This window comes from Triplophysa rosa, linkage group LG19 (genome assembly GCF_024868665.1).
Source record: "Triplophysa rosa linkage group LG19, Trosa_1v2, whole genome shotgun sequence".
NCBI classification, from domain to species: domain Eukaryota; kingdom Metazoa; phylum Chordata; class Actinopteri; order Cypriniformes; family Nemacheilidae; genus Triplophysa; species Triplophysa rosa.
This window is the reverse complement of record NC_079908.1, coordinates 16054025-16197680: the sequence shown is the minus strand read 5'-3', so window position 1 is coordinate 16197680 and position 143656 is coordinate 16054025. Positions and strand designations below refer to the sequence as shown.

The 143656-nt window shown below is 38.0% G+C and overlaps 10 protein-coding genes across 15 annotated transcripts; 9 read left to right on the top strand and 1 right to left on the bottom strand.

Moving 5' to 3' along the window:
* Nucleotides 1-44438: 44438 nt before the first annotated feature.
* On the top strand, nt 44439-52674 carry smarcb1b (SWI/SNF related, matrix associated, actin dependent regulator of chromatin, subfamily b, member 1b). Of its 2 annotated transcripts, XM_057361143.1 has the most exons (9): nt 44439-44563; nt 44958-45069; nt 45239-45347; nt 45691-45828; nt 46719-46846; nt 47800-47966; nt 48349-48539; nt 50951-51082; nt 51607-52674. In XM_057361143.1, the coding sequence occupies exons 1-9, from the start codon at nt 44480-44482 to the stop codon at nt 51644-51646; spliced, it is 1101 nt and encodes a 366-aa protein (XP_057217126.1). In that variant the 5' UTR covers nt 44439-44479; the 3' UTR covers nt 51647-52674. The 2 variants fall into 2 exon arrangements, with proteins under 2 accessions (XP_057217126.1, XP_057217128.1); XM_057361145.1 differs by lacking the exon at nt 51607-52674 and having other exon boundaries at nt 50494-51067.
* Nucleotides 52675-55092: 2418 nt separating this feature from the next.
* On the bottom strand, nt 55093-73392 carry mmp11b (matrix metallopeptidase 11b). The gene is made up of 8 exons (XM_057360782.1): nt 73219-73392; nt 65640-65935; nt 61550-61693; nt 59021-59154; nt 58169-58407; nt 57491-57695; nt 56930-57190; nt 55093-56783 (listed from the first exon to the last, which is right to left on the bottom strand). Exons 1-8 carry the CDS (start codon nt 73321-73323, stop codon nt 56659-56661), a joined length of 1509 nt encoding a protein of 502 aa, XP_057216765.1. The 5' UTR covers nt 73324-73392; the 3' UTR covers nt 55093-56658.
* Nucleotides 73393-81671: 8279 nt separating this feature from the next.
* chchd10 (coiled-coil-helix-coiled-coil-helix domain containing 10) lies at nt 81672-84161 on the top strand. Its single transcript, XM_057360615.1, has 4 exons — nt 81672-81843; nt 82432-82660; nt 82835-82976; nt 83959-84161. Exons 1-4 carry the CDS (start codon nt 81806-81808, stop codon nt 83976-83978), a joined length of 429 nt encoding a protein of 142 aa, XP_057216598.1. The 5' UTR covers nt 81672-81805; the 3' UTR covers nt 83979-84161.
* Nucleotides 84162-86456: 2295 nt separating this feature from the next.
* Nucleotides 86457-88310, top strand: ddt (D-dopachrome tautomerase). Its single transcript, XM_057360025.1, has 3 exons — nt 86457-86631; nt 87544-87719; nt 88041-88310. Exons 1-3 carry the CDS (start codon nt 86524-86526, stop codon nt 88111-88113), a joined length of 357 nt encoding a protein of 118 aa, XP_057216008.1. The 5' UTR covers nt 86457-86523; the 3' UTR covers nt 88114-88310.
* Nucleotides 88311-89033: 723 nt separating this feature from the next.
* On the top strand, nt 89034-91304 carry gstt1b (glutathione S-transferase theta 1b). Its single transcript, XM_057360024.1, has 5 exons — nt 89034-89257; nt 89609-89696; nt 89819-89969; nt 90421-90597; nt 90762-91304. Exons 1-5 carry the CDS (start codon nt 89146-89148, stop codon nt 90960-90962), a joined length of 729 nt encoding a protein of 242 aa, XP_057216007.1. The 5' UTR covers nt 89034-89145; the 3' UTR covers nt 90963-91304.
* Nucleotides 91305-91923: 619 nt separating this feature from the next.
* p2rx4a (purinergic receptor P2X, ligand-gated ion channel, 4a) lies at nt 91924-95532 on the top strand. 2 transcript variants are annotated; one of them, XM_057360021.1, is made up of 12 exons: nt 91925-92226; nt 92341-92488; nt 92932-93003; nt 93152-93224; nt 93314-93410; nt 93514-93594; nt 94009-94150; nt 94279-94415; nt 94496-94589; nt 94986-95051; nt 95196-95291; nt 95417-95532. In XM_057360021.1, the coding sequence occupies exons 1-12, from the start codon at nt 92087-92089 to the stop codon at nt 95435-95437; spliced, it is 1167 nt and encodes a 388-aa protein (XP_057216004.1). In that variant the 5' UTR covers nt 91925-92086; the 3' UTR covers nt 95438-95532. The 2 variants fall into 2 exon arrangements, with proteins under 2 accessions (XP_057216003.1, XP_057216004.1); XM_057360020.1 differs by lacking the exon at nt 95417-95532 and having other exon boundaries at nt 91924-92226; nt 95196-95361.
* A 400-nt stretch (nt 95533-95932) lies between these two features.
* On the top strand, nt 95933-101658 carry idh3b (isocitrate dehydrogenase (NAD(+)) 3 non-catalytic subunit beta). 2 transcript variants are annotated; one of them, XM_057360023.1, is made up of 11 exons: nt 95933-96102; nt 96649-96822; nt 96961-97081; nt 97171-97231; nt 97319-97451; nt 97646-97779; nt 97971-98073; nt 98148-98294; nt 98379-98473; nt 98757-98817; nt 101213-101658. In XM_057360023.1, the coding sequence occupies exons 1-11, from the start codon at nt 96061-96063 to the stop codon at nt 101288-101290; spliced, it is 1149 nt and encodes a 382-aa protein (XP_057216006.1). In that variant the 5' UTR covers nt 95933-96060; the 3' UTR covers nt 101291-101658. The 2 variants fall into 2 exon arrangements, with proteins under 2 accessions (XP_057216006.1, XP_057216005.1); XM_057360022.1 differs by lacking the exon at nt 101213-101658 and adding an exon at nt 99452-101190.
* Nucleotides 101659-102236: 578 nt separating this feature from the next.
* ptpra (protein tyrosine phosphatase receptor type A) lies at nt 102237-134345 on the top strand. 3 transcript variants are annotated; one of them, XM_057359639.1, is made up of 23 exons: nt 102237-102623; nt 114866-114912; nt 117334-117421; nt 119585-119989; nt 120097-120117; nt 120885-120969; nt 122142-122215; nt 123128-123264; nt 123462-123552; nt 125953-126029; nt 126125-126161; nt 126310-126407; nt 126588-126707; nt 126841-127007; nt 127084-127219; nt 127483-127632; nt 127731-127824; nt 128630-128706; nt 129002-129136; nt 129327-129452; nt 129555-129706; nt 130544-130679; nt 130869-134344. In XM_057359639.1, the coding sequence occupies exons 2-23, from the start codon at nt 114892-114894 to the stop codon at nt 130941-130943; spliced, it is 2502 nt and encodes an 833-aa protein (XP_057215622.1). In that variant the 5' UTR covers nt 102237-102623; nt 114866-114891; the 3' UTR covers nt 130944-134344. The 3 variants fall into 3 exon arrangements, with proteins under 3 accessions (XP_057215622.1, XP_057215624.1, XP_057215623.1); XM_057359641.1 differs by lacking the exon at nt 102237-102623 and adding an exon at nt 106161-106400 and having other exon boundaries at nt 130869-134345; XM_057359640.1 differs by lacking the exon at nt 102237-102623 and adding an exon at nt 108195-108508 and having other exon boundaries at nt 130869-134345.
* A 179-nt stretch (nt 134346-134524) lies between these two features.
* gnrh2 (gonadotropin-releasing hormone 2) lies at nt 134525-138117 on the top strand. Its single transcript, XM_057359642.1, has 4 exons — nt 134525-136184; nt 136813-136952; nt 137640-137723; nt 137874-138117. The coding sequence occupies exons 2-4, from the start codon at nt 136815-136817 to the stop codon at nt 137910-137912; spliced, it is 261 nt and encodes an 86-aa protein (XP_057215625.1). The 5' UTR covers nt 134525-136184; nt 136813-136814; the 3' UTR covers nt 137913-138117.
* A 1687-nt stretch (nt 138118-139804) lies between these two features.
* Nucleotides 139805-142742, top strand: LOC130570276 (beta-1,3-galactosyl-O-glycosyl-glycoprotein beta-1,6-N-acetylglucosaminyltransferase 4-like). The gene is made up of 2 exons (XM_057360502.1): nt 139805-140546; nt 141288-142742. The coding sequence occupies exon 2, from the start codon at nt 141289-141291 to the stop codon at nt 142561-142563; it is 1275 nt and encodes a 424-aa protein (XP_057216485.1). The 5' UTR covers nt 139805-140546; nt 141288; the 3' UTR covers nt 142564-142742.
* Nucleotides 142743-143656: the final 914 nt, after the last annotated feature.

The window sequence follows — 143656 nt, the reverse complement described above, 5'->3', positions numbered from 1 at the left end:
CCAAATGATTGAATGCTGATGACGTCTGAACACGGCAACATCATCTTAAAAGTCATGCAGATGCAATACATCACAAAGTTAATGGACAGAAAAACGTGCAAAATCCGGATCAAATGGTTCTGAGATTATTAACAAAACAAGACTGCACATTAGAGGACGTGGACATATTCCTGCTCTCTCTTACACACACACTCTATATGACCACCGAGCAGAAAATGCAGAGATATGGATGAAATGGTGTGATAAACTTAGCTGTCTCATCTTCTTTTTTCTCTGCAGGTTCCCCAGCTGACTAAAACGTCAGTGCTCAAGGAGGTGGAAACAACAGACAGTCCATCCAGATTCAGGTTCAGATATGACAAAAAAGTACAAATGAAAAGAAAGAAAAAGAGCCAGACTATAAGTACAACTCCATCAAAGCAAATTCACATATTTAATGGAACGGAATTAACAAGTAGTTAATTTGCAAAAAAGTCCAATGATGAGGAAAGAGGATATGAGGGTTTAAGCCTTTAAAAGCCTTAAATTTATAGTTCTGAATGATGATTCTTAAGGTTTTTGTACTATTTACAAGTAGCTGAAATATCTAGGATGATCATTTCTATTGTTGCAAAGTAGCCGTGACAACATGCCCCGCTACTGAACTATACAGCTGACTTAAATAATAAAATAAACCGAGAAATATTCACTAGAGTAAACAGTAGAAAAACAAATGACCATGATCTCTCCTTTTTTGATTTAAGGCCAAATAGCTAAGACAGATAACACATTTTACATGCATCTAAAGCCATGCGATACTTCAGTCAACTTCCGTTCCTCTTGTTGGAAGCTTATATTTTCTCCAAGGTGAAGGAGTGCAAGCTCAACAGATTGTTTCTACAAATGGGGTCACAAAATGCTCCTGCAGGAAGCGTTATGTAGCCAACCTTTCAGCAAAGTAAACAAAGGAATGCTATGGTCAGATTTCAAATGAAAGGATAATAATGTCTGGCACTGCAGACGCCCTACCAGAGTAGAATGTCCAGTGGTGTAGTCTACGTGATACGCAGGTATACGCCGTAAACCCACTAGAAAAGATCAAGAATTTCCGTATACCCACTTAAAAAAGCTCAACTATTTCAGTGTTTTCGTAAGCCTGCCCCTGATGCTACTGGCACTTCGGGTGCAGCTGCAGCAGGTGTTACAGAAAATCCAACGATCCTCAGGCATATTAAATTGTGTCTAACTAGCCAACTTCACAAATGTTAGTTTGTGTGGTGAATCAATAAATGAGGGAGAAAGGGAGAGAAAACTTGTAGGCTTACAATGTAGGCTATATAATTGTTTTAGATGATAAGAGATTGGCAAGCCTTGTGAAAGTCAGGCTAGAGACACTGCCAGCAATCTATAAGTGCAACGGAGGCTTGATAAAACGGCACAAATGTTCATTGTTAATTATCATAGTTATCAATGTCAATACTAGGCCCAACTTACACTCATAAGTGACCCAGTGTGTGAAAACTATAGGCTTAAAATCTAGTTATTAGTGACGAGCATCAGAGTTTGATTTTAACCATTTATTTCAATATGATTTACTGGAATTCTTTGACATGGCCTTAGTCAGTCAAAACTATATCAAAATCTAAAGATTGTACTTTCGCAGGATATTCTTTACATTATGTTGGTTGCCCTGCTGAAAAAAGAATAGAACCCTGCCCAAAACACAAGAGATGCAGATGGGGATCAATAGAAAGCACATTAATGCCCAATACTTTTTAAAATTTTGTAAAAGAAAAATTTGTAAAGTCATAGTAAACCAATAGAATTTATGTAATATTATTTTTTAGCAGGGTGGGTTTATGTAGAAATAGTACATCACGAATAAATGACTTTATAGCTGGGTTTTCACATGGATAAAACCTGTGCATTGGGGGTTGTATACATATGCCATCTAGGGCTAAATGTAACTCTTAATTGGCTGAGTTAAACAGTGATTAACAAAACCAGCAAGTCCCCCCAGCTGTCATTGGCTATTGAAATCTTGCTTGCAATAAATCTTTCAGAATGCTCTTGATTACATATAGAGGCATACTCTATGCATTCGTGAGTGTGGTGGTGCTTAAATATGGGTTGTTGACCTGGTACGGGTGAGTAGGCTGGGGGGGATCAGAGTATACTCACTGCAAAAAACTAGACTACACCACTGAGAATGTCTCGTATTCAAGTGTAGTGGGTAAAGGTGAGTTCACACTAATATTACTGCACAGACAGAAAAAACCCTTTAGGAGAAAGAGAGAGATATAAAAAGACAGATGAGATGAAAACCCGTTGAGATTGTGCTGATAAAGCTATTGTTTGAGTGACAAGATGAAAAGCATGCATCATCAGGAAAATACTCCCGACAGCATCACCTCTGACAGCTTTTGCTCAAACTGAAAAGGGAATTCACTTAGAATGAAATGTGACGACAGCATCATTTATTTCAAGCGCTGTCTTTGACGCGTTAGCACCCGCTTCACTAAAGTTATGCAAATCAGGTAAAACACACTTAAAAGATCATGCACAGTGTAGCTGCCTATCTTGCAGGTCGATATGGAATGGATTACTTTACTGGAATTGGACAGCACTACTGAACGACTTCTGCTACAAAGACTTTTGTCTAGAACGAAAATGTCCATCTGCCAATATGCAACAGACAAGCAAGTATCAAACTCCTGGTACATGGCTGTACCACAAGTAAAGCCTATTAAAAAAGGCCATTTAAAAGTGGGATAGCCCTTTGATATGTTCAAAGAAACGCTCTGGTTCAATAGAAAATATATATTATCTAACCCAAGAAGGAAAACTGTACTCATCAAGCAAATCCAAAGTCTTTAATTATTTCTTTCCTTGCCTTCCATGACAGTGAATAAGAAATGGTAATTGTACCAGACAGCTGACTTCTGCAACTTATTTCCATTAAAAGAGGTGCAACTTTTTGGGTTAAAATAAAGAAAAATGAGCAATTGCATGAAAATCGGTCTCCTTGTTCCTTATCAGACCCTGATTCCCAACAATAAGCTTATAAATAATAATAACTTAAGATGAGCTGTGGGCTTGCATTTCACGATAGATGACAGTTTGATGTCATTTGATGTGATGCAAAAAAATAACATTCGACGTGCAGCCATGTGTGAGCTTACCATGCAGGGCTGTCTGCTATTGTCCGTTCAGATTTATACACGACACAACAACCTTTAAATAAACTTAGAATACTGTATATATCTTTATGATGGATGTGCTTTCTGGAGCTTCTAAATTGTTTAGTGAATTTTCTTGAGAATAAGGAATCAAAAGCAATGAAAATCAAAGAGGGTGTATAGACTTAGTATTGCTTTGTTTATTTCTACTCTCAACTCTCTCAACTCAACTTTATTTATATAGCGCTTTTACAATTTTCATTGTTACAAAGCAGCTGTACATGAGACATATTGACTACAAGCAAAACAATCAAAGTTGTACCTGCAAAAACAAGAAAAGGTTGAAAACACAGAAGACAGACACACCCACACACAGAACACTCCACACACACAACACGCACACACACCAACACACACAGACACACACACACACACACACACACACACACGTACGTACACAGACAAGTACGCACACACACACACGCTCAGTGAGAGCACACATTTAGGATAAAGGAGAGAGAAGCACAGGTCAAATATAACAGATAATAAATTCCTATATGCAATATTAATTAAGTAAAACTTTAAGATTCTAAAGCAGCCCCCCCGGTCAGGCAGATAGTGCAAAAACAGTATGCAAACGGTGGCGAGGAACCCAAAACTCTAATCGAGAAAAAAAACCTCAGGAGAACCCAGGCCCAACCAGGGGATTCCAGTTCCCCTCTGGCAAAAGCTGCTGCCTCTGCACAAGCTCCAGAGAACTTGCACAACAAGGCTAAATAAAATAAATAAACTTAATAATAAAATAAATTATAGTTTAAGATTATCATTAATAATCTAATAGCATTTGAAATTTTGTGGTGAAGACATGTCAAGAGACCGCGTCCTTCTTTATCCAGCTCTATCATCTCAGCTCTTGTCAGGTCCCCACTTCCCATTCTCCGCTCTACCATCAGGTCAGGCCATGAACTGCATCCTGCTCGCTGTGGTAACCTTGGAACAATGAGACAAGACTGGCTGAGAGTAGAGTACTGTTCTGTACTCTTTGATGCAACAAGTACATCAGTTGTGTTTTTGGTTCCGGTTGATCTAACTAATGCAGCCTAAACCCTCTGAAGATTTATATTATGGAAGAGTAGTGTATGCAAGATTAAAAAGATGCGTCTTTAGTCTAGATTTAAACTGACAGAGTGTGTCTGCCTCCCGGACAGTGCAGGGAAGACTATTCCAAAGTTTAGGCGCTAGATAGGAAAAGGATCTACCACCTGCACTTGATTTTGAAATTCTAGGTATTACCAACTGACAGGACGCCTGAGAGCGTAATGCACGTGAAGGACTGTAATACAAAAGGAGTTCATTCAAGTACTGAGGAGCTAAACCATGTAAGGCTTTATAGGTAATAAGCAAGATTTTAAAGTTAACGCGATGCTTTATAGGTAACCAGTGCAAGGTTGACAGAACCGGGCTAATATGTTCATACTTTTTTGTACGTGTAAGAACTCGAGCTGCCGCGTTTTGGACCAATTGGAGTTTTTGTAATAAGCCTGCAGGGCAACCACCTAACAGTGCATTACAGTAATCTAGTCTTGATGTCATGAATGCATGAATTAACTTCTCTGCATCTGAGATTGACAGCATATGACGTAGTTTAGATATATTCTTAAGATGGAAAAACGCAATTTTACAGGTGTTGGCGACGTGGCTCTCAAATGACAGATTACTATCGAATAGAACGCCAAGATTCTTTGCTGACGACGAGGGTTTTATGGAACATCCGTCAATAGTTAAACAGTATTCTTGGTTGTTACTTATAGCAGTTTTCGGTCCAATAAGTAACACTTCCGTTTTGTCCGAGTTCAGTAATAAAAAGTTGTTACTCATCCAGTTTTTTATATCGACTATGCATTCCATTATTCGATGGAACTGCTGTGTTTCATGAGGCTTCGAGGAAATATAAAGTTGAGTATCATCAGCATAACAGTGAAAGCTAACTCCGTGTCGCTTTATTATATCTCCTAGAGGTAGCATGTATAATGCGAAGAGCAGAGGCCCTAAGACTGAGCCCTGTGGTACACCGTACTGGACTTGCGATTTGCGTGACACCTCATTGTTTATTGCTACAAATTGAAAACGGTCGGATAAATAAGATTTAAACCATTTCAAAGCTATTCCCTTAATGCCGACATAATTTTCGAGTCTATGTAGGAGTGTGCTGTGGTCAATGGTATCGAATGCAGCACTAAGGTCTAGCAGCACCAATAACGAGATACAACCTCGGTCAGACGCCAATAGCAGATCATTTGTAACTCTGATCAAAGCAGTCTCTGTACTGTGACATGCTCTAAATCCAGACTGGAATTCTTCATTGATGTCATTCCTTTGGAGGAAGGAGCATAATTGAGTTGAAACTACTTTTTCCAGAATTTTAGATATGAAAGGTAGATTCGATATAGGCCTGTAGTTCCTTAGTTCTCTAGGGTCGAGTTGGGGTTTTTTGACAAGGGGCCTTATAACAGCCACCTTATATGCTTTAGGCACATGTCCTAATGTCAGAGATGAGTTAATAATACCAAGAAGAGGATCTATAATTTCTGGGAGCATCTCTTTCAGTAGATTTGTAGGTATAGGGTCCAGTATGCATGTTGTTGATTTAGATGATCTAATAATTTTAGACAGCTCATCTTGATCTACGGTATAAAATAATTGCATTTTCTCCTTAAGGGCGCTGTAGTTAGTTTGTTCAGCGGGTTTCACTACTGATTGCATTGTTATAATTTTTTCTCTAATATCTTGGATTTTATATGTGAAGTAGTTCATAAATTCATCACTGCTATGCTGATATACAGGATCAGAAGTCACTGACGATTTATTTTTTGTTAATTTAGCCACCGTGTTAAATAAAAACCTAGGGTTTTTCTCAATTTCTCATAGGACAAACAAAAAAACACTGAAGTTGTATTCTGCAGGAAACGTATCGAGCACTTTGCCCAGTAATGCTATTTGATTCGATGAAGAACCTGTCCTTGATGTGGCAGATGCGTTTCTGAAGGCGTGCAGCCGAGGCACAATGCGCGAAGAGGGAGAACAGATAAAAGCAAGGCGAGCGCTGTTGTCTCCTCTCTTATGCACTTTAAGTCCTGCACACAGACAAGAGATTAATCCTTTGTGACTCATCAGAACTGCCATAGATGTTTCCCCTCTCTTTAGAAGCCAGCTCATTTGTGCCCTGCCATATTTCACATGCAGAACTTGGTTGCATTGCTTTTATGATATGTAAAGTTATTTTAGGCGAAGATTATTTGGTCTCGTTTTTTCAAGGCGGCATGAAATGTAAATATCCTGAATTGGCCTATGGACGTGATCGTCAATCCCGTCCTGCAGTCCAATCACTGACCTATGGGCACTTTAGTCTAAAGCAAAGGGGTCAAGGTTTGGCAGGTTAGAAGTGTTGTTTGGAGTCAGAACGACATTATACGGCGACTACAGAACGAATAATCCTGCATCAGGTGAGTTGTTAATATACAGTACTTGCGTGCATCTGAAAACACTGATTTGTATTGCAATATAAAACTGCCTGAGTTTTTTCAGGTCATTACTGCTTCAGAAAGTGTGACTAAACAGCCCACACCTCGAATGGATACTCTAAATCTGTGTCATACTAATGTGCAAAGGAATTGTAATTTAGACTTCAACAGATTTGCAGAGCCCATCCTCCAAACATTATCAAATTCATTATGCCACAGGCAAAAATCACACATTACTTTCTGATGAGAGATAAAGGCGTGCAAATTGAATTTGAACTTTCTACATCCCTGCATACTTTACATTTAAATTGTTTCAGTCGTGTTACTCTTCTAAGTCGTCATGATTGATTGTAAATGCTACTTTCATTTTTATACCCAATCATTCATTCACAATTGCTTTGGTGTGCGTAATCTTTGCCAGAGCACATAACCTAAATTTGTCCATAATATCTTTAATATACTCTCTGTGAATGACTGCATGAATGAAAATTGGCTGTATTTTCCACAAAAAAAGCTTGCAGACAGCAACAAGCTGTGTCTTAGTCTCAAAAGACCAAAGCAGTTAACGCAGATATTTATGGACAAAGTAATTATCCTTTATTAACCTCATCTTCTTGATTGACAACATGCTATAAACTAAAATAATTTCACATATCGCAATAAAGAAAACAAGACATACTGTACAGACAACAAGACAGGCTTGTGATCCCAAGAAACTTAATTAGCTGGTTCCGCTCTAAAACTGGCTTTTTAACCTAAGTGCTGGTTTCTTTTTCTGTATCGACAAGTTGACATCTGTTATCATGTAGCGGTTTACCTTGAGAATGAAAGAAACTGACAGCTCTTGATATGTCACCATGAAAATTGCATTTGAATGTGCTTGTTTCAATGTCGCTAAATAATTAAAAAATATTATCATTTTTCTCTTAGAAACATATGGTTTTGACATGACATCATTTTAATTGGGGCTGGGTATCGATTCAGATGCTCAGATTCGATTCAATTTCGATTCTCAAGCTCTCGATTCGATTCTCGATTCGGTTCAATGCATGCTAAAAATCATATAGATATTTAAAAAAAAAGAAGAGTAAACATCAGATTACAATGGTGAATTAATAAAAATGAAAAGCCATAAGCATGCAGTGTTTCTGCTAGGAATTTGTGGAACTGTGGCGTTTGGTGATGTCACATGCTAATTAACATATTTGTGACGTCATCGTCATTCATCGTTTTTGAGTTGCAATTTCAGACTTGTTTCGCTTCTATTTCACTTGTATTTTAATACAGCTTGTTGCCCAAAAAAGCCTCTTTCGATGTAATCATTGGGCTAATATACAGACGAACTGTGTTCATTTTTATATATAAAAACAGTCGACATAGCCCACACCGGCCGTCGTATGGTGAATTAAATGTGCTGCTTCTCCCTGTTGCTCACTGCATAGAGTCACGCTGCAAGAGAGACGAGCCCTGTGCCCGGGAAAGCGAGCCCTCGCGCCTACTGGCGACATTTTCCCACTGAATGAAAGTTAAGGTTTATCTAAAAAGGCGCTAGGGTTGTCATTATGCACTTTGTCTGAACAAAACACAAAATACTTTCATCCACCATGTTACTTAAGCAATTAATTAATGAATTAATTAAAGTAAATATTTAGCCACAGAAAAGCCGTCCTTGAAAATCCAACTTTAATTTTACATCACCAAATATTTGCTGCATATGTGGACAGTAGCTCTCAACATTCCGACTGTTTTGTTAACCAAAAACACATTGAGATCTCAAGGTAACCTGTCGCAAAGTTGTAAGTTTTGAAAAAACATTTGATAAATGTGTCACAGAACCAAGTAAGCCTGTGATGCCTGTGATGAGCTATGTAAACAGCAGCCTAACCTAAACCGCATACAGTACATGTGCAATGCTTGGCCAAAATGAGGTATTACTATCATAAAAGCAGCAAAACAGTATAGACCCTGACAAAACTCCACAGGTCACTGATAGTGAGGCACGTGTCTTGGGATGATTCAAATTCTGTCATTGCTTTGTTACCCTCGTATAACGGCAAAGCATGCATGGAAAATAATAAGGACTTTGTATAATGTATGGCAAGCTAGAAAATGACAGAAAAGGGCCAAAAACTAGTCCATTCAAAATTGTCATATTTTAAATCTACTTTTTAGCCCAAAAGAAAGTCATACGATCACCATGAGCATAAATAAACAGTGACAAGATTTTTGTGAACTTTTCCTTCCATTTCACCTGTAAACTAAGCAAGTTTCATACAGTACCTGCCAACAAAAAGGCAGACCACAAGCAGCATACAGGCCTAAATCTCCTAAATCCTTAAAACTCCGGAGCATGGCATTATTGAAAAAAAAAGACATCTTCATTTCATACCAGAACACCATAACACTATACTCTGTAATTTTGTAATATTTTCAGAAACGAACCAGCTACTACAGACCAACGATTTAGTAAATCGGATTTACAAAGGTGATCAATTCATTAAGCAATTAATTAATTAATTAATTAAAGTAAATATATAGCCACAGAAAAACCGTCCTTGAAAATCCAAGGTTAGCAAAATGCGTTTTAAAAGAACAAACAAACGCAACAGCAGTGTGGCATAAATCAAGCATAATCTTGATAAAACGTTTCAAACTAGAAATGAAAGAATTGTCAATAAAACATAACTTTACGCTATGCAGGTGGTATTCTAACTCAGAGGTTCTCAAACTTTTTCATTGTAAGGCCCCCTTTGTGTAGAGTGCATCGCTTTGCGGCCCCCCAAATAAAGACTTAGAATCTTAAATTTAACATTTTTATTTATATACATAAACATATTCGGTTATACAATGCTGAAACATCAATTCTTTTGTCTGGTGGTCTTTTGATTGCATAAAATCTATGATCAATTTCTATATTTCATAAAATGCCACAAAATCTGTGGCCCCCTGGATCCATCTCGGGGCCCCCCCAGGGGCCACGGCCCCCAGTTTGAGAACTACTGCTCTAACTAACTGTTGTATATCACGTTATGCAGCAGCTCGCGTTAGCAGATAAATTAACATTGGCATTTAAAAACGTTTGTGTTGCCTTTGTAATGCGTTTCGGGGTGACTCGCCTGCAGTCACTCTTCAAGTTTGCTGTGTTTGAACGGCGATTGTGAAGGAAAATATGACGCTTTGTAAACCACTTTGAGACACAGATTGTGTCTTGTGCTTCTCTCTCTACCGCATATGTGAGATAAGCACACGTGACGCGCTGGCGCAGAGTAGGTAGCGTCTTGACCGCTGAACGAATAGAATTAAACATATCGTAAAATATCCCCATCTCTCTACGATGCGCATCGTAACATTTTTGCATCGCGAAATATCGTAATACGAAGTATCGTTACACCCCTACAGTGAACTCTTACCACCTCTCAGTCCACTGCATGCTACTGGAATTTCTGAATAACCGATTTCTGATTATCTTTACATGGTATGACACCTCACAGAGTCCGATTGGAAAAATCAGATGTGCCCATTGCATCCTTATGTTCAGCTTCTCCACATTATTCTGGTATAGAACCGTGTAGCTATAGATAAAGGCTTACTGCCACAGGATTTTAGATTAATTACTTAAATACAGACACTGGCACAGCGGCTTATGCTGTAATGCTTTAAAATCGTACTCATGCTGTGATGTGCCACTTATCTTGCTGTGGAATGTACCTGTTTGTTCCAACGATTAGTATCATGGAGAAGGGAAAGGGAGCAGCGTCATATTCAATGCATTGTTCTTTTTTGCAGTAACTTATGAATAACTTATGTTATTCGAATCTGTTTCACCTCGTCCTATTGGTGATAAATCTTTTGCAGTTTAGTTACTATTTTTGAAAATGTTTTTTTCATCTTACCAGAGAAAGCAGTGGAAAAAAAACAGGCTGATAATAGAGAACTTCAATCGGTGTCCATGTTCTAAAACTTCCTTTGTTTTGTAAAACTTTATTTCCTTTGTAAAAGCATAACTTTATTTCACACTTTACGCACACTGGCTATAATCTTTAATAAACATTAGAGAGAAAGGGGTGAGATGAAATGAGGAGAGATGGGGAAACAGATGGGGAAAGACAGATGATAGATCCTGTGATCTTGTGTGATACAATTGAAGGTGTTTACACCAAAACCGAATGCAGATTATTTCCAGCTCAGCCTTTTAAACTTGTTAAAACAAAGGTGAAAGAAACCTCATTTATCAAATCTAGAAACACATTTCTGTTATGGAGCGATTTTAGTCTCATTAATTATTCACGCGTAAAACAAGATACACACATGCGTAAACAGTTTCACATGAACAAAACCTAATTTACGTGCACAAAGTATACATATACTGTACATTTACAAAAAGCAATTCACGTGCGTAAAACAAAACTATTTTCTCATAAAGTACGTTTCGCAAACAAACGACTGTGCACAAATATTTCGAAAGTTTAAAATGTACACGTTTATCGTGTTATGTGAATGTGCAAATCGTCACTCACGTGTGAATCGGCTTGGATGTGTGTGTGTGTTTTTTGAGACTCTCCTGGCAGCGCAACCCCACCCACGTGGGTTGTCGTACTCTTTAGCCAATCAGATTCAACCTTACCATTCAACCAATCATAATCATGGAGAGCACAGGACTCAAGGAGCTCTAATGTTAGCACTAAAGGCTCGTTTGTACAGTTTCGCTAATCTACTCTCTGATCTGTGATGCAGTATTAAAACATAATACAGCCACGCAATAAATCTGTTTTTATTAATTTATTTTGTAGGAGAAAAGTATGAAATAGTGAGTGAACATGACCACTTAAAAACTACACAACCAGCAGTCACTTCCACTGAACTGCTAAAATCCGTCTGGGTAACAAACTGTGCCTGATAGATGAGATATGTTCATGTTTGTATGTCCATACAATGTATGTTTTAAATGAACAAGGACAATAAATAACTAGTTCTTGGAAACATTGTTTTGTATGGGCGCATAGATGTGTAGCTGCGCAAAAGGTGCGCAGAGCCGTTTTACTTGAGTCCTGTGCTCTCCGCGTTTATGATTGGTTGAATGGTAAGGTTGAATCTGATTGGCTAAAGAGTACGACAACCCACGTGGGAGGGGTTGCGCTGCCAGGAGAGTCTCAAAAAACACACACACACATCCAAGGCGATTCACACGTGAGTGACGATTTGCACATTCACATAACACGATAAACGTGTACATTTTAAACTTTCGAAATATTTGTGCACAGTCGTATGTTTGCGAAACGTACTTTATGAGAAAATAGTTTTGTTTTACGCACGTGAATTGCTTTTTGTAAATGTATATGTATACTTTGTGCACGTAAATTAGGTTTTGTTCATGTGAAACTGTTTACGCATGTGTGTATCTTGTTTTACGCGTGAATAATTAATGAGACTAAAATCGCTCCATATTCTGTTGACTTGAATGAAATGATCTACATACAATAGCTACTGTTTAAAAGTGCAATGCAGTACCTTAGAAAAACATGTACACTCACTTATAAGATCCAACCATGTCAGTCAGTACCTTAATTAAAACAATTTTATTTTAAAACTTTAGAGTTTTTGTGCAACTAAGTTGAGTGGAGTTCAACTTCATGCAAATGAGCAAAAGTGCTGCAGCAGCTACCGAATGCAGAGTGCTTCATGTGTTAAACATCTAAATTTTTTGGTTTAATTTCTTTTATTGTGACTGAATCAACCTGAAAGCGTTTAGTTACACCACAAAATTCAAGGTCAGGGCTGGAAGAAATAGCTGCTTTACATAACAAATGCACATTTTTATTTTTTTATTTAATTAGACATATACATTATGAATGTGAAAAAACCTATGACTAGCTGGGGTTGAATCATTTTACATTTCTGAGCTTTATAAACATGGGGACCCATCAAAAAGTATATGTAAAAACTTCCACTGTGTTCTGAAATGTAGCCAACGGCATTTACAGACTTTTGCACTTGTTTTTGAGGGTGCCCCATCTCACGCTGCTTCTTGGTGTATGATCTTAGTTTTCAAGCAGAATCATTTCATGAGTTTTATGAGTTGCTCTTGTTTGCAAGTCTGGGGCGAGAACAACAGCTTGAGATCACTGTAGGTGAGGCGTGGAGCTCTTCAACCTTGGATGATTCCTGATTTTCTTGTGTTAACATTTCTGACACTTCACTTCAAAAAAATCACCCACCCGCACCATGAATTCCAGGAGAGGTTTGAGGAGATGAAGAAATTAGAAGAATATGATGAAATCATATTGTTTAATTTCCTTCTCTCTGCAAACCCGCTTGAGCAAATCCCTTGAAATGAATTCAAATGTTAATATTTTTGCAGAATGAGAGAAGTAGACATGTATGCACCCTAGACCAGGGGTTCCCAAACTTTTCAGCCCGCGACCCCCAAAATAACCCCCACTATCCTCTGAGGTGGGTAACGTATACAAACATTGCGCACATGCACTTATTAGGTCTATCCAAACACGCGCATAATGACAACACAAAAGCACACAGTCCAACATAAAATTACTTTATAGTTATTTACTCAGTTGCTATTCATAACTATTACTACGGATGGTCAAATTTCATCAAACTGCTTCGAGTGCTGATGGATGTACTCTTTATGCAAATGCCGGCCTCTTTTCGTAGCCTACCTGAGGACAAGAGCCTTTGTGACAACTCCCTGCGTTATCTTTGGTCGATATTAAACAACGTTTCATTTCGACAAACCCTTGCGGTCTTATGTTGATACTTTATCCAAAGCAACTTACAAATGAGGAACATCACACAATATACACAGTATGTGTATTATTTTGGCTCCAGACCATACATATATTTCTCTGGGCCTCTTTCACTTTTTATTTTAAAATTGTTGAATAGACCCCAGACACTTATGCATATGTTTGGATTTAAAGTTTCCAACTGTGGTAACACATATACATTATGATTTAATTGACAGTGTATTAAAAACAATCATAGAGACAATAATGAAATCAAGCATCCTGCTGTACATTTGACATTTTTGTTAATCCGATTTCTTCAACGGCCATAAGCAGTAATGTTTGGTTGCAGAAATAATGTTCTAATATACAAAGTTGATATAGTGGGCCATGATCTGAATATACATTGTGCATGTTGAGATTTGGCCAACTGTCTTCGGGGGGGAAACAAGACTTATTTACGAGCAATAAATCAAAGCGACACAACTCGCACATTGCAGTGCCAAACAAATATAAATCCGGTCATGATGGATAGTCTTGTTCCATGCAAACTCAACTATGTCAACATACAATATTCTATTATTGGTGATAGAGCTGTCGTGTAGGAAAACCTTTGGAAAATTGTGTATAGTACATATTTACAATTCATCTCATGTTCTCGGCCAAAAATAACTACACAAGAACAAGATTGCAAATAAACAGCGGAGCTATTTTACCAAGATGAATAAATTACAAGCATATTTTCGATCCATAAGTAATTACTTACAACTTGAGTGAACTATTAATCCCGTAATGATAATGGGGATATTTAGAAGACTGCTATTAATATGCATACTGAACCTTTTGGATCGATCATAGTTTGCAGTAATCAGTGTAAAGTGCTATAGGAATTAACGAAAAGCAAACGCTTACAAAGAGAGATAATTATGATTGTCTGCAGTCGCTCAGTTTTAGTGTACAAATAATTGTGCTGAGATAAATCACCTGAAGCTCAGTACGCACGCTCACATTTTGCATATTTAGTGCAGTCACACGGTCACAAACAGATCAATTAATTTACCACCTCATACGACCTTCAATCCTGCTGGTTATCCAAAATCAAATTAGCCAGACACACAAGAGGTCCAGTCATGTTGTATTACACAAATGATTCCACAAATGATTAAGGCTCATTTGAACCAGTATTGCACCTGACCTCCATGAGCAGAAATTGCAAATTAATTCATGTCCACAGAGTACAAACCGATGAGAAAATTATAAAGTGGTCTTTTTGGCAGTGAATCAGCCTTCACAGTACATCTTGTCAAGCAATGCATTTCCTGGTAATTGAACTCACGACCTTAACAACACTGGCGCAATGTTCTTCCGAATGAGCTACAGGAAAGGTCTAGCACGCGGTAGGTCACAGACCAACAATGTCTCATTTGGTATTACCCAAAGCTGTCTTTCATTGAGCTAAACCACTAAGAAAAATGGTTTGGCAGCTATGAAATTCAGCGCCATTAGTCATGTCAGCTAACAGTGGTGTGCAGCAAATAGAAGTATATTGTATGTGAATGACAGTGAGAAGATATTGGAAAACAGATTGCTGGGTGGTGCAGAGATTCTTGTTAATGCTAGCAGATCACAACCATCACAGCTAAATACAGAAGACTTGACTTCAAGTTTAATTTGAATTTAGAAACTGAAATATACTGTAGCAGGAAAACATTTTAACCATTCAGATGTTCAGGACATATAGCCGCGGAAAAAAATGAAGAGCCAATTTTTGATTTAATCAGCATTTCTAGATGTATTGTGGTCTGTTGAATTTCAACAAAATCAAACCTCAGGAGTAAAGTCATATGATAAAGTCATTCAACAACAATGTGACTAGACACAAATCAAGGTTATTACATTATAGTTTTGAACTTTTCCTAAATGCATGTACAAATATTACTATTACTGTAGTATTGCTTAAAAGTGAATATGAACTTGTCATCTTTGCCGTATTTGAGGTCTGAAAAAATACAGAGCATCTTTTCTGTTATTTTGACCTGTTTCTCCAGTTTTCATTTTCTGTAAATAAATGCAAATAGAAACTATATGCTTATTTGAAATTTGGGAGAAATATTGTTAGTAGTTCGAAAAATGAAACAAAACGAACATTTTAAACCCAAACATACATATAAGTCGCAAATAAAAAAAATTACATGTGAAGGTAATATATCATTGCGCAATTTTCCTGACCATTCATTTCCTAAAAATGATTTTCCTCGTGAAATAAATTGCAAGTATGAGCATTAGGCATTGCTGTTTTGAACATTATGGCCACAAAGACCTCCTGTTACTGAGCAAGTACATAAATCAAAAACCTTCCTCACTTCAATCCACAAGGACAAGCTCATAATGATATATATTTGAGCTCTCGTTTACAATTTTGCAGGAAATGTCAGTCTGACGTCGTGTGACTTCATAAAGTCAAGTAAGTAAAGTTAACTTTTTTATGTTTCGAACAAACAGGCAAACAAACTTTTCCAACTGTATCAAGTTTGACAGGATTAAACAATTAACAACATCAGACACTACTGCCGGAACATTTTAAGACATCTTCGTTATCAGCCTGTCTAACAGATTACTTCCCCATAAGACACTTGCAAATATACCCCAAAAAAATGTAATTGTGTGGCTCATTAGCTGTAAGAGATTTGGGATGCACTTCAGAGTTCTAGATGTTTTATAAGATGGGCTTAATGGTGTTCGTTGAGTTGTGGTGCTAATGAGAAACTAGCCCAATTCTTACCGAATTAGCGTTCGGGGAAATTAGTTTACAACATTCTTGGAACAATTGTAGCCTGAGCCCCAATTAATAAGTTTTATGTGGGAATTCAAAGACTAATTGAGATAATAATCACATTAAATTGATCCATAACACAGAACTAATCTTCTCAAATGTAATTGCAAAGTATTTCGGTAAAGCAGTCAATAAATTAAGATGGAGCAATTAAATGGACCACGTTTAGAAAATAAACCACACTATCTCGTGCTTTTGCTTGACTCTTTCTTATCACCGCAATAATTATATTGAAACTTAATTATATAGCCTGAATTAATAACTAACACGGTAGGCATATGCACCTTATCGTTGTTATTTAATATACGTGGACGTTCCTTCAGGCTGACAGCCTTGTCATAAAAAGGACTCGAGTTTAGCTCCAGATGTGATTCAGAAATGTCCGCGCTTCGCCGCGAGCCAACGCCGAGCTTTAATCGAAACTCCTCCGCAGCTATGCAGCAGTCACGGGAACCACAGAGATGCAATGCTTAAAGAAAGCCAAATATTCTTCACTCAGGCACTGCATTGCCTTTTCAACTTCTCACAAACACACAGTTAGACTCCTGACTATGTCTCCTGGCTCTGTGAGATCTGTGAGAGGAATATTCTGCTTTGTAGCTGAACGTAATGCTCACCAGCACACAGTGAGATCCTGCTTTCCCTTTTCTTTTGTTTGGGTTTATAAGAACCGACATTCACGTAAGGCCTGCCGTTTCACATCTGGAAGCTTTCTGCATGAACAATATTTTATTACTGTTTCACTATTTATTCCAACTTGTCCATTTATTCTAAATTTATATTTATTTTTCCTTCAGCGTTTTGGAAGTATGTGTTAGGGCAAAACACGTGTACTTTACGCGGGCTCGTTCCTTTGCAAGTCAACATTATCTACAGCTAACATTCTTTATCTCTTCTTGAGCTCAGGAGGTAAGTAACTTGATGGATGGCTAAAGTTCCTGCTAACAGACTCCGGGCTGTTTGGACACGCGTGGGGTTTCTCTCGTGTATCACCATAGTGACGCATAGCTCGAATATAGCAACATACATCAAACTGAAAGTCTTCACTGCAGATTCAACCATAAGGTCTGGCATAGAATCTGCAAAGCTGAAGCCCTTAGGGCAGTGGTTCTCAAACTGGGGGGGCCCCAAGATGGATCCGAGGGGGCCACAGATTTTGTGGCATTATATGAAATGTATCATGAATTATATGCAATCAAACATCAGAAAAATAAGACCACCGACCAAAAGTATTGATGTTCCAGAAATATATAACAGAATTTGTTTTTGGTTTACTTAAAATTCTAAGTTTAAGATAGTAAGTATTTATATGGGGGGGCACTCTACACAAAGGGGTCCGTACAACGTACAACGAAAATGTTTGAGAACCACTGCCTTAGGGTACTCATAGCTTCACAGCCAGCATGAAGCCACTATCTGTTTTAAACAAGATCTCTGTCCTCAGCTGGCCTGCCGCGGCAACAATATTGATTATTAAGACATGGTTGTTATAAGGATGGGTATCTTCAGTGTTCAGTGTACCACCTCCCTATGGACTTTCTCTCTCTCTCTTACACACAGAAACAGTCTGTTTTTACAGATTTTATAAAATAATGAAAATAGAAATATGCATAGATTAGAATAAATTTAAAATGCATTTATTAAAATGTAGTGACTTGCATAACTTTGGTTATACTGGAATCTTTTTCTACACAGTCTATTTATGTATTTATTCTTTACGTTGTAAGTGCCGAGAAACCACTTTCACAAAGTGTAATCACAAAAGGCAGTATAATTTGCCATGGCAGGAATCTCTCTATACTGGTCAATTGTCAAAGAGACGTGAAAGTGTGGTGCAGTTGTGAGGGAGAACATAAAGTAAGTTCAGTTACAGTATCACACACACGGTTGACTGAAAATATATATTAATTGGCACTCCCATTATGGTCTTTAATTTCAAAAAGGTACCTAGTTTGGGAACCACTGTCCTATAGTTTATGCAAAACATTTAAAGCTGTTTTTGAACAAACCCTTTTACATTCATTCCACTTCTCTCATTTTCCTCTTTTTATTGTGCTATTTCATAAATATTACATAGGCTTCCTATGCTGAGTAGGGCTAAAAAGATGCAGTTTCCAACTCTGCAGATGCAGAACGTTGCAACAGCTGGTTGCAAACAATCACTTGAGGGCTCTGGTCTTTCTGTACTACAATCAAATGTTGTCCTCTGGAAATACATGATCTAGAGTTTGAAATGCAATTGCCTCTGTTTGGGGGTTAGCATATATTTAAATGTATTGGAATAGACAATGTTTGCATTCTGTTTGTTCAAAGCATGCTTGTGATATTTTGTATCATTCTGTGCTTAAATTGCAAAGCAATTAGTATGTAGTGAGTTTTAAATGCATATATTGAATCTACAAACAGTATGGTATACTGCATGCTATTATGCTATCAGTTCCATAGTATCCATACTATTTTAAAAGTAAAAATGTAAAAAATTCAGAATGTGATAAGAGACCAAAATAAGCAAGCTTTATGCACATATGTTTGTCATGTATTATAATTGTGGATCTAATATATTAAATTATATGGTAAATGTGCTATTCTATTGACAAAAAAATCACAAAATTTCTCGCAATATTTTATAAATTACCACCACAAAATCAGTTTTTTTGATCGCAAAAATCGTGCAGCCATTTTTTTAAATGGCTTTTACATCACAAAAGTCTTCGTCTTTTAGTCCCTGAGGGTGAAAATTGCAATTGTGTTGTTTTTTGGATTTGCAATCCAAATCTTTTTAAAATTCTGGAAAATCACACAATTGATCTTGTTTTTCTATTATACCATTTTCATCTTTTAAAGGAACAGAAGCTATTACTGTTTGTAGCAGCAAGCCAGCAATCAAAGCAAAGTGTATGACAGCACAACAAACTGCATACGGTGAAGGAGGTAAGACATGTACACAGAGATGTTTAGCAAAGGGTTTGCGTCAACACACTTAAAAAAAAAACTCGTAACATGCACCACATGGTCAACAAAGAGAAGCAAATAAATTAGGTATCAAATAAATACCATTAAGGGACAGATTATTTTATTCTATTTGCATTGAAATTTTCCTTTGGATAGTCTCCCGCATCAGGGGAGGTTCTGAATTTCAATAATTAATCAAATGGCTAAAACGAATGCTTGGAGAAAAGGCCTTCTGTGTTATTTGATGGTATAAATAATTCATAAAGCATGTGAATAGAATGACAGCTTAAACAGAGACATAATGCTGACAAGACCGCAGGCTATAGGTACATTCGGGGTAGCGCTGTTAGAGTTTCTGGTATCTACTAGACATCTTTCACATAAAAAAAGAATATAAAGCTTGTTTTGGTTTTGCATATTTTAATATGTCTAATAATATGCATTGAAATGCTTGAAATACTTCATATGATATTCTGGATGTATTTCACATCCAGGACTAAAAAAAGCGACGACTCACAATGTCATTTTCAGTCGTAATGTATATTTTCTAAAATGCTACTTGTCTAAAACAAGGTGCTTTGGGCAGTAACTGCTCCGGCTGCAGTGACGTTTGAAATGAATATGACTAACCCTGGCAGTACACACAGAAGAAACTCAATAAAATGCTGTGTTTATACGAAAGCATTCACAATATTTGCCTCATTTTCACTTGAAATTATGGCTTTCGTGACAGCTTGATTTCTGCTAGGCAAATGAGATCAATAAAACGACGGTAAACTGTTTTCAAAACACCACAATTTTGGAGAGCTGTAGCACGTCAATAATAAAAAAGTACGTCAAGACAAAATTTTGATGTTGGCTTTGCCTGAAAGTTTAAAAAGTGAAAAAGTTGATCGTGTTTAAAAGCCTTGAAGTTTGACTTGCGTGCTTTGAATACTCTGATCAAGATCTTGCGATTGCATCATTAAGGGTTGGACCAGATACAGTAGATCCAGTTTATTTCACCCACTGTTGTAGACATGTATATAGTACGATCTGTAAAAATATTTGGAAAAAAAACTCTAGTTGAATTATCTGCCAAGTGCTCCACTACACAAAATGCACATAGACCCAAATATCTGGCCTTGCTTTGAACCTCTGCATGAAATATTGTTTGGATAGATAATTTGATTCATTTTCTAAATTACCCCATGGGATTTGCTGTTTAGATATAAATGACTAATTAAACGGAAAGACAAATCACAACATCCAGTTAATTTCACTAATTACATCAGAGGGAAATGAAATGTCATTCAATCCACGGTTCCCAACCTACTTTAATGTGAGCTGACAGTTCTCCATTGAGGAGACTGGGTTTCCCACTCTCATATTATATTCAGCTCACTAGTATAATTACGATTCAAATAAACCCACGGTCCACAATTCAGATTTCAGGTATTCTCATATATTTACGTTCTGCTCATTTGTTCACTTTTCTGCCTGTGAATCTGATGATCTGGTCTTCCTGTCCACTGTGGCATGATGGACAAATGACTCATTTTCAGTTTCACTGAAAACACAACACAGTAAACACAGTGCTGTCACTCACCGGAATTAGTCTTGACAGGCGTGTCATAGGCTCTCTCGTCACATAACAACTCCAGATGAGGTTAAGATTTGGGAATAATTGGCAAAAAGGTTTTAAAAATTGGATGACACGGGCGTAATTTGTAATGACTCACCAATGCTTGGGGGGCATATGGCATCAAAAGAGAACGACCATATTATTTCGGTGTTTGAAGTGACATGAAGTAGATCCTGAAATATAATAAAATTTAGACGGTTTCATCCGTCACACCCGCATGGCCCTAAGTAAACTTCTGGCCTGTGTTTGTTGATCGATCTAGATAATATAACCATTAATATTTTATTTTATTTATACTAATATAAAATTATATTAATATTGTTATTGTATATTCATTTTATTAAATAAACAATTTGTTGAATGGGTTGTGTAATTTTGTCACATTTAAATTTAGCCGTGTAACAGTTCTTCTAACCCAAAATAAGAAAAACTTTTAACTTGCTAGCTTATATAATTTACTTGTTATTTCTTTTGCTTGTTATCAGAAATAATGTACAGGGACTTTTAGTCTTTGCGGATGTGTACCGGAAGTTAGGTTTGGGCCACAAAAGCATGCATGCGCAGTAACATTTGCTTATGTTGTTGCACAGCGTACAAAAAAGATTTCCATTTCTTTAATATTGCTACCCCAATCATGCTTTCATTCATTTAGTTGGGGCATATTTTTTTAGATATGTACCCATTAAACAATAAACAGAAAGCCCTCTTCTGCAACATTTAAAGTTTTAAAGCTCATGCTTGAAAAGAAATTGCAAACCATTAATCTAGACTTACTTCAATACAATATCAGGCTGAAAACTGTCATGATAAACTATATGCTTTTTAGCATTTAATGCACTGGAGTCATCTTATTAAGCAGTTAATTTAAATACCTGTTCTTTACTCTAGCTTGAGTCATAAAGTCTATTATGATTTTACAATAAAGCAGAGCCTTCGACGATACCATTTGTCAACTATTAAACCCATTCATCAATTGATAGCACTCCTAGAAATATGCATTAATCTTCTGTGAGATGAATTAAGTGATCCATTGAGCAAGAAAAATATATTTTTTTTTTCAGAATACATAATCTGTGTGGACAGACTTACTTATATTAAATTCCTATTTATTTTCTTAAAGCGACATACTTGTCCTGTATACCACAACTTAACTATAATGTGATAATTCAGGATAATTGCCTGAATCGCGCATAATTCTGTTTTAATGCTGAAAAAAGAAAAACAGCAGTGAGTCACCAGGGTTTAAGGAAAATTAAGAATAAAAGGAAATTACAAAAACTGATCCATCAAGCGTTCCACACCACTGGCTTTTTCTTATTATTTAAACTGTAGATGATCCCTGCTGAATAGCACGGGCCAGATGAGCTGCCCTTACCCATAATTCCTCAGGGCCTTGGAAAGGCAGCAAAGCTCATGCCTGAGCAGAATGCTGAGAGATACTTTAGCAGCCAGCGTGAAAGATGCTTTCTTGTATGGTCAATAAGTAGATTGCAAATCAACTTTTCTTGAATTAGCATGTAAATGATAACGCCTGGGCACAAAGCCACTGTCCAGCTGCTCTGTTAGATTCACAGTGTGATCGAGTTGTACTTAAATACACAAAGATTGTGAGGGATTCGATTACTTCCTGCTTAGCTGTCTTTAGCGTTAGCCTGTATTTTTATTGATGTCTTCGCCTGCTACCAATTATGTCTTTGTGTCAAACAATTACATGAAAAATGCCTTGTTCTATTCGTTGAAATCCAGGACAATATCTATCTATTAGTGAAACAAAAGCATAAACATGCAATTTGCGACACACAGCTCCAAACATCTCAAACAATGGATGTTCAAAGATCCTCTCACGCATACTGATACACACAAAACTCTCAGGCAGACAAAAAAGTCTAAGTTTAATAAACGCGTCTGTAAAAGCCCACCATTTTTCAATGTAACAAAAAACGGTTACATGTTCAAGCTAACTATTAAGTTGTCAGTCAGCAAGGTGCAACTACAGGAGGCCTCCATAATCAAAGCAAATTATTACACAACAATATCCCACACCTCGCTTTTACCTCGATTTAAGTCTAATTTCTTTGATGCCTTGGGGTGTAAGAGAATAGACCTATTAACCGTTGAGGGAAAAAAACATCCCATTTTAGAACCCACCCATTTCAATTCAACACTCTTACAGTAATACAATCAATGGGTGGTTGGAGTTATGAAATCCACTATTACAAAAGTAGGATGGACATTATATTGTAACATTTAATGTGACTTTTAGATTAGACTTTTGATGCAGAAGCTCAAATGGTGCTTTCAAAACTTTCAATTTCATGTCTGAGCGGCAATGTTCTTTTCAGGTTTGTGCAGTTGGCAGATGCAAGTGACAATGCATTTAGAGTATGCATTTTATCAATATACTGTATCGTCTCTGTCCTGCTGAAACCTTGGATGTACAGACTCCCTGTTTTTCTGGAAATGGAAAAAACACCGTTCTTTTTAAATGGTTAAATACTGTTTCGTCAAAGCTGACAAGCACTTTTTATTGGTTAGATATTTGCAAAACCCAGTGACAAACATAAAGGGTGACTAATAATAATGATTTATAAATATATACGATTTCAAATAAAAATCACGAAATATGGAGATTCAGGATTTCAGACCCTGGCATTATCACCATGCACTTCCAAGTGAACTATGGGAATATAATGGAAGTTACTGAGAGCTCCAAGTTTTGTCTAAAAAATTGTAAAAGTTAAAAGTAAGGGTAGCTTGTCTCATACAAAGGAACTATTCGAATAATGTGACCTGAATCAAATCTCCTGTGGGTATCTTATAAAAACAAAGGATGCTTTAGTTGGGCGAGAGAGAGTAAAAAAACTGTTCCTGAGTAACATGAAATTTCTTTTTTTTTTCTTAAGAGGAGGATAAACCGCAGGCCTGCAGAAGAGCGAAAAAAATTCTTTGAGCAGGTCTCTCACAGTATACATTTTGCTGAAATGTCTCATACAATAGCGGTGCACATGTTTAGTGAATTCGCCCCTCAGTCATTTCTGTTGCTTGAAAGCCACTCATATCCTGTTTCATGAAGCAAACCATCTCAAAAACATCACCAACAAGCAAGAAAAAAGAAATCGATGACAATGTTCCAATAAAATGACTGTTTTTCAGCGGAAGTGTGACAGAGCGAGCTGGCAGGTTAAAAATAAACGGAACCTTGTGTTCAATTGGTTCTGCGTCTGAAGCTTTGATAGCAGATAATGCTCTGAAACACACTTCAAACAGTTTCTCTTGACTTGCCTTTAAAGCGACAGTGTCTGTGAACGCTGAATGTCCTGTGTTTTGGGGAAACAAAGTGGTTTGGCTCTGATGTGCAGGTGGGCATAAGTGCCACTTCTGGTACAAATTGACCGGGATTGTGACTTGGACTATACTTTGTTCTTTGCAAAACTTTTCCAAAATCTCAAGGCCAAATGTTTGCTTATGCAGGCTCACTGATAAGAAAATTGCAGATCTGTGAGAATTTGAGATTTGGCTAAGCCTCAATTAAATTTTGAGTGCAAAGCTTAACCTTCAAAGCAGGTTCACATTCCTGAATATTTCACGAAAATCACATTCCGAGTATTATTGTTATTCACTGTCATGCTACAATTGAACTCAGAGTACAGGAACACAAAACAAGTCTGTTATCAAAGCTGTTACTGGTCTAAGCTTAATTGTCTCTTGTTTTTTTCCTTTATATAAGTGGAATGCAGACTTCTCTTCAAATGTTTTTTATTTCCACAAAAACGTCTCCAGTGCTGCTTCAAACAGAATTAAAGAGCCAAACATCACAGTCTAACATTCTCCTGCGATAGTGTCCTGCGTCTCCTGTGTACGTGACGCCTTTGCTGCATGATTTTGTGTCTCGGTGCATTAAACTTGCTGCAGTATTAAAAGTGTTGAGATATTATTTATTCTAGTCAGGAAACAGACAGGCCTCTGGTCAATGAGCCCAAACAGCTTTGCCTAATGAAAGGGAATGCTGAAAAGGATTATGGGATTTTGTAAATATCAACACACTTGGAAGCACACAGCGAGGTCCAGTGAGGAAGAGAAATATTTGAATTATAAAATACAAGAAAACGAGTGAAAAACAAATAAAGCAATAAATAAATAGGCCACGTTTTGACTGCATGAAGGCTTTGGCTTATCAAATAGGATGTCTGTTAAGGACATTTTTATGCAAGAAAACCTTAGACTGGTTATATTCTATACACTCGCTTTTTTTAAAACAGTGTTGTAAAACTCTCAGATTGTGTCATGTTATTTTTTGCAATTGTAAATAAGTATAATCTAGGCCTGTATGTCACGGGTTGGTTATTAACATCTTTGTCCATGTAATGGGATCAGTCTAAAGTGGAGATTATAATAATAATCCACACTCAGCCAGAGAGAATTTTAATTATGGGATAAAAGCTATCGGTCCCCGCACCTGCCAAAATGAAACCAAGATACAAATTCTCAAGACACAAATTCTCTCCTTATCACAGAAAAGGTTTTATTTGTGTCTATTTATTTTGTTTGCACAGCCATACCAAACGCAGAGCTTTTAGAGCTCATTAAAATAAAAATAGCAAAGTTATTCGAGCTGTTAGAATATTGGAAGAGACAGGTTTTACTACAACAATGCGTTTTCCCCGAGAAAGCATGTTTCAAAGCACCGCAGCTGTCCTTTAAAGTTCCTCTTAAATTGTTTTTGATTTTTTTATCGCAGCTTGTGACACTTTTATCAGATATGCTCAGTATTTCATCTTTTCTATCACATTCCAATTATAGATGTGTGTTTGTTTAAGTTTGACATACAAAACTTCCTAAATTTAGCTGTATCTCTATATCTAATGATAAAAATGCATGTATAAAAATGCTCTTTCTAACTATATATACACATGTATATCTATTCACGAAAAAAATAAGAGACCATTCCTAAACTTTTATTAATTCAGAACGTCTAGATGTATTGTGGACGTTCCAGCCCACTGTGTCTGTTGAATTTCAACAAATCAAACTTCAGACTAAAAGTCTGTGAAAGACTGACAGCATGACAAGACATCAAGGCTATCACATAAAAAAATCATTTTGAACTTTTCCTAAAAACATGTACAAAATTACTGTTGTATTGCTCAAAAGTAAGCATCTTTTCTGTTATTTTGACCTTTGTTTCTCCAGTTTTCATTTTCTGCAAATAAATGCAAATGGAAACTATACTTTTATTAGAAATTTTGAAAAAATAATGTTGTTTGTAGCTCACAGAATGAAACAAATATGTGACCCTGGACAACAAAACCAGTCTTATGGGTCAATTTGTCGAAATTGAGATTTGTACATAATCTGAAAGCTGAATAAATAAACGTTCTATTGATGTATGAGTTGTTAGAATAGGACAATATCTGGGTGAGATACAACCGTTTAAAACTCTGGAATCTGAGAATGCAAAAAAATAAAAATATTGAGAAAATTGCCTTTGAAGTTGTTAATCAGAGGCACTGTGGCAGACCATCCACTCACAAAAATAAAGTTTTTATATATTTAAGGTAGGAAATTTACAAAATATCTTCATGGAACATGATCTTTACTTAATATCCTAATGATTTTTGGCATAAAAGAAAAATCGATAATCTTGACCCACACAATGTATTTTTGTCTTTTACTAAAAATGTTCCCGTGCTACTTAAGACTGGTTTTGTGATCCAGGGTCACATATGATCAGTTTACCTAAATGCAAATAGTAAATTTAGAAAAACTGAAAATAATTTTGAAATGGTATAATATAATATTCCTGCTTATATACATACTGTATACTGTACTGGTTTGTATTAGCCCATAATGCTCCAAGGGCCCTGTCCTGCAAAGTTAAGCCTCAACACTTTCTATGGTGCAGATGTTGTTTGGATCTTGTGCAAACATGATTACAGTGAAATACATCATACAGGAAGGTCTTTGAGAGTCTGCTCACTTCCGTTTCAATTAGCTGGCCCATTACAAAAAGGTTACAGTATACCTTTGATTACTCAATAAAACATATCAAAATACTTCCCTCTCATCCATATGCATGATATAATGAAAGGGAGAAAATGTTAATTTCATGCTCCTATACTTAATATCAATCATGTCCTGAAATTAAGGAATATTTGTGACCCTGTGAAAACCAGGCTTCAGTCTCAATGTCACGGAACGCCACGGATCACAGACGAGGTAATGCTGAACAATATATTCTTTAATGATGCACACACGAGAGAGACTGGATTACAAACACAAGGTTACAATGACGAGACAGGACAATGCACAAAGGAACACAATGGGAATAGTGATGAGGCTGATGACAGGTGCGGGTGTCACACACGGGACAGGTGAGGGAGTGTGGAGAATGCTGGGAGGTGTAGTCCGGGGGGGGGACTCAGGAGAACAGGAATGGGGACACACGTCACTGTGGCACTCAGAATGTAATTAGGAGCATCAAAATATGAGTTTAACTATTAACTGCACTATGCTTCGATCTCTGACATGGTCTTACTCAGTCAGTATTAAAGATATTAAGGTTTTCGCAGAATGTTCTTGAATTATTTTATGGAGAAAACAGTACATCACAAAAAATTACTTTAACTGTTTTCACAGACTGGGTCATATTTTCTCTCCAGTAGTTTACATTCCTTTTTAAACTTTCTTCATTTTTTATCTTAACTAAAGGCTGTAAAGAAAATGATATGTGCTATAATAACACAAAATTGCAGAGAAATAAGTTAACCCTAGCGGCTAGACACAAACTTTAGAGAAATGTACAATGCAACAATATTCTCTGTGCTTGCAGATATAGCATTTCCTGTTATTTAATTGTAAGCATTTTGCCTCATGCTGATTATCAATCACTTTCTCTTTCTCTCTGAAACTGTTTTGCTTTGTAAAGGCCTGCCTTGCACTTGTCAATCATTTTACGTTTTCAAATTTGCAGTTGTAGAGAGCGCTTGCTTGATTGCACACTACAGAAAAACTTTTCACGACTACAATTCAAACACGAGAGCTACAGAAATCAATGAGATCTGTATGAAGAACTGCTTTCGAAAAAGTCAGACAGCAGCGCAATGACAAGGACGAATGCGGTCGTCATTTAAATCACTGCCTCCATGGCAACAACCAGAATAAATCAAGAGATGAGCGAGGCCACAGAAGCTGTAAAGAACATTGAAAACCCAAGTGATTATTGATTATACAGATACAGAAATATCTCAAATATGAATACAATAGCAGACACGATAAACAATCAATAAAAAATATTATCAATAATGATACTGTATCGATAGTTGTTACTGTTGAACATTGAAGTTAAAAGGACAGTTTACCCAAAAATGAAAATTCTGTCTTCATTTACTCACCCTCAAGTTGTTACAAATTTGTATAAATTTCTTTGTTCTGTTGGAACACAAAAGAAGATATTTTGTTTTGGGGCACTTTAGACTAGGCTACAATAGTCATTTTTCCTACTATGGTAGTCAATGGTGGCCATGAACTGTTTGGTTACAAGCGTTCTTCCAAATATCTTTCTCTGTGTTCATCAGAACAAAGAAATTTATAGGTAATATATACCTCGAATTTTTATGTTTGGGTGAACTGTCCCTTTAATGAGTGATTCATTCAACCTGTCTGATGTGGTCTGAGAAGCAGCCAGGAGGAGATACAGCAAGGTTCTCTACTTCAAGACCACAAACGAAAGTGATGTACTGCCCTCATGAAACTGGATATAGAATAAAACTCCTGCTAATTGGGCGAAGTGGGAATTGGGAGGAAGATCTGTGAAATGTTCGAGAACCCAGACAGAAGCTCATAGATGTTTCTTCTGGGATGTGTTTACTTGTTTTATGTGAAAGCTCATACTTAGACTATAATTTATTGCCCTTCTCTGCTGTGAGATAAATTGATTTTGGTTCCATACAAGACAAGTTGCAGACGATTGTAAAGAAAAACAAGGAGCTTCTCCATTATTATTCCTCAACTCGGAGCGATATAAGACTGCCAGATTGAAAACTCGTACACTTCATTTTTGAATATACAAATAGCCGAGAAGAATGTGTTAATTAGAAGTTTAATTTCATAATTATCGCTGCAGGCCTGCTGGGATGAAGCAGTGGGCTTATTATGAAGTAATTGCTCACAGTTTAAGGTTTATTTCACAGCTGAGCAAACCCCGAGATGTGCAGCATCTAGAACCTTCCTCTGGTAATGGAAAGAATTGCTTATTGGGAGGGATTAGGCGGAGGTCACCAGCGATGCTCATTATGGCAACCCGAACGCCTGGGATGGATGATTAAAACAGCTGACAAGACATTGAAATTGGCCAATCGTGTTTTGCACTGCAATTTTTATATTTATCTTCAGCAAATAAGTGTTCGATAATGATGATCTGCACCCTATAGTTGAAATCATTATCGTGGTGCTGTTCGCTCTTGCCGTCAGGTTTATTCTGGTATTGGGAGCTGTCAAGTGATTGTATCTGCACTAACAGACTGAGATTATCTGCGCTACAAGTTACATAATAATGTCACTAAAGTACATTAGGCTGCCGCACTTCGTAATAGCTTTTAAGTCATTAAAACCCTTAAAACACGGTTGAATGCTTGATTCTAATTGGTTGACAGGCGATCCAAGGATTTCATTAATTTTCTATAACTGCTATCAAGTAGGCCTATTTTCCAGGTTGTTGACAGTTCCATATCACTTCACCAAATTATCGGGCTTTATTACTTCAAGTACAGCGGTTTCAGAACCTGGTTGGAAGCTGAATAGTAAATCAATCAATTAAACAGTTTTGCTATTAAAAAGCTACATTACTTTAATGATAATGCTAAAATTTTAGGGACTGGGCAGGGTTGCCAAATCTGTGGTTTCATGTTGAATTAGGTTACTTTTAAATTGTTGCTACAGGTTGATTTTTCAAGAAGAAATCGTGTGTAATGCATAAAAGTGTCTGTACAATATTTATTGTAGGTAGGAGTGGCATATTATGCGTTTTGGTATTCGGCTGGGGTCATTGGGCTAGTTAAGTTACGCAGATCTGGCAACCCTGGGCCGGGACAAATTTAATAGGCGAGTCCCATGCTCTTGGTTCTGACTGTACCTTTCTCTGCCTGTAGCACACACACAAGCGTTTACAACCATTTCTGCTTAGAAACATCAATAAATATTATAACTATTCAAGAATAACCGTAGGTTGTTGTGCAATGCATAAAATATCTTAATTAGTTTCATTAACTTTTTAAATCCACGTTAACTCATTATATAATACAATAACGTTTGTTAATTTGATTAATGAAAGATATCCAAGTGCACATATGTTAGAAATGCATCAACACTCCAGCAGAAGGCCGATTCATTTGGCTACGCAGCGTTTTATCGCAGCCGAATAATGGCAGAGCTTCTGAACAGAGCAAACCAGCAGGCGCTCCTCAAAATCCCTCCGATGTCACCGAGAAGCACCTACTGTACATCACAAGGCAGACCAGATGGAGGAGAACAACCAGCCCGGCTGAGAGCCAACAAAACTCACCTCCCACATGGCTGAGTGGGGTGGCCGACTTCAGAATGAAACGCTGGCGTAAGATCACCATCCATCCCAAATATCCCCAAGCCCCTGAAGAGAGATGAAGGCCCTGGGTTCTAATAACAGCACTGGCTGCTTTGCTCAGCATCTGGCCTGCCAAGATTCGCAAGCACAGTGTGACATTGAGTAAGGTGCTTAACCACATGTTACGCCAGGGGAGCTTTTCCTGTGATTACAAGAGTTTGGATAAGAGGCAAGTGCTAACGGGTTAGTAACTAGCTACTCTAAACGTAACTTTTAGATAAACTTAATAAATAATGATCTGTTAAACTGACTACAGAACTATTGAAAAATGTATAGAAACTATATATCACAGTATTTACTGCTGCTACTAAAATGTTTCAAATAATAAAATAACAACAACTAAAATATTTTAGAACTTAAAATTGAAAGTCTGTGTCTGGTTACTTTATACGCCCTTTTCACATGACGTCACGCATCTTCCGTTCTGCCGCGAAGCAGTGTATCATTACTTCCACTAGCACTCCAGTTCATAAGGTGGCAGTAATGCACCTACTGTATAAGCTGGTTTGCCAACCGCCAGTAAAACTCAAGAAGAAGTTACTTCCGCTAGCGCCTCAGAATGGAGTTTACCAAGTGGCTTGCACATCTGCCACAAATACGTCTAGGTGATGTACAACGTCTTGCAGACAAATTTTTGCTAACGACAAGATCAAAGCTAGAGAAAGGATACAAATTCTTCGTTGAACAGTACCTGTTTGATTATGAAGGTAAGTGTTTTGTTTTCTTTTTGTGTTAGCGAAGGTGCTAGGATAAGTACTTGAATACGTGTTCTGTCCGTTTTTTTTCTCACTGTTGTTAAATTCCAGCGCGACGGCAAAACGGAAGTTCTTCTTCTTCTTCTTGTTTGTTGCAAGACGGATGTTATGATACACTGCTTTGCGAAAAGGCGGAAGTTAAGTGACGTCATTGTGAAAAGGGCGTATTGAGTAGTCAAGCAAGATAATGTGCAGTCAGCCAGTCAGTCTTATTGCTACCCATAATGCACTGCACAGCAGCTCACGCCATGTGTCTGTGGGAGACCAATAAAAGTTACTTAACAAAGCTTCTACTTCTACATCCAAACGCAAATGAGCAAAATGGAATTTGAAATCTGAAAGGTGGAAAATAAAGTTCCCCCATCCTTGACCACCTTAAGGTACTCAAAGGCAAAATTGAGTTTAAATGGACAAAAAAAGAAAAAAAGCAAACAAACAAAAAGCATGCATTTGGCTTGTGGCAGGGGAGAGTTTTTCATCCTGTAAATGGAAACATTTGTGGAAGGAGAGCTGGATAATTGCGAGCCATAAGCATTATATTCAGACTCCTTTATGAACACGCAGATGAAAGAAAATTCTTTACTTTTGTAATAGCAGATTAGGGAGCTGTTATCGGTCTCATTTAGAAACAGTGTTTCAATGGGAAAAGGGGAGGGTTGTAACATTTACCAAAATGCTTCTACTGGGCCCAACCTGATTACACAAAATAATAGATTTTACAATGTGTATATTGTATCCCTTTAAAATTGTTCCTGCTGTTTTAAATTAAAATATGTTTTGTGCTTAAGCTCGTTATTTTACAATAAAATATTTGAAATGTAAAGGAACACAATTATTCAAACAGATAAATTCGTACATAAAATTGTAAATTAATTCATCCTAATTCAAAACATGTGCAGATGTTTAAAGAAAATATGTTGCAACACTCTGCAATCTCCTCTTCAAAAAAAGATGGTGTAGATGAAGTCACTCGAGGATTCTTCCCAGGAGCATCACAGATCCCACGCCGGAACATCAAGGGGGGTGGACGGAAAGTGGAAAGAAACAATTTCCAATCATACGTTTAGAGAGTCTGATAGAAAGTCCTGCATTAGGTGTAGAAAGAACCGCACCCGGATATAAGACAACCACATGGATATCTAAATTTCAGCTCGAGTTAAATAGATGGAGAGGTTTCCAAGCTGGCGATGGGAGGTGACTGCGACGCGTCCCGTAATACTGCCACCTACAGAGATTCAACCACAACCAACAAGCTTTCCATTAGCCAAGCCACAGGAGCAAGCAGACGAAGAGGCGAAGAGGTGAAATAGAGGCTTTGTGAAGGACAGATTCAGGTGTGACTGACAAGCAGTCGAGGAGAGAAAAGTGAATAGGAAATTAGTAACTGAGAAAATGAAGTGATGGAGGGACAAAGTGAAAACATACATGCCTCTTTCCTAGAGTAAAAAAATTATACTTTATACCACAGAACTGCACTTTTCTAGCACGGTTATAGAAATTCCAGTCTTATTTACTTTCCATATTTGATGGGAAGGGTTTTAACAAGGTGCATTTTTCTTCTCCTGAGATTCAGAAATAGGTTAATTGACGCACAAGTTCATTTTTAAAAACTTATTAAATGCATTACGCCAACTGACAATCTCTCCAGGTACAGCAGCCTCACAACTGGCCCTTATTATCCTTTCATCCACCTGCCAGGAAGAGTCCAGGTGCCGCTCTACACATGCCAAACCGATGTCACTTTTCAGCGACAATAATGAGCAGAAGCCATTTATTATGACTGCAACACCAAGCCCTCCTGAGGGAAAGTAAACTTATTGTACTTCATCTCTCTCTCTCTCTCTGACTGCCGCTCATTTTTCTAAAACTTTGGTCTACACCATTGAACGTCATTTACGCGTGCACCGAAACTCAAAATGACCACAAATGGGCATTATCTGAAAGCTCAGTCACCAGCCGTCTGGATTCATTTGAAAATTACAGAGTATATTCAGCTCTAACTAGCGTGGGATGTGACTCAGCCCTATTTTCAATGATAATAGTATTTATCGGACGTACTTAGTGAGGGAGCATCTCGTAGTGATACTGATCCCCATAGGGGCTTTACCGCGACAAGAAACTCAGGTTTAATTAAGAGTTTTTGCAACTCGGGGCTTCCAGCTTCAGCTGTCATTCACACTGGTAACACTTAAGTTAAATGCTGTATATGGGGACACATTCACAAATTGAATGAGTTTTATGTAATAATGAGAGGAAGAGACCCACTGATGCAAACATCATTCATTTTAGGCGACGGCAATCTTTAAAAAGTCTCACACTTTAAAAAGTCTCACAAAATGATGGCAAATGCAGAAATACGTTTGAATTGTAAAATTGAGTAAGAACTGAAAAACAGTAGACTCATATGCCCGGTTTCACAGACAAGGCTTAAGACTAGTCCCAGACTAAAATGAATGTTTGAGCTTTCTAAACTTAAAATAGCTTGCCCTGACATATCTTAAAATATGCACACCAGAATTTATTTTCCTAGCCATTTTTATATACAGTAAAAGTGATTTAAATATCTTAATTTTACAGAGGCATAGTTCAGACTTAAGCTAAGCTTTGTCTGTGAAACCGGGGCATAGTCTTCAAATCAATAAATCCTTTTATTTTGCTAGAGCTTAAGAATCTTATCACATTTAAAAAGGAGGCCCCTAAGGGTCCATTTTTATGAGGGAACAAAAACAAACGGAGCAATCCAGGCTTGGCAAAGATAACAGGTGTGTCTGGGGATGATGATGCAGGCAGGTGTGTACTGCTAGTGTTTGTGTTGATCTCGAAAAGCATCTGCATGCCAACACTGTCAGGAAGAAAATACAAAAGCTGTCACTGGCGCGGGGCCCTTTCAAAAAGTACACCTTTGCACCTATAGAGCGCATATTAGTACCTCAATCTGTACCTAAATGGTACATACTAGGAAGAGTACTTTCCCAGAGAAAGCTTTTGTAAGTTTTCTAAGACGGTGTTGTAGGCTTGCAGAACATTCAAGCTTGCATTGGTTACTTGTCTGTCCGAATGAACAATCTTGGCCTAAATAAATCGTTTTTAGTCGACCGGGATATGACTGTGTTGCTGCTGTCTCCCAAAGCAACTTATCTTCAGACCTGACTGACTGAGTTAGGGCCCTGGTGTTGTTTGCTTTGTCAAATGACTCAAAATAACCAGTTCTGGCACAAACACATACACGAACAAAACTTGGCTTGATATCTCTGGCTTTACTTTCTGAGTCAGTTATAATCAGTTGCCACAACCTAAATCTACAATGAAGGAGCCTGCCAGTCGATCAAAGTGACATATGGAACATGGCAAGCCTATGTGTCTTGTATTACGCAGGGTGAGATTTTGTGTTAGTCCTTGTATTTTGATTCTTTTATATATCGACTGCATGTGTTACATTTATAGATTTCAGTTATTATTTCAGTTATGTCAATTATGTACACGTTTTGGAGGACCCCAGTGGGATTGCATATATTAATCGTTGAGGTACTGAATTGTCTGAGGTAATACAACAGTCTGCAATGTAATGCATTAAAAAACAGCAACCTTTTCATTCTATTGTTAATTTTTACTTTGCTAATATTAAACAACCCATAAAGCTAAAAGACGGGTAACCATTAAAACAAGTAGTGTACATTATTTAATATTAAAAAGCCAAGTAGGGCCTGGAGAATACAACGTGAACCAATGCACAGAGCATATGATTTACTGAGCAATGTGAATGAACACAGATCAACCAGCATTAACTTATGAACTATTCAGTAATAGGGGTGTGACGAGACACGAGACTGGGTGCACGAGAACGAGACGAGATTTTTTACTTTTTTAAAGAAATCCTCAATGATGAAATATATAGGGAAAAATAGTCTTTTATTCATCTTAAAACACAAAATGCAAAAAATGTAGTCATTATAAAATCACCTTGTACTTAATGAAACAAATTACATTTCTATTTTGATGAATTATTGTCAGCAGGCTTACTGGACACAAGGCGCGCCACACCACAGAAACCGTATAATAGTTTATTGCAAGTCCAGAGGTGAACGGGTAAGTGCTCCACAAGTCAAACAGGCAAGTAGCTAAACAGGTACGTAATCCACAGGTAAACAGGTACGTAATCCACAGGTAAACAGGTACGTAATCCACAGGTAAACAGGTACGTAATCCACAGGTGAACAGTAAGCAATCCACAGGTAAACAGGTAAGTAATCCACAGGTACACGGGTAAAAGATAACTACTGGGTCGGCACTAAACAAACATAAACAACGAGACCTGACAAAGGACATGGGCAGAAATGCGTTTATACATAGAGTCCGGGTAAATGGTCTACAGGTGTGTGTGCAATCATGGATGGATTATGGGAAGTGTAGTTCAAAAGTCTGGGGATCGTGAACGGGTGAACCCGGAGAGGGATGCTGGTGCAGGGGGAGTGGTCGACGTAGGCACGGAGTCCGTTACAATTATATTATGCAGTAATAAACATGTAAATACTGCAAAATGTTTTGTTACAAACTCAACTGACAGGCAGTAATTGCACAAAAAAATATGCTTTGTTTTCTTAACAGGCGCAGCTTTTTACTAAAAGTCTGTTTTCTCTATATGTTTTGCATAGTGCTCGACTGCTCGTGTTAGCAGAGGTGGCGATCATATCACACTGTCAATCCTCCTTCCTCCACTGACTGAACCCTCATAGCCTTCAGAGAAACAGTTACAACTACATAAACACATCATGTTTTATGCTTACATTGCACATAAGTAAGAGACAGATGATCTGTTTTTGAAGAAAACTACAGCATAATATGGGTATATATGTGGGCTTTATTCAAATATACAAATGCTCAAATGAAAACAAGCTCAAAGTATAGATTGACTACAGTTATAGCAGTTATTAAGAAAAAACAAGATGATGTCAATTTTCCAAAGTTGGACATAACTTTTGGCCACTACTGTACCATCAGTGATCAGAAAAGAGCATCTTCAGCATTTAGTCATCTTGGAATTATATGGTTCTATCTGACATTTTTGTCAAAATTGAGTTATTCACATATTTTTATTCTGTGACAACTTATTTACACTATGTGATGTTTGTTCTTTACGTTATGTACATTTCTATATATTTTTTGGGGAAAAAAGGGTTTACAAAGCAAAACGTAATGCGAAAACTCAAATCGCTTAATCTCAAAACTGCTCAGAATGCAGATAGAACCATATAATTTTAAGGTGGCGATTTATTTTCCAAAGGAAAGCTGTATGGGATAAGCTAGATACAGAATGTTTACCTTAATGCATCTTGATTGGGCTAACCACTTTTTGGGACTAAACACTTTTTACTGATGATTTTCATTTTAAAAAAATCATAATTACTTTCAAAGACACAAATACTTTTTTTGGAAACCGCATATAACTCACTTGACTTCTTGCTATAGAACTTGAACGCCCATAACGCTCCTATAATTACCAAGCCACCTCACTATCTGTGAAAAGCAAACAGGACAAATCGGTTCTTCCACCGCAGCTCTATTCAATTCCCACCTATAATGAGCAAAGGGTTATACTATACAGCAAGATCAGTGCTGACCGGCCATTAGTCATTTCAAGAGATGACAGCCTCCTAGAAAGCTTATGAACTATCACATCCCTGTTATTTACAACATGATATTGTGTTGTTTTTGTTCACCTGCACTAATCCCCCACTATTGTTGAAAGCCCCTCGACCCTGCCGGGACGAGCCCGATAAACCAGCATTACAAAGCATAGAGACAAAGAGCCTCATTCTGAACAGAAGGAAAGAGCCATTGAATCTTCAAAGGACCATTGTAATTGCAAGAGCCCATGTGTAATGGGAAAATGGGCATGTTTCTGCAAAATCCCCTCTGCTCTCATCGTTTTTCAAGTAGGGCAGGCATCACAGCTGCACCGTGACTCAGAAGTGAAATTTCCATTGGAAATGGGAGGCTTAGCGCTCTGGCGTGACAGCGGAGCGGTGCAGGTGGACAGCATGAGGTATCCTGTGGATCCATCCTAAAGAGATGTTGCATTCTGGGACCTGGGCAAACGGCATCAATCTGGCAGAGCGAGTCACAGCGGAATCCTTCTAAAGCTCACAGGGGCAATCATAGCTTGTAAATAGGCCTCGGTGAGGATCCACAGGACAGTCAAACAGAATTTGAAAGGAATCAGGTAATAAAAACTGCTCTACCATGAAACCGCTTTAGAATGGCATAATAACGGCAATTCGGTACGGTTTGACTTATGAATAGCCATGTATATACACCACAATGCATAAGCCCCCTGCCGTCCTTTATTCATTGTTGCGCTCAGCACAGAAGTGGAGTTTTGTGTCGCTTGGCACGAGGGCTTTGGGGAAATGAAGGAATTTTCCAAAGCAATCATGCCAATGGTTTCCAAGTCCACAGTGGAGTCAGTGTGTGAACTCTGGCATGGCTTCATGCTTTTAGACACGGCAGGACTAGCACTGTCTAGATTAACATTTCATTTCCACTGTGCCAATCAACTTGGGTAAACAGACCCAGTAACTGTTCAAACCTCAGGCAGATTTATCTCACCGTGAGAAGGCTGCTAGCATGACGGTTACCGGTCAAGACGAGGTCCCACCCTGAGCACCTCACACTGTGATGTGTCGACCCTGTAACAGAATCCTGTTTTTAACAGCTGATCTGGATGATTCCCAAAACTCGGGAGGAGAACGGGACTGATTCCAACAAATCTCAAAGATGATGAGCAGTTTAAACAGCAGCGGCTGAATTTGCTAAGCGTAGGATTTGCGAGAGTGTGGAACGAAATCAACCGACTTTAATTAAGGCTCTCCAGTTGAGATGTTTCACAGTAATTATGTTTTCAACAAACACACTCAAAGCGACGCAGAGGGGTCAGGGTTTGCTGCGGAGCGTCGGTCCCTGCTGGTAGATGTCGTAACTACACTATTATGGGATCAAATGGCATGTTTTTCTATTGACGGCTATTAGTTCCAAATAAAAAAATTTGCCAGCAAAATAAATAGCACAAATGTTTTACCAGTTCCTGATTAGTTGTCTTGGAAAGTACTGAAAGCATGAAATAATTTATTTCTCAAAGCTCATACACCCGTTGCTCTAGAGCGATTAGTCACATTACATTTATGGAACATGTGATTGGTTAAAAAGAAATTCATGTCACATATCTATGTGGCTGATGTCACTGCCACTCTTGAGATGAATGGAAATGGTAATGGTTCCTTCAGCTCTATCCGGATCTTTCTTCATGAAGCACCTATTCAAGCTGGATCAGGCCTTTATGGCACAATAACAGACATGCTGAGAATTCATTTTTAATCTGTTATTGGGCTCTCAGAATGACACTTCACTATTGAAAAGGCTTTAGAAAATTCTGGTTGTCCAGACCAAAACATTAACCGGACCCCTAATGTGAGCAAAGAATGGGGTTGCCAATGCAACACGGTGTCTGTTAAAGGCCCAATGTATGAAATTTAGCAGCATCTAGTGGTGAGGTGGCAAAAAGCTACTGCTCCCTCCACTCCTTCCACCTCCCTTTCGAAGCACTACGGCGGCTGACACAGGACTAAGATGTCATCACGTTTTCACTTCTTTGCCAAAGGAGATAATATATTTACGAAACACGCTCTGTAGAGCAGTTTGTCCATTTAGGGCTACTGTAGAGACAACATGGCGAATTCCATGCTAGGGGACCCGCAGTGTATGTAGATAGAAATAATAAAACATAACGCTTCACTATGTAAGGTCTTTATAAACCTCTTTAGACCGTTAATATAATTATGTATATTATATTGCATTTATGTCAATAGATCCTCAAAAAAAATGCACATTGGACTTTAAACATTTCATCTACTAAAAGCTGATGAGAGTATTCTTAGCATTACTGCCCCGAGTAAATCCAATAGTTTAGAATGTCTTCTTTTTTAGTCTCAACATCAACTGAATTAAGATGTGTTTAAAGATGTGACTTGAATGTACAAAGTGGGATTAGATATTGAGCATTGCTCATTTATTCAAGTTGTTCGAAACTATTGGAAGAAAATCTCTCCTGTATCTTGTGGATTATGCTCAGTAACTGTCAGAGATGCGACAATAACGATTCAAAGTGGATTCAGCAGTGAAACGCAGTTAGTGCATGAAAGTGAACTTGTACTGAAGTACATCCAGAAGTACAATGTTTATCTGTGCACGAACATCGTTTGTGTGGAAATATGAAAGAGAACAACAACAAAACAAAAAAATACAATCTGCTGAATGTCGTAGAACTGAACGGTATCAGGAAGGCTACAAACAAAAACAATTTTGTGTGTTTTAAAGCTGACCATCGTCATGCAGAAATGAAACAATTAAACATAACCTTGTCAGAAAGAGACTTCTAATAAAATAATACAGAATCAGGGGAATCACTAAACATAATACATCATTTAGCTATATTAAAAAGTAATGTTTTCCGACCATGTCTAAAAAAGCATCAGAATTGTTTCCTAACTTTTCATGGCCACAGGCAGACACAGTGCTTGTGTATTGTATCTGTTCCACCTTTTGTACTGTAATGTACAGTAGCTGTAGGTAGAAAACATCTGCTATAATGCATTTATATTTCATCCAACACCACAGTCCTCTCAAGCTTTATAAGCTCATGCAATGCACCACTTTCCTGTTTAGCCTTAATCTAAACAAAATTATATACAGAACTGAGAGACATTCAGCACAACACATGTTCTTCACCCGTTACACTGAGATTTGAGGTCCCATAGCAATATCCTCAGGATAGGGCAGGGAATATGTTTTACTACTAAAGAGACACTTCCGTGCATTCGTGAATGTGAGCCATCATCCCAAATGACTTATTAAAGCGTCTCTTGGTCTCCCCACCCATCTCTCTTTTTTCTCATGCTCACGATTTCTTAAAATTTATGCTCTGCATGCTCGGCTGCGCTCACGACAACAATGCATCAATCATTGGCAGCCATAATTAAAAACATAATCAGAATCCTCTGGATGCATGATTTGTAGCAGGTAAATTCTGCTGTTTAAATCAGACAGCTAGATTTCTGCTGGTGAAGTCAAAGACTAAATGAAATCAATGTGTGGGTTTTGTGGCTTTGAATTTTACTGTATGTCTATAAGATTTGAAGCTATGTATTTGTATTTTCATACTTTTAATAAAAATATTATTTAATTGCACTCGTAAGAAATGTACAGAGTTTCTATCTCAGAAAAATTAAAGGTCCAGTATATGAAATTTAGCGGCATTTACCAGTGAGGTTGCGAATTGCAAACAAGGGCTCACTCCACCCCTTCTTTCGAAGCACTTCAGTGGCTGACACAGAACTAAGATGTCATCACGTTTTTGCTTCTTTCCCGAAGGAGATAACGTATTTACGAAATACGAATCGCCCTCTGTGCAGTTTGTCCGTTTAGTGCTACTGTAGAAACAGCATGGCGAATAGGCCCTTTTCACAATGACGTCACTTAACTTCCACCTTTTCGCAAAGCAGTGTATCATAACATCCGTCTTGCAACAATCAACATGAAGAAGAAGAAGAACTTCCGTTTTGCCGTCGCGCTGGAATTTAACAACAGTGAAAAAAAACAGACAGAACACTTATTCAAGTACTTATCCTAGCACCTTCGCTAACACAAAAAGAAAACAAAACACTTACCTTCATAATCAAACAGGTACTGTTCAACGAATAATTTGTATCCTTTCTCTAGCTTTGATCTTGTCGTAAATTTGTCTGCAAGATGTTGTACATCATCTAGCCGTATTTGTGGCAGCTGTGCAAGGGACTTAGTAAACTCCATTCTGAGGCGCTAGCGGAAGTAACAATACACTGCTATACGGCAGAACGGAAGATGCGTGGTGATGTCATGTGAAAAGGGCCTATTCCAGGTAAGGGGACCTACGGTATATGTAGAAATAGTTCATTCTAAGGTAATAAAAACATAACGCTTCATTATGTAAGGTCTTTCTACACCTCTGAACACATTGTTACATATATTGCTCTATAATGAAAATTTAATTTAAATTGGGTAAACAGGCATAAATATTGTCGACTCAACATGTACAACTTTTTGTCCACTCAAAAGTTCTTTATAAGAAAATACTGTGCAACTTTGTAACTTCCGCATTCAATATGGAAAGACGTCAGCACAGTACAGAAACCGTGCTTGTCAAGCAATTTCCACAGTCCTTAATTCTCTATAGAAAAGTGTATTCAACGATCTTCATGACAAGCTTGAAATGCACTTGGATATCCACTTTCACTGGATACAAGCATGCAGGCTGTAGCACAGAAAATCGATTACCAGGAATTAGGCAGTGAAAAAGACAGCACCACACAGCTGTCTAAAAGGCTAAAGAGCTGAGAGCAAAGTGAACAAAGCAGGAGGCCTGAAGAGTGACAACAAATGCAAGTAAAAAATAAGGAAAGAGCAAAAAGAGTGAAGAGTCCTGGAAGTTTTCCAGAGCCGACAAGTGTCAGGAGGATCAGTGTTTGGACCGTATTTACAGATGAGAAATGATTGATTTCTTTATTCATGCAAGCTTATAAAATTTGATAAATCCAGTCTGATTTACAGTCTGATTTCAACGTGGTCTCCAACCCTTCCATCTCTTATAATACAAAAAGCTCTGCAAGACTCCAGTTTGCACCTATAATTTAGCTTGAAAGTGCCAGCACTAATACATCTCTCTCTCAAAAAAATAAAGCTTTCTGTAGGGTCACAAACAGTAATGCCATTGTGCATAAAGCCTAATGCAAGTACTTGAATTATTATGACAGGAATCAATCATCATAATTCCTTCCCAGTCAGGTTTTATGTCGGCAATATTGAGTGAATTGAAAATCCTGCTTGCACTGTAAAGTTTATGGCTGGCATGAGCGCAGGATTATGACCAGACTAATTGAAAAAACATTTATTTTCAACAGGACATGCACATACACTTACTTATTCATACAGAGACGCGCATACAAAAAAAATATTATAATAATACCTTTAGGTGTGACGCATATAAGAGTGTCACAAAAACACAATAACACACCAGATACAATTAAAGTGTCTGAATGTGAGAAATATGGAACCCAAGCAAATGTGCCTATATTTCATTTCATTGCTTAGTTTGCATTTTTTTCGGCCTTGACAACTGTAGCCATTCAAATCTGCCTCACCATACAATAGACCCAATTCAATAGCGCCAGACTGGTGATACACTCATAGACTCCAGCCCAGAAAACCAATTATTCAAGTTTGTGAAAGGTAGATTCCATTGTGACAATTTACCCCATAGTATGATCTATTATTCAGGGCTCTAAATTAAATGTTCCATACCTTTTTATAGACTTAAAAGTATGTGCCTATACATAAATTACAAAATAAGCATACCATCAGAGAAATGTTCAGCCAAGTAAAAAGTGTGTGACTAGCCACATTCTCCTCTTAAATAAAGTTTGTGTTGAGGAACACTTATACAAGACTGCCATCTTGTGTTCATAACAAATAGAGCAGTCAGCTGAATCCAAACCGAATTATGCAAATTTAAGTAAAAGATATACTAATAAACACAGTGTGTACATTGTCAAACATGTATTATTTATAAACTATGAATAAGCTAAAGCACATAAAGGTAACTGCTATTCAAACATGGTCTTAATACATGAGATCTGTGGGATCATCATTTCATTTGGATTAGAGACCAGCGTAAAGCAAACTGCATGTGATTCTGAATATCATAAAGAAACTCAAAGTAAGATTAAATTCCTCTGAGTTTATGCTTCACCACCATGACTGAAACTCTAATGTCAAATAATCTTAAAATAGCAGTAGAATTATAATTTATTTCATTAGTTGATTTAACAGATTAATTAGGGACACAGAAATAGGGAAGCAGAAATTACAATTACAGCACCATAATGTCCCATGTGTAGCAAGATCATTGCCAAGTGTCCTTTTGCATTGTAAAACATAGTATGGATCATAATCCTGAATCATAAAACCATCTGAACCACTTTTTACAAAATTATACCTGAATTATGTCTTTTTGTCAATAACTTTCATTATTGCCTTTTCAACAGGTGTTTAGGTTCAGTGGCTGATTTTTTCTTCAACAGATGTGATTCAGCAGCCTCAGGACGTTTTTAACAGTGAATCAGATTGGTAACGACCGATTATTAATGTTCCAAGCAAAAGGATAATATGTAGTTTAATGTAGCGTGTTAAATGAAAATGTGTTTTATTGATGAGGCAAGTTCAGGCTGTGTCCAGTGTTAATGGATTGAATCAGCGTTCTGCTCTCTGAGTTTCTCACATATTCACAAGAGGCATAGTGCAGATGTAAAAGTCACAGATGTAAAATGAACACATTTTTGACTTCCTAATGGGAATGTCACATCTGAAAAAGGTCAGTGTAAAGGATTTATGTCTGTACTGAGGTACATATCAGCGTACCCTTAAGAAAATGAACCATGTTTTTGGTGGATTGAATACTATTTGTATTACCATAGTTTTACTACACATTTCATGGTTAAACAACGGTTACTATGGTGAGACAATCATAACCTATATTTGTAGTACAAGTTACAACTATGGTTATCTTTAATAAAGACATTCACATAATCAGCATTTAAATAATTAAGCAAAATGTCATTCAGTAAAACCAGGTGCAACACTTTTCACAGTCCTATGATGACAAATACAAGAAATAATGCCTCTTAACAGAGTACATACAGTAATATATACTCTACTCTTACAAACTAAAAGCACCCTGTCAACACTACAACTACAACAAAACAACAATAACTCATTTAATAAAGATTTGCTCTGATAACCATTTCTACATATTGTTTATTGACAATCAATGGCAAAGCACGCTAGTCAGCTCCATTGCCAAACGCTAAATGTGCGGTTTACCTTCAATTCGTTTACTTTGTATACGCAAGCCTACATGTAAATTCGTCAGTGAAATCTATCAGTTCCACACTATCTAGCCTATGAAAATGATAAAAATAAAAATATACAACTTACTTTTAACAGGGCAACTGATTAGCTAACGGCGTCAAAACACACCAGTGACGCAACTCCCATTCTTCCAGCGGCGGGCCGATCTGCAGGCCTGCAAACTCGCGCCTTGCTGCATGAGCGCTTCCCCCTTTCGCCGGTTAATGTAATGCGCATGCGTCCTGTCGCTCATTGTGTTCGTAAAGATGGCGTTGAGTAAAACATTTGGACAAAAACCAATAAAATTTCAACTCGAGGAAGATGGGGACTTTTTTATGATAGGTTCAGAGGTATGTTTTCTGACTTACTTTTTGAGTTACGAGTGTGTTTGAGTCTGATACGTTAACGTAGCAATCACATAAATCTAAAACCTTATCTTCCCCGACTTCTCTTTGTTTGTTCTTGCCTGTTTAAGATGCTGCACATCCACTGAACGAATGATTAAATGATTATTAGAGTTTAAAAAAAACACTTGTTCTTGTATATAGTAAATTTCTTCCCCGTCCGATCTACAAAAGTCAAATTAGAAGTGCGATTATACAAATTCGCGCATAGTGTTACCAATATATAATTTCGCTTTAAAGTGCAACAAAACACATCAAAGCGTCTATTAATTTAAACGATGTTGTTTAGATCGTGCATTTATGGTGTAAAACATTGCTTTTGCGTGCTCTTGTCATTTAGGTCGGCAACTATCTTCGTATGTTCAGAGGCTCTCTGTACAAGCGGTACCCGTCGCTATGGAGACGCCTCGCATCCGTGGAGGAGAGGAAGAAGGTTGTAGCATCATCTCACGGTAAGGGATTCGTTTTCTTTTCAATTAAATCCAGAAAGCATTTCTAAGTGTAAGGTTAACCACTGTAGAATGGCTAAGCTTCATAGTTTAGTCATAGTCTCAGTCCTGCTTCTGGACGGCAGGTTGTGCAGTGCTTTCTTTGTGTTGGATCATGCTTGCACAATATTAGCCACCAGTGTGACCCTGCTGAAGGCATCAGAGTGTGAAGAAATCTTCGAGGGCAATGATGAGAAGTACAAGGCGGTGTCGATCAGCACAGAACCTCCAGCGTATCTCAGGTAAGGGGACATAACAATATTCAACAAATTACTGATTGATTGATTCTCTTTTTAAAAATCCGAACTCACGTTCCTTTCTCCTGTTTTTTTTTAACAAAGAAGTGTTTAAAAATGTAAAAAAAAAGAGAAATATTTTAATTTGTGGGGAAAACTACTCTGGTTTGAGCGATTTGATCACAAAACAGTCAAACTCTATTTACCACTGCACGAAAGGCTGTCACAAGGAAATCACTCATATTGAATCACTCAAAATGGATGTAGATACCAAGTCTAAGAAAAGTATTCGTTCTGTTTGATTTTACATCCATCTCTTACATTTTATCTCTTTTTATTTGACCGTTAGGGAGCAGAAGGCAAAGAGGAACAGTCAGTGGGTGCCCACCTTACCCAACAGCTCCCATCACTTGGACGCAGTGCCTTCCTCCACCACCATCAACCGAAATCGAATGGGACGTGACAAAAAAAGGACTTTCCCATTATGGTGAGATGACTAAACCTGATATGTCTAGAAATGGGATGCTGAAAACAGTTTTTAGGTTAGAGCTGTCAACATTCTTTCAGCACATTATTCAATATAACCGCAGTGACTCGCCGTAAACATTTAAGATGTTGTTTATTGTAACGGATGTTGTTATCAGGACAGAGGATGTTTATGAAGGAACCAAACCATCCTTTCCATACATACTTCCCAATGTTGTTTTAGATCAGCAGATGTAACGACAAACCAGGGCGATAACACTAAGGTTTCTTAAGGTTATGTGATAGAATCTTATCTGATGATTATACAAAAAGCAAATGCACTTGATAGGCTCATTTTTCTTTAGACGCGTTAAAGTGTATCTTTCTTACCTCACACACGGGAAAAATAACATCAAGAAAGCCCACACTCCCAAAAGGTCCCTCACAAACAAAACTCAGCCAGATGGAATTGTTGTTTTAGGTCCTCAATTGACTCAAAATCTTCTTTATGTTAGGAGGCCGTCCTCCTGGAAAATGTACTCCAATGTCAACAATCCACTCTGAAGGCTGTGGTAATTGTCAGCAATTGGTTTTAAATGAGAAAGAATTCAGACTGAAATACTGCCAACCAGCTGTTGCTTTCAAACGGTGTCCAAAACAACCTCTAAAGATTCATTACAAGACAAGTGTTCTAAACCGCTCACATAATCACATATGATGATAAACAACATATCCACTGATGGAATTTGACGTGTCTGGAAAGGACAGATAAGTTCGTGCAGGACATAGAGAGAGTCACGTGGGATGTTGTTTAGCTCTTGTGTGTTGAGTTTTTTGGCACATGTTGTGCACATGCTGCTGAGTAATGATGGCGCGTGTTCGTCTGTTTCTCTCATTTTCTTCAATGCGTAGTTTCGATGACCATGACCCTGCTGTTATCCATGAAAACGCTTCTCAGGCAGAAGTTCTGGTGCCCATCCGTCTGGATATGGAGATCGATGGGCAGAAGCTGAGAGATGCCTTCACTTGGAATATGAATGGTAAAGCAGACAAATGAATGTCATGAAGGCCTAAACAATACTCATATACAGCTGTGGAAGGAAATAAGAGATCACTCCAGTTTTGCATTTAATCAGCATTTCTAGATGGATTGTGGCAATTCCAGTCCAGTGTTGTGTTGAATTTCAACAGAAACAAACCTCAGGAATGACAAAAAGTCATGCAACAGATATGTGAAAGACTGAGAGAATGCAAAGACGCATTTTTGTTTTATTCATATATTCATTAGTTCTGTGATTACAAATATGAATATGAACTTGTTTTCTTTGCAGTTTTGTTATTTGACCAGGTTGTCCCGTTTCAATTTTCTGCAAATAAAAACAATATTTTCATTTGGAATTTGAAAGAAATGTTGTCATTAGTTCACAGAATAAAACAAAAATCATCATTTTATTTGAACGCATACCTGTCAATAGTAAATTTAGAAAAACTGAAAACCATTTTGGAGTGGTCACATAAGTTTTTCTGCAGCGATATATGAAAAGAATTACATTATACATTTTCTTTTTCATCAGATCTATCCTAAAATTGTTCTTTTTTTATTTTTGAAGATATTTGGAAGAATATCAGTACATGTCAAACAGATCTCATCCCCCAGTGACTCCCATGGTATTTATTTTCCCTAATATGGCAGTAAATGGGGGAGGAGATCTGTTTGGTTACTGACATTCTTCCAAATATCTTCCTTTGTGTTTAGCAGAACAAAGAAATGTATACAGGTTTGGAACAACCCAAGGGTGCGTAAATGAACACAGAATTTTCATTTTTGGGTGAACTGTCCTGTAGTTCCTACAGAAAGTCATAATTTACTCACTCTTTTCATTCTGAATATGTCGGACGTCTTTGGACACAAAAGCTGACACCATTGCTCTGAATAAAATAAGCAGTATGTTAAACATTGAGCACAAAAGTTTTTCTGCTTCTGCATCTCCAGAGAAACTTATGACTCCAGAGATGTTTGCTGAGATCTTGTGTGATGACCTGGATCTGAATCCTCTCGCTTTCGTCCCTGCCATCGCCTCTGCTATTAGACAGCAGATTGAGTCTTACCCCACCGACAGCATTTTGGACGAGCAGACGGACCAGAGGGTCATCATCAAGGTGTGTGTTACAGTCGCATCCAAAAGTATAAAGGGGTTTTACAGTCATGTACACTTCAGGCTTACGTTATTATTGTCCATTTTTTATCAGTATGGCCACCTTCACCATTATTTAATGCATTTAACTATTTATTAAACATTGTTGTCTTTCATCCCGTTTCTGGTGCAGCTGTTTCATAAAAGCTGTGAGGCACTCCAGACCACGTGTACAGTTTTTCTGGGGTCCTGGATTTTGTCTACATTCTTCATTTCCTTAACTGTCCAAGGCTTGATGAATGTGGTTCTGGACAAGTTTCATTATGATGAAAAGGGGCTTACCGTAACAAATGTGCATTGCTGACCTGGGTTGGATTTGACTTTCCTTTCTGCGTTTGTACTTGCAGCTAAACATCCACGTAGGAAACATCTCGCTGGTGGACCAGTTCGAGTGGGACATGTCGGAGAAGGAAAACTCACCAGAAACGTTTGCTTTGAAGCTCTGCTCTGAGCTGGGCCTCGGAGGAGAGTTCGTCACCACAATTGCCTACAGCATCCGAGGACAGCTCAGCTGGCACCAGAGGACGTACGCCTTCAGGTGGGCATCACTACACATACAGCTATTTACACAATGGTGTCACGTAGAAGGTTGTCCAAATAAATGGTAGTATCTCTAATCGTACTATCAACCCCCCACCCACGCCCAAAGTCAGTTCTGTTGTTGTTTTAAAATTCACTGTCACTGATGATTTATATGTGCGGGTATGATCTCCAGACTCTCATATAAACAGTAAGATTGATGCAGGAGAGATCTCTCTGTAGTTTTCTGTCTTTTTCCTCTGTGGCCCGATGTTGAGAAATGTATCTTCAGAAATTATAGACGTGTATACCACCAGAAGGCAGAAATGAATTATGTCCTTATGTTGCCTATAGAGCTGTCACGATTATGAAATTTGGCTGACGATTAATTGTCTAATAAATCATTGCGATTATGACGATTAATTGTCTGTTTTAGAGCTTTGACGTTTAATTCTCATACATTTTTTTATTCAGCTTTGAAACGACCATATTGTTCTGAATATAAAGACTATGTTCTTTTTCTTGGAAATACATAGGAAAAAATTGGGTCATCATACTGAAGGTTTAGGCTTTTACCTGTCAGTAATACAACCGCCAAATACTTGTAAATTAAGTAAATTGATCAGGAGTGAATTGAAGCCACCATTAAAATGCTATCAGTCATAGAAAAGCTTCTAGTCTGTTTTTTTTTTCTTTCTCACTTGCAAGACTACAATAAAAGTTTATTTCTATGTTAATGAGATTTTGGTAGACTGGTTTTCACACTGAAATAATATTAAATTGTACTGCAGGTTATTTTGATGGTATATGCTTTAGTTTTTTTTAAGTGATTGTGTTGTGGTGGTACATTTTACAAGTATTACCATGCTTTAGTACAATATATACAATAAAATATGCAGATGCACTACAGCTCCCCCTAGTGTCTTCTATAGAGATGTGCAATAATTGCGATGATCTGAAACCATCGCGATGAGGTCAAACAATCGATTATTTAATAATTGTGACAGCCCTAGTTGCCTAAGCATAGGAGGTATTTTGAAATGGGAATAAAATTTTGTGTGGTGAACCTTTTTTTTAAATATATCCCCATGGACCACCAAGTATGCGTTTATTTTTTTATTTGTTTGCCACACAAACTCCATGATCAACACTCACCAATGAGAGCTGTGTTTTGGGGTCATGTGTCCAGACTGGTTCATTGTTTGTGTCTGAACCTAAAAAGAAATGACTGTAGCTAGTACTGGGGCTAATTGCTCATGAAAAAGATTTGTCAAGCGTACAACAGCTTTATTGTTTGTTATGATTTGCAGGCTAATTTATTATTATTCTGACAAAAGAGGATTTAGCATTAGGCAACACAGCATTCACAATCTTTCATCATCGCATTGAGTTTGTTTATGTCGCACTTGTGTTGTTTGTATCTGTATCCTGTAGGATTCTAGAGAAAAGTGATTTACTTCAATTTGAGGTCATACCGATTTTTTTCATCGTTGTTTATTATGTGGTCGTACACACGAACATGCGCATTCTTTTATGCCACTAAATTGAAACCGTCTCTAATGTGGTCTAGACCATCCGCTGGTTTCTTACAATCACAAAAAGCAGGCATCTGTTTTCCTCATTGTGCCTTAAAACGTTTTACTCTGTGGGTAATGTTTTGTGTTCATTGCGTTTGTTTAGTTTTCCCTTTACAGTACAGCCCTGCTAGATATTCTGTTTGTGTGTCATGTTTCATTATGCTATTGCTTTGATCTTGCATGCAACCCTGGTTTTATCTTTTTTTAAGGGATGGGGGGCATAATAACCAATTCGAATTACACTTTCTGATGCTGTCTGTGGCTCATGCTCTCTGTAGATGCTAAGTGGCTTTGTTTGCAGCGAAGATTTTAATAATTGTTCATTTGCTTAAAATAACGTCATTGCTTTGCTGCAGTCTTCTAATTGTTTGCTTCTCCCACTGTCTGTTCCAATAGGTCTGATTTCAGGTCAATATACTTCCAAATTTCTCTTACCCCGTTTCATACCCTGGGAAGCTGAGTACTTTCATCTCTTATTTTTCATACGCTGTATTTGCAGGGATTCTCCCTGCATGTGGTAATGTCTAATGTCATTTTTATAGCTGATCTTGTTTTTTCTTTAGATGATAGTGTGAAAACAGTGCAACGTTACTATTTTAAACATACTATTTGTAGATTTTAATTTACAGACATATTTCCTTGACCCCTGCATGTGCTGTTGTAGAATGGCTTTAATAATGCTTGATTATAATTAGAATAAAGGACAAAACAATTATTAACAAAAGTTTAAAGTTAAGATGTTTTTATTCATCCCCTTTGTGCCTTAAGAAGGGTCACCCATGAAGCGCCATCCATGATGTTTAAGTGATTCTGTTGTCCATTTCTGACTCTGTGGTGATGTCACTTTCTGTAGTGAGAACCCTTTACCCACGGTGGAGATTGCTATTAGGAACACAGGTGAAGCCGACCAGTGGTGTCCACTGTTGGAGACTCTGACAGACGCAGAGATGGAGAAGAAAATTAGAGATCAGGACAGAAATACAAGGTGAGAGATGCACATATTTACAGTAGAAGATAAGAAATGGTTCTTTATCTCATAAACAAGGGATTTTCAAACTGGGGTCCGGGGACCCCCATGGGGTCTCCAGAATTTTGTTTTAAACAAAAGACAGGAAAATGTATAAAAATCTACTGAAGATTACTACAATTTCATTTAAACAATATGTTGTCTTTATAATATCACACTATTTTAAGCAGTTTAAATGCTTCTATATACAAAAAAAAGGATATGTATTATAGAAAGGGGGGCCCTCGCAAAAGGTTTATCATATTTGGGGGTCCTTAGCATGAAAAGTTTGAAAACCCTTGTCATAAACCTCCTGTTCCACAACAGGCAATCAAAAAAAATGAAAATAAAAACTCAAAGCCATTTTATTTTCACACTGTTTTCTTTAAAAATTACTTTTAAAAAATTACATTTAAAACATTTTTTGTCATCTAGGATTACTTGCAACATGCAGTTTTTTTATCAAATTTGTTGATATTTATAATTTATGACCTATTTCACAGACGCATGCGACGACTTGCCAACACTGCCCCCGGCTGGTAGAAAAAAGGCATTACTGATGCTGCCACTCAATAAGCTTTCAGTCTGCCTCAGGGTTGCTGGAGGCTTTTGCACAAATACACACAACATTCTTGATGACATGGCCTTCGGACCTCCTCAACAGCATTACACACACTCCACACACTGGAGTCCACACTCATAGGAGCAGTTTGGACTGCACTGATCATAAGTCAGGTATTAATTTGCCTGTCATTGCAGTTTCTCTGGGCTCCAGTTATAGATAACTCTGGTTGTAATAACGGAACGTTGTTGAGAATGTTCGATTGAGTATTGTGGGGGTTTTTTTGTTAATGGTGCTAATCCATACTTTGAATTTGACTTGTTTTTTTAAATAAAAGAAATTGCAAATTGTATGCATGTGACTCTGTTTTCTAGTGGGGATTTCTAGATGTGCAACATTGGCTATGAATGAAATTATGCCATGGGAATATCGTTTGCATCTATATTGAATGCGCACATTTTTTCTAGTTATATTTAGCTCTAAGAAATTACTTCCAATTTACTGAAACTGGAATAAAAGGAGTGTTATGAAAATGTGTAACTCAAAACCAATGAAAACAGTTCCTGATAATATTGGAAGTTATTTAAATTTCAGTACAAGCATTCCGCTCTGGTCCGCTTCAGGTTTATAACTGTTTTTTTCTGTGCATTAGCGCATCAGCTGTGCCCAAAATCTGTCCTCTTAACCGCATACGTCATGCACAAAGTCCCACGCACCGTGGTTTCCAAAGCATGTGAGATGTTGTATCTTTAATGTGTATGGAAACTGGAATCAGTTCAATCAAACCCCAGAAAGGCCTCATTATCTGACGTCTGTGATAGATTATATATTCCCATAATTCTCTGGCAGTCTGTCGTAGCACATACGATGGGTGGAACTATAAAAAGTAATGGAACAGTAGAAATTGAGTTGTTACAGCTCCCCAGAGATACATTTTTCTTGTGCACAGTACCTGTTACAGATTTTCTATTGTTGAGACTTGGCGACGTGTATCTTTAGAGGGGAATAAAGGAGGAATGTTGCTGAAAGTTAATAAAGCTTTTCAAGTTCCATACGAGGAAGTGGACCTGCTGTTTACTGGATGTTATTATTTGTGTTACATTCTAACATTCATGCATTTGGATATCCAATAATGCAACTAAGTGCATATAACTGATAGTTTATTAGTTTATAGTTTAGGTTCCCTGGGTATCAAACCCATGACTTTTGCACTACTATGAAACACTAAACTATAACATTCTAACATTGATCACCTGTGCAACAAATCAAATGCAGTGTCAAATATTATTATTATTAATTATAATGTGAATGAAACTGTTTGGTTGCACATTTAGATGTGTGTTTGTCTTCTTAAAATCAATTGAGAAACCAAAACTTTGGAAGGTTTTTTTTATTTCAAATCTTATTTCTTCAAGTTTGTTGCAAAACTAAGATTTTTTTTCAAAGTAGGCTATTACACTTGACAGGTTTTAAAAAATGACAGTAATGACATTATATAAAATTACAGATTAATAAGACTGTTTTGAGGTTCAGAACCGTTCTCTTTGATTAATGTGAAGATACCACCGATCCGCTTTTTCATTTAATGAGAGAAATGCTGCAGGGTCGATCAGGTCAAATGTGTGCGCATGCTTGTGGTTAAACCAGTGTAGACTTGCTTTACCCTAAAGGTAAAGTCCCTCTTCAAGTTCAAAATGCAGACGTGTTTTACAACAAGTGGTACATGCGTGTGTGTGTGTGTTAAAGCATTTTGTCTGTCTGGCACAGTGTCTGGCATCGGTCATAAAAAACAACGTTATGAAAACATCATGCCTGTACAGAGCTCGCCACTACGTTGTTAAGGTGCTTGGATGATTGTGAGAGTGGTTGCCATGGCTCGGGTCACACTTTCTATGTCTGGGATTTTTGCGTGTACTTTTTCCAAATCTTTATTTTTGTCTGCAGATGTCTTAATCTTCGCTACAATGATACAAAACCTCTATTCAGACAGTTTCACAGTTTGAGCAAGTAATGTAACAGTCTATAAGATATGCCAAAGTGTAATGCTCAATTTATGGGTTTTGAAAATGAGCAAAAGTAGTAAAAACACAATTCTGGTTCCAAGTGATTGGTTCGCTGACACATTCATCACACTCTTTTCATTTGTAAAGTGACAAAAGAACAGGTTAAATGTGAGGTGATGACAGAACAATTACTTTAAAGGGAGATAACGGTAACTTTGATCTGCATCTTTATAGTGTTCAAAAGAGCAACTGTTGTTTAACATGCACTTAGGTCAGAGCTTGCAAATAATTTTGTGTAAATAAATCTTAAAAACTTGATTGACAAAAGACGTATTTCAGCAAAATATAAGTATTATCTCTTGATTTAACTGCAAAGAGAAAAAAAATCATTGGAAAGACATCTAAAGGAGTTTGGTAATCAGATTAAGAGCAAGGCTGTCTTAAAAGCAAAACAAGGTCAGTGGCTTCTCGAGGTGAAGAAAACGTAGTAAAGTAAACTCTAATGCCTTCGCTAAGCCCACTAGTAAGCATGATATGAATATCTTCTGTTTCAAAGCCTCCTGATAACACAAGGATTAGAGTTTGGGTTTCCTCCAAAGGAGGCCGACATCTGTATTTACTAAAGTGAAACCCTGCAGAATGCGGTGACTTAAAGTTTACGGCGCCAAGTTTCATCAACAGATGCTACAGATAAACCATAACTGCAATGATGTCAATATGTTAGAATGGCATTGTGTTACAAATGAGGTTTCATTGTGTGGGGGGAGAGGGGAATTACAGTTCGAAAGCTTTTTGTGAGACAGCCTGCAGAACAGCCGTCTTTCATTTCCACTTTGAGATCTTTGGTAGAACATATTAGAAGCAGAGAAGTGAGGACACGTGGAAGAGTTTCTCACTTCTTCCATCTGACATCATATACAGGGTTTTTTACTATGGGCATTTTAAGTCATGAACCTTTTTTACCACAAAAACATTTCCTTAAAATTATCTTTTGTGTTTTATAAACACCGTATCTTTTGAAAAATTGCAATAGAGTAAAATGGTTGGGTGCCATAATTGTCATAAGAGGTTAATAATAAGTACACGATAGATGCTACAATGGTTTTTAAATGTATATAGGTTTAATGATTTTAGACTGAAAGTCTCATGAGAAAGACATGGTTTTGACAGTTTTTGATTATGTATCTTTTTATTATTAAAAATCGATCCCTTGGTAAAAAATACACAAGGAACAAAAAAACATAATATTATAGCTGTAAGGAAAGGTAAGTTAAGAACAAAAGCTATATGGTGAGCCTTTTAAAATGATGAACATCAATAATCGCTTATTTTTTTCCAAACATTAAAACACAATAAAGAAAGAGTTTAGTTTATTGGAGCTGAAAATATAATACAATTCTTTTTACAAAAGTTTCACAAAAATTTACACAGTAAATGGATCATTAAAAACAATACCAAGAGAAATAATTGGTTACATACATATAAAAACAGTGAATTGAAAGCAAATTATTACCAGTGCTTTGTGAGAACCAAAGGGATGTTTTATCTCATCATCCCGACTACGCAGAGAGTTTATTTGAATTATTAACATGATCTAGAAAAAGACTGCATCAGTGACCTGCACTGCAACACATACATTATGAATATTCAAGAACAAGTCTTCCAGACATAAGTTAAGCCTAATGCTCAAAGTACAACATTGGTTGTAGTTCTATACTAGTTAAGGCACTTCAATGTTTCACCAACTAACATTTATTATACTTTAAAAGTCTAAAAAAAGCCTGTTTTATTTTCGACTGACAAATAATGGTCATGTTAGCACCTATATGTACTACATAATAATCTTCATATAACCATCACTGTGAGAGGTCGAAAACTACAAGATCTCAAAACCGGTTACAAAAAAAAAATGGAATGTAATGCATCATTCAGCATATTTGGCAGTGAAATAGTATAAGCTGTTGCTTATGTTAAGAATACTATAATGTACACGAGGTACGTTTTCTTTTGTTTGATTTCATGGTGACTTTAAAACTGATATATCGAAAAATTGTGCACTTTTATTTTGAAAATATGCGATTCATAAATGTATGGTTTTTTTAAACATGGGCATTAAAAGAATGTTCTGTGTTCAATTTATTTCCCTCTGTAGTAAAGTACTTGCAATGGAAGTCTCTTCGGCAAGACATTTCACGTATTATTAAAACAAATATTAAAATATACAGCTCAAAGAAAGTTAATATTTAATCATTATACATGTTAACATGAGTCTAAGGACCTGTTTGTGTATGGAAAAGACCCTTAATAAAAATACAAACTGCACTTATTTGTGCCTTCAGATGCCCCAAATACTGCCATTGTAAGGATTTTACTATGAATGTGATTTTTGCTTGTTTTTTTTTACAGATTACAAATTGTTTTCTGTGGCAACTGGGAGCATGCCACAGATGAGGAGAGTTGATACACACTGAACGTTCCTTTGAATCTTAAAATCACTGTCTTTTAAACAATTTCAACATTTTACAGTACTTCTCAAGAAGAATGGCTGTTACATGTTCCTAACACTATCAATACTGCCAACAAAATATACAGGTAATAAATAATCAAGTACACAAAACATGTCAAATATTTTAAGGCCAGAGTTTCCTGCTTTTCCTGAGAGAGAGGAGTGTATTTGAGAAGATCCGAATGTTCCGATAAAAGCATCCAACTAATGTCAGTTTCTACAAGTGAATAACCTTTTCAAGAAAAGTGGTGCAGTAAACATGAAATAGCACCTTGGGTCACAGGTGGAGCAGTTACACGGTACCTGCTCGAAATTAAAACGTGTTTGATCCAGTTGTCAAATATACAGTATATCTGACACGTTACCTGAAATAAAAAATACCAACCCTGCCGCTCGTTCAAGATCTTGCAAAAATGCAGGGAGAATTAGGTGCACAGGTGTGTTAAAAAGAGTAGAAATCAGTGATGAATATGGGATTAAGTTATCAATACAGAGCTGGGGAGCAACCGAAGAAATCCATGCCGATGTATCGGGGATAACCTTCTAGCACGTTCACTTCCACTGGATCAAACTTCCAGTACTGGTTTCCACTCAGGAAGTGTGCGAAGCCTGTGAAGACAATTACAAGGGAAATCACATTAAATTTGCAACAGTCATAATTCTATTGCACCAAATGAATATACATGTCTACATCTGATTTTCTATTTGGATTTAAGTCAGACTGTAACTGAATAAAGCCAAAGTGACAGCCGTACCGTAGCGATCTTGGAAAGCAGCGTCTATGTCATTGGGTATGCCCCTCCAGTCCCTCATGCTGCGAGCGTGAGTGGTGTCTATGCGGTTTTCCAGCAGGTTGAAACGCCAGTAGTTGCCTGATTTGAAGAAGTAGATCTTCTGGGTCTTGTCTTCTCCCCACATGAGGGCAGCTTGGATGTCGGTCACGGTTAGACCCAGCCGATGAACGGAGTCCGGCCCAGTGATCTGCCGCTCTGCGTCAAACACCCAGTAACTCTGCCCTGTAGAGACGGTGGGTGAGAGAGGTAACAAAAAAGGTGATGAATTTAACATTTAACACATATTCCTGCTTTAGTTTATTAGGCTATTGTGAAACAAAATACGAAATTTACATTTCTGTTTTTGAATTTCTCATTCTCCAAAGACTTCCATTGAAACTGAATTTGTGTAATCTAAATGTTAGTCTTAATCTATGAACCTAACATAGTTTCTATTGTATCTTTTTAATTGAATGTCTGGCCATTTTAAATGTATTATTTTGGAATTGTAACATGAGTCTTATTTATTATGAGACAGCGTACCTTGGAAGAACCAGATATTTCCAGATCTGTCCTCAAAAGCGGCATCAATTTTTTCCGGGATTCCTCTCCAGTGCCTGGACGCCAGCGCAGGATATCCAGGCTGCAGTTTACCATCACGAATCCTCCACACGTACCCCGACTTGAAGAAAAACAGCTCGCCTCGGATCATAGATACTGCATCAAAGTCTGTCTGACAAGCATCAGGCTGGGAAGAAGATAGATTAAGGCATCATAAACAGATTGGACTTCAATTTATTTGATTATGAATTGTGTTTTTCACAAAACGTATTGTCTTATTATAAGGTAAGCTGTTTACATAGGATGAAGATCTAGCTAAAGATGGGCTGGCAAATATCTACAAAAATGAATATAATGCATACATAATACCGTCACTGTCCTTCTGAAACCTTGTATTTCCAAATTTGCTGTTTTTCAGGAAATGGAAAAAACACTGAGCATTCTCAATGATTGCATACTGTGTTGTCCAAGTTGACAAGCACTTTTTATTGGTTAGATATTTGCAAAACCCAGTGATAAACATAAAGGGTGACTAATAATAATGATTTATAAATATGGAAATATGAAGATACAAGGTTCCATAAGGACAGCAGCGATATGCATTATCAAACACTATGAATAAAATAAAAGGTGAAAGATAGAATAATGCCAAACACGCACCATTGTGATTTCAATCTCATTTGTTTCTGGGGCTTCAGGCGGTATCTCGTTCTTCTCTACTTTCTCCTCCATTTGTTTGGCACCGTACAGGGACTGTATGCCCCGCTTGTCATCCACACTCAGCTGAAGCGGGTACGAGAATGAGTAGAAAGGTGACATGACAGCTCCAGGTTCTAAGGAGTGTTGCAGTCCTAAAACATGACCGATCTCATGAGCGGCAACCTGGAGGAGGTCAGTACCTACAGAAAGGATTTTGAAAATAGTCATGGGTTCTGATGACATACAGTATCTATGTTTGAATTCCTTACATGGCAATCAGCATTTATTTTACATTACAATTTAAAATTAATTATAACACACGTTAACCATATTTCACAAAGGTAAGGTCGTCCAGTGTAGTCCAGTGTTAGCGACATCTAGTGGTGAGGTTGTGAATTGCAATCAATGGCTCACTCCACCCCTCCCTTTCGAAGCACTACGGCGGCTGACTTAGGGCTAAGATGTCGTCACGTTTTTCCTTCCTTGCCGAAGGAGATAATGTATTTACGAAATGCGCTCTGTAGAGCAGTTTGTCTGTTTAGGGCTACTGTAGAAACAACATGGCGAATTCCATGTAAGGGGACCCGTGGTACTTGTAGATAGAAATAGCTCATTCTAAGGTAATTAAAACATAACGCTTCGTTATGTAAGGTCTTTATACACCTCTGAAGACATAATTATGTATATTATATTGCATTTCTGTCAATTGATCCTCCAAAACATTACACATTGGACCTTTAAATGATAAAATTGTGTTGTGAGGTCAGCATGTAAACACATTTATGTACAGATTTCTCAGACTCTCTCACTTACCCATGCTGTTGCCAATTGTCCAAGACTCGTCATAGTCAAAGTGGATGTCCCCCTCCCGATATGTTCGGGGAAAGAATGCATGGGCCAGAATACCTCCTGGGCCATCAAAGGGTAGGTTGTCTCCATGCCAGTACCTAAATGTCAAAAACAATAGCAGTTTGCTTTCTTTGTTCCGATTTGAAGTACCTGTTAGCGTAACTAAAAGAGCACACTTCATTTCACAAAATCATTAAACAAGAACGAATAGAGCATTTGCTGGGTCTCACCTCATAGCATTCCTCATTCTTTGAATCCAACATCAGATTTTTAACAGAATGCTAAATTCCACCCTGGCCGAATGGTGTTAAATAAACTGAGCCCACAATTTTCCATTGTGAAAAGTAGAGAGATTAAATTACCTACAAATCCTTGCAACATTCAGAAGAACCTTTTTCAGAAGAAATGGCAATGGCAAACTCAGATGGATGCTTGCTTCATTGATATTTCAAATCTGTCGGAACTTCCAAAGCTCTATGCTTTACTGCACGGTCAGACCTCCACATGTTTCACTTTATGCGTGATGGACACAGATATTTCCATCCGCTTTGAAGAACATCAGTAACCTTCATTAGAGCTTTAAGCGCGTGTAACAAATCCACATTAGCGCTTTAACAAGAAGCCAAATTTTTATATAGGAAACAAGGCTTTAATTTTCAAACAGCTACGTGGGCACAGAGCCATCGGCTTAAAATGAGCTGTTTGTAATACAGTACGAAACAAAATACCCTGTCATGTTTATATAACTCTCTTTGCATATAGAAAAACAAGCACTTTTGGCATTACGGCATTTGTGTGCATGCCAAATGAAGGCATATGCTCAGCAAAAAACAACAAACATTCCTCTTTGTAGTGCACTTTGTAGTTATAATCTGCTCCGATGACAGTCACGCTTTGCAACATGTAGGTTTTGTTTTTCAAACCCAAAGTGAAGCATGTTAACGCTGGGATTTCGAGCACCCTTGCGTGTCCATACGTAAAGCAAATATAAACCTGTGAACTAGCCTCGCAGATGTTCTGAGTAATGGCTTTCCTCTTCTTTCAGTGTCCTGTTACCATGCCGGTTCATAAAGTAACACACGAACGGACGTGCAGTGTAAATTTTCGACCCATAATCCTAAACCGACACCCTCTCTAATCCGCCGCTTCTACAGGAGATGAAAAGCATCTGTGTTTGTCTAGTGAAGTGGAAACCTTTCCTTTTTGTGTCCGTGCGCACACATCTCTTAAATGACAGCGTGGTGTTACAAGTTTTGGGAGACGAATGCTCAGAAAAACGAAGTGGTGAACGACATCTAAAGAAGAAGCTGAAGAGTTTATGTAACGTAAATAAAATCATACTGTAACTTTTAGAACTTGAACTCCCAATCCAGTCCCAGAATGACTTGTTTGTTAGTTTATTTATTATTAATATTGATACATATATGAAATAATATTGTTAAAGATGAGGTAACGTGCTATTTCATGCATTCTGATTTCTTTACGCTCTTAAACGTGCTGGCTTGTCATGCTTAACATGGTCAACTTGTCTAAAAACGAGTTGAACGTATGACGTACTATTTCTGTGCTCGATTCACTCCGCCAGGGTTTGTACAGGTTTCGGAAAGTTTTTTTCGAACATGGATTCCCGTTTCCTTACAAGGGTTCTTAGTCCCTTATTGGACAATTCTCCCGGAAAAGCACGCCCACGTGTCATCCAGCGAGCGAAAGAGCACGCCCACGTGCGAGCGTGAGAGAAAGAGCATGCCTAGCATCAACCAGTGTGAGAAAGAGCACGCCCATCAATGCCACTTCACTCGGCTGACGGAAGGTTAGCTGTTTGTTTGCTCACTGCATTTCGGTAAGGAATGTTATATAAACGGTGGATATAACGCTGGATTTGGAGATCGTTTGAAACTGATAGATGGAGCGGTCCCAGCGTATTGTATGTATTGTGAGGTCGTGCTGTAGTTCCGCCCAACCCCCCTGCACGCCTCCAGGCGCTCGTCTTTTTCCGGAAATAATTGTACAACTGTATTTTATAAATTTGATCAACCTAAATACTCTTCGAAGATACAAAGTATCAAGCAATGCTACTGTATAGGTACTCAAGATTAATTTGAGATTGGCAGAAACTGCGTGTGTTACCCCATCTTTAATATTCTGTTTATTTATACCATGTGGGAGCAGTTGAAACCTTGTTCTGTATCTTGCTATGTGCAATGCCACAAGAACTATACTGAACCCAAAAACAAACCCACAAGTGAGCGCTGTTTCTCATTTCACATGCTAAGAAGTTGAAACCATTTTGTTTGACTCTAAATGTCAGGAAGAGGTCAGATTGTCATTGACTTATATTTGAATGAAAGAAATCTTGTTTAATTAAACCTGGGGTTTGGGGGAAAATTGAACTGACATGAAACGTATAATACAACCCCTTTAAACCAATATAATAAAGTATGGGGTCATAATTGATTTCCAACATCTGCTATGCATTCAGGAGCGTCTTTTTACCTGTTGAAGTCGATGGTGATATCCGCCCGGCCGCTGGTGACCTCAGTAAAAGTCAATGGGGTGACGTCGCTCCAGGCCCGCAACGCCTCCTGCAGCACATGTCTGACTTTCTCTAAACTCATCTGCCAAGGCGTGCGCATGATCCTGTTACACAAACGCACACAGAAACGCTCATTACAGACCACCCAATGTGACTTTCATTTGCTCTCTGGTGCATTACCCTAATAATCCACTTTATGTGAAAGCGCTTGCTACTCTCCTTGGTGGTTCCAATGTAAACCAAAAGAGTTTGGTCTTTGGTTTGGATATAGAACTGAATCTGACAGCTGTAAAAACACAAACAGCCTGATATGAGTGCATGCTATGTGCACCCAGATATGGATTAGACACGGTGTTGACTACAACTCAACTCCTGCATTCATAAGACAAATCTGATACCTTATATTGTGACAGTGATGGCACTCCAGGTTTAGTTAAGTATGCAGGCAGGTCTAACAAAAAGACACACGTTTCTATCATATTTTAAGATGCACTTTGCACAAATCTTTCCTCTGATGTACGTCTTTAAAAAATAATACTACAACCACATCTGAAAGTATTGTGAAGCTTCTGTCCTTCTGTGACTCTGTGTTGTTTTCGTGCATGGACACCTCCACGTTTCGGTCATTATTAGCTCTGTGGGACTAGTATCGCTCTGGGGCTGCATGTTGGAGCCACAAAGCATCTCAGATTGTGGGGCCCCTGCAGTCTGCAAGCCCAGACAGGAGCTTTGACAGCAGGAGAGAGCCCAATGCTGGAGTCTGTGGATTTAAACATCGTCTCTGCCATCTTTGTTTATCCAGTTTGAGAACCCAATTCTTTTCTAAACTTTAAAAATAACATTCGTTTTTCACAACGTTACAAACCGTATTTCCTAGACTCCAGTGTGCAATGTCTCATATTTTAGGTGTGTGTGTGTGTTAACAGTCGTAGTTTGGAGCTGTATGCTGTATCAGGTGACTGAATTGACAGCAGGGGAGTGGGCGTGGGACTGAGGGTTATTCATTTTTAGTGTCTGTGAGTTCACTGTGCACATGTACGGTCCATCATTAGGTGAGGACAGAAATTACAGAGGACAGAGGGGTGCTATAACCCATAAACAACCGTCAGAGGTGTGAGTCATGACGGCTCATAAACACACGGCATTAGAATGCTGCTGACTTGGGTTTTGTTTGAGATAAAGTGCATGTGTTGCTTTCTTGACATCAGATTCTGATGAAGCAGCATAGTGCGAATTACACAATGAATTCAATTGTTTTCATGAGTTCTGCTTTAATTAACAGGTAATTTTCGAATGTTGAATCCAATATTGACACAGCTTCATCTAAAACAAACATGATGAAAGATACTGTTAATTTGTACATGTAATACATATCTGATGGAGTTAAAGGGATTGCTCACCCCAAAATAAAAATTCAGGCATAATTCATTCACTCTCTTGTCATTCCAAACCTGTATATGACTCTTGCTTCTTCAAAAGAAGATATTTTGAGAAATGCCTCTGGGATATTCCAATGGAAGTCAATGGGGGCCAGTGTTGTTTGTTGGCCAACATTCTTCAAAATATCTTTCTTTGTGTTACGCAGAAGAACGTCATACAGGTTTAGAATGACATCTGAGTGATTTGACATGATGAAAGATTTTCATTTGTAGGTGAACTATTAATGGTGGTCAGCAGACCCTCCCAAACCCCTGGCAGCTCTTATTCTACTATTAGTGTTTTTCATTTTTATCTTTACAGTATGCAGACAAAAGGACTGTACCCTCCAGCAATGTGGCTTTATGGAGAATCGTGGGAGAATTGTGGAACGGACCATAAATCAGGAGCAGTTTTAATCAGTTCAGTAGTTGTACAGGCTGATTTAAGATTTAATTCTTTGTCTGGGTTCTCATCTCACCCCCTGCTGAGAGGTTAACTAAAAACTCTCTTACCACAACACACATGAGTGCTCTAAAGTGTAACATTGTGTCTGACGGGGTCATGACCTCACGACTCCACATTACAGACTGATGGACTATGTCCGGTGGAGATCTCCTCTGACAAAGATGGTAAGGCAAATCCATCACAACGTAAAGTGGTGACCAGACAACCACAATAGAGAGGTCAGTATGTCATTCACAATGGGTTCTTAAAAACCAAAGAAATTCAAGTCGACCTGACATAGTGCCTATTTGTAAGTGTGTGTGCGTGGAGGGAGGAGAAAAGCATCTTAAAGGGGTCATATGGTGCGAACACGTGTTTTTCTGTGTCTTTGGTGTGTTATAAGTTGCCCATGCATGTATTAGACACGTAAAATTGCAAAAATTTAAGTGTCGGAACAAAAGATGCATTCTATCTAAAAGCGAATGCTCACCCAGACCTGCCTGAAACACCTCGTGTAACCACACCCCCACAAATCTACGTCAGTTCGTGGTATGATTTGACTAAGACCGCCCAAATGTATACGCAAGTAAGGTGGGCGTACCTGTCAGTACAATTGCTTTGGAACCTGATGTTCCAAATATGGTAAGAGGAGTTACATTTCCGTCACACGCTTGCAGTGTTCGACCAATCACTACACACTGGTTAACTGGCCAATCATAGCACACCTCGCTTTTCAGAGCGATGAGCTTTGTAAAAATTCTGTGCGTTTCAGAGAGGCGGGGCAAAGAGGAGATACAAACATGCACCGCTAGATGTCGCTAAATTTCAAACACTGGATCTTAAATAAACATAATTATTGTAATATTTTAAAAAGTTTTGTGTGAACCTTTACAAATAAAATGTAACGCCTTGTGAAGACACTTCGTGTGGTCCTCACAAGCATAAAAGGCCCCATAAATCAACCAAATCATGTTTTGCTTTGAATCAGGTTTAGAGCTGGAAAATATAATTTGATATTGAAGTATGTGAGATGTCCTCACGAATATAGCAAAACAAATCAATATGTGTTTTTACTTAAACATGTGTGTGCGTTAAAGTAAATACTTTACTTTTTTAAGTCAAAGGGGGCTTATGGGAGCAGATACATTTTTCTGGCTGTGCTCTGGAGCCATGAAGTCCCGAGATTGAGACAGTTTACTGCTTCTAATTAAATGGGTTTAAAGCAGAAGAGTGTGTGCGGTTTTCTTCAGACCTGATAACAACTATAAGAAATATGAGAAGATAAAGTGAGGATTAGCTGTTTGAAACAGGTATTTCTTGTGCGCGCAGAAAAAATACTGTAATTCTGCTTAAAAAATGAGGAAGAACTACAAATTTTGAATGTTAAAGAGTACATAACTAGGGATTTTTAAGGTCCTACTTTGGTTTATGGAGTGTCCAACAACAAGTTTATGTTCATAGAAGGTGTAAAAACACTATTATTTTGTAATAATCGGCAGTTATTCTTACCTTACTTCATGACTGACTCTCAAATGATTCGTTCCGTGATTCATCCGTCTAATCCCCTCCTTTCCACTACCCTAGTCTGATGTGATTGGTCAGATGGTCTAGTCTGCTGTGATTGGTCTACTGAGAATGAGGCTCACGAGCTACAGTGTTTGGGGGAGAAGAGTGAAGTTTTCGCGGGCAGTCCTAGCAAAACGTAGGCAGGGACTATATGTAGTGACGTAAATCCGCAGCGGTTCGCGAATCGGACTAGGGCGCGACTCGTTTGCGTGATTCAGAGTCGACTTTTTTCCAAGCCAATAACTTTGTTGTTCATATACCTTCGGATTTACAACTTGGCAGACTGCTTACTTTCAAACACGGCAACATTACACACTGCATGAAATGTAATTTTCATGATCTCATGTTATGTACTCTTTAAATAACAAGCCAGAAAAACCCCTTGGATATAGCAACGTGTGTTAGGAGTGGCTGTCTGGGTATGAGAAATATTTGTTTCTATTAAGAGCTATTTATCAAAGCCCTTATGTGGCAGATGATATGCAAGTCTAAAAATATTACCCTGGTGATACATCAAAGTTTCTACATCCACATATTTATGATTTTATGCATTACATTTGGCTATAAAATTAGCAGGTGTAGAGGCAACTGGTTGCAATGCTATCCGTGCAAAAACTTTACCTGTATGTGAGGTCTGTTTTGTCCCATCGTCCTCCAAACAAAACAAATCGTTTTTGGCGATGACGACCCCCAAGCAAGGCTCCTTTGTGAGTGGAGTAGTGAAAGGCGCTCCCTCCTTTCTGCGAGGGGTAGTCTGGAACTCCACAGCGAGGTCTGTTCCAGTCAGAACCGTTTTTGGGTAGAGACATGTGTGGCTTCACTCTCTTATTGCTAAATTCTTCATTGAGTGTCTCCTGATCATGATGAAGTCTGCTCCTTTTTTTAAGGCCCTGGTGATGAGTCTTGGGAGGCCAGTCCTGTAAACAAATATATGAACCGTCAAACGCACACCTGAAGGGATAATTAACTTTTCGTTTTGTCATCATTTATTCACCCTCATGTCATTAAAAACCTATAACTCTTTCCTCTTCAAAAGAAGATATTTTGAGAAATGCCTCAGTTCCTTGTGGAACACAAAAGAAGATATTTTGAGAAAATGTTTTAGTGGTTTTGTGTCTATTCAATGGAAGTCAATGGGGGGCCAGTGTTGTTTGGTTACATTCTTCAAAATATCTTCTTTTGTGTTCTGCAGAAGAAATTCATACATGTTTGGAATGGCAAGTAAATGATGTAAGAGTTTTTGTTATTTTTGGGTGAACTATGCCTTTAAACCATAAAGGCTGAGGCAGATATAAAGTGCCTGGTGTTTTTAAATGGTTCCTTACCAGCCAAATTCATATAAACCCACCCCCAAGTCTTTATAACGTTCTGGTGACTAGATGACCTAGATGATCTCAATTTGTCAAATTATGTAGAAGATGGTCTTACATCAGAAATAATTTGAGGAGGCATTATCGCACTCGATTTCCTCAGGCAAATTTTGAGAAAATGGTTCTGTTAATTGACTGGGAGGTGAGCTGCCTAGAGGTAAAGTCAGACTGGCCTAATTTCTCTCCGTTCTTCCCGTCACCCCCCGTTTTTCCTGGTTGCAGTTCTGAGCTCCAGCTGTGCTACAGACTACGCTCTCTCTCTCTAATTTGAGTTTGGTTATGAGGCCAGGGGGGTATAGGGTGAACTTTTTCAAAATGCTTTTAAAACATCCTTTGTGGCTCTAGCCATAGGGGGCTTTTAAAAGCAGTAATTTCAAGACAAACTATACTTGAACAGCAATAAAATGTTTAGAAATATATAGCAGGAGGTCTGAAAGCCTGAAAAGAAAAATGTTATTTAAAACTGTGATTACAGAGAGAACATAGGAGCGCCCATCTCATGATAAAATAGCATGCACTCTTATAAAAATGCTTAAAAGGTTGTTTACATCGATGCCATAGATAGAGGAATCATTTTTGGTTAAACAAAGACCCATTCAGTCAAAGGTTCCTTAAAGAACATCTTTCTTACCTTTTTATAATCTGAAGAACCTTTTTAGAGACAAGATTTTTGTTTTTGTGAGATGAGAGAAACATCCGAGAGACAGGAGATTTAAGATAGTTTGAAATTTGCTCTTATTTTAATCTCATGACGTCTGTCAATTTATAGGAGAAACAATAGAGATATTAAAGAGATCTCATATATTTCTTTCAATCAGATGAGTTTTTGTTATGTGCTTTGTTATTAGAGTCCTGAAATTTTTCATGTATTGTACACAAACAGCAACACTTCACCCCTACCCTATATTTGCAGCACCAGCAAAGTCTAACATTATGTCCTAACCAGGTATGATGATATAGACAGAAACAATGCTTATCAAAGTTAGAACACAAGACCATTTCCAACAAATAAAAGAAAAACAATCGAATATTCGTCTGCAAGTTGAGACAGATAGTACCTTAGTAAAAAAAAATGCACTGACATGTGAACTTGATAGCAATGCTAAAACATGACCCCCACACCCCCGGCAAAGAGGAACCACACAAATTCCACAGAACGAAGTGAAGAATCCTCTGCACTTCATGCACTCTCTGTTTCTCTCCAATCTGCTGAGTGAGCACGGGCTCTTCATGGGCTGAACCATTATTAAATGCTCATACATGTTGAAAGCATGTCATTTAAGCACTGTCACTAATGCACGCTTTTTGTACAACAGTCAAGATTGTTTACTGTGGAGCAGTCGAAACTCTCAGCGATGACAATCGGGTCTCTAGTTTTCTTAAGCAGCAATGCAACTGGAAGAAAAACACCCGGGTGTCTCTGGTTCAACAGGAGTCAAGGGTCAAAGGTTAAAGTCTAAGTCAACAAAACAGAGCCCTTGGGCCAAAACACACATGGTCCCATTTCAAACCTAACACTTGGTAGATAGTCTACTTGTTGTTAAAAGTATAATTGTTGTTAAAGTAAAATACATTTTTTTATGTATTTATCAAAAGTAAAACTTTTTTCGTATAAAAAATATAAATATATTATTAATATATAAAATATGACATACTATAAAAAATATAAAAATGCATAATCTATATAATATAATTCCTAAAAATTATAAAACATAAAAACTTATCCAACTGATTTTGCAACCACATTTTATAACAAGTTTAGGTTATCATATTTTATAAGAGGTGGAGGTGATAAGTGCAAAAAAGATGGCTGGGGTTTGATGATGTAATGCCAGATAGGTGTGTATTAGCACCTGAAATTGCTAAGCAAAGCTAAAGCCAAAACTCAAGACAAGCAGCATGCAAGTCGAGACTCATTATTTGCTCACAAATCAATCTATCATTAGCCTTCATGAAACATCTTTATGCATCTATGAGTAATCTTTTCTTGTATCATTTATAAGCGCAACAATCATCCCAACACAAACTTCTCACTTTAATTTCAATCTTTTCTCAACCAGACATTCCTCAAGTCTGGACGAATTTTACAGGATCCACCTGCATGGAGTGAAATAAGTAAAGCTTTGAATATTTATTCACCCACAGGAACTTCTTCAGATTTACAACTGTGGTTACACGTGTTCCATATAAAACAAAGGTCTCTCTTTTAAACTTTATCACGTGGAAGTGTTGGGCCAATTTTCTCCTCAGGTGACGTTTTTATGATAGCTCCCTGACAGATATATGCTTTTCATCAGCTGAGATATAAACACAATTGCAAATTATTTTACCTCAAGCAATATTCACACTTTTACACATCAAAAGATCTGGCATGTGGTATTAGACAATATAGAAAATCCATTCTCAATTTAAGATCCAGTGCATGAAATTTAGCGACATCTAGTGGTGAGATTGCAAATTGCAATCAATGGTTTACTTCACCACTCCCCTTCCCTTTCGAAACACTACGGTGGCTGACAACATGATAAGTTATTGGCTGTAGAGCAGTTTGTCCGTTTAGGGCTACTGTACATACAACATGGCCAATTCAATGTAAGGAGACCCATGGTGTATGCAGATAGAAATAGCTCATTCTAAGGTAATAAAAACAACGCTTCATTATGTAAGGTCTTTATACACCTCTGAACACTTAGTTATGTATATTACACTGCATTTCTGTCCATAGATCCTCTAAAAAATTACACACTGGACCTTAAAATAAATGGAGTAAACTCTACATAAATAATATACTGCTCATGGATACAGATTAATTTCTGTTATCATAACATGTGCACCTGTGCATTTCTAACGTGACACAGTTAAGTTTTCAGGTAAGAACAAAACGCAACGGCCATGAGCTTTGGGAAAATCTAGAAGAATAGAACTGACATGTCAGAGCAAGAACTTGGTTTGGAGTGGGCTGGAGTTCCTGGCCTCGTGCCAACTCCATAGGGCTTCTGAGGATAACCTCTTTGTTTGGTAGCCAAATCATTCCCTTGGGGGCATCCGGCTGATGTCATCTCCGACCACATCCCAGTGTCTGCACCAGGGAAGCACCATACTGTAAATTTAAAAACACGCTCAAACATACTCAAATTCCTTTCTGGATTCGTATCACTGATTTAATACTGAGTCAGCAAGACTTAAAATACAGCCAAGAGCACTTTCAATCTTCCAGCCTCCCTTACATTTACATTTACATTTATTCATTTGGCAGATGCTTTTATCTAAAGCGACTTACAAGTAGGAGAGCATATAAACATTTTGTCAACACGCTAAACAGTACCGTTAGTTTACAAGGCCATGCTACTAGGAGGATTAAAGCTGGAGTAAGCAAAGGAGAGAATGGACAGCAAGACCTTTTTTAGACAGACAGTCAGACAGTTATTGGTTAGTCAAATAAATGCGGAACAGGCATGTTTTGAGCTGTTTTTTGAAAGTTGTGAAGGATGCTGCAGTTCGGGTGGAGGCTGGCAGTTCATTCCAACACAGGGGAACCGAATGAGTAAAGGTTTTTGCAAGCGATTTGGTGCCTCGCTGTGATGGAACAACCAGGCGTCGCTCATTTTCAGGCTCAAGATGACGGGAGGGGGTGTAGACCTGGAGCAGTGAGTTAAGGTAAAGGGGTGAATTTGCCGTTATCGTTCTGAAGGCCAGTGTCCGAGAATTAAACTAGATGCAGGCTGCAACTGGCAGCCAGTGAAGTGAAATCAGGAGGGGTGTTACATGGGTTCTTTTGGCCTTAAACGTCTGATCCAGGCATGCAGACATCTCTTACTTAGTAAATAATACTGTATGTCACTTTCAAGTGACCATGCAGAGAGAAATGGCAAACAAGACGTTCCATTGGCACATTAAAATAGGCCACACTTGAGATAAAGAATGAACATGCCAGAGGAAATCAGACTAGTGTAAATATTTACTACCAAAAACCCTCAGAGATCTGCATTCTTTCTGGTAGTATACACATGTGATTACAACGAAAGGGAAGGTTGTTTTGTGGGAACAGGATAGGACTATGTTGATGGAAAATGATAGATGTAACCATTCAATACCACGGTCTACGCAGATGAGTTTGTACGGAAATAGCTAGTGGACTACTGCACTGGAAACATGTGTACCCAGAGGAATATGTTATTGCTCAGAGGCTGCTCTTTCATAGCTCAGCTTTGTTCTGATGAATACAGTAAGATGAAAAAGATATTTGGAAGAATGCTTGTAACCAAACAGTTACTGGACCCAACTGACTTTAGTAGAAAAATATTACTTTAGCCTAATACTATATCATTTTTTGTTCACAAAGATATTTTGAAGAATGTGGGACAGCAAACGGTTCTGGGGCACTTTTGACTATATTGTAATTTTTCCTACTATGGTAGTCAATGGGGTCTAAGAACTGTTTGGTTCCAAGCGTTCGTCCAAATATCTTTCTCTGTGTTCAACCAAACAAAGACATTTGTACAGGTTTGAAACAACTAGAGTGAGTAATTCATGACAGAATTTAAATTTTTGGGTGAACTATCTCTTTAATGTAAAAAATCTTCTGGATTTGGGTAAATTTGATGAGAAATGTTTGAGTTCATATTGAAATCTTCAATAATAGTGACTTTTCATTGCAAACTTTGCAAATCTGAGATCATTTGGTGACACTATTGAGATCTCTTCTGTAACCCTAATAGATTTCTGGCTCTTTTCGCAAGAGAAATATCTGAGAGACGCAGGCAAAAGTTTGCATTTGCTCTTCATTTAATCTCATTGATGTCGGTGAGAAAAAAATAGAGATGTTAAAGAGATCTCTTTTATTTTATTTTATGGGCATTGCATTGTTTTTCAACTTAAAAGAGTTCGCAAATGACAAATATTATGATTCGATGAAGTGCTTTGATATGGCACAGCTGTAGACGTGTTGTAGATCAATGTGTAAAGTTTAGGTGACAAAAAATCTGTGATATATATTAGAACCAGGTACGACGGTGTTGCTGGTGTCAGTCATGCTCGCATTTGTCCCTGTGAGCAAGAAACCTAAACCCAAAGGAGGTGCGTAAGCAGGTGACCTTGACCTTACGCTTTACTCTCCGAACCCTTGTGTGTGTATGCCTGTGGCATCTGGATAGGTTCAGCTTGAAAATGTATCTGTGTACCTTTTTCTCAAATGTTTGGAGATTGGGTCAAGAGGACAAGCCACACTTAAGAACTGATGCTTTGTGGAACTAGAATAAACTTAAAGATGCTTCATAAAACCATAACAAAACACATTACACATGTGAGAATTAAACTATTTGTGATAATGTAGTAGAACTTATATCAAGACTGCATTTGTTGTTGATCTCTTTTCTCTTGCTCTTTTGATGCCTTTGGAAATACATTATAGATTACACGCTAAGCACGTTTGGCTTCTAAGATGTTGCATAATACTTTGGGAGTTTTAATAAAGTTGTCAAGCATGCACAATGCCTTTTACAAACACATCAGCGTTTTTCTCTGGGGTAAATGTAAATGCAGTGGTGGCTATCTGGATACTTCCATTTTTCCTCTGTCAGCAAACACAGGGTTTGTTATCCTTCGCAACGTGCCAGATGACTTGCCCCTGCCTGCATAATCTCCTGCTCGGGCTTTGTCAACATTCAAGAACAAATTGACAGCACATGCTCGGCATCACAGCTGCCCCTCTACATTCAGAAATTAGTCTTTAAAGAGGTCTGGAGCTGGTTTAAATGCAGGTGCCATTCTCGTGTCACTGGCAAAGTGTCTCAAGACAAAGTCAATAAAGATGCTTTTAAATCCTTTGATAGAATGCAATTATTCCTTTTCATTTGGCTTTGTGTCTGTGGCTAGTTTCAGCTGTTTTCATCCCTGTTAAAACTAACCTCTCTTTATTCCCAGACTCAAATAGATGAGTGTTTTTTTTGCCTCCGCCAATATTTTTCCTAATCTCTTTTTGGGTCTTTGCCAACTGGGTTACAACAGCCATCTGTAGCTTTTCTTTGTCAACTTCCTCTAAGCCATTGGAGACGCTTTCTTTGTACAACGTTTTTGCAGGTTTTAGTTCTTAGAGGATCAGCAGGAAGTTTACATTATAAGACTACATTACACATCATATTTAGGAATCTTCTAAACAAATTCAGCACTAATGAGTAGACTACTAATAATGAGCTACTTAAATGTGGCATACTGACAAAACAAACAATGCAAGCATAGAATTCATTATGCACACAAAGCATAGAACATGCAGACTTACAATGACACTCTGAACCTGTCTGGCATTTTCAAACACACTACCTGAAAAAAACATTTGAGTCTTCAATGTCCCACCTCTTAAACAAATTGTTAGATTATATATAACATAATCTTATTTTAATACAACCAAGACAAATCACATGCATTTTATCACTCCCGTTATGCTACATTGACTTGTATTGTTCCAAAGCACCTATATTGACACATATCTTTGTAGTTCACAGGTACTGGCTTTTGGTTAATTTTCTCGTATGCCACATTGTGTTTATTTCAGGCTGTTTGAAGTAGACGCCTCTTAAAGCAGACGACAAAGTTCTAATACATCATGCAAGGTGCAATTTGAATTTCACCATACGAAACCCTGTTTATGTTGTTTAATAGAACATCTCTAGCAAACAGTCATTTGAATGGACAGTCTGAATGCAAATGGTCAAGTTTGTAATATGCAATGCAAAATTAAACTTTAAATAGTTTGTGCCCCGTTTCGGGTCTATAGCTATTAGCTCTTTCGATAGGCTATATAAAAGTTGCATATAAATAATATATTCACTCACCGCAGTTTTGTAACGGTGGCTATTTTTCACTTCTGGCACCGGTAGAGAATAAATGCACACTAAGCAGTAAATGACTGCGGCGAGAAGTTGTGCGGATCGCATCATCCTCAGATCTGACTCGGAGCCGCACACACCACCTGCGCGCGAGGAGCTGTATAGCACGAGCGGAGAGCGCGCGCGCCTGTCTGGGCTTTATTGTGACTTGTGCAGACAACCCAAGGGATTTTATACCCTCTGTTGTCTTTGTTCTGTTTTCTTCAAATTACACATTTCATGGGCTGGAGTGGCAAGTTCACCGGCGGTCACGTGATCCAGCCCTCCATTCCTCTCGCGCGCTCCGGTGGGTAGTAGGCAGGAAGGATTGGTTTTCAGTGGGTTAGTAGGAGAGTTTGAGGGGTAAGAGCGTCTTTCTTCTTTAACAGCTATCCCTGGTGGAAAAAAACAATCCCCTGCCCAACACAATATACATTTTAACGAATGTATTGGTTATAATGAGAATTATACTTTACATGGTATATAAAGGTGTCTATTGGTGGAATATTAAACGCTGGAATGATGCCCAAAACACACTACGAAAAGGAAGGTTGTAGTGTTTTTAATAGAAAAAGCTAATGGTTCATTATGTTTTTAATGTAGATCATTAGATTTCTATGTTTTTCTGCTAACCCTGCTGAAAAAACCAATAGAAACCCAACAGAAACCATTACAGAAATTCTAATGGTTTCCATTAAAATACCATTATGAACCATTAGCTTTTCCATTAAAACCATTACAAAATTATTTTTTGTAGTGTGTTTTGGCCATTATTCCAATAGGATTTAACATCCCACCAATCACATACCAGTAGAACCATTACCCTGCAGCAAACCCTGCTGAAAAAAGCAATAGCAACCATTAAAGAAGTTATAGTGGTTTATGGGTTTAAAGGCATTTGTATTGGTTTTAATGGAAACTGTAATGGTTCTACTGGTATGTGATGGATTCTATTGGTGGGATGTTAAATCCTACTGGAAAAATGCCAAAACACACTACAAAAAGAATTTTGTAATGAAAAAAGCTAAAGGTTCATAATGGTATTATTATGGAAACCATAAGAAATTCTGTAAGGGTTTCTGTTGGGTTTCTATTGTTTTTTTTCAGCAGGGAAAAACAATGCAAATGTTTTCCATAACAAATACCATTTTAAACTACCAACTGGCATTAAAACCATTACAAAATTCCTTTATGAGTGTGTTTTCGGTCACCAGTAGAGACCATTGGAGACCATTATAGCTTCCATAAATCCAATACATTTCCATTATAACCATTGGAAAAGGGAATTCTGAAATGCCCTGCTGAAAAAAACTATAGAAACCCAATAGAAACCATTACAGAAATTCTATTGGTTTCCATTAAAATACCATTATGAACCAATAGCTGTTTCCGTTAAAACCATTACAAAAAGCATTTTTATAATGTGTTTTGGGCATTATTCCAGTAGGATTTAACATCCCACCAATAGATTCCATCACACACCAGTAGAACCATTACAGTTTCCATTTAAACCAATACAAATCCCTATAAAACCATTAAAACCATTACAACGTCCTTAATGGTTTCTATGGTTTTTTCAGCAGGGTGGTTTCTGTTGTTTCAACGGGGCATTGTTGTCCTGCCAACCACATATTCAGTCTTTTATTCAATACACGTTCCTGAGTATTATTGTTTCTGTTTTCCATTCTGTTTATTATTGTTAGATGTTTTCCATCTAACTTCTATAGACACAATTGAGGAGCATCTGCGTCATTCCTTTTATGCAATTATGCAATACAAAAAATACAGAAATCACTATAACAATAAAAAAAATTATTGCCATTGCGTAAATAGCCAGTGCAAATAAAGGCATTGCATAATTGGAATGACCCACCTCTTTAATTTAAACACAGAGCTATTATAGGAACCACTGGTGCTTAGCGCCTACAGGGTTAATGGCTTTACTTGTTTAAAATTCAAGCTGTTTTTATACTTTAAGACAAAGCTTGTGTTCTGTATTTGGCTCAGAAAGTGGCACGCTTGATTTATCCGTCTGACCTAAGAGCACCTGACAATGAGAAGACACATTTCTCAGATGCCTCTGGTTAAAGTGCATGAACGGTATCATTAGTTTTGGGTCCATTGTTGAGGAAATTGTTGAAAGCATCTGTAAATTAAAGGGCTTTTGCACTGATCTCTTCTGAACAGCAGCGGTCTTAGGTGTCATCAAGGAAGTTGTATATGTAAGGACAGGTCTTCCTTGTGTCCGAGATCTAGTATATCAATCTATATGCAGCCATTTGCTAACCACTGCTGAACTTACGACTGCCAGAGACACCTTTCAAAAATCACATGAATAGTTAACACTACAGTTGTTTTTAACATAGATTACAGTGTTTTGATTTATTGCTGCTTCTGTGTGTCTAGGCCACACTGAAATGACTCTTTTGGAATATGCTGTAAACAGCATTCTTAATCTGTCATGTCCCTTGTTTGTTTGGTATCACACCACTTTAAAATAAGTAAGAATGCTGAAGAAAGATCACTACTAAATCACTATACATCACTATAGGATGAGGAAAATGCTGAAACTATATATATTTCCCGTTTTAAAACTCCTGCCAAATGACTCAATGCCTTCTTTGTCTCTGCATGATGTGTAACAAAGGCCCTTGTTTAATTTTGCTCCACGAATTTGGATCCTAACCAAGAAAAATCCTGCTAAACGAAGCAGTTTTATGTGAGTGGGCTGATGATGGTTTACAATAGTTGCTTTTGGATGGACTTGCAGGTTCTTTTTTATATTGGAGGAGAGCCAGTTATTATTGCTTAAAAGTCTTCCCAACTTAATTGGATTTGATCCAGAGCTATTTATGTGATTTATATTTAATTAATCTATTATTGAGTTACATTTTGAGCAAGATATGCAGAGATATTTTACTTTCAAGTTTTTCTCCGCTATGGTCAGAGGTCTGCATTTCTATTTTATGTCAGCACTTTGTGAATTGATCTGAAAAATTCAACTATTTTTGATATTGCTTCTGCAGTGGGCAGTACATCCAACGCAATCATAGATAAAAAAATTCCAAAACGTTTTAGCACCATCCTGTGGATAGAGGAAGCATGTTTCTACAGCTTTTGATTGTTTGATGGCTTCGGCCCTCCACCATTTCTGTCGATGGAGGGGGGGTGTGTTGTGTGTCCGGCCCAAGCGTCCATTCCAGCCCCATATATTAGCAGCCCACCTGGAAAAGTTCCGAAACTCCAGATGGCCGGTCACGGCCGTAGGCCGTCGGTGGGACGGCTGTTCTGGACTTTGACAGAATGTACTACTGGTCAGTCCGCCCCTGAAGGTGAGCTATTCTTTTAATAAATAATTCCTGCTTTCTGTTTGTTCAATGCAATTCATTTCTCAGATGCTGTTATCAGTTTTGAACAGTAGAATGGATTCTACCCTCCACCAACCCTAGATCTCTTCAACCTAAACTCCTTTTTTCTAAAGACCAGGGTTTGTTAACACTTTGACAGAATCAAGATGGACCAACCACAACAAAGCCAATGAGATAATCAAGGATATAGAGGCTTTACCCTAAGGACACACTCATAAATCAATTATGTCCTCAGAAAGCTGTTGGAAAACAAAGAAAGGCTGTCCAGCTTTGTCACTGGACTTCCTTTAAACCATCAACCATTTCCTTCTCATTTTAGAGGAGAGAACCACAATGAGGTTGACTCATCTCAAATAACAGGGTCCGTTTTAAACCCCCCATTAGAAGAGGTAAAGGGGAAGAAAACACATTTTATTATGTTCTTTTTCTGCTTGGCACACAAGGTGTGCAAAGCCAGGAGATCAGAAAAAGAAATGAACAGGCTTTCTTTCTCAGTTATGTGCAAATACAGCATAAAACATCAATAAGTGTTACCAAATCTACACTGCGGGGATGGTGGCCATCTTAAGAGTATTTACCTCAGACTCGCTCACAGTTTGCTGTGACAGCCGTGCTGAGAGCATAACTGTGATTCTCTTTATTACGGTGAGCCGTAAAGTTAACAGCCTCCCTCTGTAAAACCTGAACATCCAAAGAACATTTACAGCAGGGTGTATCAAAGTAAGCAAACGAACTAGTTGTTGCTTTCTTAAATGATGCTCTTTTTTCTTTCGCACCATTATTTGATGTTTTGGCCATAAACTTGTACAAAATATCTCTCGTGCTGTCTCAGTCTTTCTTCCTTTCTCTCATCCACACACAAAAAGCACACCTGCAAAAATCAAAGTCAGCATCTGCAAGGGGTCATTATAGGGAGGAGATCCTTAGTCTTCCCATCATTGCATCAAGATGTGACTGAATCAAATAATCACTGACACCCAACTACTGACCCGTTTAAGAATGGCTAATGATGCAACGCCACATGGTCTCACACTGGTCTCACATTTACATCCACTTGAAATACAAGAAATTAAAGTTGTTCAACATATCAAGGACATTTCCAACAAACGTTGCATTACCTCAACCCAAGCCATAATGGTTGCGAAATAGAATGCATCTTTTCGTAATCTGCTGATCTGAATCTTGAACAAAAGATGTCTGGTAGCAATTATTTGATCTTTTCATGCATCTTTTTTATTCTTCCAGAAAATAGTGACAGACAGCTCGATGTTCTCGCCACAGGGAGAATCCATGTTTTTTCTGTCAAAGACAGATGTAAAGAGGACTGACAGGAGTTCATCTGTGTGCAATAAATGATTCATGCATCACCCATAGCACTGTTTCACTGTTTCATGGTTTGAATGTATCATTTCTCCATATAGTCTCTTTCATATCATGATTATGCATTGTGCATTCATCTAGGACCTGAGATGATACTAAAGCCAGGGTTTTCAACACTGGCTCTCCTAAATGTATTCCAGGGGGTTTATTCACCAAAAGTTAAATATTCGGTCACCATTTACTCACCCTTTTGTCGAAAAAAAAAAACGTATTTTTGTACTGTATTAGATTGCTCTATTAGTCTATAAAAATAATGTCTGTGCACACGTTTAGATCTTCTCAGGTGAAATTTGAAGAATTATACCTCTATCTTCAAAGCAAAGAACGTCTGGCTTGATGACTATTCTCCCTACTAAATAAAGCATTTTATCAAAACCTTCACCTTTTTAACAGACAGTTTTTCTACACTTAACAATGCCCTCAATTAAAGTTACTTATGTAGTCTCTGGACTTCCACACTTTGTTTCAATGCCAAACATTTATTTGTACAATTTGGAAGTGCAGCCCTTTAATGTTAGGTGAGCTGTAACAGGTGGGTTACTAATGATGCTTATAGGAGGAGAGAAAGTTTACAGTGGAAAAGATCATACGGCCAAAACCGAGGCTTCCTTTTGCGTCTTTTCTGTGCCCCAAGACTTCAATAACAAGGAATCCTGTGAGGAAATTACAATGCTGGAACTCTCACATCCCACCAGGATCACAAACCTTCGGGGGTAAGAATTGCATTCGGTCTCTAATGAACTACGCAACAAAGGACGCTGGCAAATGGTATTTTCATTATCCTGCAAGTGTATGCACGGGTGTGTGTTGCACGTGCACAATATATCTGTACTTTGTTTGCCAGCATGTCATGACACGTTGTTCATGTCAACAAATATAAATCTAGCACCCCTTTTGCTTCTGTGCTTAAGATATATCTGGATCTAATTACTTACATTAAAGGGTCTATAAAAGCATGCATCTTTAATTACGTCTTTAATAGTCTGTCACATGTTGATTAATAGGACTAAGGTTATGATCATAGACGACAAGTGAGGTTCAAAACAATGCTAATAGTTTGTTCACATGTCTCTTTTATGCTGTTGTCAGCCTCTTTCTCGGGGTCCAGGGGCCCCTAAGTCTGATAAAATGCAGGGCAGACTCTTCAAGGTCTCCACCATGGAAGCTGATTCAACAAGACCCCTGAGGCTCTATTAAACGTTACTCAGAGGAAACATGAAAGAGAGCCCTGTGGAAATGAATCATACCCTCTACCCCTTCTCACTCCGAGCCCTCCATCTCATGTGCCAGTGACCACAAGAAAGAGTCCTGTGGAGGTTATAAAACACAAGATGGCTTCAGTGCAACTTGTTTAGAACTGTAATGCAAATGTCTGCTTAGTTGCATCTGTTTCATTTTTACTTTGTGATCTTCATGTATGGATTAACTTTATGACTTTTAATAAGCCTTAGTTTTGAATTCAAAGTTTTTACATGTCCATATGGATATCAGTTTAGTTGATTTATCAACTTTGTTCCAGATGTTTCTTCTTTTGTTTAACAATTGCTCTAATGTCAATGCATTTCAGATAAGATAATGTAGTTTTGTGTGTGTGTGTGTGTGTGTGTGTGTGTGTGTTTTTGCGTTCATGTTTGTATATCCCGGTGGGGACCTAAACCTGAATACACACCAACACATGGGGACTCGTGTCACCGTGGGGACCAAAATTGAGGTCCCCAGGGGCAAAAAAGCTAATAAATTGTACAGAACAATATTTTTTACAAATCTAAAAATGCAAAAAGTGTTCTATGATCTTTAGGTTTAGGGATAGGGTTAGGGATAGGGGATAGAATATACAGTTTGTACAGTATAAAAACNGTGTGTGTGTGTGTGTGTGTGTGCGTGAGCGTGCGTGTGTGTGCGTGTGTGTATGTGTGTGCGTGTACGTGTACGTGCGTGTGTGCGTGTAATATGAGTTGTATACAAAACTGAGGCAAATGATATTCAAGCAAATGTCTTAATTTCTAGGAGAAATAAAGACATCCAAATCGTTTTCGCTTTATAATTTTTATGTTCTTCTTCTTTATTCTTCATCTCTAAATCTGTGGAAAATAGGGAATGTAATTTAAAACTTCTGTCAACACCAATTACATTACATTATCCACAGGGCATGAATGTTGACCACACAACAAAATCACAACTGGTTTCTAACCTATGAAAAGTGTTGGGACCTTTTGTTTCTAACAGCTGTTCAGATTTTGTGAATCATTGCGGAATTTACCGTGGACATCTGTGTAGGTCCAAGTAGCATCATTACAGACGGCATGCGGCACTGCACAATATAGACCTGATGGTTCTTTAAGTTCATCTCATAAAGTCTCTAGACACACAAAGAAGGCCATTATGTTGAAATAAAGCAGAACCATATACAAAGCACAATGCATGCTGAATCACTGCATTCTGAGATTGGGGTGTGAATCACAACAATTTAGGTAAATTTGAGCTCCCCCATGCCACACACTAAACAGAAATTATCAGGCCAGCTTTAACCACAACATAAACTAGGACATTAATTGCGCTGTTTGTGTCTCACCAAAGTAGTCTGGAGTGCAAACTGCTCCATTTGAACTAATGATAGCCATTTCTAAACAAATACATGTTACTAGGACTGAGTAGTTAAAGTACTTTGTGATTGATGCCATATATGCTATGCCATATCTGCCATATATGATTCGCTTAATAGGACTAGGTGTTATAATCCCACTATTTCAGCACAGTTGGATTGTCCAATAGGACATTTCCCACGCCTTATGCAGGGGGAAGCAGTCAAGAATATTAATAGAGGAAAGGAGGTCTGTGGTTTCACTGGTTCGTCGGGTAGGCATCCTCTGTGTTTGGGGGATAAATGATTATAGAAATACATAGCATACTTACTTTTCCTTGCCATTATCAGAAAGACATCTCATGAGCTGTGTGTCCCAATTTCATCACATTATCCTGAGTAAAAGATGCCTTTTGGTGAGGTGCTGCTGATAATGCCCTTTGTATGGTTCCCATCAATTCGACACATCGTCAGTTGTGCACCTTCGCCTCATTGGGTGTTTCGGCCCTTTATCACAAGACACCCACAGCCAAGGGAGGCCCACCGCAGGTAGGCTACATACAATATATTGTGTTATTTAAGAATATAATAACTTAAACTGACCATTAATGGGTTAAAATTGATTTTGATATTCACTTCGCTATTTTCGTGCCCAGCCATGATATTATGATATTGATAAAAAGGCTCCGCATGCGTTTACATAACTTCCACCTATTATATCTCAGTGCCATCTAGTGGTGATGTTTTGTGTACGCTAAGACGATAACAGCCATGGCTGCCTGTGATATTCATGTATTCAGTAACATTTTTAGCAAACGTAACACAAAATGTAATGTGTTCTATTCTTGCACTCTTAATCTCACATATCTGGAACATCTTAAGTAGAAGTAATTCTTTTATTTCTTAGAAATAAAAACTTTATTGGCACAAAAAAATGTATCAAGTCAATTAAAGGTTGCTATTTAAATCAGAATGCAAATAATTGCATAATACAACGAAATAATGCAGAATTAAACAAATATTACATAAAGAAGCCACCGTAACACTTTTCTAGAACCCTGAAACGCGCATGCGCAGTGACTCTAGTTCACACACAAGGTCAAACACACGTGCGTCCGTTGTCATTCAGTGGGTTGTTCTTGGATAGTGAGTGTGGATTTTCTCTCGTGCTTGTCTACAGCTTTAATAATCATAATTGTTTATTGATTACAGGTTACGATATAAAATGGCAAGAGGAAGTCGCAGTCGTCCGGCACCGGCGAGGTATTTGAGACCCTGATACCGTAGCTTTATCATGTGGTTTAGCGAGCTGCAAGCTAACTTTGACGCAGCAATAACGTATTAGATTTAATTAGATGAATTTATGAAAAACATTAGACTGTACACTTATTGTACATAAAGATAGACTACTTCTCATACATGTAATGTTTGCTTTGAAGTGAGTTTTAATTATTCACACTGTTGTATGAAATGTATTCAATGCAACAGACGAAAGGTAAAAAAAAGTTGAAAACAGTTGAACAACTTTGCGATATATGCTCCCTGTTTATTATTTTATTTGTTTGTCATTTTGCCGCCAATGACGCAAACAGGTTTAGGACCTTATCTTCTTTCCATCTGAAGTTGCCAAAAAAAAACAAAGACGTCTTTGGCCTGGCACTGACTAAGTTTATGTATATGCCCAAATAGGTTTGTGTCTGGTTTGGCTAAAGGCTGTTTTGATGTAAATAACATTTGGAATTTGGCACTTATGTACTGCATTTATGTCCAATGCTTTGTTGTAACTAGTTACATCATGTAGGTCACATGATGTAAGTTTAGTAACACATTTTACTTTTCTTTCCCTCTCAGTGCTCCTGCCCCATCCCATGCTCCGGTCCCTGTGCCACCTCCTCCAATGGCAGTGGGCCCTGCCGCTGTCCAGCCCAAGCAGCCGGGACTCATGGCGCAGATGGCTACCACAGCCGCAGGAGTGGCAGTAGGCTCAGCTGTGGGTCATGTGGTTGGAAGTGCCGTTACAGGTGCATTTAGTGGGGGCAGCAGCAGCTCGGAGGCACCCAAACCAGCACCCACATATCAGGTGAGTTCTGGGAGGTCATGATATGCAAAGCCTTGGTAATTAATTGAAAATTCTGTCTTATTTACATATATTTACAGTGTATGGTGTTGTTTACAGCTACGAAACAACAAAAAAGAACGATCACAGTAGTCTTCTGCATTTATAATCTGTTTCTGTTTCATTTGTGCATTTCAGGAGCCTTCAAGGCTTCCACCCTCTCAGTCTGGTCCGTGTCTCTTTGAGGTGCGACAGTTCCTGGACTGTGCCACGACTCAGGCTGATTTGAGCTTGTGTGAAGGCTTCAATGAAGCTCTTAAGCAGTGCAAACTCTCACATGGTAAGTCTTCTCAAATAAACATACAATTTGGTATTTAGGGCTGGACGATATGGACAAATGTCTTCTTTTCGGTCGATACAATATAATTCCGATAACGATATGAACAATATTACAAAAAGCAAAATGTAAGATATAAGTTAACAAGAAATATAAGAACAATAAAATGCTGATCAAAATCATTCTAGATGCCAGCAGTGTGCAAAGATACATATGATAAGAATAAAATATTTTTGAATAGGCCTGTGCCCTTCCCTTGTGTAAGTATCAAATATTAGAATCATGTTACCAATAAAAGAGAGAATAATTTCTCTAAATTCCATAACATCAAAATGTGCTTTAAAGCATGGGTGTATCTTCAAAGCTCTGGGGCACAGGCCTCACTTTACTTGACACTTTTTTTCTTGAAAGCCTGCTTTTGATATACTAATCTAAATTAATCATCTTCGTTTATTGACATCCACTGAATTTTATGTACGACTGTATTTCCAGTTTTTTTTGTCAAAACTATTTAGAAGATTTGCCATGCTCTCCTGCAAGTTGACATTAAGAACCATTTAAATTAGTTTCAGTGTCTTTCATACAGTGTGCTTCAGTAATACTGAAATTTGCCATTCTGTCCTGGAAATTGACATTGAGAACTGTTTAGACTTGTTATTGTCTATTTTCTGACAAAACGTGTATTTAAGACGAAATGAGATGATCCGTTATAACTTGTGCATCATGGCTGTCGCACACACCCATGAACACAACGGCATTTAATCCTTGAATTTGAAGTCAAGGTTTTCTTCACAAACAGCTCATTATGAATGGAGACACCGGACGAGAAGTATGGCAAGCCTTTGGTGTCACAATTACGCTATAGATTAAACGCGTTTATATCCAAATGCCGTATTTGACGGTGTTTTAAGCAGTATTTGCACCGAAAAATACGGCGCCGCGATTTTACATGTCTAATAACTTGCCTTTTGAATGACTTTTTTAGGTGTGTCATCTCTGGTGTAATGGAGAACCTGGAGAATTACCAGAAAACATGGAATAAAAACTCTAAATATAGACAAACTATTGGTCCAGAATTGCAATATCTTCAGCAGTTAATGTGTATAACTTATGTTCATAGTTGTGACATATGCCACTTTAAATCTGTGATTATGTAAATGAGATTGTACAATAAAAAGTTGCTATTTATGCCTTTTTCTTTTCTGATTTAGTTGTTATTTGAGCAATGAAGTAGTCGTATTGGCTGTAAAAAAAGTTAAATGGTAAACAATATGCACCATATATTCTAATGTAACCTTTTATTTAAAAAAAACTATGAGCATAAAACAGACATGAATAGGCCCTTTTCACAATGACGTCACTTAACTTCCGCCTTTTCGCAAAGCAGTGTATCATAACATCCGTCTTGCAACAAACAAGAAGAAGAACTTCCGTTTTGCCATCGTGCTGGAATTTAACAATAGTGGAAAAAAAACTGACAGAACAGGTATTCAAGTACTTATCCTAGCACCTTCGCTAACACAAAAAAGAAAAACTAACCTTCATAATCAAACAGGTACTGTTCAACGAAGAATTTGTATCCTTTCTCTAGCTTTGATCTTGTCATTAGCGAAAATTTGTCTGCAAGACGTTGTACATCATCTAGCCGTATTTGTGGCAGATGTGCAAGGGACTTGGTAAACTCCATTCTGAGGCGCTAGCGGAAGTAACTTTTGAGTTTTATTGGCGATTGGCAAACCAGCTTATAGGTCCATTACCGCCACCTTATGAACTGGAGTGCTAGCGGAAGTAACGATACACTGCTTCATGGCAGAACGGAAGATGCGTGACGTCATGTGAAAAGGGCGTATTGCTTGTGCAGAATATGATGTCACTTTTAAAAGGAACCTTGGGTATAGAGAGATGCATGGCTTAATATATTAACAATATATTAAATTGACTTCATAAATGTGAAATAAAAAAATCAGTGTAACTGTCACAGTATTCATAAACTTTGAAGAAAATATTTTTACCCGGAGGCCCCCATTTTTTTGCGTCAATATTCGTGACGTCAAATGGTCGCAACCTAAACCGGTTCTCTTTCACTACGGCGAAGCACACACGTTTTCCATATGTAACAGTAAAATATGATAACGTCCGACATGAGATCAGATATATAAATACACAGGGACAGTAGGTGGCGGTATGCCCTCTTGACACAAGCCAACCTGCCTGCCATGAAAGAAGAATGCGTTCAGTAAGCGTCAAGGTAAACATGCATTTAATCATAGCTTTAAACTACCGTCAAGACAGTTAAGGCTATTTAAGACATCATCATCCACCATTATCGTATACTTTATACATTATGTGAATATACTTATAAACACAATAATAAGATGCTTGCGGTTTGGTTATTTATTCTGTAGCCTATTAGAGCACACGTGAATATTAGCTCCCGTCAGCTTATGACAGAGAGAAAACTATAGCGTTAAGGCCATTGCACATTGAGTCCGAAATTTCCGCACGTTAAAAAATAAATAGGACCTCACGTTGTGTCAATCACATTTACACACTGCCTCCGTTATTTTCGTCCGTCATCAAAAATTTCGGACTGGGTTCGATTTTCTGCATTTTTCGCATCCGTAGCAAGCGTTTTGACAATTCAGACACACCGTACAAATGAGTGCCAAATACGAAAAAACGCATTCGAAAATTTCGGACTGTAAGACCTTTAGGCTACTGATAAATCAACATCAAAAAGTCTAAATCTCGATAAAATGCATTTTATAATTGTTAAAAACATCGTGAATATATTAAATTTGAAATTATTTTGATACATATTGAATATGTATGTTTGTATTGTTTCTGACCAACAATATTAAAATGTAGGAAAATACACCAAACAGCGTCTTTATTTTATTCTTTAGTATTTTAGCATTATTTATATATTTTTTATCATACAGTACCTTTTATTTACTGAAGATCTGATGAGTGTGTCTGTGTCAAGTTTAGCTGCCTGTGCATGCAACCATTTTACGTCATTGAAAAAGAACATGGCGGCTTCCTTAGGTTAAAATGAGTATTACATGTAGGGTTTTTTTAAAGAATTGAAAATATTTTATGTGTTTCTAACGGAATATGCTAGTAGTATAAGGTTATTACAACGTATTAAGCCATACATCTCTCTATACACCGGGTTCCCTTTATCTGTTTATGATACGCTGATCTTGTGAACTTTGAACTTTAAAACGAAATTAGGACATCAAGATATGATTTCAGTTTCACAATACACATTTTTTTATTTTAGTGTTTTTTTTAAAGGAAAATAACGTAATAAACGAGTAAGAAAAGAGGACTGGATCAAGATGTTGTACTACTACAAATCATCCAATTTCTCTATTCAGTTTCAATGACTAGCGAGGAGGAGTGGCAAGGTTTGTGCACACGGTCCAATCACAACGCACGGTGAACAGGCGTCTCTTCTTTCAACCAATGAGAGAGGGCGGTGTATCACAAGGAAGAGGGTCCTCAACGGGTGAGTTTTAGTAGTTAACTGTACCTTTGTGCAATAATGCCGTTCATTGATTTAGAGACCAATTTACCTGCAAGCAAGTTTCCAGAAGACTTTCTGAAAAGACTATGTACTACGACAGCTTTAGCATTAGGAAAACCAGAAGACGTGAGTATTGTCATTTTATCTCCGTGCATTATAAAGCTGTTATGTTTCTGTTAAATTGCCAGTTGCCATACCCTAGCATTCAGACAAAACAGTGGAAACAAAGTGTGCATATTGATGCTCATTAAAGATAATCAAAATATTTTAGACTACTGTATATCTTTAGCATGCGCGTCGGAAACATGTATATTTTAGAGTGTAAAAACGCCACAAACTCATAAACAGCTCCGATGGTGTAGTGGGTAAGACGCGTGAGTAATCATTTTTGACACTATCGCTTTGCTGCTGAAATTAGAGCTTTAAAATCAAATTATGATGTGGTTTTAATCACATTTAATTATATGAGGGTAGGGTTCGTTAGCTGTAAGTCTTTGTGCATGTTCGTGCATTCATTCAGTTTCGTGGATTCTTGTACACGTTTTGTTTAGATATGATGTGGTATAATTTATGGTTCCGTGGAATGTCGTTGTTGTATGGCCGGCCAGAGGAAATTTTGCCATACCCTATAGGTTTTGGTGAAACGCCGCCACTGATGACATCACATCACAGTAAACAACGCGTATTGGTTTAAATCAGTGGTTCTCAAACTGGGGGCCCCAAGATGGATCTGGGGGGGGCACAGATTTTGTGGCATTTTATGAAATATAGAAATTTATCATAGATTTTATGCAATCAAACATTAGAAAAATGACACCACCAACCAAAAGAATTGAGGTTTCAGCATTGTATAACTGAATGTTTTTGGTTTAATAAAAATTCTAAGTTTAAGATTATACGTCTTTATATGGGGGGCCGCAAAGCGATGCACTTAACACAAAGGGGGCCTTACAACGAAAAAGTTTGAGAACCACTGGTTTAAATGTCCTCTGTTATAAGTTATTTTTCGTCTAAATACTTTTTGTTTTGTTTCTGCAGCGGATAAACTTGGTTGTTAAGGCTGACCTACCAATGCTAATCGCATGCTCTTGCTCCCCGTGTGTGATGCTGTCCGTGTGGGCCATCGGAGTGACTGATACTGCGGACAAAAATAAGGAACACAGCGCCAAAATCTTCCAGTTCCTGACAAGAGAGCTTGATCTTAGCGAAGACCGGTAAACAAAGAGAAAAGGCTTGGAATACATTATGAATCTATTGGTGATCAGGAATTTAGCTTATTCAATGTAGTGCTGCCCGTGAAATAAGAATGGGAGTTTTCTGCATTTTTTCTCCTTCCGGTTTACCTTTTAAAGGCGATTTAAAGACAACTGGCTTTATAAAACATATAATACGTCCTTTGATTCATCTTGCCCTCAACATCTTTCAATAGAAAATAAGTCAACATAATTTCATAGGCTGTGTAACTTCAAAGGGGTTTTGGTTACAATTTATTGTCCTGAATCTGATTAATTGTTTTCTTTTTTTGTTTGTTTTAGCATTGTGATCAGGTTCCACCCTCTGGAGCCCTGGCAGGTTGGAAAGAAGGGAACAGTGATGAGCTTCCTGTAAAACTACACACTTTCTTTTAAAGTAAATTCTCATATGTTTGGGATTCAAGCAAGGTGGACTAAAGAATCGGGATAAATTTTATGTCTGTGTGTAAGATTAAAGTTTGTTTTAAGGGATGAAAAACGTTGGATTAAAATATTCTACTTTCTAAAAAATGAAATGTATTTGTTCATGTGATATGTTTTAAACCATTATTAAATCTAATAAACACTAAACTTTTTAAAACTGTGGTAGCTTGATTCAATTCAGGGCTGAATCCGAAATGGCATACTTAGAAATACCCTTTCCTTGGGGTCTGGATGGACTATAGATATTTATAAAACGGCTTGGCCTTCCTACGCATATGGCATAACCGTTTTATAAAAGCAGTAAGCCCAGCGAAGCAGCGGGCTACAGTGCACTTTATTATGCACTTTGCGTAGTGCCTAACAACGCACTTTAGCTGTTATAAAGTGCACTGTCGTGCCCCTGCCTTAGGTTTTCAAGCTTTGGGGGTGATGTGAGTATTGATCGTCACCAGGGGGCAGCAGACGAACACATGTCATTGCCAAGTTCCAGATACAACAAACAAAAAAAGACAAGAAACGTTGGACGTTTTTGCACAGAGTAAAACTGCAACACTGAAATCATTCCGGGCATAGGTTCATAGACCAATTTATATTCCGCTAAAATTGTGTCAATATCAGAAATACTCTTTTATTTCAGCAGATGGCGCCAATTAGACCACAAAAGGAGAGAAGCAGAAAGAAAACATAATGAAGACAACATATGCCTTAAAATTCTCATTTTATCCCAATACAATTTTTTTGCACAAAACTCAATTTTGCTTCTTTTGGGTTAAAATTCTATACTCTCAGTCTGCAAGGCATGTGTTTGACTTACCCCTTTCTCTTAGTTCGTGACGGGCTCAAAGTTCAGTTTAGGGGTGCGGCGTAGTAGCCTACTTGTAGCTGGCGAAACTTGTGTAAAGCAGCCAGTACTCCACATTTTGTGGCTTTCGCGGATTGCGCTTCAAAAGTCAAATCTTTTAAAATGGTTTTGGAGATTTACTTAGATCTGTTTTCGCAGCCTTGTCGCTCCGTTTACATCTTTGCCAAGAAAAACAACATCCAGTTTGACCACAAGAAGATTGTATTGTTTGACGGTATGCACTGTATTTACATGACTCTTGTAAATCTTGTTTTAAACATGTTTAAAATGTTATTAATACAGCCACTATAGTTGTGCGTTGCACTTTATGTGACGTTAAGTCGTCTGGTTATTGTCTGAACGCTACAATATATTATATAGGCCTATATATATATATATATATATATATATATATATTTGCTTTTGTAATATTGTGCATGCGCTTCATATTGACCATGTAACACTAAACGTTACTTACATTCTAACCCAAGACATATCGTTACTTGTACGTCTTTTGTGTGTTTAAAGGACATTGATATTGTTATTTTAGCATTTGCTTAAAAACGAAATGCAATCTGTCCTTCAGGTGAGCAACACAGTGAAGAGTTTGGGAGAATCAATTTATTAAGAAAGGTACCAGCAATCAGAGATGGGGACTTTTGCTTGGCTGAAAGGTCTGTGAAAAGCAAGTTGACTTATTCTTATTTCAAGTTGTTTACTAAGTTTTTAAGATAAATGAAAGATAAATAGTTTTATGTCACTGTATATTGTAAAATAAATTTTCCTGATTCTGTAGTGTTGCAATTCTAATGTACTTGGCTGAGAAATTTCACTCTCCAGACCACTGGTACCCAGCTGACCTGCAGAAGCGTGCACTTGTGAATGAATACCTATCATGGCAACACTCTGCCATCCGAATGCATGCAGCCAAGATTATCTGGTTAAAGGTAAGTAAACTGCAACAGTTTAAACCAAGCTTCTTTTCAAGTTTAGAATGAATATTCAGTCTTTGTAGTGTGCCACATTGATGAAATTTGAAATGAAAATAAATGTGTCATAATGTACGTGCACTCGCAACTTTAATTTTACCCATTAGATTTTTTTCTTTCTTTGAATAAAATGTACAGATCAGCAGTAACAGTTTCCTATTCTAGAGTTGTTTTCTTATTCAAGGCCCTATGGTGAGCAAAGCGGGCTTAGGTTTCAGCAATATCTTGGTTTCCTCCCATTGCTTGGTGACCTTGAAATCTTGGAATTCATACATGGTTAACTGTTTGTTTTAACTCAGACTGCATGACTCATCATAAAATGTTAAACAGCCATGATAGAAGTGCCTTGAACAAAATGTGACTGTTTTACAACTTGTGCTTCTTTCACAAGTCTGTTGTGTTGCTGTAGCTCCTGATTCCGAAAGCAATGGAAGTAGAAGTGCCCAAGGACAAGATGGATTCTGCAATAGAGAATCTTAATGGAACACTGAAACAGTTTGAGGAGAAGTTTCTTCAAGACAGACCATTCATTGTTGGCGATCAGATCTCATTGGCTGATCTTGTTGCTGTAGTTGAGATCATACAGGTATGGTCAAACCATTGACTAAATAGTGTTTTCTTTATGCTAATGCTTTTGAATCTGTGAAAGTTGTTTGTTAAGATATACAAACATTATGATATCCTGGAGGTTAGGGAGGGAGTAATATCTGACACCTGATTTACCTTGACTCTTCTGATGATGTATTTCAGCCTTTAGGTGCTGGTCTGGATGTGTTTGAGAACCGACCCAAGCTCAGGGCATGGAAGGACAGAGTCAGAGAAGCAGTTGGGTCTGAGCTTTTCGATGAAGCCCACCAGAACATCCTATCTTGCCAGGAGATAGTGGAAACCATGGATCGGAACAAGTTTGAGGCATATAAACCCCAGATTGTGAAATATTTCCTCTCGTAAACAAACTGGAAATGCATGTTGTCAATTATAAAACAGTGCAGAAATAATCAATGTTTTTGTTTGTATTTTACCTGATATACACACTAATAGCACCAATAGCACAATGACACCCAATATGGAATTGTTCCAAAAAATTATTTTTCACCCATGGGAAGAAGCTGGGTGGAATAATTTACTCTTTCTGTTTCATGGAATGTAATCAGATATTATGTAGTTTCCTGTGGCACAGTCTGCACCTATACCAGCCTTTTCGTTCTTTTGCGTAGAGGAAACTGAGGGTGGAACACATTTCGTATAAAACATCTTAAATAATCATAAATATTGGCAATAAATCTTTAAATAAACTGGTTTGTGTCTTTATTACATTTTCTCTTTTGAAGTTTTAGGGTATTGAAATACTTATCTTGATATCAAAATCTTTAATTCTGTAGACAGAAAAGAGAATTTGGTGAATAGAATTTATTTTATTACAAAATGAAAACTTTTAATACAAATATTGAAGAAACGCTGTCAATATGAGCCCAGCATAGATAGGAACTGCTAAACTGTTTAAAACGTATCTTGTGGTGAGACCTAAAGAAGGTTTAAAATCCTAAAAATTAAGTCATAAATTAACTTAAAAACTTGAAGCAAAGTTTGGCTATTTTAAAGATGCTAAAACGTCACACTTTGATTTATTTAAACGGTTTTTCACAACATAATACCCAAAAGATACATTTGTATATCATTCCACAGTTTAATGAATTTATACCGTTATTCTAAATTTTGGGGAAACATATAATCAAAATTATAAACAAGTTTTTAAATAAAATAATATAAAGAAAATAGAGTTTAAAAGTCACCTAAACTGTTGACCGAGCGGTGGGCATCCAACTCCACCCACATCCAAGTGTGACGTTGTAGCTACTCCGCGTCCCCGATCTGCCCAGATATGGGCGTGACTTCTTGCGTCAGATGTAGGCAGGTTGGATGTCAAGTGGGCGGGGTTGGATGTCCAAAGTTAATAACTAACCACCTTAATCTGCCAATAACCATCTAGTGACTGTGATTGTACAGGAAGGTAAATAAACGGCGGTATGGAGTTTTTTTAATTATTTATAGTAAAGGATCTTATACGAGTAATAATGAGCGAAGGAGGTTGCTGTGTTTCACTGGGTCAGTGTTTTTTCGACTACTACACGACAAAAATCTTGGTGATACGAAGCAGGAAAGTGGGGACGCTAAATCGGATCACACAAGCTTTAGTCATAGCTTATGTCATCGGGTAAGTTGGTCGTAAAACTAAAGATTTACAGCCCAGTCTTTATTTAATATAAATCACATGAACAACTGATACATGCGATGTTTATTTTACACTCCTTAACTCTTGCGAGTACAGGTATGTGTGTGTTTGGAAGAAAGGCTACCAGGACACGGACACTATCCTCAGCTCTGTCACGACTAAAGTGAAGGGCATTGCTTTTACCAACACTACCGAGCTGGGTGAACGGGTCTGGGATGTCGCAGACTACATCATCCCACCTCAGGTAGTCCGTCGATATGACGAAGAGGTAGACAAACCTAAACCTAATCACCTCAGTGGTGCAACTCATGGGTTATGGTTTGTAGAAGTCACTGGTTGATGGATTCTTTGTTGTATTTACCTAAAGTGGAAAAGTCTTCATAAGTGGTTTTATACCTAAAGTCGTTTTTATAAGAATACATTATTTTACCTGTAACACTTTTATCATATTATACCTTTTTAGTAGCACATGTTCTCTTCACATTACACATGCTGCCTGAGTATTAACACACTATGGTTAAAACTTCTGTTTACTCACACAGCTGTGAATAAGCTTTTAGATTTACAGACAAAGAGAAAAGCCAAACTAAGAACTAAAGTTCATTGTGCTTTTGGCATTATTCTGTTTGGAGCAAGTGTACATATCTTTGTGTTTCTGAACACAGCCACGTGCATTTTGTGTTACAGGAAGATGGCTCATTCTTTGTGCTGACCAACATGATCATCACACCAAACCAAACACAGTCAAAATGTGCAGATGTGAGTCATTATCTGTTGTCACATGAAAATCAATGGAAACTTTTATTGAAGATGATTCAGAATGTCAAAATTAATTTGTTTTAATTTTGGATCGTTGCCTTTCAATTTTCTTTGTCATATATTGTATATCATATACTTTATAACCTAGATTCCAACCTCAGCATCACTGTGCAGCTCTCACAAGGATTGCAAGAGAGGCTTCAATGATGCTCGGGGGAATGGTATGCCTAAATACTACAATAAAAGCAAAATGATACCAACTGTGAAATTCTATCTGTTTAGACTGCAAACTAATTCAAATTGTCTATAGGTGTTTGGACAGGTAGATGTGTCCATTTTTCTGACACAGTTAAGACATGTGAGGTGTTGGCCTGGTGTCCTTTGGAGAAGACTGACGAACCTCCAGAGTAATATATATGCATACAAATATACAGTATATATATTTGTTTATGTGTCGTTTTGGTACATCCAAAGGAAATTGTATTTGTGTATTTTTTTTTATTGCTTTAGTCCACCACTCCTGGCAGATGCTGAGAACTTCACAGTGCTCATAAAGAATAGCATCCGGTATCCTAAATTTAACTTCAACAAGTATGTTCTTACATTTTCTTTAATGTTAGCCATATCGTGTAACTTAAAGGGATGGTTCACCAAAAAATGAAAAGAAGATATTTTGAAGAAAGTTGGTAACAGAACAACGCAGTCCCCATTCACTTCTGTTGTATGGACACAAAACCAATGCAAGTGAATGAGTGCCAGTTAACAACGTTCTTCAAAATACCTTCTTTCGTGTTCTGCAGAGTAAAGAAAGTCATAAAGGTGTGAAATGACAAGAGGGTAAGTAAATGATAACAGAATTTTCGTTTTTGGGTGAACTATCACTTTGAATATGTTTATTTTAGCCGCAAATCACGTGTCGTAGAAAGAATAATACGTTGCCTGTGCCATTGTATAAATAACATGAAAAGCGTATTAAATCAGCACTTCTCATTTCCTGTCTTACAGAAGAAACATCCTACCACATATAAACACTTCCTACTTAACACAGTGTGTGTTCAACCGTGAGACTGACCCTGACTGTCCGATCTTCAGCCTGAAAGATATTGCTAAGGAAGCTCAGGAGGATTTTCAGACCATGGCGGTCCATGTCAGTGTCTTAATACGTTTATCTGACACTGCTGCAAATGAAAAAAGCTGTAATCATATTTCATGCATGATGGTCTTCTCTATTGCGCATTGCTTTCGCGCATTCCTAACATTATTTCCTTTGCTTAGGGAGGAGTGATGGGTGTGCAAATTCGGTGGGATTGTGACCTTGATATGCCAAAGAGCTGGTGTGTGCCGCGCTACACTTTCCGCAGGCTAGATAACAAAGACCCGGATAATAACGTGGCCCCAGGATACAACTTCAGGTAGTTTTTCGGCCTTTGAAAAAAGTTGAGCAGTTTCTCAAGGTTGCTTTGTGCAACATGTGATGATGAATTCTGTGCAGATTTGCTAAATATTACAAGGATATTGATGGAAAGGAAGTCAGGACACTGATCAAGGGATATGGAATTCGCTTTGATGTCATGGTGTTCGGTGAGGTGAGACTACAAACCAGATATGGAGAGCTTGATCCTTTCTAGTGTTATTTGGATACACGTGAATGTAATACTACCCAATTTCCATCTGCAAAAGAAAGAAGTAAACTCTTAAAAATAAAGGTGCTTTAAGGTTATTCACAGCGATGCCATAGAAGAACCATTCTTGGTTCCACAAAGAACCATTTAGTCAAAGGTTCTTCAAAGAACCATCTCTTTCATAAATTTGTATAATCTGAACAACTTTTTTCGCCACAAAGAAACTTGTGGAACAGAAAGGTTCTTCAGATGTTAAAGGTTCTTTATGGAACCAAAAGGTTCTTCTATGGCATCGAAGACATCACGTCATGACATAACTTCAATTTGTTGTTTAAGTAACAGTAGATGTTTCTCTTTCAGGCTGGAAAATTTCACATTGTACCAACACTTCTGAATATAGGTGCAGGCTTGGCACTTTTAGGCCTGGTAAGTACAGTACATCTAAACACAATGATTTAGGTTCCCAAAATATAAACATAGTAGCATGTTAGTTCTACAGTGATAGATTTTATGTTTTAGACTCACTTTAAACAATCAAATAATCTTATGAATAAATCCTTCCCACTTCAGGTGACTGTTATATGTGACTGGATTGTTCTGACATTCATGAAAAGAAAACACCATTATAGAGAGCAAAAATATACATATGTCAATGACTTTGGACTTGTGAGTATTTACACAGCATTTACTTTGATTACCTTGAACAATGGTGGTATTTTATTCTAAAAACAATTCCATTTTGTTAAGTTGTTTGTTGTCAAGGAACTAACAGAGATCTTTATTTTAATTAGTTATCCAATGAAGACGCATAGAGAATCTTCAGTCATCCAACATTCTCTATTTATACAAATACAGCACAAAGTATCTTCGACTACACAAATAGATCCTCTTGTTTGTAATATCTGATTCAATGTAGCATTATTTTGTACTTATTAACATATACTGAAAAGTTTCTATCTGCCAGTATTACCATCAGGATGTGAATACCATTGAAAAACAATACATTTGCATTTCTACATGATATAGTGTGATTCAGGGGCATTTGAACGGATCAGGCAAATTTTGTTTTTTAGTTAAAATACTTAAAATATTAATGTTTGTCACTGTGTTTCCAGTTAGATATCCCAGTTAAGATGTAAAACCTCTAAAAGTTCTTAGAATTTTTAGAACAACTAACTGAAGTTTGAATTAATTCATTCTTGTTTTGAATTATCCGACCTTATAAACATTAACCTTTGTCTTGCTAAAATAGCCAGTATATTTGTTACAAAATGTAGACAATAAATAACAGTTCAAAGCATGAATTTCGCTCGTAGTATTTGTGGTGTAGTTACCGCTCACGTACAGCAGGCGGCAAAGTCAAGCATGAGCACTGACGGTGAGAGGAAAACCGCTGATGCGCATGCGCGACCTTCTGCCTGTGGTTTAATGCGTGATGGCGGCTGCGTTGAGAGGAAGCCTTGTAACATTGGCCAAGGTGAGTGTGAAAAACCATTGCTTAATGTTGACAATAAAAAAAAATGAGTGTCTTTAAACAATGAAACACTCAAATATTATTTTCTAGCTTAAACAGACACGGTGTTTTATTTATATGTCTAGTGAGCTGTGAAAAACGGGTATAGACTACTAAACACATGGCTGCTTCAATACAGTGTCATATATGCTGACAGAATACAGAGGTATTAGTTGTCGTCTTTTTTCCATTAGATTATTATTTAACTGTCTAAATTTATGTCTTGTTTATATATCATTTGTTAAGTTGGGTTTAGTTGAGGTCTAGCCTAATGGGGTATTGGGTACTGGATTCATACAGTACAGTGTGTAGTATTACATTGTACCCTGTTATATTGTCTATGTAATGTTATACTCTATTGATACATGAAGTTATTATCTTTTTGTGAGAGAGGTCAACTAGGTCACCAACGTGATTTAGATACACCAGGTAACAACAGCCTTAGCTGTTTGTATGTCCTCTATGATGTGTGTCATCTTCATGTGACCTTTGACTTCTCTAACCCTTCAGGGTCTAAGCGGTGCCCGATTGCAGCCACTGTGTGCCCGGACTTTGAGTTTGACGGTCAGTCAGAATGTGTCGGAAACCCCACCAGCACGTGCTGACAGCACTTTCAAAGTCACCATGGTCCCCGGAGATGGAGTCGGGCCTGAACTTATGACAGCGGTCAAGGAAGTTTTCAAGGTATGGAAAACATGGCTTCTCTTTGGATCTTTTTTACATCTAATCATTCTTGTTTTTTCCCCATCTTGGTTTCAAAACACCCCTATTTTCGTGCCCTATTTACCCTGCTTCCTAATGTCCCTTTCGCCTTCCCTCTAGGCGGGTGATGTTCCTGTGGAATTTGAGGAGTTTCATCTGAGCGAGGTGCAGAACATGGCCAGTGAGGAGAAACTGGACGAGGTCCTGACCTCCATGAAGAACAACAGAGTCGCCATCAAAGGTAATTGTGCAAATATATCTTAATATGATTTTGATATAATGGCGTAAGCTAATCGGACAAGATTTAAATTGGTTTAATTCTTTGCTTAGGGAAGATTCACACCCCCATGGAGTACAAGGGTGAGCTGGCATCCTACGAGATGAGACTGAGGTACTGGGTCATGTTTCCAGTTTATTTACATTTGACATGAATGCCTCACCTGCTTGTATTTGGGTTGATTGTTTGCTTTTGTTACAGGAGAAAGCTAGACCTGTTTGCCAATGTGGTTCATGTAAACAGCCTGCCAGGTTACAGCACCCGACACAATAACCTTGATCTGGTCATCATCCGTGAGCAAACAGAGGGAGAATATAGCTCTCTGGAGCACGAGGTACCTGCTGTACTCTGTGTTTTTCATTATTCTGTTAAATAAATGTGGTTAGTATAACAAAAGGTCTACTGTAAACTTAAAATTGTAATGTTTGTGTTGATATACACGTACCACAGGTCACTGTTTGTTGTTTGGATGTTGTCTCTTTCTATGTTTGGTTACATTGCTGGGTAATATAAAGAGCGTGTTTGCAGAGCGTTTCAGGAGTGGTCGAGTGTCTGAAGATCATCACCAGAGAGAAATCCCGTCGCATTGCCAAATTTGCATTCGACTATGCCACCAAGAAAGGCCGTAGCAAAGTGACTGCCGTACACAAGGCAAACATTATGTAAGTGTGATGTGGAGGTTATGCATTTGGGGGATGCCTTTATCCAGATCAGTACGTGCTTTCCCTGGAAATCAAACCTTTGACCCTGGCGTTGCTAGCGCCATGATTTACACTACGCTACATTGTTGTGCTGCCCATACAGGTTTAAAAGGTAAACACGAATATTCACCTGCCTTTGCTTACACCCACAGGAAACTGGCGGATGGTCTCTTCCTGCAGAGCTGCGCAGAGGTGGCTGAACTTTACCCTAAGATTAAATACGAGAACATCATCATTGACAACTGCTGCATGCAGGTACTGTTTCTGTCTTTTTGTGTGGCATATGGAATGATCTCTGTATGGATTACTGATTGCTCTGTGGTCCACAGCTTGTACAGAATCCATACCAGTTTGATGTGCTTGTGATGCCTAATCTCTATGGCAACATCATCGATAACCTGGCAGCTGGGCTGGTTGGTGGGGCTGGTGTAGTTCCAGGGGAGAGTTACAGCGCCGAATATGCGGTGTTTGAAACGGTTGGTGTCGAAATCTTTAAAAAAAAGCTGAATTACAATAGGACTTTAAAATGATCATTACTGTGTTCTTGTGGCTAACAATAGGGTGCCAGACATCCCTTTGCTCAAGCTGTCGGCAGGAATATCGCTAACCCTACCGCTATGCTTCTCAGTGCATCCAACATGCTGAGACACCTCAAGTAAGTTCACGTCTCTTAACTGTTTATCTAGTAGTGATTTCCAAATATGCTGTTTTGGTTTGTTACCATATGTTCACATTTAATGAATAGGAAGTGGAATTGGATGTTCTGTGTTTATTGGGTAATGTCGGATGGATGGTGTGATCGATTAATCCATTGTTCTGGAGAGTTGTTTATAAAGTGTACAGAAAGTATAATGTATGAGTGCTGTATTAATATGGGATTAGTGTAGTCATGAAATGACCGACAAGCCTTTTGTGCTCATGTGTCGTTTGTTTTCTAGCCTTGAGTATCATTCAAACATGGTGTCTGAGGCTGTCAAGAAAGTCATCAAGCAGGGCAAGGTGAGAGATTGTGATATGCCTTCATGTCTGTGTGAATGGCAAAGGAGATTTTGTGGGGTGTAGAACTGTAGTATAACTGTTTTGTGAGCTTACGTACAGTAAGCTGTTGTATTTAGCACAACATAGCCCTGTGCCACTAACCCAGCAACACTTTAATTCCAAAAAGTGTTGATTTCCGAGGCATAAAGTGATAAAAACATTTTTTTGCCTGTGCATTCCACCCATTTGTCTTGTTTGTATAGTTTTGGTTAAGTTCAGCTACTTTTTTTTAGTTTCTCATTGTCATTAGCATATGAAAAACACCAGCCCAGCTGTAGGATTTTTTGCATAACCTCCCAGCAACTTGAGAGCTTGCACCATAAACAAAAAATAGTTTAGATAGTTTTAAAACCAAAAATAAGGTCGTAAACTAAAACACAGACCCAGACAATCCCGCTCATCTGTTGCCATGTAAAGATTTTTGGAATTTCCATCTTTCTCTGTCATATAATCATACAAGAGGAGCTGCAAGTGTGCTTGTTGTTCCCAAATGCTGAAGCGGTCTTCACCTTCCCTTTCTCCACCTCTCTCTTGTCCTCTGCTTTCACACCCCGTTCTGGGTGTATGTGTGTATCTGTCTCTCTGTGTGTCCCAGGTTAGGACGCGAGACTTGGGGGGTTACAGCACCACTGGTGACTTTGTCCGTGCGGTTGTGGCCAACCTGCGCCATCGGCCTGTTTGAGGATACTTGCCCACCCCATGTTTTTCCCGGATCACCCTTTACCCACCACCGCTTTACCCACCTCTGCCAATTTTAAAGCAGATACATCTTTTTTTCTTCTCTGTCCTTGTGTTTGCCCCTAGCTTAAGTGGACCCTTCAGTAAGCCCCGCCTTAAAATTATACTGACCAATCAGATCTCAATAACAAACTGTTGGTCATTTTTTCAAATGTGGCTCTGTTTTGGGTGTTTTGAGCAACCTTGTTATTCTCTCTTTGAATATTTTAAAATAAACTGAAAAGTGCCTCCTTTGCTTCAAGGAATTCCGTAAAGCTTGTCCAAGCAAGCAACAGTAACTAACAGGGCGGGGCTTAGTGAAAGGTCTATCTGCTAACAGATTTTTTAAATTTCATTACATCCATGTACATTCATTATTCCACCCGTAATTGGTTATTACATTTCACTGTAATATTGCTTTATTTAGGGCACTTTAATTGCCCAAACTTTAATTTTATTTATGTTTTAAGGGGACAGTTCACCCAGAAACTCACTTGTTTTGAGAAACTTGAGTTGTTCTAAATCTGTATAAATTTGTTTGTTCTGATGAACACAGAGAAAGATATTTGGAAGAATGATGGTAACCAAACAGTTCTTGGCCACCATTGATTACCATAGCAGAAAAATAACAATGGTAGTCAAACCCAGAACTGTTTGCTTTGCCACATTCTTCAACATATCTTCTTTTGTGTTCCAACAGAACAAAGAAATTTACAAATATTTTTTCCTACTATGGTAGTCAATGGTGGCCAAGAACTGTTTACAAGCATTCTTCCAAATATCTTTCTCTGTGTTCATCAGAACAAAGATTTGGAACAACTTGAGGGTGTGTAAATGAATTTAAATTTTTGGGTGAACTGTTCCTTTAATTTAAAATCCCAAGATGCTTGGTTTGTGTAGTTTCTGTTTGACACTTTATAATTTCTGTTTATGATCTCTAATCAGGGCTGGTCCTCCTTAATTTGTTTGTTGTGATTCCAGGACCTCACTGAAATTGAACATTTCAAATGCCATTTGGCAATGACCGAAGTGCCTGCAGTTTGGTGCTTAATCGTGTTTTTCCTTAATATTACAACTTCAAACCGCTGCTAAAAATCAGATGGGCCATCATTGTTTTTCATTTCACGATGCAAAGGTTCTGGCGTCAGTTGAACAGGAAGTCTACATGTGTCATGGCTGACTTATAGAGTTTAAGGAAAGTGTGATCAAAGAAATGGCTGGATCATTGCAAATGCAAACATTTATCTGCCTCTCAGGCATTTAATCTTACCTCAGTAATTGCAGTAATGATTCAAAATCTCACTTTCTGCAGTATTAACTTTTAATACCGTTGTATGCTTACCAGTGTTTTGGCCGATGGCAACCACACACAGATTTGTCATTCATGCCTTAGCTGAATTGACCGATGCTTTGTGAAATGTGAATTTTCTCAGTGTCAAAAATAAATGTGATAAACCATAAGGAGTCAAGAGTGTCACAGTTACTGGTGTTGGATTGATTCCTCGTCATAAATTTTATATTTGAGACAACAACTATCTTAGTGGGCTTAATAATGATTTGAACCATTTGTTTGGAAAAACTGAAGACTGCATTTATCGAGTGTGATCCGTTTTATATTGTATCGCTTTCTTTGGTGCAGGTACGCACATCTGATCTGGGGGGCTACGCATCAAGCGATGAGTTCACCAGGGCTGTCATCGCTAATCTGACCGTCTAAACTGATTCCAACATTTCATGCTTCACAAACGCCATTTTAAGCACAGTAGCCTACTTGACAGTAGTGGTTATTCAGTTTTAATGTATTTTCAAACTCTTGTGGTTCAACATTTCCTGATGTCCAAGGGCAGGCCTTACGATTGCCTCTAACTTTTAGACACGTAGTCTAAAACAAGAGCTCAAAATATACATCTTCGGCCAGCAACAGTGACAATCCAGATTATAAAATTGTACTGTATTGCTCTATGATGCATCTTTAAATTAAAATTATTTATTCAGCTATTTATTAACTAAATGCAATTGCTACTTGTCCATCCAATAATAAAGTAGGCCTATGACACATTATACTGGCAAGTGTGTTGTCTTTATTGTAAAAACAATTGATGTTCTTTAAGATGAACGGACCAAGATAAATGTTGAATAATAAATGCTTCCTCATGTGCAATTTGGATAAAATGCTTCCTCATGTGCAATTTGGATAAAAGTATCTGTTGAAGGAATGTAAGGTCATATTATTTAATTTATGTAAACAAAATAAGAAATAAAACGGTGGTTGAGTATTATAAACAAGAAAATGGAGCCATGTTTGATATATAGTAAGGTTTGTGGTAAAGTTTAGACAAACATAAAACTTTATTGTGTTGACAATTTATCAAACACTGTGAGGTGATTAGACCAGTCTTTCCCAACCGAGATGACTTAAAATATTCAAATTAAGACAAGACGAGTAAAATAGACTAACACAACTAAAAATAAAAATATATATGCGTTTTTGAAGTAAAAAAGTTTTCACGGAGAACCCATGTTCCTTTCTAACCCACTTTCCCTCTACTCGCCATTGGGCAGCGCTTTGCACCTATCCCGTTCCCTTCTGCTGGAAGCGTCTCGTCCGCCAGATGTCGCGGCGTCGCTGCGTGGGAAGAGGAGAGGAGGGGCCTGGCCTGGGAATCCGCTGCTTCCCATTCCAGGCGCAGGGGCACAACATGGCGGATTAGGAGGCGACCGACGCGCCCGGATACAGCGAATAAATCGTGGGATACCGAGTCCCCGTGTTGCGGAGACGTTAGGAATACACGTTTCGCTGATAGGAGGATATATGCGTATACTATCGTCCACTTTTACGCCTTCCACAGACATGCGTTTTGGATACCAGTAAACGCATTCCGTTGCCCACTCCAAATTGGCTGTCTGTCCGAGACCATTCCTCTCACCCAGGCCCCCCACCCCGAACGCACTCTCGGTTCCTGGGGTGTGGAGACAGGGGCCGGGGAAGTGGAAAACAATCGCACTTTTTCTGGAGCATCAAGCTGCTAGTGCGGGACAGGGGTGACGAGGTGAGTTAAATGCCTGCTTCTTTGCATAATTAACTGTCCAAACTAATGTTCTTGCTTCAGTTTATACCCTAACGTTGTGTAAATGGTATAAGCACACGCAGATTTTGTCACATTAGTGGGTTGGCTGCCAAAGATAGGAAAGCCTTTTGTGAAATATCTGAAATCCAGAAGCATTTTATATAACGTTATGTTTACGCAGAGTACAGGGGTGTCTTGGGAGCGCCCCCAATAATGTTTAAAGCAACGCGAACATTTGCCGAACTAGCTGGGAGGCAAGGAGGGAAAAAATGAAGGAGGGGGAAGGGGGGTCTGCTGAAAAAAGGGAGGAGGGAGAGGAAGAGAGACACGCATAGCTTTTATTGGAAGTCAGGCAGTATTGTAAGCTCTGGCGTGATTTCTGACTGGATAGTGGATACATTGTTGCAACATTAATGGGTTGCGACTGAATACATTGTTTTTGACTAGATACATTGTAACAAAATGTATGTTTTTTTTTAAACTGCACACATTGTACCATCATAAAAGATTTTGACGCATTCGGAATGCATGGATACAAAAGCAATGCTTTTCTTTCTGAATAAATTGTAACAGTGACAACATGGATACTTTGTAAACACATTCTTGGTTCTAAACTGAATGCATTTCAGCAATAGTAACAATCTCAAACTAGTTACATTCTGAACATTGTAACACTGTAACAATAACAAATGGTTAGACAATGGGAGTCTAGTGCGTTCGCGTCAAGCTCTGAGGGTTGAAAGTGAACGTATTGATCAGCGCTTTGTCGCTACATGTTTTTAAAGGGTGGGCTGTGGAGGGAGGGGGCACGTGAGGGAGTTTTTGCCTGACAGACACACGAATTTGGATGCTCAGACATCCCGTCAAGTTTTGTAAATATTGTCTTCCTTTAAAGAGACGTTGTGTTTTTTTTATCAGAGGTTTCCGCGCCTCTGCAGTGCTGGAGAATACCGAATTGAAAATCTATTCACTCACTGGCTTCAGTCTCATTCGCTGGAGCTGTGTCTTTATGAATGGTTTTATATGTTGAGGGAAACGAAATCTAGAAGCCCAGTTTGTATAAGCAGAACTGTCTACGCACATATAAAAGACTATGTGTATTGTTTGTTCACATTTTTTAGAAGAACCTTTTCATTACCTCCACCATCATGGTTGGCTAATGCGGTATCAGTGTAGTCTGCATATTTGTCTGTTTAAACGATTATTGTGTGTTATTGTAGTAAATTAGGCGAAAATATAGGCCACAATGTCTGCAGTGCTTTGGATGTGTTGAGGCAAAATTTGCCTTGAAGCTCCTAAAGTAGGTACCATTGATTCTCCATATCTATAAATTAGTTCTCTGTATTCTTATCCTGCATTTATCTTTGCTTTAGTTACCATATCAGCTTGTCCTGTTTGGACCTGTTGTTATGTCTCCCTGAGAGCTTTACGGTCATGAAATAACCATATTTGACAACCAGAGCCTGTTGCTCTCCAACATCTTACCTTTTAAGATGGGTGTGCTGTACACATCATATAGCCGTGTGTAGTTAGGCAGTGTGTGTGTGTGTGTGTGTGTGTGTGTGTATGTAGGTGGATACTTGGTTGGCATTGCAGCTCACGCAATACCTGTTTGGCTTTTTGTGCTGTAATGATCGCTCCAGGCAATGTTAGGTAATATTTCATGTACATCCTGACACCGTTTTGTCAAAGGACTGTACTGTGGATGGGTGGAGAAGGTCTGTACTAAATGTTTTAAATAAAAAGTTCACAGAGTGAGAAGTAATGTTGATGTGAACAAGAGTGCGTTGTCAGATTACTTTCTTGATTGATTGCATGTTTTTGTGTTGCGTAATAACTTGATGTCAGAGTCTGTACTCAGATCTTGTCTTCAGCTGCCTCACATGTTCTTAACACTGTGTTCTGTTTCCTAAGAGATCAGAAAGTTTTTCCACACATGTATTACAACATGATTAGTCATTTTAATAGGTTGTTACCTTTTTAAAATGAAACTTGTCCTGGGATACAGTTTAGCCAATTGCAGGAGGATAAGCCATGCAGTGTATCAGTCGGGTGGGCGGAGTCTTGGTAGTTGTTTTACTTGGTAAGCACCCAGACAGGGCATATCAGTTAGAATTCTGGGAGTCTTTGCAAGACATATCAAGGAATTATAGATTATAGGGATATCTTGACTTGGATAGTCTTTTTGTATTCCACAGAAGAAAAAATCATATATTTTAGATGACACAAGTCTGAGTTAAAGTTTTTATTTTAGTGTCACATATGCTTGGTTGTATCCTTATATTTCATGTGAACTCTAAGAGAAAAATGCTCGGCTGTGAATCTGCATTCTTTTGGACGTCCACTGTGTGTGGTTCAGTCCAACTGTGTGTTAAATACTGACCTCATCTCTGCCACTTTCTGCCCTCTGTGTCTGCAGGCACAATAAATCACACCGTTACCTCGGGATAGGTTAAAGTTTTTCTTTTACCCTGATTTAATTACTTTACATGTTATTCTTTATTGTGGTAGTTCAGAGATCAAAATTAGGAAAAAATAGGGCTGTGCAAAAATATCGATACATGTAACTATCGCAATATTTTTTTTTTCGATAGTGTATCGATAGTGATACCTCTACTATCGATATTTTTTTTTAAATCATGTCATATACATACGGCCAAAAGTAAGTAGAAGCGATCGCGCATGGCGAAAAATATTAGAACGCTTGGAGCTCTCAGAGCTGATGTGTGGGTGTGCTTTGCTTTTCAAAATAAGTAATGAAGTAATGAGTTATATAAAATAATGCTGTTTGTAGGCTTCGATCGCAAGTCATGACACAAGTCACTTGGCTACTGCAGTGCATTAGACAAAAAGTTTATTAAGAAAGGTACCAATGACATTTATTGTGCTTTGGATGTGACACCAGCACATTTACAGCACGGATGAACCAGAGGTTTTATACTGCCCATGTTCAGTGTTTTAACTATAATGCACCACAACAGCCAAGTGACTTGCGTGAGCCACCTTATTCCCCTGTGCTACCCACTTGAGGGGCGCAATCCACAGTTTGAGAAGCCAAACCTCTGATCTAAAGGTCCATGCATCGCACATCATGGCCACTCTGCAGAGGTAAGGGATGTTTTTACACTTATCCTTACAGAAAACCCCCGCTGGTGCACAGCATGCTGTATTTCTAGCTCTACTTTTTACATTTTCTATTTAAAGTATTGCAATATATCGCAAATGTGTATCGTATCGAAATACATCGTCGTATTGCGCATAATTCATCAGCATTCATTATTTCAAAGAAAGTTTGTCTTGTTAATCATGAATTTAAACAACAAACTTGCTTGTCCTCAAGAAGTATGCTTGCTTCAGTCCACATTTACGGTCATGCAGCGCTACGGAATGAAAATTATCCCTCAGCTATTTTGTAATCGAGTAACTTGAGTAATTATTTGAGCTCTCGTTCCTGGAAGCAGTGCACAGGAAGTTGCAGGAATGCCTGTGTGTTTTGTGGAATGGCATGGGAGCGTTTTTATGACAGCAACGGCTGCAGGATCAACTTGCTGTCCCAGTTTGAGCGCGATGAAGAGGAGCATTGAGATTATTCGTGTCACACTGCACACTCCTCCAGGGTGCAAAGCAGAGTATTAATAAACCGTGAATGGGGACAGACACCCATTATATGTCCTTAGGAAATGCTTTCCGGTTGCAGAAAGGACCTCTACTGCCACGTTCTCAGTCGGATGGGAATCAGCAGGGACCTGGCGATACGAAGTATTGATATTTACATTCATTGTGATGATATTTATGGTGGTACTCATAATCTTTGCGTTTTGTGTGTAGTTTGTTAGAAATGTAGAGTGATATCTTTTACTCGCTTTTCCTTTGCTTTCAATTTTATTTATTATTTGACTTGGCGATATTGGACATGAGATTTTATTTAAGTCGTTCTAAGTTCAGATTTTGGTCAAATAGAAGTAATCAAGTGTGCTTATTGATAATTCTATAGTACAGCATGGTGGCCCATCCTCATTTTTCCCACAAAAATTGTTCTTGTGTTTTCAATATGTATGAATCTTGTTAGGAGATTATTACAGTATCATGAGGTAAAATATTGTTTTCATCTTTTATGTTTTTTCTTTTCTGTGGCCATTACATGGCAGACGCTCTATGCTACTCTAGGACCGGCTATCCTGACCTGAACTCTACCATTTATTTATTTAGCAGATGTTTTTTATTTAAAACGACTTACAAATGAAAAATCTCATAATCTCACATTTTATGTTTAAAAGTGCAGAATGTAAATGCTGTCATAGTTTCATCTCCTAATTTGTCGAACTGGTAGTTTCTAAAGAGATATGGAAAGTAGGGTACACCTGTTGACCTGTCGATGTCTAGAATAGTTGTACGGTAAAGGAACTGTAGGAAAGAGGAACATGGCATCTTGTGACTGGTGCTTTTTCTTTTGAGATGTCCCCAGGCTTGGTGCAGAGAGAGGCTCGATTAGACAGATAAAGAGAGAAACTGTTAGTCTAGCTGTATTTACAGCATGACTTCTCTGGTATGTTTAGAGTGGAACAATTCATCATGGTCATCGGGTTGGGACGTTTCAAGATAGTAGAACTACACATGCAGTAAACTCAATGTTAAAAAGACTGGACTTCTTGTTTAAAAAAAGTTAATTTATTAATTTTTTTTACAAAAATTAATTGGCACTTGCCTGTACCAAATATGTCTGGGGTGTCAAGGCTGTTGCTATGTGGTTGCTAAGGTAGTTTGTACATTACTAGTAGGAAGGTGGATTTTTGATGACACGAGTCAAGTGTGTCCCCAATGATATTCTGTTCCCTAGTAGGAATTACTTGGGGTAATTCTTCAAGGCACCTTACAACAAACAAACAAAACTTTATTCATGTGAAATCTAGAAGTCCATCAACAGATTTTTTAACTTGTGGTGTAGATTTGGGAATCGTTTGAATTTTATCGATTCCAATTCCGATTCTGCTTATCGATTTCGATTCTTATCAATTCCCAATTTCGATTCCACGGTTGAAGTAAAACATTTAGATATCAACCTGTATGGTCATTTAGCCTGCTTATTGACTTGACTGCAAAAATATATATGGATATTTATGAGCATCGTTTTGTGTATACATACACATAGAACCATGTTTTTTCTGATTTATTACAATTTGCATTGCCAAAGCTGAAGTACATCATGGTTAAACTGTAGTAACTATAATGAAACTATGATTAATTTGTGGTTCCTGTGCTTTTTAATGCAAATACTATAGTTAAACTATGCTTACTGTAGTAAAAATATTGTTAGTTTTCATAAGGGCTTTTATTGATATATCAGCAGATCACGCAATGCGTGTACTTTTCTGAAAATATGCACACAGGAATTGATAAGAGGAATTCAAATTTGAATCTCAAGTATCCGATTCCTATTCCTTTTGTTTCCGATCCGATTCCTAGCCTTTCGATTCCGATTCCAAATTGGAATTGATTTTCGATTCCCAACCCTATTGTGGTGTGGTCAGGGGCGGAGCCAGGGGGTGGCCAATGGTGGCCAAGGCCACCATAAATTAATCTTTGGCCACCCCCCGGCCCCCCCATCACCGCTTTGCCGGCAACTTTTTTGCGGAACCATTTCTGTACACAGTTGTTCCCATATGGACGCATTTCAACAGCGCACCTCAAGCAAGTACTTCTCCACCCAAACTGAAGGTGGCGGTAATAAACTCAACTTGAATTTCAACCACCAACACAATTACAGAAGAAGAAGAAGTAGTGTTGTTGTTTTTCGCGTGTGCTCCAACAGACTTTGCGCTTGCAGTTCAAGGACTGTCTGTTTCCCGCGGCGAGAGAAGAGGTCACAGGTAAGTTAACAAGAAGAATTAAGTTTATTCACTATGTTTGAAATGTTTCTTGCCTTAATGTATGTATATTATGGCTGGCGTGCTGAAGTTGAAACAGACATGGTAAAGTTTGCTAAGTTAATTTAGGCTGTTAATTTAGCAGTATGAAAGTTGCAAGATATAAACAGTTTCACTGTGTCAGTGTCATTTAAAAGAGCGTTGTAGAAGGCCATTAAAAGTAAAGTCAACTTTCAGTGCTGATTTAGCTTAATGGTGGTGCGTGGTGGTCTGTCTGTGTCATATCCTTGAAAGGGAAATAAAACGTTTTGTTGGCAGCCAAATGATAATATGCAAAGTATTGCAAAGGAATATTTTTGAAATGCTTGCCCATAATGTTAAGGTTACTATATTTTAGTTTTGCACTTCTCTGGCAAAATGAAGAGGAAAATTACTTCCTACTTCGTCAGTCAGTGTAGTATCAGTGCAATCCCCCAGAGTGTGCTCTGCAAAGTGGATGTCAAGGTAGGTTACAGGATGCCAACCACAATCCAGAAGTTACTGCAGTGTTACTGTTTGTATCTGTTTGCATTAAATGATAACATTTCAAGAAACTTACTTCAAAAATGTGGTTTTGATGTGATATCAGGACATATTAGTGTCATCATTTTAACCGAAGAATACGACTTATGTAAGTTTGAGTGTGTTCTGTGATATTGTAATGTTTGTTTGATAAAAGTGCATTTGGTATATTCTTATGTCGTGTAAATTGTCATTATGGTGTGAGCTTTATCACCAATTAAAAAGACACCACCTTCTGCAATGCCACACTGTTTCAGATCTTTTTTTTTTAATCAGTTTAGTAATACATTAAAAAGCTTATGTGGATCTTCATGATGTAATTCTACATGGCAATCACTGCCTGTTTAAGTAAATGAGTGAGTGACTAAGAAACACTACTAGATCCACAGTGATTTGCCACATGGGGGGAAAAAAAGATGATATCAGTTTCTGTGCTAACCCTGTGTGAGCTATGGTCTCAGTCTGGCCACCCCTATGAAAATTGTCTGGCTCCGCCACTGGGTGTGGTATGGGACAAGATGCACACCGGAGTTCAGTACTGGCCTGGGTGTAAGAGCCGTAATTTGTTATTATGCCTTTGTTTTCTTTATCTGTAGATGTATATCTAAAAATTATGAATAATGTGCAATATACTGAATGTGCCATTTTTGAAGCTCCAATACCGTAATGTAACAATTGTGACGTCGTTTCCTTATTGACACAGTTTGTAAAAGAAAGATTGGAGCGACACAGTTTTTTTTACCTTTCTGCCCCTTTTTTAGTAAATTTTGTTATTTGAAAGAAACACACTGGAAAGGACTGTTATTCAAGTTCAAATAGACCCCTCTAATATTACAGAGGGAAATAATTACTGAAAAATTAGACGGATTGACATCTCACTTGGGGTTAGAGATTTGTTTAATTATTTAAATGAGTTTAACAATCATTTAGCCAAAATGGTTTTCCAGGTGTCTATTCGATTCAAATGAATTAAATAGAATATTTTGCAGTATTTTTCCTTCCTCATTTCAACTCTTTTCTGTTGTTGCTGTTTAAACATTGTTTATTTATCTTGTTATTGGTATAGTGTGTAGGTTCTTATAGCAGAACAGGTTTTTAAAGCCAATTCATGACACAGGAAGCTTTCGTAATGCCTCTTTTCTTTTGATACAAGCAGAGAATGGCTTCTTCATTCCTGTCAGCACATTATATGATACTGCGCTATTATCCTACAAAAAAGTTGTTTTTATTAAGTCATTCCACACCTGAATGACCTTTCTTGCAGATGAAAATCTATGAACTGCACTTTATATTATATTATTTCATACAAGAATAGTTTGTATATTCTTGTTGAACTGTTCTTTGAGCAACACAAAGGATTGTAAAATCTCAATCTTTAAACAAATTTTTTAAAAGGAACTATTTTGTGCAATTTGCAACCTCGTTGCTCTGCATTGTAGGGCTGCAACAACTAATCGATAATAATCGATAATGAAATTCGTTGTCAACGAATTTCAGAGAGCTGCGCAGTTGTAAATCAAGCGCGTCTTCTTCCCTTTTAAAATGACCGTTTTAGATGTGTCTCTCCATGCAGCATGAGCTGCGCAGTTTTAAATGCAGACGTGGTTCTCCGTGGATGCGTCTCTTCGTGCAGCGTGGGAAGCGTAGTTTGAAAGTCACACGTGTCTCTCCGTGCAACGCGAGGTACGCAGTTTTAAAGTCAGATGTGTCTCTCCGTGGATGCGTCTCTCCGTGCGGCACATGTTGTGCAGTTTTAAAGTCAGACGTGTCTCTCCGTGCGGCACATGTTGCGCAGTTTTAAAGTCAGACGTGTCTCTCGGTGCATGCGTCTCTCCGTGCAGCGCGAGGTGCGCAGTTTTAAAGTCTGGTGTGTCTCTCCGTGCAGCACATGTTGCGCAGTTTTAAAGTCAGACGTGTCTCTCGGTGCATGCGTCTCTCCGTGCAGCGCGAGGTGCGCAGTTTTAAAGTCCGACGTGTTCTGCATGCATCTCTTCAAGCTGCGCAGTTTTAAAGTTTAAAGGGGAGAGGTGTTTTAAATGACAAAATTAAAGATTATATTAGTAAAACCCAATTTGTGGCGTTTGCACTTTGCAAAGTACATAATAGGCTAAATACCCTGATTTGGAGGTTTATTTAGTTCAGAGGCAACGAAGTACATTTACTTGAGTACTGTACTTAAGTACACTTTTGAGTATTTGTACTTAAGTATTACTTTTTCTGTTTACTTTTTACTGTACTTCACTACATTTGAATGACAAATATCTCACTTTTCATGGCACAAAAAAATATTTCCTTGGCCGACCCTCCCCTCGCTCCCATGTTTGGGAGAGACTATTGTCAGTTGCTTCCAATATGACACACATGAATCAACTCACCAGGTGTGTTAATTATGGAGATATTAACAACATTTTGGGAGAAGGCAAATGAGTTCAGTTGTGTATACTTTTCCCATATCTGATTTACTTATTATAAGCAAAAGATGTAATGTCATTTTATCCGATTAATCGAAAAAATAATCGTTAGTTGCAGCCCTACTGCATTGTAGTGTTGAGAAAGGTTTCTTTCTCCTCAGTCCTCACTAAGGTGCAGTCTCGTGCAATCGAGGTGTAACTTTCTCTATAGAATGATGATTTTTTTGGACACGTCCCAAGTCTGTGTTTTGGTTTGTCTAGAAATCGTGAGATTGTGCTGCGTGCTGTCACTCAGGAACAAGCCAGTGGTGCTCATGAGCGCTGTGGAACTGGAGACAGGCCATTTGTGCACTTAAGAATGACATCACATCTCAGAGGAAAACCCCTATTATGGGTGTCATATATTAGAGGTGTGTCGTTTCCTCTGTAACTCATTATAGCCTCAGTATGATAAACAGGACTGACTCATCTTTTCCCTCCAAAAAAATGGATGCAAACTTGCATATGCATATTCAACGGAATCAACAAAAGTGGAATTATGTGATCGCCTGGCACATTTCAGACATATTCTTTTGCTTTTTTTGATGTGTTAGGTGAGGGTGTGGCTCTTTTGGGCCAAATGACGGATCTGGCAGGCAATCAAACAGATGGCTACGGAAGGAAGGGAGCAATGTGGTCTCTTGGGTTTTACTGCTTTCCTGCCAAATCCAGACAGGGCGATGAGATACAGACCAACTGATTCTCTAATGAACTTTTTAGCATCAAATTTAGATTTGTCTCACAGTGCTGTTTCTTTCTAATAGTGCTTTCTGTAGGGAATAGCAAAAATGTCTCAACTGATTTCTGATTTGCCCTTCACTTCAGGCCTCCGAGCATGTAGAATGCTCACGCTTGGCAGTAGAATAACAGGTCTGTGGACGTGGAATCTGCAGTCGCAGTGTAGAGTCTGATTTGATTATATTGTCAGAGAAGGATGTGGCTGTGTGAGTGTAACGTCTTTGTATGGAAATGATCAGATGTTGGCATGAAATACCTGCTGTTTCCTTCAGGATTAACGCTGAAGTCGCAGTTTTACATGGAGTCATTCATAGCTCAAAATGAGCTAATGAAGCATGACAAACTCGAGAGATATTCCCCAGACAAACACGCTATGTCATCTTAAATTAAACTAGAGATGCACATAAAAAAAACATGTGAGTGTTTTTTTAGCATGGTTGCTAAATGTGTTCCTGGTGGTTGCTAGGTGGTTGCTTACTGGCCCAAGTTAAAAGAACCCAAAGGGATAGTTCCCCCAAAAATGAAAACCAAGACAATTTTTTTTTGCAGAACACAAAAGATGATATTTTTAAGAACGTTGCGAATCAAACAACATTGGCCCCCAATTGAGGTAAATGTCAAAGGAAAGTTCTACTGCATGCAGAAATAATTCAGTTATAATTCCTACACATTTTAACTTATTTGAGCTAAATTTGCCCTTCTAGCATATCCTTTAATCGCTAATATTATTTTTCTAGGTGTTCGTCTTTTTTCACCCCTTTATATATCCAGAAGGTGAAACCACGGTTTGAGAAACACTGGTGTGTACACTAGGGTTGGTCCGATAGACGATGACATCGTAAATGACGACATGAACTGTGCGCATCCGCGATGGCAGCGGGAAACATCAGTGACACGTGTTGACTAATCACACACACAGCCTACACGGGTGGGCTCAAGATCTACTCGTCTTTCCACATGAAATAACAACTGGAAGAAATTCCAAATTTGCAGGTCGTACATGCGCGAGTACTTGTAAAAATTCTCACGCTGTCTTGAAAATTGGCGCAAAATGCGATTTGGTCGCAGTCTGGAGTCCTGATATACTGTACAGTAATTGTTTTTAATGTTTTGGCAGATGGCCATCTAACAAACTGATATAACCCCCGCCTCGCCCCCCGATGTCATCGTCCATCGCGATGTTTCACTGTAGGCATCGTCCGAGGCAAATTTGTTAGACATCGCCCAACCCTAGTATACACATTGCATTACATCAAAAACAAACGATAATATTTGTTTTGCCGTGTCATATGACCCCTTTAATATTAGTAGCATTACTTGTCTGTTGCGTAAACGTTGTGGAATGACTTATTTTATAACTATATGTTTGTTCAAATCCCTAACCGTAATTATGCGCAATAGTAATAGTAATGCCTGCCTTAGCAAACACCACTAATGAGTAGGAAAAATACATCGGTGAGGACAGGCACAGTTCGAAATGCGGCATCACTCTCAGACTGAGTCGGTTGACATGGTTTGTGCCCTGGAAAATAAGGTTGTAATTGTGGTCAACTTGACAGCAATGGGTATATAGATGTGGGCTAAACAGAACTCTAGAGAGGGGGCAAGAGGCCAGTGTGGTGTTTTGAAGAGCTTGTAATGCCCAAAGAATCTCTTTTTATTTGCTCATTCAGAACAAGAAAAATTGACCAACAGTTACTGAAAGGATGTAGAGCTGTTTTCTACAGCCGTGTTTTTCACAGCTAGTTGGTCACGACCTTAAAGGGATACTTCACCCAAAAATTTTACGATTAATCATATTTTATGAGGTTACGTGAAGGTGGTGTAGTTGTTGAATTTCTTATGTAAACAGCTCAGACTGGTTCTTGATACACTGAAAGCTCTCCTCAGAGGCAGCGGGTGGATAACTGGGCGTGACCTGCTGATGTTTCGATGTCAGCGGTTGCCAAGCACCGGTGGAAGCTGATTGGCCCGCTCTCAGAGCGACAGGACCGCGGATGCTCTTGCTTGATGAGTGGCAGACAGGCTGGATTATTTCAAGGTTTGACTCTTCAGATTGGCACTGGGATTATCACGGTTTAGTCAGCGAGACACCACTAGGATTACAGCCCTGGTTGATGGTCAGCCTGCTTCACGCTGACCTTTGGCTTCAAATTCTGTGATTATATTTTTGCTCCCTCATCAAACCGACTGAAACTGCGAGTTTAATCCACTCGGGCCAAATCTGCAGGCTGTCCTTCGGATGAATAAAGACACGTAGATGTTTGTTTGGTAACTGTTGCTAATGTCTAGTGTGTGGTACGTAGTCATGTGCATGGTTGTCAGCAGAGAAGGAAGTTTGATATGTGTCAACCTTTCCAAATTGGATTGACAAATCTGTCTAAATGGAGTGGAGTCTATGTAGAACTTGTGACTAACGTGTGAGATTGACTGCATAAGGTTCAAGTCCACACTTGCTGTTCATCTAGGAACTGACTTATTTTCTGTTTTAGCGATGAGGCTTTGCACGTGTTTCTGAATAGGCTGGAACTTCAGATTAAAATAAAACTGTGATTAATATGTGTATATTTCGATGTTTAACACTGTTGTCTCTTTCTCTCCATGTCTGCAGGAGATCGTTGTGCGAATGAGTGAGTGATGCGGGTTTCGTTTCTCCAGGTAAGTAACTCCATTACTCCACCTCAGCTTTTCTAGTCAAACAAGACCAAGTCCTATATTGAATAGGAGAGTGTGATATCTCGGTTACTTCACAACACGCGAACGATCAAATCTTACGACATGTCTCAGTTCGTGTACGCAAGTTTTGAGATCGGGTGAAGGTCTGTGCAGGCTTTACCCTTTTGATTATTCCTGAAAAGGAATAATGACAAATAGAAAGATTAGGTTTTTTTCATTTAGTGTAACATTAAAAAATAAAGTATTTTCTTTTCTAGCCTAATTATATGATCATTTAATTGTTTGTGCTTTGGTGTAAAAAAAGCTTTCATGAGCTTTTAGGCTACTTCTAAGATAATTTATCCCCAATTAAAATGCACAATTAAAAGTAAAACATTTAAAAACATACAATAATCAATTACAAGCAATGGGTAAGTTTACCTATTTGCAAGATGATAGTTCTTTGTTTGACAAATATGCATTTTAATGAAAACAGAAAACATGCATGCTTTGGTGGTTTTTATTTGTGCGAACTGCGATGTTCGATGGGGTGGAAGACTGGGTCACAGCTCGAGGTTGCCTGGCTTTGTGTGGCAAGTTCCAGGCCGGTTTGTGGGGGAGGAAGACCGCTGCCAGGAAGGCACGACGTTTGCAACAGATTTATTTTACATACAGAAAGACAGGTTCTGCGCGATGAATCCGTTTTGCAGTTCATAACACCATTGTGTTTGCACACCTCTGTTTACAGACTCGCAATGCTTTTGGCCGTATTTCAGCGCAAAAAACGTGTCAAAAGTGTAAGCGTGGAAAAAAGGGAGGTCATAAGAATACAGATCATAATTATTTGACGTAATATGAAGTTGCCGTTTCACAACACATGAATTACGCTTACGAAAAATGATACAATGCTGCAAAACTTGTTTTCTTTCGCTTGCAGCTTGATTTACACCTTTACAAAACTTTTTTGCGAATGCAAATTTATTTTATGCTTGCAATGTCACGTATGCTTTTACAAATGTTATCCTGCGCATGCAAATCTTTTAGGCACGATTTTACCTTCATACCGCTGGTCCTGCCTCTGACAGATCTGAAACAGAAAAAATAAATGAAGCAAACATAAAACTGTGTGTGCTTGAATTAAGGAGCCTGAAATGCAAGATTAGCAGCATTAATTTTAAACCTTTATCTGCTTAGAAACATGCATCTGTCTCCTCCGCCACAGACCATTTTTTCTTCACCTAAATGAAGAAAACTGTATAAAAACATTTACATATAAACATTATTCTATAATTTGGCCCTAAAAATGATCAGTAAATTATATCTACATTCATTTTTACATTAACACATTAATGTAACTTAAACAAACTGAAGTCAAATTAATTTTGTTTAAATTGAAATGCATTATACAACCAAACTAATTTAAAGCAACAACAATACTTTCAGTCTAAAAATAATAGTGAAACACTAATAATAATAAAAATATTTAGTGCGCTCATATTTACAAAACATAAATATGCAATAAAAAAATACAAACCTCTGCTGGAGTTTGGTTCATTACACCAACGCTGTTGGCCGTAGCGATCTCTTTCCAAACTGTTTATTTACTTTCTTTTGATTCCGCTTTTCAAGGTGAAACTTTTATTTCTAAATCGGAAAAGTTCCTCTTTTTGGCCGTATTACGTTTCTCCATGTCGCAAAATCTAGGGGTGAGGCGTCTACACCCTGAATTTATAGGGGCGTGATATGTAAATTACAACCAATTTCAGCCACCAAATTTATCAAGGTATGATCATTCGTACGATGAGATTGGCGGTATACAAATGTTTGATGAATAACATGAAGCACTGTAGTAAGACGATTTCTGTGCACGGATCTGCACTCGTTTCTACGTTACATTGATAAATGAGACCCATTATATAGTCAAGTCAATGGGGACCATTTTTAGGTGAACTATTCCTTTGCGATGCCCTTTTTCCCAATTCTAAGTTGTAGAACCGTGGATTGTTGAAATCTGTCATCTTTGATGTCAGTGGGCAAACTCTGATATCCTTGGCCGTGACCAATGAGATTCTGTTCACACTGAAAAACTGATAATCCATCATCCTCCTTGGATTTCATTCAAATCTTTTCTCTCTCTGCCAAATCGAAGTCACTTATCTCAAATGCATGTATCCATGGTGAATGTGCGACCAACTTTCTCTAAATCGGTGTGTGACTGTATAATTTATTCCACAGATTTCATCCGAATTTAGTCAGTTGCAGTTGTTAGTTCATTGTTAATCAGTGTCAGCATGTGTGACATACCTAAATTGGGTTTCAATGGCTAGTGGGATGCTGCTTGTTGGTCTGTTGAGAAGGTGTAAAGTGATGCTCGATTTTGCGACTGAATTGTGTGACTTAATGTTTGTGTTGTGTGTGTTTCAGGGCAGGATGGGTGTAGGTCCTCTGCTCCTGCTGATACAGGTGGCCTGTGTGGCCCTCAGCACAGCTCAGGATGTCTCTCACCCTTCAGGCAAGCCCTTTATTTCAAGTCTTTCACATTTTAATTGTGAATAAAATATATCTAAATATGAATTTGGTGTAAAAATGAAACTGATGTGAAGTGGACATTCAGACAGCAGTGTTGAAACAAAGACATTTTTGTCAAATGAAAATCGTCAAAATGTCAAATTTAGTCAGATTTAAAGGAATAGTTTCTCATGCCTGATATATGACTTACTTCATTCAGTTGAACATAAACAAAGTTGGTTCTCGTGACTAGTTATATGATATATACAGTATATCATAGTCATATGATATTTCATCACAAGACATAAGAACCAATGAGATTTAAAGGGATAGTACACCCAATGAAAATTCTGTCGTCATTTACTGATTTATTTTCCCTACTATGGCAGTCAAGGGGGGATGAAATCTGTTTGGTTACTGACATATCTTTCTCTGTGTTCATCAGAACAAATATATAGATTTGGAACAACCTGAGGGTGAGTAAATGATGACAGAATTGTCATTTTTGAGTGAACTGTCCCTTTAAGGTTATCGACATGTCACCATATTTGATTTTAGCGTTTGTAACCCAGGTATTTAACTGGTTGTGTTGTCGTAAACATATCTTGTTTGTTTTTCCAAAAACAAACTGAATTTCTTTTAAAGTCAGTTTTTTTAGCATCCCACTGATGCTTAGGTTGAAACATAACTGGTGAATATTTACATAAATTTATATGTAAATGTCATTTAGCATTTACATGTATATGTAGTTTTATTTAGAGCAGTTTACAAATGAGAAACATCACACGCAATTTGCAGTGTCACGCTGCCAAGTTCTTTAAGCGAGCAGAAACTGATATAGCAGGTATACTTCTGCAATAGTACATGAAGTTAACAGCCTTCATGATCAAAACTACTTCAAACATCTTGAGGCCGTCCCGGTTATCCTCAGGATTTACCCTGCAGCTTGTATTTCCAAGGCGATTTCTCAGGAATTGCCTAGAGGATACCACATTTCCTCACATGCCTGGTTGTGGTGTGGGCAGGTCTGTTCACTTGGCGGTAGGGCTGTGCACGATTAACTGAAATATGTATCACGTGATTTATGCACAGCTTGTACGTGAAGTACGGTAAAATGCTGCTGCACCTGAAAGCCAGAGGGCGCTCTCGTGCAGAAACTCCAAATACGCACTGCAGATAGGGCTGCTCGATTATGACAAAAATCATAATCACGATTATTTTGGCCAATATTGAGATCCCGATTATTTAACACGATTACTCCTTAACGTTTGGAACAACAGAAAAATTTGAAAGCTTGGCTTTTAATATGTGAATTCAACTGAAAAATAAATGCAAGGAAAATAGCACAGTTGAACCACTTTAAACGAAAACTGTGTGCTGTGGTTTTATACCACAAGAAAAGAGAGGATCCTTGCAAAATGGAATGCGGCACAATAATCGTTTTACCTCGATTATTTTGTTTTTGTAATGGTTGAAGGCCAAAATTGCCGATTACGATTAATTTTCGATTAATTGCACAGCCCTAACTGCAGAAGAAGACCATAACACACGTAGTTCTAGGAAATGCCTAAGGGCATGTTTTTATCACTGATCCTCAAGCCTCCTCAGGTTTTTTTATGATAATAAAGTATATTTATAATGATCATGTATGACGGGTGTTGCTTTTTTAAATGCACGTTATAAACGACTCAAACTCGCACTGCTTTTACATCGAGCAGCATTTCCTACTGATCCCAGAGCCGTGCTTCACGGACAAGCTACGCATAAAAAAATGAGCCAGAGCCAGCTCGATTTCAGCATGATTTATTGGTAATCGCGATTAATCGTGCACAGCTTGGCGGCTATCTTGGAAACGCCCCAGGCAGCTGTTTTCTAGTCATGCACGTTCAGTTCCTAACTACTTGAATGGGGAAAGATCCAGAACTGCTTGCCAAGCTTTTTTATTTTACCTACACTGACTATAATGGTATCATACATTTTAATTCAGATTAATCCTTTTAATTCAAAGATGTCATTAAATTGTGCAATGCAGTATCTCACTCACTTCTTCTTCATGTTGGCATTGTTAGCATCATTGGTTAACCTGTTTATAACCTGTGTAAAACCTCTTTGGGAAGATTCTTGTCACATTAACGGTTGTCTAAAAGCTTAACAATCTCTCTCCCAGGTGCAGTCCCGACCACCAAACCTACAGGCCCTCCTCCCACAACACCCTCAGTCACAGTCACCGAGAAGCCCCCATCAAACACCTCACTTATAACACCGTCCCCTGTACCTGTGAGCTTCAATGACTCTGTAGCCGTGGTGGACCCACAAGTTTTCACCGACCTACCTTTGGTTCCCACTCCAACGAAGTCTGTCCCAACTAAACCTTCACCTTCCCCTTCAACCCCATCTGATGGGTCGCCATCCCCTACCACCAACAGCACCAGGGATCACGAGACGACTGTTTTAACTACAGCAGAAAGCCCGTCACCCGATCTGCCATCCACTCAGACTCCTTCAGAGTTCGAAACTGATAGTCCGTTTGATCATACAGGTCCCACCAAGCCTGAATCGAACCAGCCTTCAAGTAAGTATTTGTACATTTTAAAGCAAATGTATACCTTTGTTTATTTAAGAACTGTATTAAGGTTTCGGTTTGCTGATGTTGTTTCTCTGTTTTTTCAACTGATGAAGATAATGAAGATAACGGGCAAGGTACGTTTCAGCTACCCGTTTTACTTTTTACAGATATTTTAAAGGGGTCATATGACACGGCTAAAACGAATATTATCGTTTGTTTTAGATGTAATGCAATGTGTATACACAATTTAAGATTCAAAAACACTGTATTTTCTACACACCCTGCATGTTTGTATCTCCTCTTTGCCCCGCCTCTCTGAAACGCGCAGATTTTTTACAAAGCTCATGGCTCTGAAAAGCGAGGTGTGCTATGATTGGCCAGTTAACCAGTGCGTAGTGATTGGTCAAATACTGCAAGCGTGTGACGGAAATGTAACGCCTCTTACCATATTTGGAACATCAGGTTCCAAAGCAATTGTACTGACAGGTACGCCACCTTACTTGCGTATACATTTGGGCGGTCTTAGTCAAATCATACCACAAACGGACGTAGATTTGTGGGGGTGTGGTTACACGAGGCGTTTCAGGCAGGTCTGGGTGAGCATTCGCTTTTAGATAGAATGCATCTTTTGTTCCGACACTTTCATTTGTGCAATTTTACGTGTCTAATACTTGCATGGGCGATTTATAACACACCAAAGACACAGAAAAACACGTGTTCGCACCATATGACCGCTTCAATTGAATTGAGGTGTTTTTTTGTTTCCATTTATGAACCACACATACGTACATGTATGTCAAGAGAAGTTGGCAGAATTTTATTTTATAACAGCTCCTTATATAATTCTATAAAATCTGTTTATAACTGCGATTTTTAACAACTCATTGTCCTCTAAACCAAGACGAGACGCCGATCATGGCTGTGATGGTCGCCCTATCCTCTCTTCTGGTGATCGTCTTCATCATCATCGTCCTGTACATGTTAAGGTCAGTCACAGACTAACACCAAACAGACGTTTTTAGTCATTTAAGGAGTATTCACACTATGACAATTACTATAACCAGAGCCGATCCTTCCTATATGCAAACTACGCAGGTTGCGTATGGCCGCTGCACCACCAGGGGGCCTCGTTAAGTACAGAATCAAACACGCTATAAAGTAAACAAGACGCAGATTCAACTTTTTGCCTTCGGAGTGTTCTGTAACAAACTTTACAGGAGTCATTTGGAAATTTCCTTTTTAATACTTAATTTATTTAATTACATTTACATTTATGCATTTGGCAGACGCTTTTATCCAAAGCGACTTACATTGCATTGTATTATACATTTTGTTTCTGACTATGTGCAATCCCCTGGGATCGAACCCATGACCTTGGCTTTGCTAGTGCCATGCTCTCACTACTGAGCCACAGGAAAGCTGAATTACTTTCCTGAATTATTCCTGAAAGCTGAATTACTGCTGAATTACTGTGACATACTCGGACATCATGCAGTGCGCGCAGGTGATGACATGCACATTATGTGATGATGCGTCTTTACATATGGCCATTGCTTCAAAACGAAAAAGTTTTTGTACTATTTCAAAGTCTTATTTAGTTTTGCCAAATTATGCAAGTACAGATTTATAAATTCAGTATTTGTCCACTGGCATACAGTTGGTTTGACTGTGGACATTCAATAGTCGTGAATTTAGGGACCGTCTCCAAAGTTACATACACATTAATAGTCTAACTGCTATAGCATTTATAGTTTACACTTATGCTTATCTAATTTGAACTATGTATGTATGTGTTAATATAACATATATATACGGTTATGTTAATGGATGACCTGCTTTACATTTTCAATGCAGAATGTCTTTCCTCCAAAATATGACTTCATTCAAGGCAGGAATGTAAAGTATAATGCAACTTGCTCAGGCTTAATATATAAGTAATATATCAATCCCGCCGTAAACACACCAAATCCCAACCGTTGCCGTCTTTAATTTGGACATAAAATGCCAGCACACACATACACAATTGAGAAAATGTGCTCAAGCCCATGCAGTAAGCTCCATTCATCAGGAAACCCACAAAAGCAGCGGGGGACCAATGGACTGAATTGTCCAGTTACCATGGTAATGATTGGCTTGTTGTTCTGCTCACTTGTGGCAGGTTTAAGAAGTACAAGCAGGCAGGGAGCCACTCCAACTCTTTCCGGCTGACCAATGGCAGAGCTGATGACACAGGTACGAATAACTCTGTGTGGGTGTGTATCCTTCTGTAAGTGTTCTTGTGAATATAAGCACTTAAATAAGAAATATATTGGAGTCAGATGAAAATAATTTTTACACTGAATGAACATTTGTTTGGTTTATAAGATGAATACACACAATAGCATGAGCATTTAGATTTGTACCTTGAATTGTATTGTGATGCCCCCTACTGGTGCACCAATACAACTTTGTCAAAGGACAAATTGCAAGTCATTCTTCATATAAAGCTTGCTCTGGAAAAATTGAGAAAAACAGAATATTTTGGAGTGGTGTCTTGATTTTTTTTACTGTATTTGGGTAGTTGACAAAAAATGTGTCTTATGGTGTGACTGCAAAAATTTAGGAAAAATACTAACAATGAAGAAAAATCTCTTATGCTATTTTATATTATAAATATACGTCTTTTAAATATAAAATAATATATTATTAACAGTTTGTTTTCTACATTTTTGCTATGTTACACCATAGGACACATACAGTATATTTATATATTAATACTAATCTGTTTTTATGTCCTGATTGCGATCTGTTAGTTTGTCTTTTTGTCCTTAACATACATATTTTCGCTGTCTTTCCAAAACCTTGGTTGTCAAGTCACGGTTTTTCAGGAAATGGAAAAAAACGCTGCACTTTTTAATGATTAAATACTGTGTTATCAAAGTTGATTTTTTTATTTTGCAAAACCCATTTACAAACATAAATGGTGACTAACAATGGTGATTTATGCCAAAAATAAAAAAATGGAGATATGAGGTTTCAGAAGGACATCAGCGATATGTAGTGTTATTATGTGTGATGTATATGCTAAAGATACGTCTCTATCTTCACACTCATTGCTTCCCACTTTTCCGCTCCTCATGCCTCCTTTCCTGCTCCATTTCACAGAACTTCAGAGTGTGCCACTATTGGCCCGCTCCCCTAGCACCAACAGGAAGTACCCGCCCCTTCCTGTCGATAAGCTGGAAGAGGAAATGAACCGTCGAATGGCTGATGACAATAAACTCTTCCGGGAGGAATTCAACGTAGGTGCACACAACCATGACACACATCACATATGTAATAAATAAAATACAGCTTCCAGTACAGCACACTTTGAGACCGATGCTATGCTACTACAGCGTGTCCCAAAACAAATCTGCCCACATTGTGTCCATATATCACTCTGTCATGCTTTCGGGCCATGTGAACCACAGGGTTGATGTTTCCTTTCTCTCTGCAGTCGTTGCCTGTATGTCCAATTCAGGCTTCATGTGATGCTGCCTCAAAAGAGGAAAACAAGGAGAAGAACAGATACATCAACATCCTGCCCTGTAAGACTCTCCAGCTACTTTCTGAGAGCTGATAAAGCACACTTTAAAGGAATAGTTAACCAAAAATGAAAAATCTGTCAACATTTATTCAGCCTCATGTCGTTCAAAACTTGAATATGACTTTCTTCTGTAAAAAAACCCCACAAAAGAAGATATTTTGAGAAATGTCTCAATGGTTTTATATCTGTACAATGTAAGTCAATGGGGGCCAATATTGTTTGGTTAGCAACGTTCTTTAAAATATCTTCTTTTATGTTCGACAGAAGAAAGTCATACAGGTTTGCAATGACGTGAGGCAGAGGTGTAAAGAGTACCTGAAAACCATACTTAAGTAAAAGTACAGATACCTTGCAGTGAAAATAACTCCATTACAAGTTACAAGTCACCAATTTCAAAACGACTTGAGTAAAAGTCTTTGAGTATCTGATTTGAACAGTACTTGAGTATTTTACTCATACTGAATGTAGGCTCAAAGCAGCACTAGTCCTCAACACTTAAGAGACACGTCAGTGAAAAACTAGAAACAGTTGATTCGTGAGGAGAGCAATCGCATTTATTTTCTTAAATCATAATAAGACTGAACACCTCAAAATTGCAACAAATCATGGTCGACACCATAACCTACGTCATTACAAACACCCTAAGTCTCATTTAAGCTCAAGTGCTCATAAGTAAACCAAAGTCCTTCAAAAAGGTCTCTTCAATATAACAGATAAATAAAATAATGTTAAGTAGAATTAAAAAGTCAAAGCCTTTTTGCACTGGACATGCTGGTTTGGGCCTCATGGCCAGCTGCAGTCATGTCCTCATTTCACATACACTGTTAGCCCTTACCTGCCATTTCTACAGTAATATATTGGCAACACTGTTGCCAGCTAGTTACTGTAGGTGTTTTACAGTAAACTACTGCAATGGCTGTTTGAAGATACATTATTAAAGAATCTATTAACGCACTTAAGTCACACAGTCTTAGATGAACAAGTGTAAATAACAGATGAACACAATAAATCTGTCAAGATTTCACCAGAGGATAATTAAACACAAACATCAATAACATCTTCACATATTACAGACACCACTTTCACTTTATTTCTGTCATCTGTGTAAGATCTTATTGAGATTTAACTCTAGTTCATAGTGGTTCAATTATGTTTTAAGTCACCATTATGGCGATCAGTGTTTGCTTTGGTTGGACTCTTTGACTTTCTTGTAGCTTTAAAATGTACACTTATACAATAACACTGAAAGGGACTTTACAGGAACCGCAACTTTATGTTTGCTTAGTAACTGAAGATACATCTGAAAGAATTCAATCATTAAATAATAATAATATAGCATTTAAGATTTATTAAGATATGTTTGGTAAAGTGATCACATGTTGTAATGGAAAGATCTCTGTCAGAAAATCTTTCTTTGCAATTGAGACACAGTTAGACACTTGACATACAAACCTCATCAATGGTGACAAACAATCATGAATGAGTTTTGTACTATGTACCCAGCATGCATTGCAGCATGAAGCTGTTCAGTTGATTGTCACCATTGTTGAGATTCATATGTGGATTGTTCATTTCTCTGTGTCCGACTCATTCTATAGGTTAATATTTTGTCTATATAGTGTGAGAGCACTTTTGAAAATTGAAATACTATACATTCTTTTTACTGGTTTACATCACTTCATGGCAATAGTCCCACCACATGGTCAAATTTTGAGCAAACATGTTTAGAGCACATTTAGGAAGAGTTAGTTTTAAAAATAAGAGCTTTTGTAGATGTGTGACCTACAGTAACTAGCTGGCAACAGTGTTGCCAATATATTACTGTAGAAATAGCGGGTAAGGGCTAACCGTGTATAAACCGCCAGCGATTGACATCTACCTGATACTGCACTCATATTCATATAAAGAAGCCATGTTGACAAGTTTTTGTAAGTTAGAGCAAAATCCACAAGATTGTAGTACCTTCATTGCCCTGTAAATGGCAATATTAATTATAAGATAGGTGGCATGCAAAATGTAATGTGTAACTGCATTAGTCATTACAAATGTAGTGGAGTAAAGAGTACATATACTTGTTCAAAAATGTAGTTAAGTAGAGAGTAAAAGTTGCTAATATCTTTAATACTCAGTACAACTACAAAGTAGCCAAAAAGATACTTAAGTAAAGTAACTAAGTACATTTACTCCAATACTTTACACCACTGCGTGAGGGTGAGTAAATGATACAAGTATTTTCATTTTTTGGGTGAACTATCCCTTTAACAAGAATTATGAGGCCTATGAAGAAAGTTCCCTACGTGGAAATCAATGGTTTATAAATGTAACATTTACAATGTGATGTTTTACTTCCTAATTCAAACTATCTTTTTCTTTTGTTTTGTTATTTTTTTACCCCATATAGATGATCATTCTAGGGTGCATTTGACCTCCCTGGAGGGCGTTCCTGACTCGGACTACATCAACGCTTCTTTCATAAACGTGAGAGCCACATAAGGCCTTCGATTTTAATCTGGTCATGCCCAAAGATATGCCGACTATAATTATTCTTTTCACTTATTTCACTTTCTAATCAGGGTTACCAAGAAAAGAACAAATTCATTGCCGCACAAGGTAAATAAGTAATTATGAACAATAACACGTGACATACATATTTTCATGTTTATTTTTTGAATGCACTGTAAGTCGCTTCGGATAAAAGCATCTGCCAAATGCATAAATGTAATGTAATGTAAACGTAACCCAAGATTTTGCATTCCAGGGCCAAAAGAGGAAACGGTCAATGACTTTTGGAGGATGATCTGGGAACAGAACACTGCCACCATTGTCATGGTAACCAATCTGAAAGAGAGGAAAGAGGTAAATGCCCGGAGATATCTGCACAATGTAGTGTAGGGTTACTATGGGGTAGTAAGCTGATCTTTCACTTCACGAGCCTTTCTGGCAGTCGTGCATAATAGATTAAGAGCGTGATGGGCATTTGTGAAGATTTATGATCATGGTGTGATTATAATTTTGACTGTGCTTGATATCGTGCAGTGTAAATGTGCCCAGTACTGGCCGGATCAGGGATGCTGGACGTACGGGAATATTCGTGTGTCAGTGGAGGACATGATGGTTCTGGTCGACTACACCATCCGCAAGTTCTGCATTCAGCAGGTAAACCATTTTTGTAGTCAGTCATAATTTCAACCAATCACTTCAGCCATTATTGGCATGTGACTACAGGAATAACTAACTCGATATATAATTATTATAATGTTTATTTCTTTATTTATGACTGTGTGTTCAGGTGGGGGACTTGTCTGGCAAAAAGCCCCAGAGGCTCGTCACGCAGTTTCACTTCACCAGCTGGCCGGATTTCGGAGTTCCTTTCACTCCCATCGGCATGCTCAAATTCCTCAAGAAGGTCAAGACATGCAACCCACAGTATGCAGGACCCATAGTGGTACATTGCAGGTGCGTATTCGCGTGAGATGTCAGCAGGCATACTGTATGTGATGTCCAGTGACTGATTCTCATCCGTACATCTCAGTGCTGGGGTGGGCAGAACCGGGACCTTCATCGTGATAGACGCCATGCTGGATATGATGACGGCGGAGAGGAAGGTTGATGTCTTTGGGTTCGTCACGCGGATACGTGCTCAGCGCTGCCAGATGGTTCAAACCGACGTAAGCTCAGACAAAACAAGTTGTAGTATAACAGTAATGAGAGTTTCTTTCAAACATGAACATTTCGCCGAATTTTTTCTTCTGTGGAATGCAAAAAGAGAAATTCTTAAGGCTATGCTGGTTTCTTCTTGCGTGCTATTACAATGAATGGGGACTAAAGCTTAAAATAAATCATTAATAATACAAATATTTTGGGTAAACTATTTGTTAAAGGATTCAGATGTTTTTTATCTTTAATATATCACCTTGCTCTGTCTCTACAGATGCAGTATGTGTTCATATTCCAAGCTTTACTGGAGCACTATCTGTATGGGGACACAGAGTTGGAAGTGACGTCTTTGGAGTCTCACTTGGGTAAACTCTACGCTCCTCTACCGGGGGCCGGCTGTGGAGGGCTGGAAGCGGAGTTTAAGGTAGGATTTCTCTCTGTCCACTTATTTTTTTCCTTCCAAGACCATTTTAAAATGTTTCACGTGTTTTCTTTTCTTCTGGTTTTGATCATTCTCTTTAGAAACTCACCTCCATAAAAATTCAGAATGACAAGATGAGAACAGGGAACCTGCCAGCCAACATGAAGAAGAATAGAGTTTTGCAAATCATTCCATGTGAGTTGTGTGTCCATATTTTTTTGAACTCGCGTATATGACAGCATGCTTATGCAGTGTTGGGTAAGTTACTCTGAAAAAGTAGTTAATGACTAGTTACTAATTACATATTCAACAGTGTCATTAGATTACCGTACAAATGACTCTCTCCAAAAAGTATTTAATCACTTATTACTAATTACTTTCTCTATCCTACATCAACCTTGATAAGAATTGAATCAAGGATAGATATGAAACGGCTTATTTAAATAATTCAAATAAATACTAAATAACTACATCAATTATTCTTATTAACTGACCAAAGTATACAAATGTGAGAAGGATGCATTTTAAAGTTAGACTTATAATTTTGATGTCATTTCCACTATTGAATATATTACACAGTATTTAGTTTAATTACATAAGAAGGGTAATTAAATTACAGAAAAAATAAGAGTAATCCCTTACTTTCTTTTTCAAGGGAAAGGTAAATTTACTGTTGTATGTCTTCAAAGTAAATACGAACTTGTTTTATTTGCCGTATTTGAGGTCGGAAAAAATACTGTGCATCTTTTCTGTCATTTTGACCCGTCTCTCCAGTTTACATTTTCTGCAAATAAATGCAAATAGAAACGATATTTGTATCTGAAATTTGGGAGAAATATTGTTAAAAATTCACAGAATGAAACAAAAATGATCATTTTAACTATCTATAAATGAGACAATTTTAAAAAGACTTAAAATAATTTTTAAATGGTCTCTTAATATTACGCTGCTGTACGGTGCATTCAGTGTTTACAGTGTGCTTTCTCCCTGTATCTGTCAGATGAGTTTAACAGAGTGATTATTCCTGTAAAACGAGGGGAGGAGAACACAGACTACGTCAACGCCTCTTTTATAGATGTGAGTAAAAGATGTACCCCCATTTAAAACGCAGCATTCCACACTTTGTTGCAAAACCACACCTTGCGTGTGGAGGACCATTGTTTGCTTTGTTTTTAATGATTTCCTTTTCACTTCCTCCTCCTGTTGTGTAAATTAAGCTCCTTATCAGCAGCTGAGTGACATCATCACATCAAACATAATCACAGCTGCTGTAATGGAAATTTATTGTGCGACCTTTAAGCTGTGCTGATAAACAAAAGCCTATTTTCTCGACAATGATACGGCGCGTAAACAGTAATGTCGGTGTTTGCAGGGATACAGGCAAAAGGACTCGTACATGGCGTGTCAGGGGCCGCTGCAGCACACCATCGAGGACTTCTGGAGGATGATCTGGGAATGGAGAAGCTGCTCTATCGTAATGCTGACCGAGGTGGAGGAGAGAGGACAGGTAGATGAATATGCAGTATAGCTTTGTGCTTAAAATGTGGACTTGCAACATAAAGTTTGCTGTTTTGATGATGGAACACCTGGTGGTTTTGGTGATGGAACTTCATTATTGTAAAAAAAAAGACTGTTGAAATATTGATGATAATATTGGTGCCAATAACTCCGTCTTCATACTTTTTCACAATCTTTAGGAGAAGTGTGCTCAGTATTGGCATAGCGATGGCGTAATGGTTTGTGGGGACATGTCCATTGAGCTGAAAAGAGAGGAAGAAAGCGAGAGCTACACTGTTAGAGACCTTCTCGTCACCAATAACAGAGTAAGCTTTTCTCAGAAATCATTTTTATTAAGTGTTGTATTAATAGTGCGTTTTTCTTTGTGCACCCGGTGCAATGCTGACCCTTCGCGTTTCACTCGGCAGGAAAATAAGGCTCGCGCTGTGAGGCAGTTTCATTTTCACGGCTGGCCAGAGGTGGGCATTCCCTCAGACGGGAAGGGCATGATCAACATCATTGCTGCAGTTCAGAAACAACAGCAGCAGTCTGGAAACCACCCTATCACTGTGCACTGCAGGCAAGCCACACCTCCTCTTTTAGCCAATCTGGAGCCTGCAACCCAAAACCCAGCAGAGACGTCCTGTCTGCTGGTTTAGCATGCGTGTATAGTTATCAAGGAGAAAATCTCAATGATGTTCTGTGATACAATGTACACTGCAAGCAGGATGTTAGTGAAATTACAATTTGCAACTGGCTATAAATAATGGTCATTAAAGGGATAGTTTCCCCAGAAATAAACATTCTTTCACCCTCATGCCATTCCAAACTTGTATGACTTTTTCTTCTTCTGCAGAGCACAAAAGAAGATGTTTTAACGAATGTCGGTCACCAAACAATATTGGCCACCATTGATTTACATTGTAAAGTCTACCACTGAGACATTTCTCAAAATATCTTTTGTTCCACAGAAGAAAGAGTCATATACAGGTTTTAAATGACACGAGGGTGAATAAATTGACAGAATTTGTATTTTTGGGTGAACTAAAACAATGCCCTACAGGAAAGTTTTGTTTTTCCCTCATGCGCCGCAACCACATCGCTTTTGAATTGTCTTTGTGAGTGCCAAACGTAAAATCTTAAAGCACAAGCAGGAAAACCTGTACTAAAACTCAAAGGTTTGTTGAGCCAAGTAAGATTAATTGGTTTGGTAATGCCCGAAGTCATCCAAAGCTTGCCCATCATTACATCTCCAAATCTTTCTTTGTAGCTAATGATGAAACTAAGATTGATATTGGGTTGCTGTGTCTCGTGGGATTTCAGGGTCAGCCAATTAAGAGTCTTTCCTTCGAGAGAAGCAGGAAACTCATTAATATCCTCAAAGCATTGTGTAATAGGTGTGTGTGTGTGTCTACAGCGCCGGCGCGGGGCGTACAGGGACGTTCTGTGCTCTGAGTACAGTCCTGGAGCGTGTGAAGGCAGAGGGCATTCTGGATGTTTTTCAAACGGTGAAGAGCCTGAGACTTCAGAGACCGCATATGGTGCAGACACTGGTGAGAAAACACTGTTCTCTTCGAAACTGGATTTTTCCTTGGTTAGTTTATTTAGCATCTGGAGAACCTGAAATGCCAGTCCTTGCGAGCAATGCCATAGCAATGTAGTATAAAAGCATTTTAAAACGCATTATTGACGTTAGCTGTTGTTCAATCACAAGTCTCTCTTATTCCTTTTGTTTGCCACAGGAGCAGTATGAGTTCTGCTACAAAGTGGTTCAGGAATATGTCGATGCCTTTTCTGACTACGCCAACTTTAAGTAAAGCCACGCCCACCCGATGATTATTGGACAGACTCTCCAGGTCTCGCACTAACCACGCCCACCTGACGATTGAACAGACTCTCCCAGTTTTACACAGAGACATGCACTCACGTTCACACTCTTACGTACACATTGCAGAAATACACGACTGGGGAAACGGACAGACTGCCAACGCAAAGAAAAAGGGAATTAAAATCCTTTGACCGGCAAGGACAAAATCAGTGGTGCAGAAGATGGAAAAAACAAGACAACACCATTAGAGATGCCTTTCTGAATATTTTGTAATATTGCTCTTGTTAATATGGCCCTTACCCATTTCTCCGTGTAAATATGCTATTCTAATTTTGTTTGGTTTGGTTTTAGAAGCCATTTTGCTGCGGTTTTAGAGTGACCTTTCTAATATAGTTTACCGGTATGTAAAAACACACTTAAGTATTTTACAATGCCGCTATATGGACGGACGCAAAAGAGCGGTGGCTAGAGGCAAAATAAGGGTGTTTTTTTCCACGGGGTGTTTTTATGAGAAATCGTTTCCTTCGTTCTTTGCAGTTGAGTGGCTGAAATGTATTTGAATGGCAGCTCAATCTCTCTTTGCTGTTGCCTGTAGCCACGTAACGGAATCGACCGATCGTAACGCGGCACAAATGGATGCGTTTACACATATGCAATTGCGTTCCACTTCACTGTGCTTTTCGATTGATAATGTCTTTTTAGCTGGTCGTTTTTGAAGGCACCACCTTGCTGTCGACAGGGACCCTTTTGTGTGGAGCGTGACTTAAACCCTCAGATGATGTTCAGAATGAGACTTGTCAAGTGTGTGTCTTGTAATATCTGTTGTTACACAAACACTGCGTGTGTCAGATCCAGTTTGTGTTTGGCGTCAGTCTAGATTAAGATAAAATTGAGTAAGATTAAAGACGGCATCAAACTAACACAAGAAGGGTTTCGATTAGAATGGATTCTCAGTCTAAATACAGTTTGTTCTTGTAGGCTCTTTGTATAGTTTCTTTTTTTTTTTTGCACAGTTCACTCGAAAATGAACTTTTTTTAGGTCATTTACTCATATGGTTTCAAACCAGTCTGACTTGAATCTGTAAAACACAACACAAGAATTGCACTGGTGGCAACTTTTTGTAATTACTCCACAGGGGTAAAAAAAGACGTGGAAATACTATAAATGATTCAAATGTAGTTCATACAATTTTTACACTATCTCTGCAGTTTAAACCACCGCTTACATATATTCTTTTGCTTTATAAGATCTATTGAATTCATTGAAAAGATTTGATAAAAATTAAGTTTTTTGGATGGTTTTATAAGTTGGACTTTTTAAGATTTTGTCTTAAAAAATCTGCTCCGTACACACTTTAGAAGACTTGAATGTATCGTACAAGTTGTATGGACTACGTTTATGATGCTTTTATGGTACTTTTGTGTCTTTTAAAAAAAGCTTCAGTCCCCTTTCATTGTATTATTCTGTCAAATTGATTCTCATTCTACAAAACAAAACAAGTCAAACGGCTTTGAAACTACACAGTAGGAGTAAATACAGACAGTATTTTCAGTTTTGGTCAGACTAAGGCTCAATTTCGTTTTCTTAATCCCTTTGAATGGCACCTTGTGTATTTGTAACCGAGGAAGTGATGTTTTTACTCACCCAGGCGTCTGTTGGTTGGCCCGAACGATTGTGGTTGACAGTAATACTTTTTCTTCCTCTGAGCAGAATGACCCTCAGTGGTCCCGCCGAGGCAGATTAAAAATACTTGCAAGGTACAGCGTGTACGTCCAGAAAGCTCTAAAAGAGTGGTCACGTGATCACCTGATCATCTGTTCCTGCCCATATAGCCGTTGTGCAAAAGTCAATGAGCCTTTCCAGCCCCACTGAGCCAATTAAATCGATACGTACAAGATGCAAGATCGCAATGATGTTTAGTAGTGTTCTGTTGTTCATCTTAAAGGGGAAGTACCTCAATTTGATGGCTTCCCACAACTAATGACGTCATGTGAAAAGACTAAAAGTTGAATGATGATGTCTGTGAAAAGAATGTTAGTGTCTAGAGATAGTATAAAGTGATCGGATGGATGTGGCCCTGGTTCAACACTGCCTAATGTATGTTTTATGAAATGTGTTCGCTCATAAATGTATGTAAACCCAATGGGTGTCACTCCAGATCAAACCATCACTCGCTTATTCATTCCATATCTTTCTAAATTTTCTTTGTAATTGTTTAATTTTACGATCTATGATGTTCTGTGAAGATCTACGATGGATCTATCTATTATGACACAGATTTGGAAGTAGTTCCGTGTTACCGGCTTCATTTTAGGAAATTATATCCCAAGACGTTCTGACAGATATTGCGTAAGTGAATCAAGGGCTTTATAGATTTTGTTGTCAACTGATTTCCTTAAAGCAACACCGACCCCCTTCTACATGAGACACTGTGCCAATACCAGCCTCTCACGGGCGGGATCCCTCTCCAGATGTGCTGTTCAGTTTGCTGAGAATGTGCCTCATCATGTTTGAGTAGCTTCAAGCATATTTCCGTCTGCCCATGTTTTCCGAATTCTCCAGCCTGATTCATTCACAGCTGTAGCCGATCCACAGCATATGATAATCTGTAAGAGGACCCAAATGAGTAGTCGGATGCTTTTTAATCGTGTTTGTTTCTATGTTTGTGATGTCCGATTATCAGTTTTCAGTTCTTTTTTATGACATTCCATGTAATTTCCTAAGGCCACAATCTCGTTTCTTGAAGGAAGCAACAGTTTTTTGGGCAGTTGGAGAATTCTCCTTTTAAAACGAAGCTCTTAATGTACGGGAGCGATCAAGTTCTTATGCTCAAGAGGGGAAGCCCTGTCTGGAGTCTCACGTCGTTCCCATGATGTATGTTACGCTCTGCTCAATGAGAGAGCTGAAGATACCGTCTCCTCGGATGAGAGAATAAGAAAGACAGCAAGCAATTTTCTCTTATGTTATGGAATGGCTGATTCTCTTTAGTGTTCCTTCTCCTAAAACCTTTGCTTTTTTTATTTGATCATTTCCCATTTTTAATCTCCTCTCGAGTACAACTGCACGTTCCAACCTTAAAAGTTTCCGTTTGCCTTTCCTCTTCATGCACCCTTCTGTACATAATGTAAGGATATTTATATTTCATTCCTGTCTGTTGCCTAGCATTTTCCCCTTGCTTTTTTACATACATGTATATTAAACTGTACTGGGACCATTTTGAAATGTATTGGACGGTTTCTTTTTTCCTGTTTTTAATTCGGTATTATTGTCTTAATTGTATTTTTTAATTTGCATCTGTTTTTCTAGTGTTTTGTTATTCAAATTTGAATATATATGTATATATAATTATATATATGACGCAAATTATATATAATTATATAATGCCAAACAGCATTCTAAGCAAGAATACTGTTCAAACCTAATAAAAGTGCTTGAGATTTTATCTTCTCTCATTAGTTTGTAAAACATATTATGGCTCTTTTACTCAACCTTTTGTTTACTCCAGTTTACCAGTTTACTCAACTGTTTGATGTTATTTTTTCTTTGGCAAACGAAAGTTGACCAGGGCTGCGTTTCCCAAAAGCATCACAAGCCTACGTTGATCGTAGCTCCATTGGTGACAGTGGTTTTAAGATCAACTTAAGGTTATGATGCTTTTGGGAATGCAGCCCAGGCCACCTATTGTCCCCAACAATATTTGAAGGCTCTCCCCACTCACAGTTTCTACCCAAATAAAATATTCTGAAGCCTTGATATTACTAAAATATGTATTCTTGTTTAAAAAATTTTTTTTATTTAGATTAAAAATGAATTTAGAGGATTTGAGTCATCTTGATGCCCCCTTGAAATTAAGCCAAGGCCCCAGTTGAGAAACATTACTTTAAAGAGTCACAAAACACTAGACTTGATCAGAGCTGTATCTGTACAAGACAATAGCATCTGTTACTTTTTTTTGTAATGTAACTTTTATTTTTCTATTCTTCCCCATTTTTGACCCTTTAAAATCGTCGTCTTCCACAGAATACCAAAGCAAATTTAGCAAAAAAAATAATTCTTTGCATTTGCAGTACCCAAAAATTACGAATTCAAAGCATCTGTGACACTCCATAGTTGCATCGAGATGTGTAGGTCTTGTATGGATCCCTAAGGGGTAATTTATGGGCAGTGAGTCATGTCACCCCGTGTCACCTTGTCTCCTGTCCTTCCTGGGCCTTTAGACCTGGTGACCAATGTGTGGTGTGAATGGATTAGCTCGACAATACCCATGTGCGTGTTTAAACACAGTTTGATAGGAACTCAATCAGAACTTGAGATGCCGCGATGAGTCAGTCGTACGACAGCCGTCACTTTCTCTGCTCGGGTCACCCTATGGGGGAACCTTCTCTGTCATTAAAACCAAAGTCAGGCTAGAGTGTTTGTACACTCTTTCTGCTCGTGGGTGTCTGTGGTCAATGTGCATCTTGGGGAATCAAAGGTCATAAAGGATAGATGTGAGGTCAGAACGATCACTTTTTACAACTCAAAGGAAATTAGCTAGACGTTGGCTTTTTAATGAAACACATTTATCTAGAATGATATTGGGGTCAATATTGAGTTGCCATGTGTGAAATATTAATGACGATTTGTTAACAGAGTAATACATTTTCTAGTTTTTAAATTATTTTGACCGCACAATTTTGTTTTCCAAAAACATTTTCATCGTGAATTTTCTCATGCTAGTTTATTGCCACCTTGGCATGTTATAGTGTAAATAAAGATTTGTTCACGTTTGGTCGTCTAAGAAAATTGATTGTGTCAAACTTGCGCATGTGACGTAGTTGCCAACAGTTGCGTGTTTCTGGGAATCATGAAGGATGTGTGCAGTCGTATAAGTGTTTGGTTTAAAAAAGGACATCGTCCCATAGGGATCAATAGTGTTTGGAGATGATAATTGGAATTGTGCTGATCTTACACAGACTCCCAAAATATGTACACTGACCAGGCGAAGTATGTGAGCGCTCGGGAGGTCAGGGTGTGTGTGTTTTTGGGCAGGGAGGGGAGAGCTGGTGTGGGACATAAATTGTGAGGAAGAGGAGGAGGAAGAATCCAGAGAATGAGTGGATGACTGAATCTCTGTACTTCCATTGAACTGCTCACTGAGGGAAAGATTGTATCAGCATTACTGAGATCAGAACTTCAGAAGAGGAACTGCTATAGAAAATAATCCGAGAGACCTGTTGAAAGATAAAGGTAAGAATTATGGTTGTTTAATTTGGGATGTAATTGGAAAAAAATTGAATAAGGACTCGCCTGTGTTTTACTGGTCATTATATCTGCTTTATCATAATATGTAGTTAAAGGGATAATTCACCAAAAAATAAAAATTCTGTGATTTATTCAACCTCATGTTGTTCAAAACATGGATATTATATGTGTATGAGTAAATTATGGTACACTTTTCACTTATGGATAAACTTCCTTTTTAAAGTAGATCATTATTTGCTAGACAGACATTTTGTTAGTATGTGTTTCATAAGAATTAAACCCACAGTCTTGACTTTAAAGCATACACAATCTTGCTTAAAGCATAAAGTTTACATTAGAGTAAAATTCAATGTGTTTTGGGGTCAAAATGAGTCGGAATGATGGATAGGGTTTCATATTCTTATTCATATTTAAGTATCCAAAATGACACAATAATTAATGCTGTTTTTGTTTGATATTTTATCAACATCATTTATTATATTGTGTCTATGGTAATTCAAAATCTACAAACTGTTAGGCTGATGAATTCAGCAAATCAGACATTTTGTCCATTATAGACCAGAACTACTCTCTCACTCTAAAATCTCTATTCTAATCTGACTGTTTTCCGCAGTTATGTTGAACGTCTGCAGGCTGTTTTTGGTGATGGGGATGCTGCTGTGTCTAAGTGCCCAGTTTGCCCTCTCTCAGCACTGGTCTCATGGCTGGTACCCTGGAGGAAAGAGAGAGATTGATGCTTACGACGCCTCAGAGGTGTGTTAACTATGCTATTGCTATCAGAATATTATTAAATAGCCTGATATACTTAAAGGTAAATTGAAGTACAAACGCCTGTTAAATTCTACCTTAGTTATATTTAGCCAAAATGTTTATTCGAATTGCTGTGATGGTTTCTGTTGCTAAGCTTTTTTAGTAGGAGTTCAATTTTATTTGTTTCAATTGTATTTGGTGATATATTTAATCTTGTTTTTTATTTGACCGCTAGATGGCACCGTTTGATATTTCTACGTTCAGGAACTTTCAAGTTAAAGGGATAACAATAAAATTCTGTCATCATTTATTCACTTTCGTGTCATTCAAAGCCTGTTTGACTTTTTCATCTGTGGAACACAAAAGAAAGATATTCTGATAAATGTCTCAGTAGTTTTGTGTCCATTAAATGCAAGTCAATAAGGGCCAGTGTTATTTGGTTACCAATATTCTTCGAAATATTATTTGTGTTCTGTAGAAGAAAGTCAGGTTTAGAATGACATGTGGGAGTAAATTATTTAATTGTTAGGTGAACTATCCCTTTAAAACAGACATTTTTACTCAAGATAAATGTATTACGACAATGTGTCATTTGTGTCCCTCACAAATCTAAATAATAGATTTTAGCAATGAATAAGTGATGGAAAGTATCATCATTACCTATCCATAAGGGTGTGCTTTCTGTGACAGGTTTCAGCTGAAATAAAACTCTGTGAAGCAGGAAAATGCAGCTTTTTGAGACCTAACGGAAGAAACATACTAAAGACATTACTGGTGGGTACATATATTGTTTTGTTTAAATAGTAAATGCATAATCATATAATAAATACAATATTTACTAATTATTTACAATTTACTTATGCTTATAATTTACTTAAGTATACTAATTAACCCTAACTCAAACTTTTTATGTGGTTTTAACAGCTGGACGCCCTCATAAGGGATTTCCAGAAAAGAAAGTGACACAAACACAAAGCACTAGAATGTGTCCAAAGAAACATGTTTTCCAGCAAAGCGCATGACTCATTTGGATTTCATCCAAACTGTGTTCATTTATTTCTGTGATTCCTATTTATTATTTTAACTGTTCTTTATTTTGTTATTGCATTAACATTCCGAGTAAAGCTACTACAGGCACTATGTATCCATTTGCAGCTGTTCCTACAATAAAGGCTTTATTTTGGTATTTTGTTTGAATTGTTCAGCGTATTTTGTAAATTGTTGTTTTATTAACAGTTTGATATGAATTATATTTAAGCGGTTCTTTTTTTAGTTTGATGAGTCAGAGTATGTTCCATTTAGATAAATTCATAATTTTAGGGACATTTTACTTTATTCCATGCTTGTTTCGGCAGTATTTCTGTTTGTCCGGCAGATGGCACAATTTGCCACCTTTATCAAAATTGGTGGGGGGTTTGGGTCAAAACACAGACATCAGTTTCACGCACCACAAGGGGTTCATGTCCGGCATCTTTTAGCGCTGGGACGGCTCCATATATCAGTTTCAAACGATCTCCAAATCCAGCGTTATATCAACCGTTTATATAACATTCATCACCCAAATGCAGTGAACAAATAAGCACCTGAACTTTGCGAACGTATGCTCTCTCTCTCCTGCACACAAGTGAAAGTGATGTTCTCCTTGCTGCCGCGTGGGCGTGTCGCGTGCTTTTCCGGGAGAATTGTCCAATAAGGGACTAAGTAAAAATGTTACGAAACAGTTTTATATGTTCGAAAAAAACTTTCCGAAAGATTGCTGGGGGAGTGTATCGAGCACAGAAATACTACATAATACGCCCAACTCGTTTTTTGACAAGTTGACCATGTTAAGCATGAGAAGACGGCACGTTTAACATTGTAAAGAAGTCTGAATGCATGACGCACCGTTGCACCACCCCTTTAAAATGTATTTCAGGTAACATCTAGGGGCATGTTTGTAATAATATATGGTGTAAATGCCCACTCAGGTTTGATTAAACAATCAAAATATGAGTATATCCTATGATATACAATGATATAATTAAGCTTGGTTATGGTATTTATTACGAAAAAAACTGATAAAAATGCAAACTACCGTGTATCAGAAAGTTTATATATACACTGAAGGCTCACAGGAAACCTTAATCATCTGTAACCTTTTGCCAAGCGTCGCCGAACACACAGGGGCATATTATGATAAACAAACAGACATTCACTGACTCACTGGTTTCGAGGTTAATAAGTGGGTGGAGTAATAACCTTTGGTGTAGGTCGAAATCAAATTCGCCCAACAGCGTTAACACCTTTGCACGAGCACCTCGTGCCCTCCTCCAAGAGTCCAGTCTGACGTTTTTAAACGTAGGCCTGTGTCATTTCAGAGATTGAATTTAACGCAACATATAAAATATTTTCAAAATATGTGCATGACATTTTTTAATATAGCACTTTTTGGCAAACCACTTAAAACAATGCAGATATATATTTTTTAGCGCACATACATTGTATTCTACAAATGACAAACTTCTCGGTTTAATGCTGTGACAAAGATTTCTTTTCTAGATGAGAAGATAACACGCCTTGATCAAGCCACGACTGATTTGCAAATATCACAAAAACCCTTTTCGAAGTGGGGAAACTATATCCAAGGTTAAAATTGAATTTCTAATAAAAAAATAGCTGCATACGTGAAATACGTAGCTACAATGCGAGCAGCACAACTTTAGGCCTTTCAAACATCTCAAAGTGGATGGTAAAGTCTTAAAAACGAATAGGGCATATGAGGTGATTATTCAGAAGAGAACACATGCAGCTGCTGCGAAAACAATGCCGTCGACAGCACTTATAGTCTAAGATATCTGTGCTCGAGCTGCTGTTCAAAGCACATAAATGTGCGATGAGTTTCGCAAAAGTTGCTTGGAAAAGTGTCGGAAACCCCGCTGAAGCGATGCTGGTATGACGGAATTTGCGGCTCGTATGGGCAGTATACAAATAATATGAAAATGTAGACCTGCTTGACCTTGATCACAAATCACATGTATTTGCATAAAGCTATCGTCGTAATATACACGACTGTGTAAACTGTGTACAAACTATTTTTCTATAGCTCATAGCCTTTATGTAAAGCAGACCTTCCATCATCATTTAAGCAAAAAGAGGCTAAGCTTTAGGGGCCGAAAAGTAGCCTTTGTCGTTTTCCTTTTTGATCCTCATACATGCACCTTTCAGACATTTTAGCGTTTAGCTCCACCCCGTTTTTCTTCCTGGGGTCCTTGGGGGAACCATAAAAAACGTTGTTTCAATAATCATAACTCCATACGGTAGAGTGCAGCACGTTTTCTGTAAGTCATGGGGCTGGGAATCGTTTCTCTATATAGCGGTGTAAATAGATAGCGCAAAGGGAGACGCTGCGAGTGATAGTGGATTTCTCAACACTGGAGTAGTTTTCTCAAGCTTTCCTCGTGCATACACTAACGTTATCTCATTCATGGATTTGCAAAAGTTGATCAAGTTCGACCTGTCATCTGGCGAAATGGAGTGTTATTTTATTTTTTAGACACTGACGACAGACTTTAAATTTCTCTTTCAATGCCAGCGATGTAACGGTAACGGCACCATTAGGTAAGTTTCACTTACGGTCTAACGTTACAAGTTTATGCTTTGGTTCGACATCTACAACTATAAATATAGCACATGTATGTTTAGTTTGTTTTACTTATCGTCACTTTCACACTTGAGGCGGATAGAGGAAGTAGTAGACATAAAAATACCTTTTTCCTGTTTTCTACTGAACGACTAGATAAGACAGGGGAGTGTTACAGTAAATGTTATCATTAAAAATGGGCTCAAACACTTAACGATTTGTTTGATGCAAACTCATTTAAGGTTTAAAAAACACTTCTGGGTTGGTCTTTATAATTTTGGTTTGCAGTTACATTTGAAAGATACAGTATGTCTGCTTATAGGCGCCTTTTATCTCATATCTATCTTTACAAAATGACCCTTGTTGTTAACAAACTACCAATGTATCATATTCTAGCTACATGAGCCATAATTTAACCATTATATTTGTAGTAAACTTATGTTAACACAAATTATATTCATTCTGCCAAAAACAATAATTAGGCTATTGTTTTATATAGCGGGCATAGTCACAAAAGAGGTTATACATAACTGGGGCACTAGGTTAAATTTAGTGTTAATGTTTGTATGAGCTTGTGTGTGTGCGCTTTTTTGAGTAAAAAAACTCATGGCACAAGTCAGACCTTGTGCTTCCTCAAATTACTTCATTCTTCAGAGTTTGAGCCTCTGTAAGACACACAGAGACATGAATTACTAACAGAGCCTCTATTTTCCCCACAGAATGAGAAGATTGTGGCTTCAGCGCATACTGACAAAGGTCATTGCTTTCTTTATAATCTTGATACTCCTTGTGTATGTTTCTACAATTGTATTTTCAAATGAAGATCACCTTAATACCTTGGGATCCACAGGAATGTTTGAGAGACGGCGACTGACTGTCAAATATGGCATTAATTGTTCTGCAGTATATAACATGGAACCCTTGGAAGTGGGAAAATGTTTAGTTGTCCGTAAAAACAAAAAATATGTGGGGCCACCTGACAAAAATATTGCGAACGCCACCTCTGACTGTGATCGGTTTGTTGTATCAGAGGGTTTTGATGCGATACAAGGCTCTGAGTTTGAGCGCGAGTTTCCTCTTGCTTACTCTTTGGTTGTTCACAAGAATGCTGATCTAGTGGAGAGGTTACTGAGGGCCATTTATATGCCACATAATGTTTATTGCATACATTATGACCAGAAGTCTTCAGATGACTTTAAATCAGCGATGCAAGGACTGACCCGCTGCCTCCCTAACGTCTTCATCGCCTCAAAGCTGGAGAGGGTGCAGTATGCAGGCATCTCACGCCTCAAAGCGGATCTCAATTGCCTGTCTGATCTCATGGAGTCTGAGGTCAAGTGGAAGTATTTCATCAACCTGTGTGGTCAGGACTTTCCACTGCGGACGAACGCTGAGCTGGTGTCAGATCTAAAGATGCTTAAAGGAAAGAACATGATGGAGAGCAAGAGACCTGGAGAAAAGAAGCAGCGCTGGAGTTTTCACCATGCTCTGAAAAATAACAAAGCCGAATACCATGAGTATCCTGTCAGAACATCTGAGGAAAAACCTCCACCACCTCACAACATAGAAATGTTTGTGGGCAGTGCGTACTTTACACTCTCACGGGAATTTGCACTTTTTGTTCAGTGGAGTCCTCTAGACAAAGATTTCTTGAATTGGTCTGAGGACACATACTCACCTGATGAACATTTTTGGGCAACTCTGGTTCGTGTGACAGGAGTACCAGGAGAGGTGATGAGATCTGACCCCGACATCACAGAACTGACAAGTAAAACTCGTCTGGTGAAGTGGAAGAATTTAGAAAAAAATCTTTACCCACCCTGCACTGGTGAGCACATACGGTCTGTGTGTGTTTATGGTGTTGGTGAGCTCAGATGGCTTCTTAACTATGGTCACTGGTTTGCTAATAAAGTGGACCCGAACATAGATCCTATTCTTATTGAATGTTTAGAGGAGAAGCTTTTAGGGAAATTGTTGATGTCAAAAAAGAAATAAAAATACTTTATTTTTTACCCTTAGGTGTATGTTTATCTTTTGTGTACAAATTTAAAAATGTTACTTTTAAGGTACAGTGCTTTTTAGTAAGTAAACTGGATTATGATAATTGCGTAACTTAGTCAACATACAGTGCAATAAAACTACTGTATCCAAAGATTTATGAGCATAAATACTTAAACTGGGCTCTCTTTCTGTGTATGTTTCATTCTCTTTTTTTGTTCTTATATTCTTCTAAATACACAATACTGTGTCTGAAACCTTATTTTGCGCTGATTTAAACAAAATGGAGAAGGCTGAACTTCCTTCTAAAGTTAACATAAAATAAAAAAAGCTTTTCTGTATTTCGTTTTCAAAACATTTTAAGATCACAAATGTTTGTACGCTTTACAATAAGATGATTTACATATTGCACTTTAAAATACACATTTGTTCATTTAGCAGTGCTTTTATCCAGAGCGATTTAACAACTGAGTAAGCATGCCGTTTTTGTCTAGTAAAGAAAATGTGTGTGAAATGTGTGAAGTGAAACAGAAAACATATTTCAGTTTCACAACAGCTCACTTTGTCTTGGAAGTTTCTGATGCACTAAGAACACAGCAAATTTCAGAGTGTTAAATTCACACCAGCAGTGTGAAAATCAACTCTTTTCGGGGTTTATATAGGTCCACACTAAATCGAGTTAAATTAACATTTTTAAAAGTGTTATATTTTTTACACTTGCACAGTGTTATAAAAACACTTGGAGTGTTCAGCTTTAACACCACTAGTGTGCTTTTTAATTCCTCAAAGGCTTCATTTACACCAAATAAGTGTTGAAACTACACTATAATGTGTCAATAGTTTAACACTATGTGAGTTAATTGGACACTAATTTAGTGTTATACATGTCCTGATTAAGGTAATTTAATTTAATCTATAACGATGATAAAGTAAATACATGTATAAATCAATTAAAGAAGAGCCAACATACTGTCTCAGTTTGATCTTTTATTTTGAACAAATAAACATGTCAAACCAACATAAATGAAGGAACAACATATTCACCGTCTGACCCATATGGACGCTGTAGATCAAAAGGCCTGTAGAACCT

Bases quoted from the DNA above. Each gene is read 5' to 3' on its own strand.
- gnrh2 (XM_057359642.1), top strand. From the start codon at position 136,815: ATGTTGAACGTCTGCAGGCTGTTTTTGGTGATGGGGATGCTGCTGTGT. The intron at 136,953-137,639 runs GTGTGTTAACTA...TTTCTGTGACAG, and splicing joins ATGCTTACGACGCCTCAGAG to GTTTCAGCTGAAATAAAACT. The intron at 137,724-137,873 runs GTGGGTACATAT...TGGTTTTAACAG, and splicing joins ACATACTAAAGACATTACTG to CTGGACGCCCTCATAAGGGA.
- ptpra (XM_057359641.1), top strand. From the start codon at position 114,892: ATGCGGGTTTCGTTTCTCCAG. The intron at 120,970-122,141 runs GTCAGTCACAGA...CACTTGTGGCAG, and splicing joins ATCGTCCTGTACATGTTAAG to GTTTAAGAAGTACAAGCAGG. The intron at 127,825-128,629 runs GTGAGTTGTGTG...TGTATCTGTCAG, and splicing joins AGTTTTGCAAATCATTCCAT to ATGAGTTTAACAGAGTGATT.
- idh3b (XM_057360022.1), top strand. From the start codon at position 96,061: ATGGCGGCTGCGTTGAGAGGAAGCCTTGTAACATTGGCCAAG. The intron at 97,780-97,970 runs GTAAGTGTGATG...TTACACCCACAG, and splicing joins GTACACAAGGCAAACATTAT to GAAACTGGCGGATGGTCTCT. The intron at 98,818-99,451 runs GTGAGAGATTGT...TGTGTGTCCCAG, and splicing joins AAGTCATCAAGCAGGGCAAG to GTTAGGACGCGAGACTTGGG.
- LOC130570276 (XM_057360502.1), top strand. From the start codon at position 141,289: ATGAGAAGATTGTGGCTTCAGCGCATACTGACAAAGGTCATTGCTTTC.
- gstt1b (XM_057360024.1), top strand. From the start codon at position 89,146: ATGGTTTTGGAGATTTACTTAGATCTGTTTTCGCAGCCTTGTCGCTCC. The intron at 89,258-89,608 runs GTATGCACTGTA...TCTGTCCTTCAG, and splicing joins GAAGATTGTATTGTTTGACG to GTGAGCAACACAGTGAAGAG. The intron at 90,598-90,761 runs GTATGGTCAAAC...GATGTATTTCAG, and splicing joins CTGTAGTTGAGATCATACAG to CCTTTAGGTGCTGGTCTGGA.
- chchd10 (XM_057360615.1), top strand. From the start codon at position 81,806: ATGGCAAGAGGAAGTCGCAGTCGTCCGGCACCGGCGAG. The intron at 81,844-82,431 runs GTATTTGAGACC...TTTCCCTCTCAG, and splicing joins AGTCGTCCGGCACCGGCGAG to TGCTCCTGCCCCATCCCATG. The intron at 82,977-83,958 runs GTAAGTCTTCTC...TGACTTTTTTAG, and splicing joins GCAGTGCAAACTCTCACATG to GTGTGTCATCTCTGGTGTAA.
- p2rx4a (XM_057360020.1), top strand. From the start codon at position 92,087: ATGAGCGAAGGAGGTTGCTGTGTTTCACTGGGTCAGTGTTTTTTCGAC. The intron at 94,590-94,985 runs GTGAGACTACAA...TTTCTCTTTCAG, and splicing joins ATGTCATGGTGTTCGGTGAG to GCTGGAAAATTTCACATTGT. The intron at 95,052-95,195 runs GTAAGTACAGTA...TTCCCACTTCAG, and splicing joins GCTTGGCACTTTTAGGCCTG to GTGACTGTTATATGTGACTG.
- ddt (XM_057360025.1), top strand. From the start codon at position 86,524: ATGCCGTTCATTGATTTAGAGACCAATTTACCTGCAAGCAAGTTTCCA. The intron at 86,632-87,543 runs GTGAGTATTGTC...TTGTTTCTGCAG, and splicing joins CATTAGGAAAACCAGAAGAC to CGGATAAACTTGGTTGTTAA. The intron at 87,720-88,040 runs GTAAACAAAGAG...TGTTTGTTTTAG, and splicing joins CTTGATCTTAGCGAAGACCG to CATTGTGATCAGGTTCCACC.
- mmp11b (XM_057360782.1), bottom strand. From the start codon at position 73,323: ATGATGCGATCCGCACAACTTCTCGCCGCAGTCATTTACTGCTTAGTG. The intron at 65,936-73,218 runs GTGAGTGAATAT...ATTTGTTTACAG, and splicing joins GCCACCGTTACAAAACTGCG to GACTGGCCTCCCAAGACTCA. The intron at 59,155-61,549 runs GTAAAAAGACGC...TTTGACATTTAG, and splicing joins ATCACCATCGACTTCAACAG to GTACTGGCATGGAGACAACC.
- smarcb1b (XM_057361143.1), top strand. From the start codon at position 44,480: ATGGCGTTGAGTAAAACATTTGGACAAAAACCAATAAAATTTCAACTC. The intron at 45,070-45,238 runs GTAAGGGATTCG...GCACAATATTAG, and splicing joins GGTTGTAGCATCATCTCACG to CCACCAGTGTGACCCTGCTG. The intron at 45,829-46,718 runs GTGAGATGACTA...TTCAATGCGTAG, and splicing joins AAAAGGACTTTCCCATTATG to TTTCGATGACCATGACCCTG.